The sequence below is a fragment of the Mytilus edulis genome, chromosome 1 (assembly GCF_963676685.1).
Source record: "Mytilus edulis chromosome 1, xbMytEdul2.2, whole genome shotgun sequence".
Classification (NCBI taxonomy): domain Eukaryota; kingdom Metazoa; phylum Mollusca; class Bivalvia; order Mytilida; family Mytilidae; genus Mytilus; species Mytilus edulis.
In genome coordinates, this window is record NC_092344.1 from 35,643,704 (window position 1) to 35,782,878 (window position 139,175).

A 139,175-nucleotide genomic window follows, 5' to 3' on the forward strand; every position below is an offset into this window, starting at 1 on the left:
TTTTGCTTTTTGTTGAAGGTCTGTCTGTTTTCAGTTTTACTTGGTATCTCTTTATTTTCTTATTTTCGTTATAAGCAATATGTATGTCTTGATTGCAACCCATTTTTCATCTGCAATAAGCTACCAAATTTCCTTCCTCAAGATCACTATGCATGCTACTGACTATATAAAATAACAGAATTGGTAGCCTGATCAACATATTTTCACATAATATTTGTAAGACTCAGATTCCGATTTATAATAATTTTTGTAACCGGAGACATTTATTTCATTTCAAACATGGATGCATGCATTGTTTAGAAATAAAATTCAGACGGGTTCTGCCGACCCAGTGTCTCGCCTACTTTTGCTGTTAACCGTACACTCAACCAAAATGAAGAAAAAATAGGCAGGACAGGAGTTTTGAGTAAAAAAAAAAGGCAGGATGAGACACTTGCAAAAAAAAAAAAGTCAGGACGACAATTTAGGTAAAAAAAAGTCAGGATAAACTAAAAAAAAAAGGAAAAAAAAGGCAGGACCGAACAGAGTGAAAAATAAAAAGGCAGGACAGAGATTACAGCTAAAAAAAATGCAGGACAAAATTTTTCATGCTAGCCCCCCATAAAAATCAAATGGTAGCTCCCTAATGTTAAATGGAAGAAAAACTCTATTTATAAAGTAAAAAAAGGAAAAAATGGAAAAAAATGGAATTTTATTTTTACCAAATTTACTTCTGGATACAATCTTCTGATCATAAACAAGCTTCTGTCCAAGTTTGGCAGAAATCCATGATAGTATTAGAAAGTATTAAAATTTCAAAAACTTTACCACAGAGTGAATATTTGTGGACGCCGCCACCGACGGAATGTAGGATCGCTTTGTCTCGCTTTTTTAACTAAAGGTAGCAATAAACAGTTAGGAAAAAATATTAAAATTTGCCCTTATAAATTTTACCATTCCCTTTTCATTGCTTTCTTGCAATATCAAGCTTACTGTTTGTGTCATGTATGGGCATATGTATGTAATCAGAATCTTCCATAGATTTTATATCTAGTATATAAAATGGTAAAATATAATTTCTTTTGGGTGTATCCATGGCAACAATCTGCATTTATTTGTTATAAAATATTGCAAAAAGGGGGGAAAAGATGTCAAATATTTTCCCAAATTTGGCTAAAAGTAGAATTTCAATCGCTTGAAGTAATACCTTTTCTGAAACTGTATACATATATCATTCAGCAAATCCAATGAAAATCATATGTCTTTCGTCTCATTTTTTGTAAAATTGCTTCAAAAACTTCGTGTAGAAAAAAAGTGTTTGTAAACATTACATTAATTTCTGCACAAATGGCCGGTCTAGCCAAAGGGGCTTGTTACAATTGCCGGGTTTACTATCCATACGAACCCCTAAAAAAACAGGGGTTCGTATGGATAGTAAACCCGGCAATTGTAACAAGCCCCTGTGGTCTAGCTATGAAAATACGGATTGTCAAACAGAAAACAGCCCATAAAACATGTAAAAAATCTTGATGCTCTTATAAACCATCTTTGAAGGCTAAATTAGCACTCAGCTGTCTAAAAATGAATTTTATTACACAATAACTTTCCTATTTGAAAAATCTACAGGGGCCAAAATGCGAAACTAAACTCCTAACTGTGTATTGCTACCTTAATAGTAAATATTTTTTTCAAAATCTCCCTTTTAACTTATTTTCTGTGTTCTGCTAGCTAAATCGAGCAAAATGGCCTTTTATTTTTGTAAATTGGTTGAGTATTGAATATTTTATGAAGGCTAGAAGTTGACACTGAAACGCGACAAAAACTGATTTTAAAGAAAGGTGCCAAGACAAAGTGTAAAATCTTGTCTCTACCTCAATTTTTTAGCAAAATCTTAAAAACTATACCTCTTTTGTCAGTTTTTTAATGTTGAAAATCTTAATAAGATCTCTGATGATGCAAAATAGTACAAAATTAAGCAATTTCAAGCATAAAAATGTTAATCTTTACGCTTATTGACTTGATTAAAAAACTTGGTGATAGGGAATCAATTTCTTACTTCTGATTTAAAAGAGGGACGAAAGATACCAAAGGGACAGTCAAACTCATAAATCTAAAACAAACTGACAACGCCATGGCTAAAAATGAAAAAGACAAACAGAAAAACAATAGTAAACATGACACAACATAGAAAACTAAAGAATAAACAACACGAACCCCACCAAAAACTAGGGGTGATCTCAGGTGCTCCGGTGATCCTGCACCACATGTAAAATATGCCAAAATGTAAAATGAAATCTTGATTAAAACAATAATTTGATATATTCGCAAGAAAAAAACCAACGTGTTCAATACTTAGGCTACTACATGCAGCCCAATCCATCAGACGCAAGAGTTAAGCCTATAGAGTACAAATATAAGCCTTGTGTCAAAATGTCTAATTTTGGTTGCTAAGGACTGTAAACAATAAAATTTACATGTATTGTCATTCACACAATCACATTTAACACGATAAATACAGTTTTAACGCGTTTGAGGTGGTATTGGTGTCTTCCTCCATCTTGGATTGTAAAAAACAGAGAATCAAAGGTCCAGATTTTCCATAAAGTTAGCAAAATTTGATGCATAAATGCAGAGGTTTAATGTACATTTTCATTTAAAAGTACCAATTTATAAGAATATAACTTCTAAATATTGATATTTTTGCAAATATTAATTATTTTTGGTTGTTTTTATTTTATTTTATTAAATTGGCATTTTAAGGGGAGGTAACTCTAAAAAGTGTATTTTCGGAAGGATTCTGTATGGAATTTTCCTATTTTGTATTTTAGCCGGAAAAACGTACGGTGACCCTATCTTTTCTTTTGATATTCTCAAAGCAGTGTCTGAAAACTATCTTTTCCTGAAGTATTTAACAATTCTATCATTTTGTTTAGTTTCTAATCACAAAATGGTGTTTTTTCCTGTATAATCCATACAAAATGTGTCATTTTGTCCCGTCCTGTAGCTTGAGAAAATGCGCGGTGACCTATCATTTTTATTATATTTTTCAACATGTATCAATAGATACAACGTTTTGGCAAAGTATGAACAAATTCTATCATTTTTATTTTAGACTCCAATACCACCTTAAATAATTTTTAACGCGTTATTTTATTATTTAACGCGTTAAGGACAAAACTACAAAAATTTACCGCAAATACTTTCTTCTTTCTTCATAACTACAATTTAAGGCGTCAGATTTTACTCGATACTTACTAAATGAAATGGCCACATGTGTCATAACTTTATCAATTAACGCGATAAAGTTTATTGATTTTCAGCACATTTTTGATATCATCGTCATAAATAACTTATCGCGTTAAAATAAGAATTAACGCGTTAAATGAAGGTTTAACGTGTTAACAGAGGGTTTAACGCGTTAAAAGAAGGTTACCGCGTAAAAAGATAAGGAAAATGCAACTTTCACGCGTGACAAGGATTTTTAACGCGTTAAATGCAACTTTAACGCGTTAAATGCAATTCTAACCCGTTAAATGCAACTTTAATGCCTTAAAAACAACTTGAACGCGTTAAATGCATTTATAACGCGTTTAATGCAATTTTAACGCGTTAAATGCAATTTTAACGCGTTAAATGCAATTATAACGCGTTAAAACAACTTCAACGTTAAAAACAACTTTAACGCGTTAAATGCAACTTTAACGCGTTAAAAACAACTTTAACACGTTAAATGCAACTTTAACGCGTTTTAAAAATGCAACTTTAACGCGTTTTAAAAATGCAACTTTAACGCGTTTTATGCAACTTTAACGTGTTAAAAGCAACTTTAACGCGTTAAATGCAACTTTAACGCGTTAAATGAAACTTTAACGCGTTTAATGCAACTGTGTACAGCGTTAAATGCAACTGTAACGTGTTAAAGTTAATGTAACTTTACACATTTAAAGCAACGTTTAATTTAATTCAACCTTACTTACATGGACTGATCATGTTAATTTAAAAAAGGCCAGCTAGATTTAAATTTGTCAACCTGTCTTTACGCTTTGTCTTGAATAAACTTTGTTTATATGTCAGCTTTTTCAGATACTTTACTTGGTCTTTTTGCATCTTTTGATGTCTGTATCTAACATTAGGGTTTAACATAAACTATGTTAGTTTGACGTATACTTACATAAGTCTCTACAAGTGAAGTTTTTTTGCTGCAGATGGTGAAAACATGACATATCTTTACTATATCCTTCAACCATACCTCAGTTAAACATTAAAATCGGATATTGTTACACGGCTGTCAGTCAGTCAGTGCTAAAATGCTATCGTCTTCATTGGTGTCATCTTCTTGTGTTTGTGGTGGTTTTATTCATTTGCAGCACTTGTTTTTGATAGTACCTGTTACAAATAGGACATTAGAACTTGTATGGTTTTCAGTTAACAAACCGTGTTTGCTATTTTGAAATCTGGTTTGTTAAAGAGAATGGTTTAATCGTGAGAGGATGACAAAATGTAATATCTTCATTATCCTCCTCGTCTGTAATGTCCAGGACACCACGGTACTCCAAAAAATGCGAACAGATCATTGTATTCGTTAGCAACATTATTCCATAACTCCATCCAACGAATAAAAAAAACTTGAGCGAACGCTCGAAGGGATGTTCCACTAAAGCAGGAGAAATGATTATGGACATATAATATTTTTTACAACTGATATGTTGTACTAGTGAGTTTCTAGATTGTATTGGGGTTTACCTGCGGAATACAAAATAATGGGCAAATGCAGAATAAAAGGCAAAAAAGATTGAATGATGAGGTGCTAAAATATAAAGAATAAAAAGTATTGGAAACACAAAATAGACATTAACAAATGAATGACCCACTATCCAGACCATTATGATAAAAAGGATCTACCAATACAAAATACATAATCATCATGCATAATCAACACTAAGAACGTTGGAAATTCATAGCATATTCAATGAAACTTAGTACCCTCTCCGACCATTTTCTCGATAACGAAGTCGGTGACATATTTTTTTTAAAATTTTCTGATGTATATTTTCAATATCTAATTGAATTCTAAATTTCCAAAAATATTATGGACTCATCTTGCAAAAATGAAAATGCTACTCGATATGGACAAAATGTTTGGCAAAAAATAGCCGAAAGTGGTCAGCGTATCGCCGCGATGCAGTATGTAGGGTTCAACGTATATTTTCGGGGGAGGGGGTTACATATAGACCAAGTGTACCAGCATGTTAGCGTATAGCTATCGGAATCTGTAGTTTTCTGTTCAAAAGAGGGTTGTAAATAATAAAACAACGAGTTTCAACTTACAGTTTTCTCATATCACATGCATGCAACGTCATAACTAGTATAGTCTTCCATACTACATGTATAAATAATTCATCAAACATCTCATTTCATATAAGTATTTATCCGGCTCAGCCTGTCGGGTTTTTACAAAGCAGAGTCAAATTGATATGTTCTAGTTTTGAATATGCACTAAACTTGCCACTGGATGTAAATGTGTGAAGTCCTATTTGAAATCGTTATTTATTTCACATGTGACGACAGAAATGATCTAAGTGTCGTCCATCTTTCCCAAATGTTCCTTTGATATCTAACGCCTCTGAACCCTGGACAGTTTGGGCAAGTTTGTATACAATATTAAAGCTTGATACGGTCTAAATTTGGATTGTGATAAAAATTTTGACATAATATAAGTTTCTGACACAAAATAAATGTGGTCAAAGGTATTAAAAATCTATTGTGCAATACTTTGCAATTGGAGATTTCTTTTTGAGATATTTCGAAAAAATTTCCAAAAAAAAATGAAACGCCACCCCCTCCTCTCTTGGAGTAATTACCACCAAACTCAATCCCAGCCTTCCCTGTGTGGTATGGAAACTTGTAGTATAATTTTAGATAGATCCATACCACAAGTTATTGTAAAATAGTAATTCTAGTAAAATGCTTGATTGTGGCCCCTAATTCCTGAACGTTTTGAGCAATAACATGTACCCCTTAAATCAATTTCAGATTTTCATTTGTGATATGGAACCTTGTGGTACAATTTCAGAAAGATTCATTACTTCTCAATGTCATATTAGAAATTTATGAAAATCAAAAGGGTATTAACATCAACAGATATAAACAATTTATTAAAGTTGTATGAAAATTGATGAAAGCGATATTGAGTTATAATTGTCCGAAAACTGGAAAATCCCCCTTTTCTAATGGATAACTCGCTAACGTAAAATCAAAATTTATAAAAAAAAAAGAAAGGGAGCTCACGTCAATAGATACTAGAACATACCCGCGAAATCGCGGGCATACATAGCGTGGTTGAAAGTGTGTAAAGTGTTGTAGGAAGAATTTTGTAAAAGATTTAATGACTGGAGAATTTTAGGCATAGTAACAAAACATGCAAAAGTCATAGGTACTAAGGGACAGAAATTTTTTTTTTATCCCTCATCCTTTATTTCCAAAATTCTCAATTTTTTTTCTATTAATTTCAATATGAACATAAATTTAGTATATTATGAACATTCAAGTCAGGAGCCTGTAATTCAGTGGTTTTAGTTTTATTATGTGTTACATATTTGTTTTTCGTTCATATTTTGCATAGAAATAAGGCCGTTAGTTTTCTCGTTTGAATTGTTTTACATTGTCATATCGGGACCTTTTACAGCTGACTATGTTTTATGGGCTTTGCTCATTGTTGACGACCGTACAGTGACCTATAGTTGTTAATTTCTGTGTCATATTGGTCTCTTTTGGAGAGCTGTCTCATTGGCAATCATACCAATTTTCTTATTTTGTAATCAATGATTTTTTTGTAAAAGATTTAATGACTGGAGAATTTCAGAAAAGGTATCAAACGTTATAGGTATTTTGGGACAGGACAATTGTTTTTCTAGCCCGGTTCCTCCTTTTTTCCCCGAAATACCCATTTCTTTTAAATAATTTAGCGCTCATCTATACTATTAAACGAGAAGACCTCATTTTGGGTGTCGCTTCTCTTCCTTCCACAATAAATCAATCATCATGCCTCTGTGTCTTATAGGTAACATGCATAGTCGCATTTGTCATCTATTCTTATGATTAATCAGATTGAGTTATTTTGGGAGAAAAACGACAAAACAGGAGTCCGGATATGATTCCGTCATCGGACTGACTTTTAGTCATAGATAAGACTTCCGGTTTTGAAGATGCACAAATACAACCAATCGTATGATAGATATCAAAAATGAAAAATAAATAAGCCAATCAGAGCGTTCTCCATATCATGGTGTTTAGATCGCAAGAACCACAACTATTATACCTCCTTATGGAGGACAATTATTTTTCGCGTTTATCTACATGTAAACTACGGTTATACTACTTTAATATATAGAGACTCTCTGTATTCTGTATACTGTTTTCTTTGAAATTTTTACTATTTAAGGGGTCATACCACTTGCATATATATTAAAATAAGTAAAACATGCTCAACTTCATCTAAAACTACCTCGACCAAAAACTTTAACCTGAAGCGGGACTGACAGACACGGACGGACGAACGAACGAACGGTTGTACAGACTAGAAAACATAATGCCCATAAATGGGGCATAACATTTTATTGTTGAAAGGAAAAATAGTGATTTGGCAAAAATGAAAGTAAGGTAGAGATTAGAAGTAGGCAGGACCTTTTTCGGGGCGTCGGGATCGGGTGTTTTTAAGCTCGGGATTTGGGGAGTGATCCTTACGGGATCCGGGAATATATTTTTCGATTTCGGGATTTCGGGATATGCATTTCTTTAAATTCTGCATCTCGGGATTTCATGGTTTTAAGCCTGGGATTTCGGGATCAGGACCCGTCCGACCACCCCTCAAATAAGCCTTAGTCATTTATACATGATTCATATCCTACCATTGGCATGTTAATAAGGCTCGCAAAAGAAAAAGAAAACACTGATGGATTGTCTTAGAAGTATATTTTATTAGACTAATAATGGTCTATATATAAGCAGTTACATTTATTTCATGTTTGAAACGGTGCAAATTGTTAATTTGATTTGACTTTTACCAAAAGAAGCATTGTAGCAAAGGAGAATAATTGTGGTCTGAGGCCAGACACACGAAAATAATTGAATTTAACAGAAAGGAAAAAAATATCGGACTTTGGAAAAAGGGAGAGGGCTTTTGATACCTTTTATGAAATTCTCCATACATAATATCTTTTACAAAAAAATCATCCTACAACAGTCTATAAGCTGTATATGCCCGCGATTTCGCGGGTGTGTTCTAGTATGTATAAAATGAACATTCATTACTATAAATAAAGTGTAATTGCTTTTTACTTTCAATTCTCAGTTTACTAATCGTTCCACGGCGGTCATTGATATATTATACAGACCCTTTCTATTTAATGAACTCTGTGACCGCCGTGGATAGAAAACTTAAAAATGATATCAGATAGAAAATGCACTTTATTCGTAGTATATGTATGTTCAAGGTATACAGAAAAACGCAAACCGGAAGTCTAACCTGACTTAAAATTTCGTCCAATGACGGACACTTTATCCGGACACCTTTTTCTCGTTTTTCTCCCAAAACAACTGAATCTGAATATTCATATGCATAGATGACAAATGCGACTATGCACTGTACCTATAGGACACAGAGGCATGATGATTAATTTATTGGGGAAAGAAGAGAAGAGACACCCAAAATGAGGTCTTCTCGTTTGATAGTATAGATAAACAATTTCTTTAAAGTTTATGCCAATTGGTTAAAGCGTTTTTGAGTTAATGTCCGACATGTTGACGACTGACGGACGGACAGATGTGTACCATAATACGTCCCGTAACCGGGCGTATAATAATTCAACACGTACTACACATGTATTTTTGTAGAGATATACACATGTCTCACAGAGTACTGCTTAACTGTAACAAACACATTAATGCTCCGTCTGGTGAAAGAATATTCCACTCATATAGACAAATGTTTTGTGCTGATGTTCATGTAATATTTGCCACTGAAAGTTTTGCAAAAATCAAGAAAACAATGGTTAAAAAATTAATAAATAGTAATAAAAGTTCAGATGTATGTTCGAGTTTAGATCACTGTCGACAGTGATAAAGGGATATTGTCGGAGACCGTGACTGAAAAGGACATCCAGTTTTTTGACTCTTTATTCTTTGGTTCTTTAAACAAAAATAGCCAACATGATATATCAGAGAGTGCTTAAATATTGGCACAGAAATTCAATTAATTATTTTCAAATTAACTATCATTAATGAGGGGTTGGGAAAAGGGGGGGGGGTCAGAGGGGTCCTGACCCCGAAATCCCGGGCTTAAGGTAGCACTCCACAGTTAGGTGTGTAATTTCGCATTTTGGCCCCTGTGGATTTTTCAAATATGAGAGCTAGTGTGCAATAAAATTTATTTTTGGATAGCTGAGTATTAAAATAGCCTTTGTATTGGGTTTATATGAACATCAAGATTATGTAATGTATGTAATATAGGCTGTTTTCTGTATGACAGTCCGTATTTGCATGTCCCTACCATACATTGGTCCGGCAATTATTGTAATGTTTTTTTCCAACTTTTTATCGCACGAAGTTTGTGATTGGATTTTACGAAAAAATGAGGCGAAAGACACCCATTTCTTATTTGATCATTAGGAAGATTTATGAAAACTAAAAGGTATCACTCAAAGGCATTGAAATTCTAGTTTGATCCAAATTTTGAGGGGATATGTGACATGTCCACCCCCCTTTTTGCAATATTTTATGGTAAATAAATGCAGAATGTTGCCATGGATACACATAAAAGGAATTAATTTTCACTCTTTTAACTTTTGAAAATCAAATCTATGGAATATACTGATTACATACATATGCACATGTACAACACAAACAGTTAGATTAATGTATTAGAAATCCAGGAATAGGAGATGATAAAACATTTTGTGGCTCATTTTTAATTTTATTTTCTAACTGTGGAGTGCTACCTTATGGCACATCAGAAAGCACAGAAATGCACTTTTTAAGATAAAATTGACCACAAATCTTTAGTCTTTTATGTTCTTGTTTTAGTTCTGAAGGTAAAAAATCTGCTAGGAATGCAATTTATGTTTATTTTATTGTTTACTGTCCTTAGCAACCAAATATACACATTTTGACACTTAGACATGTTGCGGTCTTAAATTTGTACTCCATTAGCTTCACCATTGTAACCAAATATTGCACTTTATATGATATCCTCAGAATGTATCGCTTTATATTTTTGAATGCGAATAAGTCAAATAAACATTTTTAGCAGGATTTTATATTATAATTTGGCATTAATTAAATTTAATGATGTCAGTACTGCTAGAAATTTATACCCTGCTTGAGAGCTTCTAAACCAAGGTTAGGTATGCTATTTACAGCAAAATTGACCTATAAGTGCTTTCAAATACCTAAAAATTGTACAATTTGTCCTCTTTGAAGGTAATTTTATGATTTTAAATTATGATAATGGGAAAAGTTTTAAAAATTTACCCAAAAATGAGACAGACTTGAAGTTTTTCACTATGATCCAGCATTTATTTTTAAATCACTTTTTGTCGCGTTTCAAGATCAACTGCTAACCTTCATAAAATCTTTATTACTGAACCAATTTTAAAAACTAAGGTACCATTTTCATCGTAACAGCTAGTAGAACACAGAAAATATAATACAAATTGAGGCAGGAGGGGAAAAATTTCACCTTAAGGTAGCACTCCACAGTTAGGTGTGTAGTTTCGCATTTTGGCCCCTGTGGATTTTTCAAATATGAGAGCTAGTGTGCAATAAAATTTATTTTTGGATAGCTGAGTATTAAAATAGCCTTTGTATTGGGTTTATATGAACATCAAGATTATGTAATGTATGTGATATAGGCTGTTTTCTGTATGACAGTCCGTATTTGCATGTCCCTACCATACATTGGTCCGGCAATTATTGTAATGTTTTTTTCCAACTTTTTATCGCACGAAGTTTGTGATTGGATTTTACGAAAAAATGAGGCGAAAGACACCCATTTCTTATTTGATCATTAGGAAGATTTATGAAAACAGTTTCTAAAAAGGTATCACTCAAAGGCATTGAAATTCTAGTTTGATCCAAATTTTGAGGGGATATGTGACATGTCCACCCCCCTTTTTGCAATATTTTATGGTAAATAAATGCAGAATGTTGCCATGGATACACATAAAAGGAATTAATTTTCACTCTTTTAACTTTTGAAAATCAAATCTATGGAATATACTGATTACATACATATGCACATGTACAACACAAACAGTTAGATTAATGTATTAGAAATCCAGGAATAGGAGATGATAAAACATTTTGTGGCTCATTTTTAATTTTATTTTCTAACTGTGGAGTGCTACCTAAAAACATGAAATCCCGAGGTCCAGAATTTAAAAAACATCCCGAACAGCGAAAAAAAAAATCCCGGATCCCGAAACCCGAGCTTAAAAACACTTGATCCCGACGTCCCGAAAAGGGTCCTGCCCCCCTCATTAATCAGTATTGGCAAAAATAGGTGCATTTACCACGATGAAAGATAAATGTGATAAAAGAATATACATTCAAACAAAAAGAGGCCCGGTGCAACAACAGAAAATAGAAACCACATTCTTACTCTTTATTTCATCGGATCTCAAAATTTAAACTCTTACCAGAATTTTTACTCTATCTAACAGAATAACTCAAGGAGTTTCTAAGTGTAACTCGAGCTTAAACTAGAATTCTTACTGGAAAAATATTCGAAATCAAGATAAAACTGGAACTCGAACTTAATTTGTGTCGATTATGGAGCGTTGTGTAGTAACAGAAATGTTAGCCAATTTTAAATTTCTTCCGAAAACGGTGTCATCGAGGGCTTTTTTTTAAAGTGCCGAGTTTGTGGCTTTTTAAACACGGCATTTCGGGTTTTATCTTCCCGGTGCAATGGACAAGTTAGTGAATTTATTCTGTTTGTAGTCTAAATGGAACGTGTTACTTTTCAGCCCAGATACCCTCAATCTTCCGAAGTAGAAGATTCTAAATCTGCAAGCCGTAAATTAATTTTTTAATACGGCATGAGGCACACATTAGTTTTTCCTATACAACAAATGCAATTAAGAAATTTAGATGACTCTAACTTTGACAATTACTTTTTAATAAACTGTTACTGTATGTTTAATAATGAATAATCAAAATACCTTAAAAAAAACATTATTATATAAAAAAAATATATATATAATTTAACCCAATAGTTCCAAGCATTGCAAGAAATGCTGCTATGCTAGCAACGTCGTTCTATAACGTTAAGAGAAAAAGTTATAATTCCCGCCAAAAATTGATATTAAGATTATTTCCACTGTAGCGGATTTAAAACATCGGTGACCCCCCTTTTTTATTAATGCTTTTAAAATCTCCCCTGACGCTGCAACTAATGCAGAAGTTTGAAGGAAAAAACATTAGTAGATTTGTTTTATTTCAAGAAAAATCTATAATAAACGGCAATTAAAAATGGCGGGAAATGTAAAAAGGCCTTAAAAAATAAGGAAACTGAGAAAAATAAATGTGTATAAGATAAAAGTTACAATTGACTGTTTTAGTTAGACCAGTTAAACATCGTTTTTCAATAATTTTGCCTTCTTTTAAAATTTTTGAGCGCTATTTCTATATTACGGTATAACGCAATTCTTTACTTTTTGATGACGTCATATCTCGAAAACAACATCGGTGACCCCAATTTTTTTTCCGCCTAAAATATTGAAATAAGTATGATCTGTCTAAATGCAAAATTTCAATGAATTATTATTAGTAGTTTAAATAGTTTAAATAAAACACAAAATAAAACATAGGTTACCGTGCTCGTTTTCGAGAAAATTGAGGCTAAAAATTGGGGATTTGTGCAATTTTGCAAAAAAGTTTTCAATTTGAAGCTGTGATAAGTGACAATAAGGAAAAAAATAAGTCCCTACACGAATGACTATACAATTTTTCAAGCTTTGCTTGACATTGCGAACCAGATGCTCAAAGTGGGATTTTTTTAATCCAAAAAATATAGAAATAAAGTGTTTCTGAAAATGTCATTTTTATCATTTTTCTGCATGAACTGCATTTTGTCATGCTTTCTCCAAATCATAAATAAAAAATATATGTCACCGTGCTGGATTCTATGATAAACGCGATTTATCCTAAAAATTGCGTCCCCCCTTTGTAACCTCAACGTTAGCGCTAAAGTGCACGACGTCGCTGGCAGACTTTTTCGACATAATCGTTGCAAATTACCGGCGACATTTTTCAGATGTATAAATATTGCTTGTAAAGAGCTAACTAAAAATTGGTAATATTGTTTGCGGGAATAAAATCATGTGAATCATAAATACATCTCTTTGTTTGTGGTCTAAGTGAAAAACATCTCAAGAAAGGTGATTACGGACTGTTGATAATTTTTACGGCTTTTAAAATTAAAGACTCGGCAATTTAAAACTTGACACACAGGTTACATGTACTGTACACACTCGTGTATTAATTTATGTATTAATTTATAGCATATGTTGACCTCTAGATGTTGTTTTTTTTGTTTTTGTTTTGTTTTGTTTGGTTGGCTGCTATTTCATTACAATACTCCTTTAAATCCTTCTATTCACGTTTTAATCACTTTTTAGAATTTCACATTTATTCATAAAATTAAACTTTTATTCTGGTCAATGATTACAATTGAATAAAATTGGGAGGCTCCTAAATATTTTTTAAGTTCACAGTTTTTATAGTTGACTATGCGGTATGGGCATTGCTCATTGTTGAAGACCGTACGATGACCTATAGTTGTTAATTTCTGTGGCATGTTTGTCTCCTGTTTTATCGCGTTAATTAAACGATGATTTAACGCGTTAAATGTTTTAACGCGTTAAATGATGTTTTAACGCGTTAAATGATATTTTAACGCGTTAAATGATGTTTTAACGCGTTACAGTAATGTATCGTAACAACGTAATTGTGTTGAATTTAACGCGTTAATGTGATTCATTATGACACATGTGGCCAGTGCGACAGGTATTTTAAGTCTCTCGATGGTTAACTTTAAGTGCCTACCGTATTTTAACGCGATAAACGTCTCTTTTCACCTACGGGTTAAATCCCAAACTTGATAATTGCGAAGTTTAACGCGTTAAATTTATTGATTTCTTAACGCGTTGAAATCTTGTTTTAACGCGTTAAAACTGTATTTATCGCGTTAAATGTTAACGCGTTACTTTATCGGGTTTTTGACATGATCGGCCTTTCATAGTATGGCAACGCCGTCATGTCCAGAAGTTGTATAGATAGTTTCAGGCCTTGTATCCCTCGTGGTTGATTGTACTGACGCCAGTGACGATACTCCCTTCGAAACCACCGGGGTCCTTCTTACTCCTGCTCTCGCTGATGCAGTACGCTTCCTGGTACCTCTTCTCAACATACTGAAACTCACAAACAGTTTTATTTATTCATTTATTTTTATTAAGTTTATTTATTAACTTACTTCAAATTTATTCGTTCTGTTTGTGTGTGCATTTAAAAGTATCTAATTAATATATCTTAAAGCTGTAGCCGTTCAAACGATGCATGTATCGTTTTTGTTGAATTGATAGAGTTTGTCGTGTTCTACGAAGTAATTACTTCCTCAGCAGAATCACTGGGTGAATTATTCACCACATATAAAGTCACAACAAAAAATATAATTTCTTTAACTTTAGTCGTATATTGTGATTTAATAATTTTTCTTTTATATCATAATCGGCATCACGTGGCGGCCATGCCGTTTCGAAATTAAACAATTTCTAACTATTTTTACAATTTTTTTATTAAAACAATTTTTTGTATTATCCATTTGTCTCTTTGCCTATTATACATATATAAAATACCAACTTTAAATATCCACTATAGTAATCCACTTGATATTTTCAAAATACTTCTCTCTGTAATTATACACGTTTGCTCTCTTGCAGCACAAACAAAGTCGTTTTAGATTTTAACCAACGTAATCTATGTGTACTGGTAAATTATCAAGTCAGGGATTTCTTAACCATAAATTACTCAAAACTTTTACTAAATTGTTCCATAGATATAAAGATTTGGTTTTAAGTTTGGTTTACCTGTAGAAAGCTTATTTCATCGGGATAGCACATCCTTATGTTTACGGAGATGTTGTTTACCGTGCCTTGAGATGTAGGAACGAGCCTGGTAAACTTATTGTATTTTGAATAAACTTGTTCTAAAAGGTTGCCAATTCAACACTATAATAAGATCTTTGAATATTGTTTGTATTGGTTTTGTTATCAGTAAATTAAAGCAAATTAAATATTATTGTTATATACATATACACATTTATGGATCTACAATTTGTCGATTCCTGTATCTTGGCATTGCACAAGGTCATGTTTTAGTCTGACTGTTTATGACGTCTTTACACTAAATCCAAATGTATGTTGGATGTGTACTGATTGATACATTAGTCTTAGATGCATGAGTTTGTATTAATTGTTTTTGGCTTTGAACTAGCTTCAAGCAACTGCAAGTATTCTCAGACCGGTACTGAGCGTCTTTTTGTTGTTGGGATGTACAAGTACCCGGTCAAGTCCAATCTGTGTTTTTGTAAGATGTATTTCTATTTGTATCCATCTGATCAGTTAATATAAAAAAGAAGAATTGGTATGATTGCCAACGAGATAACTATCCACAAAAGACCAAAATGACACAGACACTAACAACCATAGGTCACCGTACGGCCTTCAACAATGAGCAAAGCTTATACCGTATAGTCAGCTATAATAGGCCCCGATAAGACAATGTAAAACAATTCAAACGAGAAAACTAACGGCCTTATTTATGTAAAAAAATGAACGAAAAACAAATATGTAACACATCAACAAACGACAACCACTGAATTACAGGCTCCTGACTTGGGACAGGCACATACATAAATAATGTGGCGGGGTTAAACATGTTAGCGGGATCCCAAGACTTTTTTATCTGAATTTTATAGTCCGTTCTTATGTTTTACTGTGTTGGGATCTCACTAACATGTTTAACCCCGTCCAATCTGTATGTATGTTTAAAAAAAAAGATGAAGTATGATTGACAATGAGACAAATCTCGTGCCTGTCAAGTCAAAGAGCCTGTAATTCAGTGGTTGTCGTTTGTTGCTGGGTTATGTACACATATATGTTTTTCGTTCATTTTTTTCCGGTTGAATTGTTTTACATGTTCAGTTAGGGGCCTTTTATAGCTGACTATATGGATTGGGCTTTGCTCATTGTTGAAGGCTGTATATTCTGCACTGATACGTGTAACATACAGATACAGATACTTATATAAGAAATTGACAAACAATTTTTAATTGGTTAACGTTTAGTAGATCTTAGGTGCTGTTTTATTATATTTTATCATATTTAAAGTTTCTCTCCAACTATAAAAGTATTCAAGATTATCAAAATCTGTTAAATTTTACATTTCATGGGCAACAACTCGAAATTTGGACTATCTTAATTTTTTCTAAAAATTTCAAGGTAGACAAAAGTTTTTCCCTGGTCTGTAGCTTTAAGCTACTCTAGTTTTTAAGATATAAATCTTAAACTTCAATTTTATCCCACAAGTTCTATTTTAAGCAATAGTATCTGTTGATGGAACTCTGGGTACAAATTTTAACCAGAATCTATATGGAAAATTGGAGCCCAGGTTATTAAAAAAATTAAGATGAATAACGCCAAGTGATTCCAGTAGTTCACATGGCATCCTTATAAAAATAGTGTCATTTCAGTAAAATTCTGTTACTGGAATCAGTTTTAAAGGCTAAAAACTTGATTTTTTTTAAGCATCAAAATTTGATGAGACCTCAAGATACCAGTCAAATATGTCCTTTATGCTAGCAATACCAGCTAAACATATTTAGATTTAAATCAAATAAACCAAACCACATGCAATTATGTGGAATGGATGGGAAAGATGGCTGTTAAACGTTCAGCTTCAAATTAAATGCATATTGAGAACGAAGACATGATAATGTGATATGAAAATAGACCCTGATTTGTACTTGGCAGACACGCCGAGACCAATATTGTAACATGCTAGTTCACACAAAGTGACAATCCCAGGAAGACATGTCACACTTCCCATACATATTTATTGGATAAGCTGACCAGCCTTTGCTCCTACTCCTAAATGCTGCGTGTATTTTTTGAATTCGAGAAGCTCCAAATACCAATGTTCAAGTATTTGGTTTGAATTAATGACCCCTAGCTCTCCAGACAAACACGCAACCACAAGAGCATAGATGCAGTTGGTTGAGATAGCATTTTTGTTTTTACAAGGGAGTTGAGGATAAACAACTAAGATTTGAAAAGACATTGGTTCTAGCCCTTGGTCAACGAGATAAATGTGAAGTAAGACGACTAAGATTAGAAAGGATCTCTTTGACGACTAAAACTGAACCATATTTTAGAATGCAAGTAGCACTAGGAATTCCCATTGATTAGTATATTATCTTAGAGATATGTCTCGCCCATCGGCATACAATACAGAAAATGATAATCTCATGGACATCAACATTGCTTATTAATTCAGTCACTAAACCATTATCTAGTCGGAATGACATGAAAATGGTAGAACAATGAGATGTACAGACAGTAATGCAACTTTATAGAAAATTATAATTTTTATTGTAAGTAGATCCTATCAATATAACTTAAGCAGAAAAAATGCTAATTAACTCCAAGTCATTGAACCATGCCCTAGGGGCAAAGCATCGAAATAGTCGTCAAACTGATATGTACTGATAGTAATGCAGATTTATACAAAATATCAATGATTATCAAACTGACTTAAGCAGGAAAAATTCACATTGAAAATTGCTAATTGATTCAAAGTCACTAGAACATTAAGGGACAGGGCCTCAAAATAGTTATCAAACTGATATGATCTGATAGTTATGTAACTTCATACAAAATATCACTTATCTATTGCAAGTAGATTCTACCAAACTTACTTAAGCAGAAAACTTAACCTTGAAATTTGATAATTTATTCACAGTTCCTGGACCATGCCTAAGTGGACAAGGCCTCAAAATAGTCATCAAATTGATATGAACTGATAGTAATGCAACTTTGAATTAAATATCAATATTCTATGAGCAATGTATAAAACTACATGTATATCACAACATAATATCAAAATTTAAAATACAAAGAGTATATATTATTACAGTTTATCATATATTTAGTACAACATACAGCAATTTTGTATATCTTATAAAGATTCTTTATTCCAGTCTGTATCACCTACCCTGTATCGCATACCCCGTATCGCATAGCTAAACCCGTATCGCATACCCCGTATCGCATAGCAAAACCCGTATCGCATACCTGGTGTGACGTCATAATTAGAATAAAGTCAACGTTTGATCTATGACGTCCAGTTGCTGCATTTTCAGGCGATTTATATTAAAAAAAAAAAGTCCTATCATTTCAACTAAAATCGATTTTTTTCCCCCAAATAATTATTACCCAGTAACTTGACGAGCAATTTTTATAATATATGAAATAGTACAATAAGATGTAAAAATATCTTAAGTTTTATTGTTTATTTGGTCATAATTTTCGTGAAGTTTGTTTCTGCACAAATGCATTTTTTTACAATTTTAATTTGGTTTTAAGAAATATATGATAAACAGAATAATACATGGCAAAATCCGTATCACAAGCCGTATCACCCTCGACCAATAGCATTCCTCGGGCCTAAAGACCCTCTGGCTGATATTGGTATCTCGGGATGATACGGCATATGATACGGATTTTGCCATGTATTATTCTCTATAGATAGATAAATTTTGATCTTACATAATTATTATTTGTTAACTGACAAACAGAATGCATATTATTTGCATTTTTACCCTGAGATGATTGTGATACTCAAAATGTCACTACAATTCTCTTTGCATAATAATGCCATACATATAAATCCCAATGTTGATTAACAGAAAATATCTAAGATTTAATTGCAAAAAGTTTAATATTGGACACGTCTATAAAGAAATGTCAAAATTGTGTATAAAAATTACAACACTCATTAGAGACTACATATAAAAAAATCTTCATCTGTTGATTTGGCCTATTTGAAATCAATCAGTTCTACATCAAACTTTAGAGTTGCTTCTGGAGGTATAGTGGAATCAGTTAAGGGAAAAAATTACATAGATATTATCTATTAAGTACTGTCGGTATGATTTAGACATATGATACACACACATGTATTAATGAAGCAAAACATCTCAGTCGTCAGTTGATGCAGCTGACTCTAGAACATCTCTTTCAAGTTTTGTTTGGCAGGGGAAACTGTGCTGTTTATTGTTGTATAGCAATTGACCTCGATGAGACACCTTAATTCTTTTTTTTATATGGAATTTCTGATAGCTTTATCCACACATACCCCTACATACCTATATATGTTTATATGGATAAAAAAAATAGTTGAAACAAATAAAAATCGAATTAAACTAAAGATCAAATATGTTTAAAAACTAGTTTTGATTGTCAAGTCCAACTATATGGAATAATCTTTCAGAATTACTGTGACAAATTAATGTCAATTATATAATATTGTAATTCTATTCAGGAGTTATTAAATTAATCTATTCATTATTATTGATAATTTCTTATATTTATATATTTGTCATGTATGTATTACAAATGTATCTATGTTTTAGTTTATTAGAAATATGACTGAAGAATGCGAGGCTCTCAAGGGGGATAAGTTTAGCTTACCTCTCAAAATAGAGATTATTATCCTAATGGTATGATTACATTTGTAATTTCTACTGTTTTACAACTTTTTCACTTTTGGTCAATCTAAAAACGAATTTGACTAGATAATCCAGTGAAAGAAAGATTTGTTGTCTTCTCAATACCACATAAAACTGCTATTTCTAGAGTATTTGTTTTGAATAGGCAATACAATGCATAAGGATTGATGTGTTTTCTGAAAGATAATATACATCCTAACATGTATTTAAAATCTGAATGATTTTACTTACAAAGCAACACAATATATGAAAAATGCATTGTGAAAAGTTAATCAAGTTAGCTATAAAGGATATACTCCACCAGCACCCTGTTTTCCATAAGCATAATCGGGTGAACAAGTCAGATTGGCTCGCTGTCCTTTACTCATCTGTAAATATGCAAGAACTTATGTCATGCTTAATTATGTAGTACACATTTTATCAAGTCAGTCGAAAATAGGCAAATGTATAAAAACCAAGTAGATATGGAATGTTAATGCTATTGAAGGGAATCCTGCCACCTCTTTATAGGACTGCAAAACTATCATCATTCAGCAATTTCTAAGATGAATTAAATGGCATTTTCTTTTGTCATGTTTAACAAAAAAGTAAAACTCGCACTTCTTTTTTTTTCTTTTTTTTTCTCTTAGGAAATGTTTTTTTTTTTTTATCTTGTACGTTTATGCTGACCATATTCTTTGTTAGCAGATAAGATTAAAATCACAGTTTAAAACTTTTTTATTCAATCAAAATCTATAAAGTGCCTGTTTGCATCTCGCAATAACGTTATTTGTAAGTTAATCCTTAATTTCCGAGTTTAAAGAGGTCAACGGAACGGGAAAAAAAACATTAACTTAAATTTAGACTGTTTTACAATAGTAAGTCCTTATTTTAACAAGTTTTTGTCTTCTAACTATATATGAAAATCACAAAAAGCTACTACTTGCCAAAGGGTGGAAATGTCAATGTTTACCTTAAGGATGTTCGCTCCTCTCGGGTTTGAATTTTTTGCCAGATATTCGAAATCCTCTGGTTTTATCCACGTAGTCCAATTAAAAATTTCCCCCACTAACCCCTACTTTTCATTTCATATTTTTATAACATATAGTTTAAAAAGCCATATTTGAAAATCCTTGTTATTTCTTCATAATGTTTGAAAGAAAAAGGTTGCCAATGTTAAATACATGAAAAGGTCCCTTCATTTTCTTCTGCCTTTTTATTTCCTTTATTTATATACTATCAATTTAAGTCTTTTAAAAAGCTTGTTATTTGAGTAGCGAACATCCTTAACATGTTTGTATATATAAACACGAATGATTAAAATAAAATGCCAATGAATTTCACTTTAATCATAACTGAAGAACAGTGAACGTGACGCCACAAAAATTCGAATTTGATTGGTATTTGGTGGTATTAAGCATTGTGTAGAAGTTTTATAACATATTGTTCAGGCAAACAAATTTTGGACAAACAGACAAGGATAACCCCATTTCCTTTCTTATATCAGGAGCATAAAGATGTCCCTGGAATAACTAGGAAAAAAACTTAATGAATGTTTCGTTTAAGCGTGCAAAACTTTATAATGTAAAACAAAATATATGGAAAAGATATCAAAGTATCAAATGATGCTTAAGACTGGAGATCATGTGGCAATAAAACAATATCATACAAACCAGAGCTATTCCATCATCCCATCCTTCAAAAATAAAAAAAGTTTAACTTAGTCATTTTATTTTATTGAAAAAAGTATCATCATTTATTTTTGTTACGTGTTTTCAACAAATGTGTCCCTTTTACTCTACTGAAAGTAAGTGTACCTTAGTTAAAAATGTACAAATGACTGTTACTTAGAAAAATCACACAATCAGCAGTACACTTTAAAATACGAATATGAATACATTTTGTATGAATGCAACCTTCTTTCTATCATGTCTATTATTTTGTATGAAAAAAACTGTTGTTTTGATATCAGAATCAACAACAAAATATAAAACATCGAATACTGTAAACCAACTTATTTTCGCGGATACTTTATTTCGCGTTTTACCAATTCTAGTCCGTTTCGCGCCTTTTAAAATTCGCGATTTTCTTATTTACTTGATGTAGATTAATAAAGATTTACCTATTCGCGACGATTTATATTCGCGTTATTTTTCTCCTCGCGAAAGTCGCGAAAATAAATCGCTCGCGAAAATAAGTTGGTTTACAGTATGTATTATTGTACAAGGGACATTCTTAAGCTACACTTAATATCTATTATACAGGAATCAAAATAAAAGATCATAAAATACTGCATAGAAAACACTACGTTGTCTTACCTTTGATTACTTCTCCACTGCCAATTCTGAACTCAAATGGCTTTCCTTTGTCTCTAGATGAATCAAATATCGTGCCATCGGTCAGTGCTCCTTAAATATTCATAGTAAAGTGTCACATTTTATCTTGAAGGAAAACAAAGACAGAAGAGAAAATGTATCTATGAGAACATTAATGTTCAGCCGTATATTTTACAAAAAAATCCAGAGTAAAAATACTTGGTCCTAAACACTAACTCAATACAAATTTTAATTTACACATAGGATTTCATGTGGAAAGACATTACAGGTTTAAATTTATGGTCTGTTTAACATTCCTTGAAACCCACATCAATGTCTACAAATGCGCTAATTACCTTTTACTGCATAATAATTACCACTGAAACTAAATGTAGATGAAATTTTGATAAATATGGTTATTTATTAATGTCAGATGTAAACCAATTGTAAGACTAAATTTGAAATTTATGTTTTGATTTATACAATTCTAACAGCAGTAATGGTAATTAAACATTGATTTACCTTGAATATGTACATTTACTGTCAGGACTCGAGCAAAGAAATAATGTGTAGCAGATACTTCTAATCCTGTTATTCAAACTATAGTAACACATAAACAAACAAACAAACAAACAATTTATTAGAGTCTCACCTCTTCGCCTCATCAAAACATTTGATATAAAACACAACATCAATTTATAAAAGAGCACTCTAAAAAGAGTTATGAGAGACTGTAAAACACACATTAAAATACATTTATATTACATCTATAACATATATCAATATATCTTAGCATAACACACCATCTATACTATTAAACGAGAAGACCTCATTTTGGGTGTCGCTTCTCTTCTTTCCGCAATAAAATAATCAACACGCCTCTGTGTCCTATAGGTACAGTGCATAGTGCCATTTGTCATCCATTCATATGATTATTCAGATTGAGTTATTTTTGGAGAAAAACGAGAAAAAAGGCATCCGGATATTGTCCCGTCATTGGACGAAATTTTAAGTCAGATAAGACTTCCGGTTTGCGTTTTTCTGTATAATTTGAACATACATATACAAAGAATAAAGTGTATTTTCAGAATTCTATCTGCTATCATTTTCAAGTTTACTGTCCACGGCAGTCACAGAGTTTATTTTAAAAATAGAGAGGGTCTGTATACTATATCAATGACCACTATGGACCGATTAGTAACCTTCGAATTGAACGTAAATACACTATATTTATATAGTAATGAATGTTCATGATATACAGATAAGCGCTAAAAATATTCATGTGAACTTTTGATACTTTTTCTGAAATTCTCCAGTCATTAAATCTTTTACAAATTCATTGATTACAAAAAAAGAAGATGTGGTATGAATGCCATGTTGAGACAACTCTCCACAAGAGACCAATATGACACAGATATTAAGAACTATAGGTTACCGTACGACTTTCAACAACGAGCAAAGCCCATACCGCATACTTAGCTTCAAAAGGCCCCGAAATGACAATGTTAAACAATTCAACCCAGAAAACTAGCGGCCTTATTTATGTACAAAAAAATGAACGAAAAACAAATATGTAACACTTAAACAAACAACAACCACTGAATTACATGCTCCTTACTTGAATGTTCATAACATACTAAATGTATGTTCATTTTGAAATTGATAGAAAACAAAAAAATGGGAATATTGGAAATAAAGGAGGAGGTATAAAAAAGAAGCATTTTCCTGTCCCCAATAACCTATGACTTATGATACTTTTGCTGAAATTCTCCAGTCATTTAATATTTTACAAAATTCTTCCAACAACACTTTGCATACTTTAAACTACGCTCTGAATGCCCGCGATTTCGCGGGTGTGCTCTAGTACTATTAAAAACAATTATACAAGAAGAAAAAAAATAACATTATATACACTTATTACGAGAATAAAATACACTTTCTCTTAAAAAGAACTTCATGGCAGATTTTGGCTGTAAAATAACAAACTCTGTCATCATGAAACATAAATAAAAACTTTTCCTCATTACTCAATTACTAAAACTACTTTCTATATTAAAAAAAGATGTGATACGATTGCCAATGAGACAACTGTTCACAAATGACCAAAATGACACAGACATTTTAAAACAACTATAGGTCACCGTACAGCCTTCAACAATGAGCAAAGTCCACACCGCATAGTCAGCTATAAAAGGCCCCGATATGACAATGTAATACAATTCAAACGAGAAAACTAACGGCCTTATTTATGTAAAAAAAAGAATGAACGAAAAACAAATATGTAACACATAAGCAAACGACAACCACTGAATTACAGGCTCCTGACTTGGGACAGGCACATATATAAATAATGTGGCGGGGTTAAACATGTAAGCGGGATCCCAACCCTCCCCTTAACCTGGAACATAATTGTACATAATAAATAGTTTGTTTTCAATATCTTTAATAACAGACTTGCTCAAAATACATTCAATATTACAATACTGATTAAGATCAAGTTCTTTAAACTTTGTATTCACTCTACAGTTCCAATTTTTTACTTTATTAAAACCGAAAGTACTAGTATTACTCCAAAGATTTTTTTTCTTCTTAAGTCTACAATTAGACATCTTATTAAATCGTGAACATGTCCTAAATATGGAAGACCATAGTTTAACAATACATGGTTTCCATCCCATATCTCCATAAAGTGCTAAGTCAGGGGTATATCTACCCACTCCCATAACAAATCTCATAGCCTTATGTTTAACAGCAATTATACATGAAAATTCCTTAGTACCCCCAAATAGAGGCACCATAGTCAATCACTGACCATACAATTGAATTGAACGGTTTTATAAATACATCATATTGAAAACCGTCATGAGCTTTACATTTTGCTATTAATAACCATAATGCCCTACTGGCAGATTTGGCAACTGCTTTAGTCATATCCTCATAACTAAAATGTTCGGTTAATAATAAACCTAAATATGTATAATTTAGTCAGCACTTCTGTGTTGACTTGAGTTTATATCATTGTTATTTTCATTTTTTTAAATTAACTGTTAACAAAACTTTGAATTTTTGAAATACTAAGGCTTTTCTACCTCAGGAATAGATAACCTTAAGTATTTGGCAAAACTTTTAGGAATTTTCGGTCCTTAATGCTTTTCAACTTCGTACTTTATTTGGCCTTTTTAACATTTTTTGATTCGAGCGTCACTGATGAGTCTTTTGTAGACGAAACGCGCATTTGGCGTATATATAATTTTATAATCCTGGTATCTATGATGAGTTTATTTGCTACTTTATCAACACATTTTCCATTAAAATCAAAAGAAAAATTAGTACATGGCACATAAAGTGTTCTAAAATGCATAACTCTTGATTTTTCTAGATTAACATCTATCATGTTATTATGCACCCTTGTTTCAAACCAGTATTAACTGGGAACCAGTCAGATAAAATACCATTTAACTTAATACAAGACTGAACATTATTATACAAAGATCTTAATGCCTTAATCTTTTTACAACTAACACCAAGTAACTCTAATTTGCTAAATAACAATGCTCTATTTATAGTATCGTATGCCTTTTTAAAGTCAATAAAAGCAGCAAATATAGACTGTTTACGTAGTTTTCTAGACTCTATGATACTTGTTATAGACAGAAGGTGATCAATTGAGTTACGATCTTTTCGGAAACCATTCTGTTCATCATGGATAATATCAGATACATATGTATAGATACATTTTCTATCAGTAATCAGCATTTCCAGTGTTGTGACTTCCATTTTCTTGTCTATTTTCAAAGTGCCAAACGCCCTTAGATGTTTGAAGAACGACAACTGCCATTATGATTAGAAAGTGCCAAATTGAAAATTAAAACATGAAGTTAGCTGTTTCAACTTTTTAAAGTTATCAAAATATTGGTAAAAAAGCAAAACGCAAAAATACCGAACTCAAAGGAAAATTCAAATCGGAAAGTCATTTAAAGGGGCACTAGCTGTCATATTCATGTTCACCGATTTGACTCAAATTCTCGTATTGTAAAACATTTATCCAAATTAAAAGTATAACATAAACAATTAACAGGGCATAGACTCGAGAGTATGTAGCTTCGTTTCGTATGCAATTTAGTCTAGACGCTATCTAATTAACTTTCGAGTTGACCTCCGAGGACATCTCATATCTCTCATAATTCTTAATAGAATGGCACTTGTATATGTTTTAGTATTTAGAAGCTAATATTATTTTACTGTTAGTTTTAATATACAATATGTTTTATATATGTTATCCAATATTTCATGTTATACGCAATGTTTTATATGTATATTGGAATGTATAATGTTATTCAAGTGGTGAGACTTTAATAAACTATTGAATCTGAATCTGAATCCGATGCTCATATAAGCGAAAAAAACATATATATATATATATATAGAAATAAATAGATAGGGAAATCGTGCAATTAGATTTTTTTTAGGTCTGTTTAGTTTTATATAATAGATTAAAGATATATCTTAATCATCGTTTTTACATGTATAAGAATGTTGTTTTGTGGATCGAATCAGTCAATCAAATGATCTACATTTGTTTCACTTTCAATGTTGACATTCTTTTCCCTTTAAATAACTTGACCCGCACGATTCATGCGTTTTCCATTGCTAAGGGGTTAAATTAAAGTTCACATACAAACGGATTTAATGAGGTCGAGTTACTTGTATGTGAATAGTTCATCATCAATGTTTCTTAGCTTATTTTGACAAAATTGAACCATACTGACCGCTAAAAGTGAATTTTTATTTCACTATTTCACTTTCATTAATGATTGGCCCTTTAACAATTGACAAAATCAAAAGCTCAATTAAACACATCAAATGAATGAAAACAACTGTCATATTCCTGACATGGTACAGGCATTTCCTTTAACGTAGAAAATGGTGTATTACACCTAGTTTTGAAGCTAGTAAAACCTTTCACTTATATTCCATCATAATGAAAACAATGTGTGAACAAAACAAATGGACAAAGTAGGTAAACATGGCAAAAATAGGGGTAAAGCAGTCAAAATTGTGTCAGAAACGCGAATCAATGAATGCGTTTGTAGATACATGTTTTGTGTTCTGTTAAATTGTTCCTTTTAAAATTGTTACACGATAATGACTGCTGTACCCATATTTTGACTATTTTATTAATTATGTCTGTTTTTTTCACGCATCATTGTAAATATAACGGAATTGGACGAGACTGTCATCAAAGGGAGAGGTTTAGCGCTTTAAAACCAGGTTTAATCCACCATTTTCTACATTTGATAATGCCTGTACCAAGTCAGAAATATGACAGTTCTTGTCCATTCGTTTTTGATGTGTTTTGTCATTTGATTTTGCCATGTGATTATGAACTTTCCGATTAGATTTTCCTCTGAGTTCAGTATTTTTGTGATTTTACTTTTTTATAATCTCAATCCCTATAAAAACGAACAAATAAATATGTCAACAAAGAAAAACAAAATAGCATATATACAAAGCACATAAGCAAAAATGAAAGACAAGAAAACAAAAAAAATTATCACAACACAACAACACAATGGCGGGATATACAAATACCGAACCACGCCTAAATGATATTACAAAAATTGACTTAACAGTAAACGTTAATATATATTACAAAGACAAATAAAAGAACACTATAATAAGTAATTAAGATGATAAACAACGTCAGTACCTAGAATTTTTGCATCTGGACCATCATGTACAATTTGTGAAGTTTATACCGAATATTTTCATGTATTAGCAAGGTCTTGGTATCTTCCGATGAACGGTTTTAGAAAAGGGACGAGACGTTCTTTGACATAAATCTGGAGTGGCAGTACTCTATAAACAAGCCCTATTACAATCCCCTCCCATAACAATCAATGCTAATTAAGCGTGAACAGGTGATATTTACCCGTGATCACATGTGGCAGGTAAACTATTTTTACCGGACATCAATCGATATTTTTGGATTTTTTTTTTATAAAAAATCAATATATTCCTGGTTTAAATCTATTTACCTTTTTAGCAAAACAGATTAAGACTATCAGAAAAAACGCATGTAAAACGATCAGATATTTTTTTACAAAGGTTATTTAAAAAGTTTAACAGACAGAACCACGTCAATTGAAATATTAGTATGCGCATGTGCACAAGTGTGATATTTATTGTTTAATAATACGTCCGAATTCATCATAAACGACAAAATTGTCATTCAAATCATTATATTACGTTCGTCTCAAGTGTTATGACGTAATAATTAACGTGGAAATGCATGGATTTTGCACCCGTCTCCGTTCCGCGTTCAATCGTTGTCTAATTATTATCCCGTATTGTAAAACGTGTTTATCAAATAACTAAGCTGTTCCTCAACAGACCGAAACACTAAGTTAAGTCTGCTGATATATGCCAATTTTGACCATGCACTCACATACATGTTTAACAACGCCTCATTCTGTATGTGCCTGTCCCATGTCAGGAGCCTGTAGTTCAGTGGTTGTCGTTTGTTCATGTCTGTCATGTTTGTTTTTTGGTCACGATTTGTCAGTGTTTTGATCGATATTTTTCTTTGTATCAATCTGATGAGTTAAGCTTTTTTCAACTATTTTTTATAGTTTGTTGTTATGTTGTATTGTTACACCACTGTCCCCGGTTAGGGAAGGGTTGAGCGCTCACATACATGCTTAACACCGCCACATTCTGTATGTGCCTGTCTCAAGTCAGGAGCCTGTAGTTCAGTGGTTGTTGTTACTTCATGTCTGTCATATTTGTTTTTCGTAAATTGTTTTGTTATGATTATATTGTTATATTTTTGTTTTCTATATTGAATTGTTTCTATTTTTTCATATCCAGAAAACAGAGCACTGAAATCGACTGCTTCTGCTTGCAGAAAATAGATTATGTTTCAGTTCCTTTCGTGCAATACACTATATGGTACTAAGAATTCTGAAAAAAAGACATGTTGATACTTGAACTTGCTTTGATAGTTTTTCTTTGCTTCGAAATTGCCACCCCGTGTCAAACATAGCCGACACCCCGCATGTGGAGTTCTACGCTGTGATATCGGGTGTAATTAGGTGTAATTCCACCAAATCACAGTACGTCATATCGGGTTGCAGACGAAAAAAGGGTCGAAATAAAAATCCCTTGAATTTGACAGTCGTAGGAAATAAATCATGCATTTAATTGCATTAAAAAATTCATAACCATATATCTTGGGTATAAGATAAGTTTCACCAAACTTGTCCAGTGATTCAGGAGCAGCAGCCGGGCTTCCCAAAATGTGCCCGTCTGTAAGACTTATTATGCTATCTGAACTTATGTCTGGTTAACATTGGTGATTCCATGCAGCCAAAATATAAATGTATTTGTCCACTTTCTGCTCCTTCCAAATTTTTGTTTATGCTTAAAAAATAAAATAGAGGACATTACCTGTATAATGTACTTTAACTGTCTGTCCTTTCTGTGGGTAGTTTTTACCTAAAACAAAAAATAATGATTTACTGTATATGATGATGGATCACATGTACAATGTAGTAGACAGATAAGATTAAAGTGTGTATAGTTCCATTGAAGCGCGAGGTTTAGATAGCAACAAAACCAGGTTCAATCCACCATTTTTTCTTAAAATGTCTTGTACCAAGACGTCGCGTACGGTGTTGGTGTTAGTTTTAGTAACGTTAGTTTGACGTTATTTTCCATGCATTGTATAGATAACGTCGTACTTTTTTCATTTCGTGCAGCTCAATTATACAGCATAATTTATATGAGCGGTTTGCTTGTCTTACTACGTATAGAACCGAAATGCAAAAGCGGCACATATTTTTTTTTAAGTACAGTTAAATTAAAACAGAAAAATAATATTCATTTCAATTAGTATCCCCTTGGAGCAAAGGTATTTTCTCTTTCTTTTGATTGAAACAGAATATTTAAAAAAAAAAAAAAGTTTAAACCACTGTCTTTTCTGCTGCTTTTTCTTTTATTTTAAACATATTTATTTATAGTGGATTGGGAAACAAGTTATTACAACTTATATTAATCCGTTTCCACTTTGAGGGTGCGAGTGCTTCCTTGTAGCCTTAGCCTGCTCTTTTCGAAATCTAAAAGAATGACTTTTACGTGCAAGAGATATTGCTCTCTCTTAACACGGGTCAGTCATTTATCGCCCCCTTCCGACGAACTATCATTGTTTCACAAGACCATCATACTCGCAAATGGTGTCAAGGGCTTATTCTTTTATCCGCTTTTGATAATTTACGAATAAATTTTTTATTTGTTGAATCGTTTGTTTCATCGCCTGTATTAAATGTTAAAAGAATCAACAGTTGAAAGCAAATTCAAAATTAACCACAATAAAATTAATTTAATCAAATTTGCCAATTTTATAAACAAAAGGAAATTTAATCTCAACTATGAACAAGAAAATAGATGGGCGCAGATAATTTTAGCGAAAAACTACTAGGGGACATTTTAGCGCAGACATTAGAGCCCATTTTAGCGCAGGATTAATCCGTTCAGCTGTATTTTCGATAGCCCATTTTAGCCAAAAATTTCCTAGTTGAATAATACTAAAACCACGAACATTAATTATGCTGGCTTAATATTAAAGTTGTATGTATATATTATGTTCACTTTGGTTCATCATGGAAATAAAAGTAATATAGAATTACTTTTATTGTTGTCACTCATTTACGTTTTTCTTGATACTATCATAAAATTTCAAACAACAACATATATAAAAATACAATGTATAGACGAATGTGCACCACAATCTAGCAGAGGCGGATTTAGGGGGTAGGGGGGGGGGGGGCAGGGGGCTCGCCCCCCCTTTTTGGGGAAATTTGGTTGCTTATATAGGGAATCCCTGAAGCGTTACTGGGGCGGGCCCCCTCTTAGGCCAGTCAGTGGGTCCCCACTTATGAAAATTTCTGGATCCGCCACTGTCTAGACAAGATAAAGAGAAAAATCAGTTCCTACTGCAACTTTATGAACTGTATTGTACAGGGGGTATACCCAAAGCCCATTACGTACGTTCTCTGTAATATAAATTCCAGGCTAGAACGGACTTTTAAAATTTTATTTTAAAATTTTAGTGGCATATTTTAATGGACATGATATGTTTTAAATTGTGCTGTCTTGCTTCTATTTAAAAAAATATTGATCATTAATCATTAATCATAAAATGGATTAAAGCATTGCTCTAAAATAGGCATTGATAATTTCCATTTTCGCTCGAATGGGTTAAAAATCTTGGGCTAAAATGGGACTTACTTCCGCGCTAAAACGTTAGACTTTTTTTCTCTAAAATGTCCTACCAATGCGCTAAAATGTCCTCCGCCGAAACAGATACAGATACTAATTTTAATTAGATTCGATAAATATCTGTTAAGATATTGTATCCAAAAAAAAATTATAAAAAAAGTTATGGTTTTGCATAATAAGATATTTGCTACAGAAGTCTTTGAGGGGCATGCAATTTAATTTTTTTCAATTTGATATAACAAATAAATTGTAACATACTAGTAACAGATTATCAATTTGATATAACAAATTATGATAATTTGAAATAAAAAATCATAAATTTGATATATCAGATCCCTTTTGCACTGATTGTGCATGCGTTTTCTCTTCTAGATCTCGCGCATGGGTCTTTGTTTTGAATAAAAAGTGTGCAAACAAAATAAATATTGAACCAAATATATAAAAAAAAATGCAAGGATGAACTTAAGGATGTTTCATTAATCCTTGTATGTGCCCATCGAAATTGATAAAGAAGCATGCCAGGATTTTGAGGAAGGGAAGCATTTTTTATCCTTGCATGTTCCTATGTCCCTAGAAACACACTATCCATTATTTCTGATTTTAAATGTGCAATGTAAATTGATCCTTTTTTTATTATAATCGTTCGTTCTAAGACACTAGGTCCCATGTACCGAATAGAGAACGTTCAAACTAGTCACCCAAACTGCCTCAAATAAAAGATAAAAGGGGAGGGATTGGGTTTCAGAAACATTAAACCTGTTAAGAAAGTTTTGAATAAGCATTCACTATATGATGACATATTTGTCGCTGGACGTCAGATAAACAATGAATCAATACACAAAAAATGCGCCAATTTGGGTTACGCAATGTTTCAATCAATCTCATTATTATAATTAAATCATACTATTGGTAGAGAAATTCACAATTTGTTATATCAAATTGACAATTTTTTATTTCAAATTGATAATTTGTTATACCAAATTGATAATCTGTTATATCAAATTGATAATTTGTTATATCAAATTCATAATCTGTTATATCAAATTCATAATTCGCTATATCAAATTCATAATTCGCTATATCAAATTGAAATTATAGTTAATTAGCATGGCACGTAAAGGCTTCCGTAATTTGCGACGTTAGGCACTACATGTCACGTTTTACAGAACGTAACGTCAAAACAAGTAAAAAAGCATGGTGTGACATTATGACTAGACACAAGTAGTCGCTGACTGTGTCGTTAATACTTCCGACATGTGATCGAAAATGGGTTCAAAAAAATCCCTGAACAGTAGATTTTAATGTTATATAGTATTTTTTTGTGTTATTGTAATTTCAAATTTTCCCCGTCCAAAACTGTTTAATATGACTTATCATACTTGTAACAAAAATGTATTTTTTTTTCTATTTTCGGCTTGACCACAAAACAAAGTGAACTTTTCGTCCTGGTCAGACGCGTCCAGTTAACGATGACGTCATAAATAAAACATACACCATTTACACCAAAGACTACTCTTGCTAGGAGTACAACATTTTTTTAATAAATTTTAAAAATGACAAGAATAACTTCAAAGCAACGCTGATCATATGTCGCGGTGTTACTTGTCTACACGCTCAAAATCAGTGTTAATAGGGATCATTCGAGTAAAAAATGAATAAAAATATTGATTTTAAGGCATATTCCATTTCTACTTTTAATTACGCACATTTTGATATATACATTTATATAGTTATCAATTCCGAAACTTCTAACAAATGCAATAAAGGCGAACTGGAAAGCAAACCCCGTATTATCACCAACACCGTACGCGACGTCCAAGTGACTGAGGAAAATAACAGTTGTTATCTTATAGTTAGAAATAAAATTAACGGTATCAATTTTCTTGCACCAGATGCGCATTTCGACAATACATGTCTCTTCAGTGATGCTCGTGGCCAAAATATTTGAAATCCAAAGCTTATATAAAAGGTGAAGAGCTATAATCCAAAAGGTCCAAAAAGTATAGCCAAATCCGTGAAAGGAATCAGACCTTTGCATGAGGGAGATACATTCCTTAATTTATAATAATTTCTATCATTTTGTAACAGCAAATTTTAATAACACAAAAAATCCGTATTTTCATGTTAGTTTATGTGTGTGTTGCATTGTCTTTTGTTTTTTGTTGTACTTCAGTATTTCTATTGTTTTGTTGTTTTCCTCTTATAGTTGATGTGTTTCCCTCGGTTTTGGTTTGTAACCCGGATTTATTTTCTCTCAATCGATTTATGACTTTCGAACAGCGGTATACCATTGTTGCCATTATTTACAGTTATTATGGCACAAATAATTCAAAAAAATAAATTACAGGTTATCATTGATCCAAGTCGAACTGAACTTTGAAACATTGTAAGGGTGTTAACAAATGGATACCCCAAGCTCCCCTGGATTTGGATTGAAAAACAAGCCAATCAGGCGCACTGAGTCATAACAGAGCTTTTGCCAGTGATAACGGATCTATAACACACAATAATATTAATATTAATGCTGAGATTAGTTTTGTAATACTGTATTTTTTCAACGTTTAGCATGACAAAATGCTCCTCCCCAAAATGACTTGTAAACATTTGTGGTTTTTTTTAAAGAAATAGTCATCCATGTTTCGTTATAACCCTAGATAAAGTTAAAATTGAATTCCACATACCAAATGTGCCTTAAATAATAAGTGAGAAACTGTAATTTCATTAACATATTCAAAGGTACATGATTTATTTATTACAGCGTGATTGATATGAAAATACGATGAGGTGTTATGATTGCCAATTAAACAACTTTCCACCATAGTTACTTTAAGACATATTTTTTTTGTAACATTCCCCCTTTTATCAAAATCCGTTAATTTTTTTTCTATTTATTTTCATTATTTCGTGTTTTCAGTGTTATATTATCAGAATCTAAGGGTGCATGTGAAGTTGTCATAATCAAAATAGCGACAAATAGATTATCAATGGTCTTTTAAATTCGAGAATGATTCTCGGCCTCATCTCATCTCAGGGCTGTCGCCCTTTGATGAGATTGTAGCTATTGTTTGAAAAACCATCAATGATCTATAATCATGGTAGAAATTAGGATGTGATATCCTTTCTTAAACCCTGTTTGTGTCAGGATGGAGGAAACAAGTACATTTTTTATAACGTTGGTTGCAATGAATACCACGATATCCCAGTAAAAGAAAAACAGATAATTTCACTCCTGTGTCGTCATACAATAATGAATGTTGTCAATACATTTTCATTGACGTTGCATCAAAACGGATATGGAATGCAAAGAATAAGATATTATTCCTTGTAGTACACACTTTATTTCCATTAAAAAGCCAATGGTGTCAACGTAATGAATCGATAAGAATAACTAATTGAAGAATTGAAATATCCAAAAATATTCAACTCGGGACTGAAAAGCACTGATAATTAATTCATGCACTACGTACATTTGTCAATAAATGTGTTTCCATCACTTGATTAGAATTCGGGACATTTGTTTCAAGGGACAGGATGTGGCGCAAAATTGAAAGTTGTCGCCCATACAACACTTCCGTCATTCAAGAATCAAAATTTGACCACACGAAAATCAAAAATTGATCCGTTCTGCCGACAAATGCCATTTTTTTTTACTACTTGAAAAGAGAAATGAAACGGAAGCAAACCATGCCCACTGAGTTGAAAGACATTTAATATTCTATGAAATAGAATTGGGATTCCTCCTAAAAATCATGCAAGGAAATAGGTAATAAGGAACGACGTGAGATACCGCTCTCTTCTTGTTCTTTTATCGTTCGCCTTTACACTTGAATACCAATCTCCTCAACAAATCTGGTTGTCTTCTGTAGGGTATTCACTGGTCCATGTAGCATCTCTTTGAGTGGTGTTTCTGAGTGCCATATCTTTTCTCTCAATGCCTTCTGGATCTTGCATGACTTTAAGAGGTGTGCCGTATCCTGCTCTGCTTCTCCATGATGAGGTTGTATAAACCTTGTTGGAGTTGAGGTAGCTATTCGTTCTTCAAAGCTTGTAGCACAGAGAGGGCATCAGTCGGGAAAACTACTTGAGTTGAGTTGTGTTATTGATTTTTTTTTGATGGAGTGTACATCATGAGTAAGGACTTTTTCTTCAGCTTTGTAGTTTGATCAATGTAGGCCTGTTGGTATTGCCTCTGATGGTTGACCTCCGTTGGGGTACTTAATGTATATGACAGCTCCTCCTTTTGTTGTGGCATTTGTAGCTGACCCATCTGTCTATACTCTTATCCAGGTCTCTAAAGGGTACTCGTCTTCGAGCATATTCATTGTCAGTGTTTTTTTAAGAGTGCTAGTCTGTTCATCTTTGGTGGTAATGAGCGGAACCGAGGTCTGGATGGTGATATTTCCAAGTTTCATGAGCTAGATCCGTATTCAAGATGTGGTCGTATAGATTTCAGGATTTTTTTCATTTGCTCCACATTTTGTTCCTGTAAGTTTCCTCATGATAAATTTCTTCTAGCCTTAGATTCAGCTGATGTTATATGTTGCTTCAATGTCATTCTTTTGTCAAAAGTTACCCTAAGGTATGTTTGTTGGTCTTCATTTTTTAGTGAAGTATCATCCACAATCAGTTTGAGAGATTGGGTTTTGGGAGAGAGTGTGAAGAGTGTTCCAGTTATTTTTTCTTTGTTGATGGTAACACACCACTGCTTACCCCATGTGACTATCATATCTAAAGCTGCATGTATTCTGTATTTAGCTGTAGTTGCATACTCTTCTAAGCACCAGTGAACAAGATCGTCTGCATAAAGTTCTGATTGTACCCCTTTTGGTAGCTCTGGTACTAGGTCGTTCATAAAGAGTATGAATATAGTTGGTGGTAATACTCCTCCGTGTGGGACACATTGTTTTAAAAGTACTTTCTGTCCACATTGCCAATCTACCAGCACTCAAGCACTTCTATTGTACAATTACGATTTGGTCCGTTTGTAAATTCTTCCACTTATGCGATATCTAAGCATTTTGCAAGGAGTCCATCTTTCTATACCTTATCAAATGCTCTTTGTAGCTCTACGAAGACAGCCAACGTTACTTTCTTGGATATGGAGGCATGTTCTACTACTTGCGATAGATGTGTAGTCTGGTCTTCTGTGCGTTTGTATTGTCTAAAACCAGATTGTTCATGTCCAATGATGTTCTTTGACTCTAAGAACATGTGCATGCGCTTGATATTTAAGCGGTCCAACAATTTACAAAAACTGCTTTTTAGGCTTATAAGACGATAACTTGACTTTTGACTTGTTTTTTCCTTTCTTTAGTATTGGCATCATTATTGCTTCCTTCAAGCATTGTCGGACTTGACCGTCTCTCTAAATAATACATCATTGAACGCAGAGTATAGCAACTTGGACTTGATATTTAATAGGAAATATAACTTAGTTTTTGTATTTTTATGCTCATGTTATAAAGAAAAAAGCGAAAATAATTCAAATTGGTAGAAAACAGAAAAATAACAGTTTTTGGAAATAAGGATGAGGGCTAAATAAATTGTCCTATTTCCAAGTACCTAAGCTTTCCATCAGAAACCAAATGATGTGGAAGTAAGCATCTATATCCGTTCTCATTTGAACTATGGCCAAATAGGGCTAAATGTTACTTTTTATAAATATGAATATTTGCGCCACGACAGCCATTGTTATGACAGTCTACACGATAACCTTTTATATCTATAGATACTGAGCTCAATGTTTTTGAAAATGTTAATTATATTCTATTAGCCTGTAGAAACGATTTGACAGGCAAAAAGCAATTTGACAAGCATACCATGAAGAATGTGATGAAAAACAAAATTAACCGATTTAAGGTATAACACCCATAAATGTGAATAAAACTGATTTATGAGGATATTTCACAACCTGATAAAGGAATTTAAAAACAATTAAACATATCCTTTCTGTTTTTTTTTTGTTTTTTTTTTTGTTATTTACTTTTTTTAAGGATGTTCGCTGGTCATGTTTTTTGATTTTTTTGTCAGATTTTGGGAATCCTCTGGTTTTATCCATTTGGATGCCTTAAAATAATGTCCCCATAAACCCCCATTTTTCTTTTTATAAATCTTTTACATGTATGATTATAAGCCATCTGAAAAAGTGTTATAAGATCTTTTTTGTTTTTTTTTATAGTTTTTGAGAACTATCTTGGTAAAGCTATGAAAAGTCAAGAGAGCAAATTTTCCCGCCAAATTTTCCAATGGCTAATATCTCGAAAACAACCACTCTGACCTATATTTTCTTTCCGCTCTTTGGTCATTATTTATCCCCTATCAATATACATTTGTGTTTTGAAAAGCTTGTTATTTCTAAACTGAATAGCGAACTTCCTTAACATAAAATACACTGCTACAGAAAAATGTTTCGAATAAACATAAACAATAAACATTACAATCTCTGACAGAAATTCACTGCCTGAAGCAATACATGTAGGTATGTCTGAAATCCTAGAATCATTCAAAAGTGGCATATCCACACATAACACGCAATTTCATACTAGTGAGATGTTTAGCTTACTATAAAAGCAGGTTTAATCTACCATTTTCTACATGAGAAAATGCCTCTACCAAGTCAGAAATATGACAGTTGTTATCCATTCGTTTGACGTGTTTGAGCATTTTATTTGCCATCAGGTTAGGGCTTTCCGTTTTGAATTTTTTCGGCGTTCGGTATTTTTGTAATTTTACTTTTTACACGCATTTTTGTTGTTTTGATTTTTTGTTCGTATAAGTGATATTGCGATTCTCGGGTTTTTTTTTCCAGAATTATGGACGAATAACAAAATCCCTTCAGGTAAGTGAAATCGTTATTGAGTAGTTTTTAAGGTTCGTGACTTTCTTTCATTCAAATTAACTTTGGGGTACGTCCAGCAGAAATATGTGGAAGTCCGTGTTCAAATTTATCAAAGAAAGTGATCGAGGTCGGAACAATGCATTGTGTACCATATGTAACATCTGACTCTGGTGAGGTTTCCTTTCTGTAAATCATCAAGAAAACAATACTCCTGCTGGAAATCTGCACACACAGGTTAAATTAGTAAGGACATAAAAAATCAAATCAAATATGTTTTTTTCCTGATCATATGTCAATAAAGGGCAAATTATTAACAAAATAGTATGCATCTTAAACATTATCAATCATTTGCAATCCTAACAACAAGTATGAGAGGAGAAGTAACCATTTGATAAAGCAATTAATGATATTCAAATTGTAAAACTATTTTTCTTTTCAGTATTGAATCTAGCCAATAGATTTCCACATGCCATAGTGGATGGGAATATCACAGAACTGATGAATCAGTGTTCATAGTACCAGCTGTCTTTCGATGAACTTCCCACTTTTGCTGAGGAAAAGGCGGCATTCTTGGGGGCAATGACAGACATGCATGACATTAAATTTAAAAAAAAAGTATGTTTTTACATTCTTTCAAAGCTAATTTAGCTCTGCCAAATAGCAATTCAACTCTGAAAAAGCATTTTCAATAAAAAAGAAGATTAACACAGAATTCAGATCGTGACTCAAATTTGATATATTGAGTGCATTGTTATCGTTTAAATTTAACCAAATAGCTGGCAGTTGTTTATTAATATGAGCCTAGTTCTGTTGGTTTGAAAGCAGCAAAACAGGCCGCTGTTGAATACAATAAAATTTTACAGTAGAAATGTTTTAAATATTAACGAATTTGTATAAGGGTGCTATAAACAGTTTCGTATAAAAAACTAGGGTTTATTCCCCAACTAAAAATAGACATGGAGGGAAGTCCCTTTTTATCAACATAATTGGTGAAAAAGTATCATGTTTTTTGTATTTGGTTGTAAAGATATGTTAATTAACTTCAATTAAAACAGGTTAGATGATTAAAATAATTTAAAAAATTAGATTAATATTCATGTTTTGAGGGGAGACAACACTGTAAACAGTCTGTTTTTTTGGCAGTGAAAATTCAAAACTTATTTGCAACCACTGTAGCTCTTTTCGGAGCAGGCGAACGTACCCTGAAGCATGAATTTTTTGAAAGACCAGGTAAAAATCTATGAAATTCATACAACTTTGATAATGAAAAATTTGCAGGTATCATGTCTTCAGGGGTGTGCACATGACCTGATTTCAGGTTTTTAAAGCTTAAATTAGGCAATGTTTTTCCCAGTTTCTCTGGATAACACTTTTTTATACTATTAAAAGTACACTTTTTTTTTTATTCCATTATAAACTAGAGAACATTCTGATTCCAGTGATATCTAGTTTTATACAGGTATCTTTATTAATCAGTCCACCACTAAGGGTCACTTATACATGGTCCCTCAAAATATGACGTCATAGAAAAAAACTGTTGATTGCACCCTAATGTTCATATTTAAATAAAACAAATCCACCCGTATTCCGAAGAAGAAGAAGAAATATAGCATGTTACACTTTAGTAGAACAATAATATCAATACAAGGCAGCACTCGCACCCGTAAAGTCGAGAGGGATTAATATAAGTTGCAATAACTTATTTCCCAATCCACTATAAATAAATATGTTTAAAAAAAGGGACGAAAGATACCAAAGGGACAGTCAAACTCATAAATCGAAAATAAACTGACAACGACATGACTAAAAATGAAAAAGACAAACAGACAAACAATAGTACACATGACACAACATAGAAAACTCAAGAATAAGCAACACGAACCCCAAACTAACAATATTAATAAAACTGTTTGAAAATAGACAAAAAATAAATCAATAAAATATTTTATACATTAAATAACCATAAATATCCTTTTAACATGTATAAAGAAAGTAAGAATAAATCCACACCTGTATGATCCTGTACACGCACTTAATTTGTTACCTCTTAGTATAGATATTAGTACCTGGAAAGATATATATAAAGGTGTGCCGCAAGGCTCTATATTAGGACCTGTACTTTTTAACATTTTCTTGAATGACATTTTTCATTTTGTTTCAAACAGTTCATTGTATAATTATGCAGATGACAATACTTTATCATATTCACACTCTGATATAGACACTGTGGTAAATATTTTAGAAAAAGAAAGCTTAGAGCTAATAAATTGGTTCAGTCTAAATCATATGAAGGCCAACCCTGACAAATTTCAGGCAATAGCCATAGGCAAGAAAACTGAAAATAAAAACATACCATTTAATTTAGATGGTAATATTATACATTGTGAAAAAGAAGTAAAATTATTGGGTGTAACAATTGATTATCAACTTAAGTTTGATGCCCATATTTCCAATATTTGTAAAAAGGCATCAAGACAATTAAATGTACTTAAACGTATTGGTAAAAATTTAACAAAATTAGGTAGACTTACTATATATTATTCATTTATAATGTCAAATTTTAATTATTGTCCTGTAATATGGCACTTCTGTGGTGGTTGTAACACCAGAAAAATAGAGAAAATACAGGAGCCTGCCCTAAGATTTATATATGAAGACTATTGTAGTACCTATCAACAACTATTAATTAAATCAAAATTACCAAGCTTAGAAATCAGAAGAATTAGAATGATAGCAATAGAGGTATATAAAATTATTAATAAACAATGTCCATTATATCTACATGAACTCATTGAAATTAAAAAATGTAATTACTCTTTTAGAAATAACAACAACAACAACAACATATTTTATTTCCTCAGACACAAACGTGTACAAGAGGTCATAACAACATAGATGTTCCCAGTGTAAGGACAACTACCCATGGGCTACACTCATTTAGATATGCAGGAGCCAAACTCTGGAACGAACTGCCAAATAAAATGAGGGACGAAATGCCATTGGGTCAGTTTAAAAGTTTGGTTGGTAATTGGGAGGGCAGTTCGTGTCAGTGTTCCTCCTGCAGATCTCAATGAGCTGTAGATCAGTTTATTTATTTATCATGTATACTCTGGCTTTTAAATCATTTGGCATAATTTTTTTTATTTGTGTTCTTAATGCTTGAATTACTTTTAGTGCTTTATAATTGCTATTGCATGAATGTTAGTTTATCTGCATTTTATGTTTGCTTTAAATATGCTTTAATTGTGCTAATTAATTGTTGTGCTTGATAATATCAGATTATTACAGGGCATTTTTCATATCGCATGTATTATCAGCCCTAGGTTCAATATCAGCCCAAGAGCCGCATGGCTCGAGGGCTGATAATACATGCGAAATGAAAAATGACATGTTATGATCTTTTTATTATATGCTTCAACAGTAGAGAAAAATAACAGATTCATATATTGATCCTTCTACGTGGTTCCCGAAAAGAAGTTGAAAGAGTAAACAGTTCACGGACGTCGGACCCAAAATTTGATACATTCAATATGAAATCTTTCCATCATATGCCTCAACAGAGAAAAAAACCCAGATTTTAATATAAACGAATCGACAAAAAAATAATTCAACAATATACATAATGAACATTGTTTGGAAAAGTCAACTTTAATAAAGTAACTTTCTAAATTATGTTTCAGAAAAACTTAAAAAATGCATTTATTTAATTTTTTTTTAATTTTTTTAAATTAAATTTAATTATTTTACACAATATACTTTCCATTATTCAAATAATTGTTTTGTACACTACTTTGTAATGTTTTTCATTGAAAACGTAGCATTGAGGTGTATTTTCCGGAGTGATAACGTTACGGAAAGGCATGTGATAACAATCGAAGCATGTGATAAACTTTTCATATCAGCCCGCTAAGCACCAATTCGAAAAATATGGAAAATACTTAAATTTAATGCTATTATCATACGGTAAAGATCATATGTTATTTAGTCTAAGTATATGATAACATTATTTATTTTGCATGTTTTATGTGTTTTATGTATTGTGCTTGTCTTATATATATGTCGGATAAAAGCTCTACAGAGCTTATGTTGTATTGTTATATGTATAACCGACTTTAAATAAATCTTTTATGCTTTATGCTTATACCTGTTCTGAGTGTATTACTACTATTTGTATTGTCAATGAAAAAAAGCTACAGTGAATGCATCTTTATTGTATTTTATTAGTTGTGACGAAATGTACCGACTTTTAAAAGAACTTTTGTTTATGTCATATGTTTGTTCACAATGGGAATACGGAGTTACAGTTCTTGACCTTTCCTTTGTTACATAGTTTACTTTCACTATTTCATGTCAAAATAATATGTTATCTTTATTGGAAAGGATCTTTTAAACATTGTTATTTTTAAGTGATCTGGGGTTTTGATTTTTTTAGTGTGTTAATAATGCAAACTGAAATTTCAAAAAAACGATAAAGATCAGATAATAATAATTTATTAAAGTGTCACATATTGATCTACATTAAAATACATAAAAACGTTAACATCATAAAAAAAAAGATCAATACCCAGCCTATAAAGACTTACGAGACACTGTATATACAAATAAAAGCTATAACAGTTATACTGAAGGAAAATGTTTTTATAAAAGGCATAGTCATGCATTACATGATTTAAAACTCATTAAATATGTACACACAATTATAAAATATCTATTCATGAATGCTTCAAAATAATAACATAGAACTTACTAATAAAAATCAACAATAAACACAAAAGAAATATAATTACAGTTTAGTTCGCTTAAAAGCGCCACTAGGGTAAAGGTTAAAAAAAAAGGTCAATAAGAATTCAGTTATAGTCCAGTAAAATTTTTAGTAAAATTTACAGTAAAAACCTAACGATTAATTCAAAATAAATTCGTTAAGTAAAGATTTACAAAGTAAAAATACAAAAAAAGGCAATTTAAATCAATGCATTAAAGGGGCACTAGCTGTCAAATTCATTGTAACCGATTTGACTCAAATTCTCATAATTGGTTTATAACAATGTTAAACATTTATCCAAACTATCAAAAGTCTAAAATAAACAGTTTACAGAGCATGGGGTAGATAATATATAGGTTCGTTTCGTGTGTATTTTAGTCCAGACGCCATCTAATTAACTATCGATTTGACCTCAGATGACCATATAAGCGATGTAAACAAAAATAAAGATACGAATAGATTAAACCAACACGTGCAATTGCATTTTAATAGGTCTGTTTGATTTTATTTTATAGATTAAAAATAGATGTTTCTCATTGTTTTTAACCATATAAGAATGATTTTATGTGCATCGAATTAGTAATCAAATGATTTACCGTAGTTTCACTTTCATTGTTGACATTCTTTTTCTTTAAATAACCAGTACACGTACAATGCATGCGTTGTCAATCTCTTGCTAGGGGTTAACTTAAAGTTCACATGAATACCGGTTAGAATGATGATGACGTTTTCACTTGCAAGTGAATCAGTCAAAAATTATGTTTAATCGCTTATTTCAACAAAATTAAAGGAAATTGATTGCTAAAAGCAAATTATTATTTCATTATTCCAATTGGATTAATGATTGATCTAAAAAAAAACATACTTTATTTTTTTATATATATCGTAGCTAGTGCCCCTTTAAGTTTAAACAATATTATATATTTTTTTTACGTCTCATAAAGCATTTATGGAGTGTATTAGCCAAAAGTGGTTGGATTTCATCACATTTCATTAAAGACGTAAACTGGTGTGCAGTTGTTAATATTTCAAAATTGTCAATCAACTGTTTAGCATTTTGAAAAAAGTTCAAATCTAATGTCCGAATAGAGCGGACAGTTCATCATGAAGTGTATTTCATTTTCTACGGTTGAATGGTCACATAGTTTACATAATCGTTCATTCAAGGGTATCTGCCGTCTGGAATATCGTCCCGTTTCAATAGCCAATGGCAACGCTCCACTTCTAAAAAGTGTCATTGTTCGTCTTACGTCTGCATAGATCAAAGCTGATACATCACGTTTGACATATGGTGCTCATTGTAGAACAAGTTAACCTGATGAAGGACATTTGATTGGGAAACCTAAGCCACCCAGTCAATGTCCACTTGCTCGTAAGCAGTGGTTATGTTTATACATCAATGTATCCAATAAGTTGCATTATTCAATTTTGAGATTTTTACAGACTAAACTTTACTTTGTTCATGTGCAAATAAAAAGAAATTTATAATAATAAAAAAAACTTTACCATCTCCAGGTGTAATTGTTTCAACTTCTACTCCCATTTTGTGATGCAGTGTAGTTTTTCTCTTCCAAATGTCGTCAATACACAGTTGATAATAATAATAAGATCCCACCTGGTTACTATTTGGAGCATATACCTGTAAAAACAGTCAAACCATAAAAACCAGTTTAGAAAAAAAAATGAATAAATGGATTGGGCTTTAATTATACAAAATTTAATGGTGTCAAAAACCCGACGCATAATATATCAGTATAATTCTCCAAGTAAAAACATATTTAGCATTAATTCAGATATTTTGATAGTTTTCACTATACAATTTTCACTGAAACTTCTGGAAAAAGCTGCCGTTTATAACAAAACATAAAGCCTGGGTCACACCTTACCGGATAGCACGAACGGACGCATAACGGATAAAAATAAAAGTTGTCCGTTGACAAAATTGTTATCCGTTGGGAGTCCGTTGGTGAATTTATCTGGACAACAACTGTCATTTTCCTGACTTGGTACAGGCATTTTCAAATGTAGAACATGGTGGATTAAACCTGGTTTTATAGCGCTAAACCTCTCACTTATGTACGACGGTCTCATCTAATTCCGTTATATTTACAATGATGCGTAAACTAAACAGACATAATAAATTAAATAGTAAAAATATGGGTACAGCAGTCATCATCGTGTTACAATTTTAAAAGAAACAATTACGCGTGTCTGACGTCAGAAAATTTATACGTCACATATTTTTGTTCTTCAATAATCATACAAACCATTTAAAAATTTCACATGGGCAATATAAGTTTGGTTCAAGTAGAAATTTTAGCTTTTCTTACTCTTCTGGTGGAATCAAAATCATCATGAGTTTGGTGTCAATAAGGAAGCCCAAAAAGAGTAAAACGATAGTTAGACCCATTGTTTCTGCAATGGAAACATCCAACTCATTACAAATCTTCGTAAATGTATCCATCAACACTAAACATTCATTTGTGTTTGCAGCCCTCATAAAAATAAAGTAATCTGAATAATGATCAATTGAATTTAAACCTGACTACGTTTCAACAAAGCACTGAAGAAAAGTTGCAAAGGTATTGAAGAGTTAACACGAAAGCGAACAACCCGCTTTGTCCACGAAGTATTAACCTTTTTTTAAAATTGAAAACCCCCTTATGAATATAGTCTATTTCATTATTCTTTATAATTAGTACACGTTTATTTTACGTTTATCATAACTTGAAAAAAAATATCAAAAAGCTTGGAAATAATTAAGAAGCGAAATTGATCAAAGGGTTACTTTGTTAATCATCTTATCTTCGTCTATTATCATCTTTTCTTTAATGAATTTAATTATTTTATAGTAAGTTTAGTGTTATTGCTGAAACAAATTGAACTATGATTTTGAAAATAAATTCAAAGTTTCTCGATAAATGTTTTAGATCTTAGAAAATAAATGAAAAACACTATTTTTTACACGAGACAAAGAATTGATACCTGAGATATCTCTTTGAAAATGAGACAGCGGATAATTTCACGATCGATGTGCCCGGGTATTGGGTCAATTGTCAATTGGACGTTTATTTTTTAAGTACCTTATATTTTTCGACAAAAGTATGAAAATGCTATTTATTTAAATGTTTTCAATTTAATTTTAAAAGTATATATATGTTTTTCCAAAATTTCGAAATATGTGACTAAAATGGTTCTTGGCACACATATTCGCATATAATTGTCTAACACACCCTGTTCCACATCGCCTGTTTATTCATTCAATGCAACTTCAACAATAGAAAATATATTGAAAGGATAACAAAAAAATACAAAATATTTAACCATTTGCAAACGACGACTGTCATAGACGTTGCTGTGTGTTGTTTTTATTTACAATGGTTAGAGGTAAAGGGGGAGGTTAAGATCTCACAAACCACATTTAACACCGCCGCATTTTGCGGCTGTCTAAATTCAAGAACCGCTGGCTTTTGTAAGACTTGTATGATTTTTAATTTTAGTGCATTTGTATGTTTTAGAGTTTAGTATGGCGTCTATTATTACTGAACTAGTACACAGTCTTTGTTTGGGGACAAGCTGAAGTACGCATTTCGTTGTGGGATTTTCTCGCTGGGTTGAAGACCCATTGATTGCATTCGGCTGTTTTTGCTCTTTGATCGGGTTGTTGTCTCTTTGACACATTTCGTATTTCCATTATCAATTCAAGTTATTGTTTCATTGCTTAAAAGACAAGATCGAATAAGTTGAAAGATGGATGGACCCGTCGTATGTTGATGGGACTATCCAAAACATTGCTTTTTTTCATTTGATAGCGGATGTCCGATTGTCTCTATTAAATTGATTAGCATATATGATATCAGCTGATCATAAGACATAGTTCGACTTTCGTCGGTCAAAAAATCTCATCCTCTAAAACTAAAACTTTACTTGTGATGAAATTCCGTCTGAACCACGTGGTTTTATATGGAAAGGTTCGGATCCATGTGATCCGAGAAACATGGACGTCGGGCTATAATATTGACGAGGAGAAGTTCGGTATACCAGCAACCGATTAATGGTAAGTTTGTTACAAGAAAAGTTGAATTTCTGATGACAAGATAGCAAGTGCAATTTTATAATTGGAATCATATTTTGTTACTTATGAACTAATTATTCTAATTTTTGGAGCAAGCATGTGACATTACTTAATATAATGTAAGCGCTGATACTGACAGGTCAAAATTTTTAAAGTTTCCTTTTAAAATGTAACAGAAGAAAGAATGCATATAATTATTGAAAGAGATGAAGAAATACAAAATTAAAAATGAGTATTCATATCTTGTTTGGTGATAATAATTGTTGGGCTTTGCAATTTTTCCAAGGCAGACAATTTTAAACGTTATGTATGACATTCCACAGGTGCTTGAGGACAGGATCCTGTATGAGCCCCATATAGTCCCTCCCCCCCCTTTTTTTTTAAATCATAAATCTCAGATTTTTCTATCTATATCACTTATTTGTACTTATTTGTACCATATATACTAATATACCATATTTATACTCTTAATATGCATGTTTACTATCAACGTGAATCTCGACTATAGAGCGAAGAAAAATCTGAGATTTATGATTAAAAAAAAATATAAAAAAAAGGGGGAGGGACTATTTGGGGCTCATACAGGATCCTGTCCTCAAGCACCTGTGTGACATTCAGACAGTTTTTTATGTCGTGCTGGGATTTTTCAAACGACCATTCCATCACTTCCTAATAGAAAAGGAAAACTTTAATTTGATAAGATTCTATGGAACTGTTTTTATGGTTCAGGTCCTGAATGATAAGGACATGATTTATTATGAAGTAAGGTTTATAATTTTACTAACATTTTTTTAATATAATTATGGGAAATTAAAAAATAATTGTCAGTCTGAGGAATATTTAAATTGCAATTATTTTATACATAGGCAGTTACTCTCAAAATTTAGACTAAGTGATCATTCCCTAGGAACAAAATTGGAAGTTACAGAAACATTCCAAGAGCACAAAGATTATGTAAAAAATGTGAAGTCCTAGATGATGAATTTCATTTCTTTTTGTATTGTGACATTAACTTATCTTTGCGTTCTAATCTTTTTGCTTATCTAAAAGACTATGTACCATTATTTCAACATCTTGATGCATTCAATAAACTTAAACACATTCTAAACCCCATCCCTGAACTTGTTTGTCATATTGGAGTCTTCATAAAACAGTCTTTAGAACTGAGGGAGTCAGACCCGTGTCAGGCAAGGTTATGATGGTGTTTTTTACATACATTTATAATTGAACTCTAATGTTCTATTATTCTATATATTGTATCGTATTATTTTGTATTTCATTGTATTACATTGTATTTCACTGTATTGCATTGTATAGTATAAAATTATTGTTTGATTGTATTGCTTGACCCTCATGGGTGTAATTTTGCAATAAAGATTTATTACTATACTATATATAAAAATATTAATTTTCGCGAACCATTTAGGTCACGGAAATTCCAAAATATGGCATCAGTAAGGAGAGTTGTACAAACAATGTAAATACACAGAACCCCATCCAAACTTGCTTTAACTAATAGTATTCATCTTTTTCTATTTTATATGTACTAACAACATTCCATTTTTCTATAATTTCGATTAAAAAATTCCAAAATCTGAGTTAAAACAGGTCGAATGCCCCAAATAAACGTTGTCTGATTGGTTGAAGTACTGTGGCGTCGATGATAAGCATAGAAAGCCTCGATGTAAAGCACAAGCCTCGATGTAAAGCACACGCTTCACATGAATAAGGAGAGTTTTACAAATAATGTGAATACACAGATCCTCCATCCTATTTATGTTTTGCTGAAAATGTTGCAGTGTTCATCATTTCTGTTTTGATTCTGCTAACAACATTCCATTTTTTCTATAATTCCGATTTAAAGATGTGGAAACCCGTTATAAAAATAGATGGCCTCAATGATTTATTAAAAAGCAACGCAAAAAAATTCCGTTAATATAAACATGTTGAACTTCGACCCTGAGTTAATAAACCGATTCACAATAAAGATCTCCTTGCGCTCAAATGTAATTCTTAGTGAAGTATACGGGTAAATTCGTTTACAGAAATTTATACACACTTTTATCATTAATATATTACCAGGCTTTTGCATTTTCACGTTTTTTATGTTCAACTTTAGTCAAATTCAATTCTATACATTTTTTTTTTACGTAAAGCAATAGGAGTAAGAATATTATTTCGCGCCAATTTAACCAGCATCACCGCCACCATCATAATTATTTACCGTTATCTTTGTGAAATTTCAGTTATATAGTTTATTAATTAGAGAAATTTTGGTAAGTATTACATTAATGTTAAGGTTCTACTGATGTGCTTCTCTAGACCTTTTTGACGGTCAGTTTTATCCCATTTATCTCAATATTATCCCCGATGACAGAAATGTCAACCCGACCTATTCGTGTCAAAAGTGAAAATCGATCTATCTGATGAACTAATTTCTTCATAAACTGTGCATGCATTATTTCTGTATTATTTGATAACCAATCACATTCACGTTGCATGTTTGCATGATAATGGGTTATGTATCAGTGGATGCAACATGTGAGGTCTGCGCGATCACGTGACATTATTATTTGTAAACAAACATGCTCCCCGTGTAACACGTGTCTGAATTATCCTTTCAAAGTGTTATGAATCTTTCAATCACTATTTTATGATATATTTTTCTGTTTTTAGGTTTGCATATCAGTAGTCAAAGTGAATTAGACATAGTTCTGTGGGTTTTTTTTTTTTTTTTTTTTTTAAATTAGTGGTATATAAGTCTACATTATTTAACTGAAGTCTAATAAGATGACTCAACTTTTCCTCTTATTCTCCCTCTATTTTTGAAACCTGCATACCAAATGAAAGGGCATTTGCTCCCCTTGAACAATATTTGGCCCCTTCCCTGTCATTTCCCTTTAAATTAGTTCGAGATTACTCTGACGTCCAACGGCAAAATGCCGAAATCGATGGGTCACTGTGAAAACTGTTAAAATATGGAAAAATAAAGGTTGGCAGGTAGGTTAAACTTACATATATGAAGAGATAAATGAAAAATGAACAGATTGGTGCCCGATTTATATAACTCCATGGCCGTCAGTCGGCATCAGAAGCGGCGAAGCAGCGCATCTATTTTGGGTGGGCAAATATCCACTTTTTGATATGGGACGAGCTCTGACTAATTTTAAATTTGCTCAAAAGTCATAGTCCATTTACAGAAACGGCTGATTTGTGATTTTACCATCTTAACTGCAATTTTCATATTGAACATTGACCATTCAGTATGAGTTCCCATGTATTTTTGTCTTATATGAAGGAGGTTTTAGGTCATGTTTTCCTAAACACCTTATTGCTATTTGTCTGTCTGGATTGTTAAAACCACAAAATCAAATATCGATGAATATGCAAGTTTTCAACAATCCAGGAGAATTGACATCCACGAAAAATATAGGAATCCACAGTAAGATTTAGGTTTTGATAAATTTTGGAAATGACATTAGGAAGTTATAAAACTTTATTCTTTGAATGAGGGGGAGGACAGGGGGGTACCCTTCTCCCTTCTCTTCTCCTTTCTCCTACCCCCGTTCTCCTTTCTCCCATTAGAATAAAACATCTCCTTTTGAGATATTTTTTCTTGAAATATTAGAAATTTTTTTAAAAGTAGAGATATTTTATTTTTTCTCCTTTCTCCAACTTTTTCTCCTTTCTCCAAGCCTTCCTCTCCTTTCTCCCAGCCTTCTTCTCCTTTCTCCTACCTACTTTCTCCTTTCTCCCACCCCCTTTCTCCTTTCTCCTACCCCCTTTCTCCCTTACCCCTGTCCTCCCCCTCTTGAATATGTTTCAAGCATATTACATGCATGCTCAGCACCGCTTTTTATCAGGAATTTTATAATTTACGTCTTAAAATTCGGGTTTTTTCTATTATAAAAATAGGTGGATTTTCAAGTTAATGAGAAAAATGAGAGAAAGAATCAGGCCATTTCTCTTCTCAATTGTATTAATGTATACTTTTCATGTTGGGACAGTTTCCCTCATTTTTGAAGGCTGTATGGTTGCCTATAATTGCTTTGTCATTTGAACATTTGTGGGTAGTTGTCTTATTGGCAATCTTATTACATATTTTAATTTTTATACGTATCCATCCTTCAGAAAAGTTGTTCAAAATGTAATGAATCCCCTCCAGGCTTGCCTTTATCTTCATTGGAACAATTTTTGGGATACGATTGCTTTCAAGCAATATGTAGACTTATACTGGTGGCTCAGAGCATTGCCCTCACGTCAATCGTTTTTATTCTAAACATTAAGGAACATCTCAGATTCTTATGATTGTCTTGCTTTAAAGGTAAAAACAAACAAAGGGATTGAACTTTAACAACTTTCCTATAATGTTCTTTTCATAATCTTCATGTTTGATAATTCCCTTGACTTATATGCGTGTTTTTAACAACACGGAAAATCAGAATTACGCAGTATTTATATTTAGTGTTTTTCTAAATTTAGAAACACGTTAGAGGGAATTCCCAGTTTGATAAAATGCGAGAGTTCTCTGAATTCCGATAAATCTATTTCTGTCATATAAGAACTGAAGTGGAGTTTTTCTTATATTTTACCTTTATGAAACTGATATTTGAGATTGTACTTCCATAAAGAAATAGAGAACTATCTAGGTCGTTTAATAAACATTTAATATACGTTCTTGCTCCAGGTTTTTTTTGGAAATTATGCGCATGCGTATAGTTTTCTTGACTTTGAGGGGTTTTCGATTGAATGGTTGCTCTGGATTCCCCACTCAATTAATTAATTTTAAACTCATGGGATCTTTTCTATGTATGTCTGCTATTGAAGGTTATTATTGTTGCATAATTTTAAATCATATGCATCATTTAAATGAAAATAAATATAGTCCACATCGTAGAACACCCCTTCAGGCAAAATGGAGTCTTCCATATTATTGTTTCCAATTGTCTCCCTTCTGGAAGTAACTTCCGTGAATTCTGAATTAAAACAATACGTCGAGTATTAGCTCGTTCTGTCAATAAAGTGTATTATATTAAAAATGATCGAAATTTAAACCGATAAATGTGTACGGAAAGGAGTCATGATCACTGACCGAAAGGAAATTAAATATTTAAAGAGTTAGGAATGGGGTTCCTCCTAGAATTAACATAGGAAAATAGGTGATAAAATACGAAGTGAAATACCTTCTCTCACTCTGAGTCTCAGTGACTGCTGTGGAAAGTAAACTTGGAATTGATAGTACAAAAATAAAACACAATAGGCCTAATCGCATTGTTCATACACTTTTATCCGGGATTGGCTATTTTGTAACTATTTTACATGTGCAGTTGAATTAGTTTTGAAAATAATATTATCCAGCTACATGTATACATGTACATGTGTCAACAAAACAACGGCAATCGTATCCGTCAGAGCAATCTGCTCTTTGATTTTTTTTGGGGGGAGGGTTCCAAACCTGTTGTTTATAAGTTGCAAATCAGGCCATTACATTAATTGTTGCTTACTTAACATGTCTAGACTGTTTTTTTCTCACTTATTAAGGCTGTATGGTTGCCTATAATTACTTTGTTATTTTAACCTCTGGAAAGCTGTCTCATTGGAAATTATACCACATATATACAGATTTTTATATGGATTGTAGACCTGAAAAAGATTTTCAAAGTTGAATATGCTGCAAACTTCAAACAACCTACTACTTATTTACCATGCATGTCTATCATGAAACTTTTGATCAGAACTATATATAAGTGATTTCACCATTTCTTCATATGTGTACCACTATCAATCAACAGAACAAATGCAAATTATTTTTTTAATATTTGCATATGGTTTCCTTTAATTTCTCACATCTATTTTATTTGAATTTAGGGAAATAAGTATTATGTATATAAACATATCTCATGTCGATATATAACATGTACAACAACCAAACATCAACCCACACCAAACTGGCTGTAGTTGAAGAACATCAAAAGGGAAAATACAGTGAAATCTGGAGAATTTATATTATCACATATACATGCATTTGAAATATATTTAAAATATTTTTTTCAAATTTTGTAGTTTTAGGTTCCACCTAGCTACCATATTAGAAAACTGGGATTTAAATGCTAGTCTATTAGAGGGATATTTCCAGTGGCGAATCCAGAAATTTTCATAAGTGCGGGCCCACTGACTGCCTAAGAGAGGGCCCACTCTGATCATGCTCCAGTGGTCCTCTAAATAATCAACCATATTTTTCCAGACAGGGGGGGGGGGGGGGGCCTCTTAAATCGCCTTTGATTTCATTGGTTGTAATTTTATTTTAGCTATATATAGACACTGACAAGTCTTGGATAACATTTTATAGTTTTGAATGTTTCTTCATCAGTTTACTAAAATTAGGTGGAGGTATGTTTTTATTTCCAACAGAGGGCACTCATGCTCAACCTATATCAGTTTGTGCATGAAGCGATTGATAGTTGCCAGACACTGAATGATTATACCTCAAATTTGTGAAAGTTTTAACCTATGCATATATACTTTAAATACGATAAAAAAAAAAATCATGTCTTTTTCAGGACTTCTGATCCAACCATGTAGAATGGCATGTTTTGAGATATGGTTCTGGTTGATGGATGTTCACGAAGGACCTGTAGTACAAAGTATATCACTGGATTGAGCTCTCTGTCTAAGTGTATTATTAAAGTGCTTTGCTTTGAGCTCGGTTCATTGTTATGCAATTCATTCTTTGTGAAGTAAAGATTTTACAGACAACTCTCATGTACAAGGATGTCTCCATGTATTATCATTTCTATGTACAATGTAAGTAACAGGGAGATAAAAGCATTTTATTTTTTGTTTGAACCAAACATTATTTGTCCATTGACCAAATTTGTTTTGCTTTCACCAGCTTTGAAGGAGATATTATCAAAGAATTGATAGAAAACAGCACCGAAGCTTACTTTCTAGCTCATCAGGCCCAAGCATCATGTTAGGCATTGTCATTACTAAAATCCAATAAATTTCTTCTAATCTGAGGATCAATTCAACATTTTAAAGTGTTTTACTAATGATACTGACAAGCCACCACAAAGATATACTGAGTGCCAATGAAAACGCAACACTTTTGTTTTTCAAAAAAGTCTGATAATTTTTATTTATTTTATATTAGAACTTTGTAAAGTTGGTTGAAAATGACTTTAAAGACAATTGTCGACAACTTTACGGTTGGGTGATTTTTGGAACAAATGCGAAGTAAGGGTTATTTTGAACGGACATAAACCGAGTTCACCGCTTTTCAATATACGCACCATTTTCACGATTTTGTCATTTAAAGCTTGGCTAATGTCATGAATTTTCCCGCCCTTATTGTAAGGAAACTGCAATAAACATCTGAGTAAATGCCAGGACTTTCTGACAACCAGCGACATGCAGTTTCCGGCATGATCCAATGAAGCCTTTCACAGCATACAATTTCGAGAAGACTGTAGCCTCTACAATAACCCAAATCATCCACAAATTCAACAAAAATGGATCAAGAAGGGAGAAGGTTTGGATCCATTAAAAACGTTTAATCCCGCTGCAAATGTTTGCACCTGTCCTAAGTCAGGAATCTGATGTACAGTAGTTGTCGTTTGTTTATGTAATATATACGTGTTTCTCGTTTCTCGTTTTGTTTATATAGATTAGACCGTTGGTTTTCCCGTTTGAATGGTTTTACACTAGTAATTTTGGGGCCCTTTATAGCTTGTTGTTCGGTGTGAGCTAAGGCTCCGTGTTGAAGGCCGTACTTTAACCTATAATGGTTTACTTTTTAAATTGTTATTTGTATGGAGAGTTGTCTCATTGGCACTCACACCACATCTTCCTATATCCAGTTAATGATAAGCCACATCCCGGGGTTCAAAAAGCAAGAAACGCTCAGCAAAACCGATACATTTGGTCTTTAACATATCCGATATCGACTCTGATGGATGTCCAAAGGTCACGAGAGTTCAATGGTAGTCAAGGTAGATCCTCTGAAGCAATTTCAGTAAAGCACCATTTGCGCAGAAATTCAACAGTTAAAGAACACCACAGCCGACATCTTAATGGCCGTCTGGCGTAAACATCGAATTCTGTAGACCAAAAATCATTCATTATGTACCAAAAATCGTCAGTGGTGGTTACATAGACGCTTGGCACCCGCCTTGGCCAAAAGTCATGCGTTTCGCCAGATTTAGGTCCGAAAGAGCAAATTTTGCATCAGATTTGACATGGTTTAGACGATGAAAACCACCACCAATATCAAAAAGTCAGCTTGAGTTTGCTTTGCGGGACAAGTGGAATAACATTCCTCGAGATCACATTAAACGTCCGGGATGATCAATTCCGCGGCGCTGTCGAGATTGCGCTGCACAACAGGGTTGTAACATTTTTTGTTAGGACTGTGATTTGATGATTCGACATTGGATGTTTCGTTTATCTATTGCGCCCGAAAGATGACAATGAAACATTTTTGTTTGATATCGATCTATTGTTAGAATTGTTAATTTTCAAGAACAATTCATTTTGAAAGATCATGATTTCTAATATAAATTTTATTTTTGAAAAACCAAGTGTTGCGTTTTCATTGGCACTCAGTATATATAAATAGAACCATACAAATAGTTAGCAAATACATATAAAAAAAGATGTGATATGATTGCCAATGAGACAATTCTCCACAACAGACCAAAATGACATAGAAATTAACAATTACAGGTCGCCACACACCCTTCAACAATGAGCAAAGCTAATGCAGCATAGTCGGCTATAAAAGGTCTCAAAATGACAATGTGAAACAATTCAAAGGAGAAAAATAACGCTTATTTATTTACAAAAAATAAAGAAAAAACGAATATGTAACGCATAAACAAACGACAACCACTGAATTACAGGCTCCTTATATCATGTTCTCAGATATCATCTCCCAATTTAAAAAAATCACGAAAAATTGAACCTATTATGTGTTGCTCTCCTAGCTGATCCTAGCTATAAAATGTATCCAAAATCAAAGATGTGGAACATATTCTATCATAATCATTTGGTAACTAATGCAATTAGTGTCTCTTCCATGCCTGTCTTGAACATAAAAACTAAACTACATATAAAATAAACAATACTCCTAATGCTCCGGTTGGTTGTCATCGTGCAACACAGTTAATAACACATATAGGAAAATCATAGAACTACATTTATCATAAAACACTGTCAAACATTCAAACATACTATCCACACTCATCTGTGTCCACACTTGTTTATTGTATAATGTATTTCATTTCAATGTAAAAATGTGTTACAAGATCATAATATGATGTCAATACTCGCTGCCCATCTGGAGACTTAATTGGAACAATACATCTTTTAATTCTTATAGTAACACACCATTGGAGACTGTGTGTGGTGTTCTTTTCTGATTTTGTTTTGTTTTTCTAACAGCAATATACAACTAATAGGTGTGGATACCCTAACTATCATCAACGTCCTGTTTAAAGTAACGAGCACATTACGACATCGCTTTCCATATTTTGCTCCGATTTTTTTTTAATTTTTTGTTCAAGATGGTGATAACACTGACTTCTATTAGCTGGACGATGCAAGGGTTTTTATTATTGTCTTTTTCTTTTACGATTTACTGACTAGGTTACTGGTAGAAGACTATTGCGCATGGAAAAAAACGAATTAAATATTATGTTGTATTTTACTTTTTCCAGATCACCTTTGACAACCTTGAACATTGACCAGTCTTTGATTGCTACGTACCAACCATTATACTCATATGTTTATTCATATGTGTATTCTTGTCTCTTGTAGGACGTTGTCTGTCTCAAAGAAGAATACCGGTATATGAAGGATACTGCCGGCTGGACTTGATTTTATTGTGTATCATGCAAGATTTTAGAGACTATGCTATCAAACATGGAATACACAATAATTTTAGATAACCTCTCACCTTTTTAAATATTATAGTTTTATGTCTTATGTAATTTTAAGTGTACTTATCATAACTGAACATTAGAGAATGGCTCGATAGCGATATGAAATAGAATAAAAGGTACATTCAAAGTCTAGAAATTTGAGATTTCTGAAACGTTTTAACTCAATTAGAATTGGTCTGTTGGCTATTCTTTTTCCGACAGAATATGGCCGTGAAAACTTCTATTACTTCTCCCAGACTAAGAACGGATGCCCCAATGAAAAGTCCAAGCGATCCACCAATGTCAGCAAGCATCTGTGATCTCTTATAAAAAAAAGAAGAAAAAAAACATTAAAGAAAACCACTCGGTTTGATCTTCGTCATATATCATGACTAATTTGCTAAATGGGAAAATAGAAAAAAAATATGTGGATTATCGCTACACGAGGTATTTTAAAAGGGAACCCCGTCTTCATCGATCGTGAAAAATATAAGGAATTAATATTTAAAATCGCATTCTTATATTACCATTCTAATGGAATTTCTAACAGATAGGAATATATGTAGGACTCAAATCTATGCATAAACTGGTGGAAATTGATTCCATCCACTACTTCCATTTTTCTTACTCCTAGACGAAAATCGGTCAATATTTTTCTCCAGCATATCTTTATTTTTGCTTCCTCCGATTCAAGTCCCCTCATTCTTTAACCCTAATGTCCATCCCTCTTAACAGTATATGGTGTGTAAAAACTGATAAAAATAATTACTTGATACAGAGGCTCCTCTTCAACTATTTCTCGAGCGGAATCTTGAAGATATATCACAACTTTTATGAAGTTGTCACTGAAAAATAAATCCTTGCAAATAATGTGATGATATAACTGCCTGTCACAATTAAACCTCTCAAACAAAGGCATGTGAATAAGAGAAATTCAGAATATTTAATTTGGAGCTGTGAATTTCTTTCATATGTTTCTGGTGACAAAACACTAAATTTGATGAAATTATCAAACTTTAAGAATACTAGTAATTTAAAGTTATGTATCTAATCAATACCCTAAATGAAATCCCTTAAAGTGATATGAATCCTCAAATTAAAAAAAAAATATGCATATGCTTTTCATAACAAAATGGATAGTATTCATTAATTAACTTATGTAGATCACGGCAGGTATAATTTCCGGCCAGGATCGTGTTTTTTCGAGTGATTTGATCGGGTTTTTTCGAGTGTGACCACTTTTTTTTTCGAGTGATCATCAACAAAAATGTAAACAAACAGACTTCATCTTTAACAAGACGTGATATAGACGTTTGTGTTTAATATACAAAGTTAGTATTTGATTTTGGAAAGATATTACTAACCCGGCATTATTTTTCGTTAAAAAAAGTTAAAATAAGCCTTAAAAATGCTTTAATTCCAAAATACAGAATAAAGCCATTTTTATACCCGTGCACATAACACTGATAATGTTGAAGGAAATGCATAAGTGGAATCTTTATATCCTTAGAAATACAAGCACTTTACAAAATTCTTGTTTTTGCTGTGAAAACGACATTTTGAGACTAAATTCATTTATCTATGCTCGTTTTTTTTTCGGGAGCAGTCCGGGCTTTTTCGAGTGTGTCCATTTTTTTTTCGAGTGATCATACAAATTGCCTATAGTTTAAAATGCTATTTTTCAGTGTATTTACGATTAAAGATAATAAACAAAGTTTCAAATTAAGTAATTTTCCAGGCATGAACCAATGCATTCGTCAGTATGATAATGGTGTTCTAACACTTACATGATATAAACATTCGTTCATTTGTATATATTTTGCTGTTTGTCATATTTAAACTTTCATGTACAGTACATATTCGTGATGTCAACAATATAATGTACGCATAAATAATTTAGATTGAGACGTTCATACAGATATTTGTATTCATAATGAGTTATTATTTTCATTATTTATTATGTATAAAATCTAATTCAAATGTTTTTGTCAATTCGAATAAAAAGGCGAGCGGATTAATTGTGTCTTTTTTTTATATATATTTTTCATTCATGTTTTTTTTGTGTGTTGGGGGCGGGAGTCAGGACTCTATTAGTAGAATGTATTTTATTACATAGCAATTTTCTTATTCTTTTTTGCTGTCCAGTACTGATGTTTCTTACTCCGTTTTTTAATAACATGAATAAGCAGCTGCGCCATGGTCGCATGATACACCTGTCACGTTTTTAAGTTCATTTCTCTTATGCATGGTTGTGTCTTATTATCTATTTCTTGCATGATTAGAAATTTCTCGTATCATCACTACACAGAGAGTGATATGAAAATACGAAAATCTGCGTGAATTTGATCTGCTGGTGTCACACCACCAATTACTCCCTCCAATGTAGAACGTATGTAAAAGTAGTCCTACTCAGACACAAAATAGTGTTTTCGATGTCCTTGTTTGCTTAAACTAACCAACAAATTTTCAAAAATCAAACTTTTGGTGAAAGAGAAATATATTTAGACCATCTTGAGCCAAAATTTACTGGTCTATGAGTTAGAATTAAAAATTGAGGATCAATGCGCTCCACGATATACTAATTAACAATTTCGAGAAAACCAGGGGTTATTTTTGGAGTACGTCTATTCGAAGTCAGTTGTTTTCTTAGAAGGCATTAATGGTATTGGCATGTAGAAAGGTGATACATGTACATATCAGGATATACCTGGTTTCTAAGAAGTTAAACTTAGGGTAAGATATTTAGAAAGCTGCAAAATTTAGTAGAACAGATATGGAATTTTAATAGGTGGTCTGACACCTTATACATCATGAAGAGACGATATTTCGGCATTTTCACTGGCTATTCGTTAGGTCATTGATGACCTTCAAAGGTTACGCCGATGTACATTTCGTGTGCAAAATGCTAGAACAACGATTCTCGGAATTTTTAGTTTAACGCAATGAGAGTGTTGGCCGTATAAAGACAACTAGGTTTAATAACTTGTGAGAATGGGATATCGCTTGATATCAACTCTCGTTATGTAATTCAAATAGTAATAATAAACTTGTCAAAGGCTCGTTTATAATTATATTGAAATTAAACAAGTATGGACACAGACGCAAATTGTCAGTGGGGTTAAAGGTCGTTACAAATGTATTGAAAGCTAGACTGGAAATGTGTATTAACAAATTGAGTTGATGTGTACATGTCTTCATTCAAATGCATTGACTGATAAAAAAAAAGGGGGGCTTCAACTTCCACCCCTCTCTGTGAATTAGTTGTTTGAGTGTTTGAATATGGAGTTTGTTAATAAATAGCTGCACTGTAAGCGCATGATATGTCTTGATTCCTTTTAAGCTTGCTTAAAGGTTGAACTATTTTGTTTTGTACAATTATTAGTCTATTTGTTTTCTCATTTCAGTTGTTTTATATTTGTCATTTTAAGGTCTTTTATAGCTGACTGTGCTGTATGAGCTTTTGTCATTGTTGAAGGCTATTTGGGGACCTGTAGTTGTTAATCTTGTTTTAAATTTTGGAATGTAGCTGAAGTCAACAGACATAGACAATTCACCCAAGTTTTATAAAATGATGTGGAAGTGTTTATGTGAATAATTGAGATGGGAAATGAGGAAAGTGTCAAAGTGACAACAACCCAACCATAGAGTAGACAACAGCTGAAGGCCTCCAATGGGTTTTCAATGTAGCCAGAAACTCCTGCACTTAAAGGTGTCCAAAAACTATAAAATCCCTTCTTTTTTTTAGCATATATAAAAATTCATAACACAGAAATGTATAATCTGAAATTTATTACAATCAAAAGGGACCTTAGGTCAATGGTGTAAACAATTCACCAAAGTTTAATTAAAGGTGATGGATGCATTTTTGTGTTATTGTTCAAAATTGGAAAATTCTCTCTTTTTTAAGGATAAAATCTCTCATCATAACATGATAATGAAAATTCTAAAATTGATAAAATCGATGTGGAGCTTATGTCAATAGATATAAACATTTCAACAAATTTTCTTGAAAGTAGGGGGAAGTGTTTTCTAGTTATTGTCTGAAGTGTGGATGATGGACTAATAGACAAAGTATACTATATTATGTTGTGTGTGAGACATTGGTATAATAAAATGGTTTCGAATGAATAATGATTAGAAACTGTTTAATGCAGTTATTGAGGGAACGACAGTGAAGAAATTCCTGAGATCAATGCGTTTGAATCCTAAGAATTCAATTTTTGTTGAAATGAAACAAAGTTCAATTTTTGACCCTTTGGATCTTAATGTAAACCAATTTGAAAAAGGGACAATCCTGTGCAATTGAATATTTCTTGCTATTGTGCAATACTGTGCAATTAAAAATTTCTTGCTATTGCACAATACTGTGCAATTGGAGATTTCTTGCTATTGTGCAATACTGTGCAATTGAAAATTTCTTGGTATTGAACAATACTGTGCAATTGAAGATTTCTTGCTATTGCAGAATACTGCGCAATTGAAAATTTCTTGCTATTGCACAATACTCAGTTAGTATAATAATTTTTGACCCCGATTTGGACCAACATGAAAACTGGGCCCATAATCAAAAATCTAAGTACATGTTAAGACTCACCATATCAAAGAACCCCAAGAATTCAATTTTTATTAAAATCAAGCTTATTTTAATTTTGGACCCTTTGGACTTTAATGTAGACCAATTAGAAAACAGGACCTAAAATTAAGAATTTGGACATGGTTAGATTTGGCATATCAAATGAAGCACAATACCGTATTTCATTTTTTTGATGAAATCAAACAAAGTTTAATTTTGGCCCCTTATTCCTTGGGACCAAAATTAATCCAAACCTACCTTTTGTGGTCATAAACCTTTATAGATTTCAATTAACTTATACTAAAGTTATTGTTCAAAAACCAAGAAAAATGCTTATTTGGGGCCTGTTTTTTGACCCCTAAATCTTACACTGTTGGAACTAAAATTACCAAAATCTATCCCAACCCTCCTTATGTGGCCATAGACCTCATGTTAAAATATCATAGATTTCTGTTAACCAACTTAAGTTATAGAGCAAAAACCAAGAACAATGCTAATTTGGCCCCTTATTCCTAAACTGTTGAGACCAAAATACCCCAAATCAATCCCACCCTTCCTTTCATGGTCATAAATCTTGTGTCTAAATTTCATATATTTCCATTTTACTTTTACTGAAGTTAGAGTGCGAAAACCGAATGTCTTTGGATGAAGACGATGATGCCAACGTGATACCAATGTACAACCAAAAAGTTTTCAATTTTTGCGGTTGTATAAAAATGATGTCAAATCAAATTTTTAATGGAGTTTGCAACAGTAATTATTCAACTACTCATTTTAATACATCATAAAGTATTAAAGTGTAAATGTCATACAGTCATGGTGATGATGCCTCCGCTAGCATATAACGTTATAAAGGTACATAAATCAAGAACTGTAAAAGTGAAGCTGCTAAAAATTGAACTTAAACCAAGTTTAGAGGTACCGGTAATAAGCATTTGTATACACATTTCACTAAATTTAGTTGAGACAAACTTGAGAAATTTTTCCATTTGTGAAAGGGGATAACCCTAGAATGATAATCAAAGTGCTTGTAATCACTGAATGGCTATTAAAGACTGCTTAAATTTATCAGTTGGTAGTAAAGTGAATTTTGCATTGTATATTGTATACATAGCATTATTTTAAGTCGATTCAACTACTTTTCTGGACAGAGACAGATAACTCCAATTTTCAAAGAAGATTTCATAAAGCAATGGTTTTAGGTAATATTAATTCAACAACCATTCTGGACAAAGAAAGATAACTCCAATTTATTGCCTTGAATCTACAAAAATGTTTGTTTTTGGCCCTCAATTCCTCGACTGTTTGCCCCATAACCCACAAAATAGACCCCAAACTTCTACTTATGGTATTAAATATTATGGTACAGTTTCAAAACAATTGAAATACTTATACACAACTTTTTGTACTGACACAAGATTAATGCTTGTTTTGGGCACCTTTGGAACCCTTATTCATAAACCTTAGGGACTATATATATATAACCGCCCCAAAACAATCCCAAGCTTCCTTTTATGATTATAAATATTATGTTATAATTTATATTGAAATTAAATAACTCGAGTTGATAAAAAGAGATATATATTTTCACTCGTTAGGACACCTATAAATAATTTCTCAATGTCAAAAACTTAACTTTTACAAAAAAACTTCTCGTCTGAAACTACTTGACCAAGTTCATTATCATGAGATAGAGATAACTGTAAACAGCAAGAATGTTCAGTAAAATAAGATCTACAAACAAGTCACCATCACCAAAAACAGATAATTTTGCCATGAATTATATTCTTGTCTTCAATATTAAAGAGTGCCCTTTGTTTGACATGCACTGCAGCAAATAGACTAAGGTGAGTGACACAGGCTCTTAAGAAACTCTATAATGTTTAATAAAATCCCATAACTGATCATAACTCGGAAACGTAAAATCAATAATTTCTAAAAATTCGAAAGGGAAGATACCTCAATAGTAAATTGGTTACAGCGTTTTCGAGTTTTTGTCCGACATGCTGACGATGGACGAATGGACTACGGAGTATCATAATACGTCCGTATAAAAACTCAATGGTTCACCACGAAATTCTTATTTACTTTGACAACAAAAGTACCAAAGTGGAAATGGATTAATATAAGTTGCAATAACTTGTTTCCCAATCAACTATTAATAAATATGTTTAAACTAACAAAAGTACCATGAAATGAAGTTAAAAATATTATGATTCTCCTGCACTTTGTTCTAAATACCTTTTATAAAGGTATAAATAATTTCTAATTTAATACTGGAAAGTTGTGTTAGATCGATTCTGAACAGAAAACTTATTTCACTTCATAAAAGAGAGAAAATAATTTGACGATTAAATGTGTGTCATGCATGATGGTAAACATAAGATATGTTATGAAAAACTTGAATATAATTGTAATACTATTACCTCAATGTTTAATAAGATATGCACTGTGAATATGCAAAGCACATGTATTCTGGTTTTAAATAACTGAACTAAAATTTTTAAAATGTTGGTCAGAAAGAATTTTGAATAAATGATAGTAATTCTTAATTTTTGACTTACCCTGCTTCCCTGAAGGGGTCTGAATACAAAGAGGCTAATTCACAACTGAATGGTGAGCTTTTGTATATCTGTTCACATACTTTGTCCAAATATAAACCCTTTAAATGAGAAATAGTATTTTTTGGAAAAAATTTCTGATGTTAAACATTAGAAAAAAATTACCGGAAATTTCTCTAATGGTATACCTGCATACTTCATGTGAATCAATGTAATATTAGAACATCTTCAATGTTACACGTTACGATTTTATCATTCTATTGAAATGTGCTAATTGATAATCTTAAGGGTTTCGTATGCAAAACAGTAGTTGTCCCTGTCGAAAATATCAACTTTTTCCAAAGTCAGTCTCGTGCCACTTTGTAATCTTCCTTTGGAGATCAATGAGAAACGGAAGATAGTATTTTCCATATATACTCAAAAGAGCAGAACGATCGTACAGCCAATCATCATACATTTACAGACATCTTTCAACGCTTTATGCAGTAATTCAGATATTTTAAAAGACAAGTTTCGCATGCGTTGGATATGTTTACAATTGTAATGGCGTTTGTGAAATTTTAATTTCTATTCAATAGTCTTTTGTTTTTAAACGTTCTTTCTTTGATATATTAGATACTAAATGGATACGATTGCAGAATATAAAAAATAAAGGCCTATGATGGCAGAATATTAAACATAAAGGCCTATGTTGGCAAAATATAAAACATTAAGGCCTATTATAGTAGAATATAAAGCAAAATATCAACATAAAGGCCTATGATTGTAAAATATAAAACATAAAGGCCTACGATTGTAGAATATAAAACATAAAGGCCTATGATTGTAGAATATAAAACATAAAGGCCTATGATTGCAAAAAATCAACTGAAAGGCCTATGATTGTAGAATATAAAGTATAAAGGCCTTTGATAAATTACCTACCACATTTGGTCCTGTGTGCCATTGGTGCCGAGTTAGTTTCAAAGAATATGTGTTTTCTCTTGAATAAAAAGATAGTTTAAAAAAAAATATAATATAGATTGCAACACTACTAAAGCTATTCAGCAATGCTCGCACAAATAACTAGCTAGATGCAAAAAATATCCCCATCACACTTTTGAAAGACGGAATAGTTGAAAGAATTCTTCATATTTAGTCAAAGAGTGGTGAGTCGTTTCATTTGAGCATGTTTCGGCAATGCCGCATGCCTACTTTCAATGTAAGATACCACCAATTGCAAATAGCATAATGCTTTTAAAACACGACAACGCATGAATTCTTGTTTTTGTCTTGGAAATCGTATTTATATGTTAGTTATGGACTTTGAACTTGCTTTCAGTAATGGTGAGTATTCTTAGATTGGTGTCTTTTGTCTTTTTGTGCTTGGTGTTAATAAAATGAATGAAGCCCTTTAACAAACTGATTCAACAGTGTGTTCTTGTGTGTTTTCATGTTACACCACTAATAAATCATGTTGTTGTTTGTTTTTATTTGAATTGTTTTCATGTCATAACTATTTGTAGCTTACTTTGTAAGCCTGTACGGTACCATATAAGATGAATATGACGAAGTTCTTACAGTGTGAGTTTATTTTACAAACACCAGGCGAGTTATCTTTATCTATATATATGTGATAAATCGGTTAAATTAAACACCAGCAATATTCTGAATAGGTCGATTCAAGTTTTCTCTGTAGACGGTCCGAGTTGTCTCCATAGACGGTCAGAGATGTCATGTTGCTATGGTTTTTTCTCGATTAAATCGTTACACTTTATGGGCATTTGATAGGTGACGATACGATATGGTTTTGCTCGTTGATGAAGATTGTATCTAAACTTGTTCTTGGTGGGGTTCATGTTCCTCAGTCTTTAGTTTTCTATGTTGTGTCTTGTGTACTATTATTTTTCTGTTTGTCTTTTTCTTTTTCCGCCATGGCGTTGTCAGTTTGAGTTTCATTGTCCCTCTAGTATCGTTCGTCCCTCTTTTGTATAGTAACCTATAACTGCCTAAATCGACTTCGCTTGGACTCTATAGGATATACCGATTTTGAAATAAGATGTGTAATTATTTCCTGGATAGTCGTTTTATTGTCATTCATACCACATCTTCTTATTTGATATTGTAACGAAAGTGACAGGTTTTCCGGGTTTTTTTTTTAGCTGGAGAATACAAAGATTTTTTTATTTAAATATACAATTTAAGTACTTGGACAAACCCATCACCTTCCTAAAAGATACTAAACACTCGCACCAATGTCTATGCGACAAACCCATCACATACCTACAAGATAATGGACAATCGCACCAATTTCTTCTTTCAGGCGACAAATATAATTCGCGAGCTCTTAAATAACATGGTGATGGTTCTGTAACAAAAATTTTGCGCTTATATTTAACATTATAAAACGCAATTATTCTCAAAGACTGTGCAGGGTACAACAAATAAAACTACAGGAACTTTTTCTTTATGGCAAAATACCAGTATTTTTAAGGATTTTTCTGCTTTTCTAAACATTTTGAATTATCAAACAAATTAGTGATTGTCTTTATTTGTATTTTAAGTTCGGTCAGGTATTAACTGATTCCGTGGTCCCCCTTTTGTCTTTCTCAAATTTCAAAATTAACTTAAAATCTGTTGTATTTGCATTTGTTTTACGATAGAAGAGGTGATTTGTCTTTTCCTATTGTTAATTATCCGTTTTTGATGGTGACGTTCCCTTGGCACCATTTTATGGTGTTTTTATATCTCAACTTGTTCGATTCGCTCATGTAATATAACAAAGAATTCGATTTTAACGAAAGTAATCTCGGTATAACTGATTTATTATTACACCATTGTTTTCACTTTCACAAACTTGACAACTTTTTGTGTGCGCAAGTATGGACGATTGTTTCATGCATACATTCTACAAACTAAAATATAAGATACCCTTGACATCAGGCATGTAAACAGCTATTACAAAAAGAGAAAAGACAAGCTTTTGGAAAATCATTATTAATATCTATACGAATCTATATATATATATGTGTTACCTCCTATTATCTTGTTGTAGCAGTTTGATCCTTTAATATTTCCAACTTGCCATAGAAGAGAATCAAGATCAGGGTCAAAACAGCTACACTCGTCGTATAAAAGTTCCTCCCAACATAACTGTAAACAAACCTATATCAAGGGAAATACAAGTTACAAGTGTCTGTTAAAATTTCGTGGAAGTGAAATTAATTCTGTACCCTTTTATAGTCGATATAACAACAAAAAATGAATTTCAAGTCAATAACACACATGTTTTATTATCCGATACGTAACCGATATATATGTACCTTTGATGTGTACATTCGTCCATATATTTGTTTTTCGTTTTGACAGTCACCATAATCACCACCAAGTCTTTTTATTTGTCTCTGATAAAATAAGAGCAGAATTAAGTGTGGTAAAATCCAATAGAATGAGGGCCAACAATTTCATATGTAGTATGAATATTCAAAAACGAGTTCAAATATTACAACTGCATATAAATGAAATTTATATTCCTATTATCAACGTCCAGTTTGATAAAAAAAAAATCTAAAAAGCTGACGAATTTGAAACGTTAATGGAATGGTGACTGAGATAGCTTTTACAAATCTTTCTAATTTCTTGCTGAATAGGTGGCAGAAAGCGTCAGTAATGATGACACAAAACAGGGTCGCGTTCAATATCGTAGCAGCTACATAGGGCAACCGTTAGATTTATGACTATTGAAGTGTAGCTAGCCTAGTTGCTACATAGAAATTGATAGCAAGGTTGCGTTCAATATCGTAGCGGCTACTTAGGGCTCTGTCAGGTTAAACTACAAACAACCACATAAAACCAGTTTGAAACAATATCAGAGATTATTCTATATTGGTATTATTTTAGTAGGTTTCTCTATATGAAAAGAAAGCATATTCACCTGAGAAAGTGTTATTCACCGCGCTAAACGTCACGCGCTTTTACATGCAACGTTATGGTAAAATGTTTCATGTAAAAAAAAAATGGTATATGTTTGTCATTTTCTTCTCTCGGACTATGGAATAAAACAATTACTGTGCTTTGTTTCGGTAAATATGGGGTTTTATTGACTTTTGAAAAAACTGATATTCACTTCGGCCGTCGGCCTCAGTGAATATCATTTTTTCAAAAGTCAATAAAACCGCATATTTACCTCATCAAAAGACAGTAATTGTATAATATTTGTGAGACAAACTCACATTAAAGCGTATTTATAGCAAACTAATTTTAACAAAAGTAAGTAGACCTCCCGAAGACATTTGTTTTTAAAAAGATACTTAATCGAATTAATGTAGCTTTAAGATTTAAAAATTAAACATACCGATTTTATTGCTATGTATCCAACATCCCCACCTGAAACCGTGACACCTTCTTCAAAAGGAAATGGAAAGGTGTTCTTGTCGTGTACTGTAAATCGCATACCATACTCTATATTCCTCTGTTGGTGTGTTTCAAGGTTAAGTTCCAATGTTATTCCTTGATAAAAAAAATGTTCATCTAAACATTTTTCACTGATCAAAAGTTATCATTACTTTAAATTGGATTTATAAAGAGTAAATAAAGATATTCTATTAAAATAATTTCCCTCAATATATAATGCTTCTCAAAATTTTTTACGGTGGCGTATTAATAGGTGCATAAGAAAAGGAAATTACAAATATTAAACAAAATGTCAAGAAATATATATATAAAAAAACTAACAAGATACCACGACATTGTAACGGTGATGTTGTTTAAAAAGCTTGCAAATTTAGATAAGAGCGATGTTCACTTATCGACCCTTTGAATACATTTATTCTCACGGTTATCAATTTAAAATTGTATTTTAATAAGATCTGATGAAATTTTTTTCGTTATTACTGACATTGCTTTCTTTATAAATTTTTGTAAACCTAGCTATAACGAATTATTAAAGGGACATTTTCAACGACATATATATAGAGAATAATACATGGCAAAATCCGTATCATATGTCGTATCATCCCGAGACATCAATATCAGCCCAAGGGCCTTTAGGCCCGAGGGATGATATTGGTCGAGGGTGATACGGCATGTGATACGGATTTTGCCATGTATTATACGCTTTATCATATATTTCAACAGAAGAGTATTATATTATATGAACTGTTTTCTGATTCATAGCACTGGGTTACCTTCAGTTCTACTTTTGTCTTGTTTCAAAGGCCTTAAAAGAACTGCTCAATTACTTATCCGAAGCACCTGGGTTACCTTACAATTTGCGTGCTGTTGTTTTAAAAATATTTTGTTTATTATTGTATTAATTTGTGTGTTTTGTATTTTTCATAGTTGCATTTAGTGTGCCAAAAAATATGAAAACCTGACGTTCGTGACGTCACATACAATGTGAAAACTCGACGTTCGTGACGTCACATACCAAACAATGACGTCATTCAAAGGGACATTTTCAACGACATATATATATATATATATATATATACAACTCGTTTAAACATCAACCCAAAAATATTAGATCTGAAAGTGAAACGCCTATGAACCATTTATTTGGTTGACTGTTTCGATCCACAAAAATCATTTCTTATGCAGGTAAAAATTATTATAAACATACTTTTTATCCTGCAATTAAAAATCAAACGGACCTAGATTTTTTTGTTACCTTTAATAAAGTCATGTTCAATTACGCTTGTTTACAATCAGGTTTTATGGACGAAATATGCGAAATTATGATAACAATACTCTTCAGTTTCAGTTTTGTAGACGAACTACGCTTGATCACCATGTCGGAAAGAAACTGAGCTTGGCTTCAACGGCGCTTACTAGTAAGGAGGACTATACGTGAAGCAAGTTTTAACATTTTCTATACTAACCGCCTTCATGGCGGTGAGAAACTGAGCTCGTCTTACTAGTTATGATGATTATACGCGAATCATGCTGCAAGACATGTTCTACGCTAACCGCTTTCATGGCCTTGAAGACCACTGATCTTGGCTAAATAGTCAGGAGGATTAAATGTGAATCAAGATCCATACTTACCACCTTGAAGACCACTAAGCTTGGTTAAATAGTCAGGAGGATTAAATGTAAAACAAGTTCCATACTTCGATGACACATAAGAAGAAGGCCTACAATAATGATGTACAATCTCGTTGAATTATAGATTAGACTTCAATTTATGGTCACTGGAGCATGCGAGTTCCGTAGATCTTTATGTCAATCATATTGGAATAATGTACATTTTGACCCAAAAAAAAACCTTCACCACACTATCATATTACAGGCATCCCGGTAAATTTATTTTTAGGAAGATTCACTTGGTTTTTTTTTTAACTATTTGTATAGTTATCAAAGGTACCAGGATTATAATTTAGTACGCCAGACGCGCGTTTCGTCTACATAAGACTCATCAGTGACGCTCATATCAAAATATTTATAAAGCCAAATAAGTACAAAGTTAAAGAGCATTGAGGATCCAAAATTCCAAAAAAGTTGTGCCAAAATACGGCTAAGGTAATCTATGCCTGGTATAAGAAAATCCTTAGTTTTTCGAAAAATTCAAACTTTTGTAAACATGAAATTTATGAAAATGACCACATTATTGATATTCATGTCAACACCGAAGTGTTGACTACTGGGCTGGTGATACCCTCGGGGACGAAACGTCCACCAGCAGTGGCATCGACCCAGTGGTGTGTGTGTTATTAAATAATCCCAGAAATCCTCATTTTTTGAAGATTTTTACAGTATTTTGCCGAAAAAAGACTTTAAAATGCATTCTTATTTATTTTTATAACTTTCATGTAAACTGTATCAATTCAAAACATATGCACCAATCTTGTTATTTTAACTCTAATATAGTTGTTGGTGTTATTATATAACATATGCAGTATTGGATACATTTAACTTATGTTTAATAAATTTGTTATTACTTAAATCCAGAAATTCTCACTTTTTCTTGATTTTTTTTACTTTTTTGCCCAAAAATGGTGAAAAAATGCCCAAAAATATTAGAAAATCAAATTTTATGGCAAAGACATATTAGTTTCACCAGGAAATCCTTCACAACACTACTTTTGAGATTGGGCCAAAATGGCCCTTAATGACCCTTCTCCTTTGTTTATAGTCATGATCTTAAAAGTATGACATTAATTTTATCGGGTTTTATCGTTCTTTAAAGTGACATTAGCCTCGATTTTGATTGTTAAAGCAAAGAAAAACAAATAGTTTGGTGTGAAACTTTGACAAGAACGAAATTTTTGATAATAATTAGTAATTAGACTTTTATCAGTCAGTTTCTTTCAATTGTGTTTTAATACCGCCAAAAGTTAAAAACTTTTTCACGGATTATAATTTGCAAGACATCAATACGATTTTATTGGGATCCTTGTTGCAAGACACAATGGCTGCTCCAGTCTAGAATACTACGTATTTGTCGATAATGAAATGTGTTTGCCAAAGCCAAACCTAATAAAGATTCGTTGTTAGTCAAACTTATAAAAATAATTTATGGGTAATTGGAAGAATATATATATAAAAGTGCATTAAAAATATTTTCTTCCTATTATCCACATTTTTAAGTCATTGATTGAACGTCTAGTGCCTGTGATTATAGAGTCGAATATTAGAAAGCCAATGATGTATGAGGATGTTGAAGATGTACAAGTATAAGAACATTAAGAGCAATATAACCAATAAAGGCAACAGTTGTATACCGGTGCTCAAAGTCTTAGATCGATTAAGAGAAAACAAATCTGGGTTATAAACAACAAAAAAGAGCACTGAAGTGCAACCAAAACAAACGCCAACATACAAAGAAACGAGCTATTTGATAACTTGTGCCATATTCCTGACTTGTTTGGGATATTTCAAATAAATATGGTGGTTTAAACATGGTTTAATGACTAGCCAAAACCTCCTGCTTTATGACAAAAACGACCTGATAAAATAGCCAAATTCATCTAAGGTCAACTTTGCCTGCGGGATTTTAAAACTTTAGTATCTAATAACTAAGAAATTTATTAACGAACATTTTTAAAATGGTTTGTTATAAATCATGTCAGTTCCGAAGTACTGACTACCCAGCTGATGATACCCTCATTACCCCATTACCACCCACGTGTAGCATTAGGTGTTATAAAGTTATTTTGTTGTATTGTTCATCTGTAACAGTGTAAATTGTCATTGCCAAATCCATTCAAAATCTTCCCCGTATATTAAAACTCCAGCACTAAGGACATAAAGTCTAAACTTGATGTGTAAGTTCTTGAGAAGGTTAAAGTTGTATTCAGTTATCAGTTGTATGTAGACTGAACATAGAGCCCGAGGGTATTACAATCTTTTTATCGTTATATTGTTATATAGCAGGCTTCATTGGTCAAATATACATGAGGCATTTCATCATTAAGTCCAACTTTAAGCAAACGATATGTAATGTATAAGGGATTAACATCCTTAGTTATTTTGTCATACAATTTAGCATATAGTTTATTTTCTTTTTGTTTTTCGAAATATATGTATATTTAGTCTTGGGGATTTCAAATTGTCGCCGTCTTGGCCCTAACGGGCTATGTGTTTGAGGCTGCATAAAACTCAGCAGTTCTCACTACTTGTTATCTTGAATGTTGCCGATTTTGACTCATGCCGTGAATATGTTAAGATCAAGCGTTAGAGTTTCAAAAATAGTAAAGTAGATCTCAAATGCTGGACTTAAAATCTTCAGTGGTTTAAAGCTTTAAGCTGAACATCACATCTCAGTTGCCGGTGTTGATACAGCAGGCCGCCGATAGACTTAAAATATTTTGCGCTGGACATCTCTTTATTGAGGTGCCTGAATGGGGGGGGGGGGGGGGGTCTCATCACGATTCACGAGTTGATTTTTTTTGTCAATTACGATTCACAGAAAATAAATTTCCATGATCACAGATCACGAAAATATAAAAAAAAAAGACTCTAGCTGTAGAAAAACGGATCACGATAGCGAAAATGCGCCGATCACGAAGAATGAAAATAACCCATCAGGCCCTTCTTTATTAAGCTACAAGAGTTCAAGAAGGCACCGTGTTATTAAAACACATAATATGAGACATGATGAATTTTCTAACAAGCTAATTTCCATAAGCAGATAACTGGATTGTGTTACTTATGTAGTAACCATATACATGTCCAGTAATCGTATACTTACGTTTCACAAGAACCATTGACTTGAGCATATTTACAGTTCACCAACATATTACCAACCAGGTGAGTCTACAGTATAAAGTATCCATGAGTAAAATATTTGTCAGAATGATTATTTATGTCCCTCAGCAGAGACATATCTCTGCCCTCAGTCATAAAAAGTCATCGTAAGAAAATACATGGCTAATCATGGGCCCCCTATTGGAATACAAATATCTATTTATCTTATTTATTTGAGTAAATTTTGTAACATATTTTTGAAATACTCTTTTCATATGTAGTTCCGTCACGAATTCAATATTCGAAGTTTGCTCAAATTCCATGAAGCTATTTAATTTGGGTCTCACATGACACATTCGTCTATTTACTCGCTTCTTACAAAGAGAAGGTCAACAGTATAATTTTGCAACAATATCTGTAGCAACTAGGCTAGCTACACGTTCAATAGTCACAAATCTACGTAGCTCTGTGTAGACGCTACAATACTGAACGTAACCCTGATAAATTAAAATTTGATCGAAACGAGGCGTTTATGTTTGTATTGCGTGTGATTTAAATCAATGGCACCAACGGATGCTGAAAAATTAATAATAATTTCATAAATTTGTAATTCAGATTGAGATTATTAATGGACTGCCCGGGGTGTACAAGTGAGATGTATATATGCATATGGGTATTCACGAATCATTATAGTGATGGTCATTGATTGACTGAAGTCGCTTCAACATAAATTGTCTGTATGGGTCATGTTACGACGATCTTCGCTAGCGAAGGGTTACACGACTCACTCCTCATATGGGATCGTAACCCTTGGCTACCATGGATGTGTCACGACAAGAGTAAATTATTATCGACATATAAAAAAGTCAGGATAAACTACCAAAAAACATGTCATCAATCTGATTTCTATATTCAATAATAGTTGGAGCGGATTTTTACGAACAATTTATGGTTCGATTAAGAAAGATTGGTTAATATCAGTTTTTCTTGTTTCAGAATCCCTTCATTGTTGGAACTACAATAGTATATATTTTTCTATTTGTGTATTTATTTTCCTTTTCTATTTGTTTATTTTGCCACATTTTTTAACATTTTCTAGTCCCTAGACTAAAGCTACATATCACTGACTGTTGTCAATTTTTACACAGATCTTAACGAACACTGTGTGCTGTTCATGTAATTTTCAATGTTGTGTTTTGTGTTTTGTGTATTGTTGAGTTTTTTTTCATGACATGTCAGTTTGTTTTCGAATTATTAGTTTGAATATCCATTAGTTATTTTTCGCCTCTCTTTAAGAAAATAATATTTTTTAACAAATTATCTTTATTTCAAACTTACATACGAGTAGTCGTATTCAGCATATCCATTATTACAGACAGTTACCGATGGAAACTCGGAGTGACGGTCTAATTTATATGTAGTTTGGGTTGGAAAGGACGCATACAGAACAAATATCTTGACCAGCTGATACACAACGAGGCCTAAACAGGCAAGGAATGCCAATACCCACACTAATCTTGTATATATGGACTTTGAAGACACAATATTAGATATGCCATGCACAGTAGATCTAGATGCTATATCAGTTAATATGTGTTTTAAGATTTGATTGGAATCGCTGTTTTTGTGTGTCGTTACGTCATTCCTCATAACATCAGAAGGCCATACTACAGATGGTGTCCTAGACAAGAAAATATCTTCATTACTTTTCCTCGCCAATTGGTCCATACCTCTATAACAAACAAAAATTATTTTAATAGGTGTTACCAACTTCGCTAGCCAAGGGAGGGGAGGGAATCTGATTGTAACCCTTGGCTAGTGAAGTCGAGGATGTAAATAAGTGAAATTTAAAAAATCTAGAATTTAAAATTGATACTTTAAGTCAAAAGAGCAAATTTCAGGAACAAAATTAGCGAAAAAATATTTGATAGGTTATGATCGGTTATGGAGCTCTTTTTCGGGAAAAATTAATGGATGGAAAAGTCTAACTCGAACTTTAACCTTATATAGATATAGGAAGATGTGGTGTGAGTGCCAATGAGACAACTCTCCATCCAAATAACAATTTATAAAAATAAACCATTATAGGTCATTGAATGGCCTTCAACACTGAGCATTGGCTAACATCGAACAACAAGCTATAAAGGGCCCCAAAATTACTAGTGTAAAATCATTCAAACGGGAAAACCAACGGTCTTATCTATATAAAAAAACGAGAAACACGTATAAATTACATAAACAAACGACAACTACTGTACATCAGATTCCTGACTTAGGACAGGTGCAAACATTTGCAGCGGGATTAAACGTTTTAATGGTACCAAACCTTCTCCCTTTTTCTGAAACAATAATATAACATCACAACATAGAAAAACACACGATAAAATATCAATTGGAAGGCTTAACTCAATCAAAAAACGTAAATTAACACACTGTTTGTATGGGTTTTATTTGGGTCTCAAATCAAAAGAAAGGAAATCTAAAATCTGCTTAAATTTTGGCAAATTACCTTTTATGAGCCATTGAAGTCTTAGATGAAAAGAAAAATGGGTGTTATGGTGCAAAATATTTTAACCTATATCGAAGGGAGAAAAAACAAGGAGTCCGAACATTTAACAAAAACATCACAAACCTCACCTAAGGACGTCCTTAAACCTGGAAAGAGTATAGAAATACAGTACTTTTAGTGAATGTGCTGCTCAAGTTCTTCCTTTAAACAGACGGACGGGGTCATCCCAATATTCTGTAAACCCGATTGGTGAGGTGCCTTTAAGCCCGACACAAGATATATAAAAGAGCTGCGTATGGTATTAGAAAATCTTGTGAAAAATTACTAGTAGTTGGTGTGCTGTCTGAATCTGTCTTTCTTCTCATTTTATTGACGAAACCCATGATACCATATTAAGGAGCTACCATTTATTTTTTTAAGGGAGGGGAGGGTGGTGATTAACAAAAGCAGGATGAAAATGTATGTAAAAATGTCAGGACAAACTAACTTTTAAAAATCAGGACCAAATAGATGAAAAATAAACGGCTTGGCAGAGATTACAACTAAAAATAAATGCAGGACAACATTTTTCATTCACCCCCCCCCTCCTAAAAATCAAATGGTTGCTCCCTAAAATATCTAAAACCCACTGCCACCATAGACCTTATGAAAATGTCGGATTTTCAAAACAATACGACAAATTAATGCACTCAAATAAAACAAATCACTATAAGTCTTCCATTAAAGCTCAAGGTTGGTGTCGTTGAAGGATATTAATAACGAAATTACGCATATTAAATGCTCTCCGATGTACAAGGTTTTTTTTTTATTGATGACAATATAACGTTTTTTGAAATCTGAGAAGCCAAGTGCAAATGCCAGCAAAACGGAACTAACTTATAGAAACATATACATGACAAACAAATCATCACGAAGGAGTTGGTGAAAATTAACAATATTTTTAAATCCACAAGTGAAATACAAAAAGGAACACTACAACCAACGACAACCAACGACAACCTACGACAACCAACGACAACCAACGACAACCTACGACAACCTACGACAACCAACGACAACCTACGAATTACAATTACTTTATACTTTCTTAGAAAACATCACCTCTTATCTGATTCTCAGTTCATTCGAAATACTAGTATAAGATAAGACGCGTGCCATTGCAAATCGTCTTTTATTTGCATAATTGTCAATTACATATTTACTAAATATTTTTTAAATATTGAATTATTGTTTGTCACGACTGTCTCTTTTTCTGATATACCAACTGCACCGTCATGGAAAGTAAAAAATTAAACAGTAAACTTTAAAGAAATACATAGTAAATCTTAGTTGCAAATAAATATTTGAAATTTGTCTTCAATAAATACCTTGTGTCTCCTTCGTCCATTTATTCATCTGTTCGTCATCATCAGAAATTAAATTAAGATCAATGAATCGCATGTTCAAAGCGGTATCAACAAGGGTGACATTAAGCATTGTTTACTAACCGTTGCAGTTTTAATTACATATGAATTATATATTACAGTGTACAGCATATAACCGTACCGTGTATTCCAGAAAATCAAGATCAAACCTACAATCAATAATTAAATTTTGTAATTGTCAATTCGAAATTTTGTCCAGTTGGTCCCTGAAGTGATTTCCCTTGAATACTACATAATGATAATGCTGATTGGTCCATTAACAGATACATTGTTTGATCCTGTCTCCATGTATTATTAATGTGAATAATGATTTTAAAAGTCATACCAGTGGCGGATCCAGAAATGTTCATAAGTGGGTGCCCACTGACTGCCTAAGATAGGACCCGCTCCGGTCATGCTTCAGTGATTCCCTATATAATCAACCATTTTTTTCCCAGTAAAGTAATACTTATAAATTTATAATCTACTTATTCCAATGGTCTGCAACAAATAAATACCTGTGAAAAATCGGTGCAAATGAAATAATCTATATTTTTTTCAAATACGGTCAAATTATTTCAATATGTTGAACTTTGACTTTATTCTGGAATTATGATAACTTAGAAATGGTATTAGGATGACGGATGTCAAGTTGGTTCAATATTCAACATTCATTTTTTTGTTGTTTTTTTGTTATTTGTTTGTTTTGCAGCATTCATTTTCAATATTCAACATTAAATTTCCAACATTCAATTTTCAACTTTCGTCATTCGTTTTCAACATTCAACATTCGTTTTCTACATTCAATTTTCAACATTCAACATTCGTTTTCAACATTCAATTTTCAACTGTCAACATTCGTTTTCAAAATTCAATATTCGTTTTCAACATTCAACATTTGTTATAAACATTCGATTTTCAACATTCAACATCAGTTTTCAACTGTCAATATTAGTTTTCAACATCGAACATTCGATTTTCAACATTCAACTTTCGTTTTCAACTTTCAACTTTCGTTTTCAACATTCAACATATGTTTTTAACATTCAACATTCGTTTTCAACATTCAACATTCGTTTTCAACTTTCAACATTCGTTTTCTACATTCATCATTCGTTTTCAACATTCAACATTCGTTTTCAGTATTCAACATTCGTTTTTTAAATTCAACTTTCGTTTCCAACATTCAACATTCGTTTTCAAAATTCAGCATTCGTTTTCAACATTCGATTTAAACAATCAACTTTCGTTTTCAACATTCAACATGCGTTTTCAACATTCAACATTCGTTTTTAACATTCCACATTATTCAACATTTGTTTTCAACATTCAATTTTCAACAATCAACATTCATTTTCAACATTCAACATTCGTTTTCAACATTCAACATTCGTTTTCAATATTGAACATTTGAATTCATCATTCAGCATTCGTTTTCAACATTCAATTTTCAACTTTCAACATTAGTTTTCAACATTCAACATTCGTTTTCAACATTCAATTTTCAACTGTCAACATTTGTTTTCAACATTCAACATTCGTTATAAACATTCGATTTTCAACATTCAACAACAGTTTTCAACTTTCAATATTCGTTTTCAACATCGAACATTCGATTTTCAACATTCAACTTTCGTTTTCAACTTTCAACTTTCGTTTTTAACATTCAATACATTTGTTTTCAACATTCAACCTTCGTTCTCAACTTTCAACATTCGTTTTCTACATTCAACATTCGTTTTCAACATTCAACATTCGTTTTCAACATTCAACATTCGTTTTCTACATTCAACATTCGTTTTAAACATTCAACATTCGTTTTCAACATTCAACATTCGTTTTTAAAATTCAACTTTTGTTTTCAACATTCAACATTCGTTTTCACATTCAACATTCAACATTCGTTTTCAACATTCGATTTTAAACGTTCAACTTTCGTTTTCATTTTCAACATGCGTTTTCAACATTCAAGATTCGTTTTCAACATTCCACATTATTCAACATTCGTTTTTTAACATTCAACATTCGTTTTTAACATTCAACATTCGTTTTCAACATTCGATTTTCAACATTTAACTTTCGTTTTCAACTTTCAACATTCGTTTTCAGCATTTAATTTTCAACATTCAACATTCGTTTTCAACATTCGACTTAACTTTCAACATTCGTTTTTAATATTCAACATTTGTTTTCAACATTCAATTTTCAACTTTCAACATTTGTTTTTAACTTTTAACATTTGTTTTCAACATTCAGCACTCTTTTTCGCCCCCTCTTTTTCAATATTCAGCGTTCGTTTTCAGCATTCGATTTTCAACATTCAACATCGGTTTTCAACATTCAACATTCGTTTTTTACATTCAATATTCGTTTTCAACATTCAACTTTCGTTTTCAACATTTATCATTCGTTTTTAACATTCAACATTCGTTTTCAACATTCAACTTTCAATATTCAACTTTCGTTTTCAACTTTCAACATTCGTTCTCAACAATCAACATTCGTTTTCAAACATTCTATTTTCAACTTTCAACATTCGTTTTCAACATTCAACATTAGTTTACAAAATTCAACATTCTTTTTCCACATTCAACTTCTAATTCAACATTCGATTTTCAACATTCAACTTTCGTTTTCATTTTCAACATTCGTTTTTAACCTCAGTTTTCAACATCAGTTTTCAACTTTCAACATTAGTTTACAACATTCAACATTCATTTTTCCACATTCAGCATTTAAATTCAACATTCGATTTTCAACATTCAGCTTTTGTTTTCAACTTTCAACATTCGTTTTTTACATTTAACATTCGTTTTCAACATTCAACATTCGTTTTCAACATTCGATTTTCAACATTCAACATTCGTTTTCAATATTCATAATTACGAATGTTGAATGTTGAATGTTGCAAACGAATGATAAATGTTGAAAATGAATGTTGAATGTTGAAAACTGAATGTTGAATATTGAATGTTGACCGAAGTCAGGAGCCTGCAGTTCAATGGTTGTCGTTGTTTCATATCTGCCATATCAATTCTTCGTAAAAAAAAAAATTCATAAATAAGCCTGTTATTTATCTCAATTGAATTGTTTCATATTTGTCATTTTGTTGCCTTTTATAGCAGACTATACTGTATGGGATTTTTCTCGTTTTTGATGGCCGTAGTTGCCTATAGGTTGCTTGCATCCACTTCATTTGAACTTTAGTGTATAAAATGTCTTATTAGCAATCATACAACATCTCCTTCGTTTTATATTAATCATCTGATAAGGGTACAGTCACTAAACCAAATTACGATGGATGGACGTTTTGGACTGTCATAGTCCTTTGTCCTTGGCCTAATTTTCATAATGACTAATGAGACTGCTTAAAAAAATTGCTTACCTGGTTTTTTTTCGTCTTATGAATTTTTCAATTATTTTTTGTTGTATGATACTTATATGCTGTTTTTTTTATAATTATATGAGCCTTGCTAGATCTACATGTCCATTGGAAAGATTTAACCATACACTGACCTTATTTCATGGATCTGTGAGCAAGGTTAAGTGTTGTTGTGGTTTGACTCTCAGATAATATAAGATACACTTTTATTTACTTGACTATATTTGTTGTGTGTAATGATTGTATGGTATACTCCTGTCCGACAAGTCTAGTTCAACCTTGTCCTGGCTCATTGGTCAATGGTTATTTTCATGGTTAGGTCTGTTTTTCATATAGTATAAGTGATAGGGGAACTATTATTGGTGTATAGAATGATTGTTAGATGTACATGTCTGTTTATCATTGATTCCACAGAAAACAACAGTAGGTGTATTCATTCAATTGGACAAACTTGCTTTGCAAATAATTAAATGGAAAGGTAAACACCAAATGATATTAGGGAATGGTTTTAATTAAATGGAAAGGTAAACACCAAATGATATTAGGGAATGGTTTTAATTAAATGGAAAGGTAAACACCAAATGATATTAGGGAATGGTTTGAATTCCTTTGCTACAAGTGAAATGATGTTTTTTAACATTGTTTCTATATCATATCTTAAGTAAATGATAAACTCTAGCTGGACTCAAACTTAAAACTAATAGAACAAAGTTTTAGTTAAAAAGGGAAGGGCCAGATCCCCAGAATTTGTTTCACAACAGAGCCATTCTATAAATGTCTTCTAATCTATTTCCGTAATACTTAGTATAACAGCTCCATCTCTATACTTCAACAGGTTTTAACAACATTAAAGTGCATAGGCACATCCAGGGTGTCCCTGGGGGAAACATTTGGTTGATTATATTGGGAATCACAGAAACATGACTGGAGCGTGCACCCTCTTAGGTCAGTCAGTGTCACCTTGATAAAAAGTTCTGGATCAGCCACTGAAGTGTATCTTTATAACATGTGACAACAGATGATCCCATTTTAATGCCTTAAAATTGGTAAAGCAGCATTTTTGAAAAATTGACAAATTCTGATTATTTATAAAAGAAACATTATCAATCATAAGTAATATTCTATCACATGTAAAGATAAATTTTGTCTCCAACTGCACATTATGACATAAATGTGAAATAAAATAAAAAATTATGCAGACTTCTTATCAACTTATGAATTCTATCCTAATCCGATAAATAAACAGCTGCGCCATGAGCGCATGATACGCCTGACGTCTTGTGTGGAAGTTTTATGCAATAATCATAAATAGTTTCTGAGAAAGTTTTAAGCAATAACCATCTATTGTTTTTGAGACAAAAAACTAAATATCACTAAAATAAAATTTTGAATCAAAACCAAAAAGTATACAGATCTTTAGATTAATATAACAAAGAAGTGTGTAAAGTTTTAAGCAATAATCATAAATTATTTTTGAGATACGGTGCGACATGTAAAAAAAACCTCCCCTGTTTAACAAAATACTCAATAACTCCAAAATAAAGTTTAGAATCATCACCAAAAAGTATACAGATCTTTAGATTAATATAACAAAGAAGTGTGTAAAGTTTTAAGCAATAATCATAAATTGTTTTTGAGATACGGCACAACATGATGATGATGTAAAAAAAAACCTCCCCCTTTTTTACAAAATACTCAATAACTCAAAATTGAAATTTTGAATCATCACCAAAAAGTATACAGATCTTCAGATTAATATAACAAAGACATGTGTAAAGTTTTAAGCAATAATCATAAATCGTTTTTGAGATATGGTGCGACATGTAAAAAAAACCTCCCCCTTTTTTACAAAATACTCAATAACTCAAAAATAAAATTTTGAATCATCACCAAAAAGTATACAGATATTAAGATTAATATAACTAAGAAGTGTTTAAAGTTTTAAGCCATAATCAAGAATCATTTTTGAGATACGGAGCGACATGTGAAAAAAAAACACACCCCTGTTTTAGTTACAAAGTGCCGTAACTCAAAAAGTTTTAATCTTATTTTCACCAAAAAGTATACAGATCATTTGACCATCATAAGAAACAACTATGTTAAGTTTCATGAAATTTGGATAAGTCGTTCTCAAGTTACGGTGCGACATGTTTACGCCGGACAGACGGACAGACAGACGGACGGCCACCGGACATTTGTATAACATAATACTTCCCGTCAAAATTTTGACGGGCGTATAAAAAGGGAAATTACCATACATCTGTTGCTCAAACTGTTGTCTAAAATCTAAAGTTAAATTTTAAAATTTTTTAACTTCTAAGGCTTTAAACTAGAATTTAATCAAACTGTAACCTCATCTGGAGGACAATCTCTAACAACAAGCTTGCTATAAATTTTAACCGTATAACTTGAACTAGAACAAACCCAAACAGCGGCTCAAACAGTGAAACTCTTTTCCCAACTTTATCAAATTGTAGCTCAAACTTGTTGGAACTTTACAATCAAAATAAGACACATTTAATCTATGCCTGGGATACTAGCAGTGTAGGTTCAAACCTCAGACATGTTTGACCAACACTCTTAATCTGTCCATTAAAAACACACAAGAAATAGTAGGCAGCTAAAATTTCCCCAAAACTAAACAACCATTTTGTATACATGAAACAATTTAATGATAAAGAGACATGATGAAACACAATGTATTATCTGAGTAGCATTTTACTTCCTGTTGGGCAAAATGTCTTGCATTAACTTTCTCTTAAAGCAGGAAGTAAATCATTCCTCCAATCTACCATTAATTAAAACTGACAATAAATAGTTCAACAACTTATGTATTATGGCTCTTAGAAGACTATGTCACATGATCAACTTGATATTGATTTATCAGTCAATTGTCCTTGACCTTTGTTAACATGACTGATGCACACCCACTGTCCTTCTAAAGTCTCCTTCCACAAACTAACCTTTAAAAGAGAAATCAACACCAATGTAATATTATTTCTTGTAGACCTGTGCATTATACATACATTTTTTTTTTTTTATAAATATCAGAATTCAAGTTTTAATCAGACATATTGAGTTGTTGGTTTTCTCGAGAGAGAAAAAATACTTTGAAGAGAAATCTTTTGAAAAGATAAATAAAAAGAATAAATTCAATCAATCAAATCTCTTTAGGATTTCTTTTATCTATCTTTGTTAACAAAAATAATCTATCAATAAAAACTAAAATGTCTTATAAACAATCAAATGTACCAGGATAATGACCTGTGGTAAAAGTTGTGTTACATACTTATAATTACATTTGATGAATGTATCATTATAATATGTTATTCTGATTGGCTCACTGTACATCTCGCGTTATTCCTTAAAGCAATTGTATTACACAATAAAATTTATCCTTCATGATGACACAAGGTCCCACAATAAAAAGCACCGGTGAATTAAATAAAAACTTGATAAAAATCCTGTTTAATTCATTTATAAAAATTCCAAAATGCAAGTTTAAATTATTGCAATTATAACCCTGTTGCATTTTTAGCAATTGAGTAATAAAGACATCTCAATAATTTCTGAATTCAGTTTCATTATACTTACTTTGTTATCTCCCCCTGAACATGCCAATATATTGTCTGTTATTGACCAACTGAGGTGCCAAACAACAACATTATACTTACTTTCTTATCTCCCCCTGAACATGCCAATATATTGTCTGTTATTGACCAACTGAGGTGCCAAACAACAACATTATACTTACTTTCTTATCTCCCCCTGAACATGCCAATAGAGGTCTGTTATTGACCAACTGAGATGCCAAACAACAACATTATACTTACTTTCTTATCTCCCCCATAACATGCCAATATATTGCCTGTTACTGAACAACAGAGGTGCAAAACAACATCATAATACTTACTTTTTTGTTATCTCCCACTGCACATGCCAATATATTGCCTGAACAACTGAGGTGCCAAACAACATCATAATACTTACTTTGTTGTTATCTCCCCCTGAACATGCCAATATATTGCCTCTTATTGACCAACTTAAGTGCCAAACAACATCATAATACTTACTTTGTTATCTCCCCCTGAACATGCCAATATATTGCCTGTTATTGACCAACAGGGGTGTCAAACAACATTATACTTACTTTGTTATCTGCCCCTGAACATGCCAATATATTGCCTCTTATTGACCAACTTAAGTGCCAAACAACATCATAATATTTACTTTGTTATCTCCCCATGAACATGCCAATATATTGCCTGTTATTGACCAATGGGGGTGTCAAACAACAACATTATACTTACTTTGTTATCTGCCCCTGAACATGCCAATATATTGCCGGTTATTGAACGACTGAGGTGCCAAACAACATCATAATACTTACTTTGTTATCTTCCCCTGAACATGCCAATATATTGCCTGTTATTGACCAACTGAGGTGCCAAACAACATCATTAAACTTATGAAGTATCTTGTGTGACCAATCATTACCAGTTCCATCATTTGTCCAAATTATTACACGGAAATCCTGTAAAAAATCATAATTATGATTTTGTAACTGCTGAAAACTTTACTTTTTTATTTCATAAAACGACTCAAAACTTAGTATAATACTCCAGATTGCTACAAATGAACTATAAACTGTCAAACTCATTTATACTCAGCAGTATCTAAGCTGAGTCCTGTTCTGTCTTCCAACCTTTTATCATGTAATGTGCCATTCTTTTGAGAAGTAAATTAAAGAACTGGTTCTTTTATTCTCAACACTTAAGGTTTTCATTAAATTTAAGAATACACTACTGAGAAAATAATTATTTTTTATGATTTCTGTGAATAGAGGATATCAATACAAAAGAATGAAGAGACATGCGTAATTATCCACTGCTACATGAACAATTTTTAAATATTTGAAGAAAAAGAAATTTTCAATTAAAAAAATGCTTTTTTTGTAGGTCTTAATTAAAGAACGGAGTTCCAATATCCAAAAGCAGCAGCGGATATAATAAAATTCATTCTGTATTTTTTTTCTCAACTAAACTAAGTTATTTAATGAATTGACAGAAAACAAGAAATGATCCATAGTGCATGGATGCCCCACTTGCACTATCATTTTCTTTGTTCCACGGACCATGAAATAGGGGTAAAAACTCTAATTTGGCATTAAAATTAGAAAGATTATATCATAGGGAACTTGTGTACTTAGTTTCAAGTTGATTGGACTTAAACTTCATCAAAATTACCTTGACCAAAAAATTTAACTTGAAGATAGACAGACCGACCAATATGGATGCGTAGACTAAAAACATAATGCCCCTAGTGGGGGCATAAAAATTCCTTGACTGAGTTTTTCAAATGAATATAACCACTACATTAATATGAATATTTTCCATACCTGTGAACAGCTAGCTATAGTACTTCTAGGTAGACCTATTGAAGGAGCCCATGCCACATCTCTGACCCAGTCACTGTGACCTTCTAGTTTCTTTTCTTCTTTCCATTCTCCTTCTTCCTCTCTTATGAAATGAAATTATAAGTAAAGCAAAATACAGTATTTTCATTGATTATTTAAGACTCTTAAGAGCAACCATTTTCGTTTTCAAAGTGTTTGTATCCATATTAAAAATACATATTATCAAATTTCAGATTTTCTTCCAATTTCCTGCAAATAACAGGATATTGAACTTTGCGATATTCATAGCCAGTAGTAGATTACCATTGTCATCCATAATGTAGAAGAAATGCATGTATGATGACTTATTTTATCATAAATAGGATTTCCACATAGTGTTTTACATATGTCCCACAAGAACAGTTGTTGGTTGGATCCAGTACTATTAACCATGACAAGATTTGTGTATTATTATAATATTCTTCTAACTTTACAATATGTTCTTATGTTGTGCTGTTACACCACTATCCAAGGAAAGGAAGAGGGTTTAGGACTCATAAACATGTTTAACCAGAGCTTCCAATAATAAAAAGAAACCCCTAAATTGCTCATTACATCACAACATACAGATATAACACACATACCTCCAAATTTTTACTAAATTGTCAGATCCTCCGGAAACAATCCTTTTGACTGGTGTCTGTTTATTGTATGGATCTAACCAGGCACCAGGACTTACATAAGGAGCAAAACTAACTGCATTACAACCAATCTGTTAAAAAAAGCAAACATTTCACATTTAACTCATATAAGTTATTTAAACCTTTTGAATCAATAAATAGGAGCAAAAACTGTTTAGAGTCTTGGTAGAGTTGACATTAGAAACTACTAGTTGGTTAAAATGTATTTGACAAAAAACAATAAAGCTTTATTTGGGATGAGGCTATCAAGACATTTATTATATAACTGCAGTCATCATCCAATATGGTTCTTAAAGCTGATGTAAAAAATACATCAATTTTTCCTTTCAATTCACAGGCATATGAAACATGAATTCCAGTAAGCAATTTTCTAACGGAATAAATTTACAAAAGTAAATACTACTGGTACATATTAACTCTCCAGCAGTTCCTCTACTTACACAGGGCCTCGTTGGTCTAGTGGTTTAAGATGTTACTATTCACTAGCCAGTCAACACTGAGGTTGTCAGTTCGAACCCCACTCATGCAGGTGCACTCGACTCCAATCTTAATTGACTAGGATTGTCAGTTTTCCTATCGAAGGTCATCGTTTTCTCAGGGCACTCAAGCTTCCTCCACAAATAAAAACTGGCTGCCACAACATAGCCCAAAATCGGTGCTTAAAAGTGGCGTTAAAACACTAAAAATCAAATCAAATCTGTACTTACACTATGAGCATTATTTTTTTTTTTTGCTGTCCAACTTCCATCACCTATTAAATGAAAATATAGCTACATTAGATTTCTATATATTGAAAAGTACTACTTGTCATGGCATGATGAATAAAATAATTAATATACAATTTCTTAATACATGTAAAAGAGGTAGAAATGTAAAATCAAATCTATCAATGAATCAAAGATATGAACCTGCCATATAAACCTTGAATATATATCATTATTTGATACATGTTCTTGGATTACTGAATGAACTATAGAGAAATGAGAGGTAATTTATTTAATTTTTAATTCTTGATTCAACCCCAAATACTGGGATTCCTTGAGCATTTAAACTGACTGACATCAAAGTGGAGCATATAAGTATTTACTAAACATCAAATCTTTAGGAAAACAAAGGGACATAACTCTAGATCAGTATGTATCAAATTTGTCAAGATTACATTTCACCTGTATGGTTTTGACATTGTGTTAAAATCTAGAAAGATTGTTTTAAGTGGTACTTTATCATCCATTTACCACAGAAAAGCAAATAAATCTTTTAAATTAATTTAAGGGGATAACTCTTGAATGGTTAATGCAAAAGCTGAAGTTGACATCAGGTTCAACTTCATGATATTACTTTCAAATTTCAAAAGATGAAAGTCGAGCATTCTTTTTATTTATCATCCAGCAATGTTGATGTTTTTTTTAATAAGTTTTAATTTGTATTTTCTTATAAAAACAATTGCATTATTCAAAATTTGATTTACCTGAACTTGAAATAATGGATATAGAACCATCTGAACTTCCACATGCCAGAACTTATCCAAACTCTTGTGGTGCAAAAATAACTGAGTTTACTACAAAAAAGAAATAATTTGTTCATTAAATTTCATATATTTGATAAACTGAAAATTATTTGATTCTTTATGTAGGAACATAAACATATTTTTCTGCAATTATGAATTTCTGTTTTGTTGAAAAATGGTCTTGCATACGTGTAGTTAAGACCAATTACATCACAGTCAGACAAGACCATCAAAATCAACTAATCTGAAGTAATTTTAAGTTCATATGCTTACACATATGTTTTTTTCCCACTTCTACAGTTAAAAATGGTATATCTACACACATTTAAAGATATTGCTACATCTAAAAACGCTATGATAACCTACCTGACGAGTCATGATTTGTGTATTCATACAACTTTCCCCATGTGCCATTTGTTTCTTTCCAGATTATAACTTTTCTGTCATAACTACCAGATGCTACCAAATTACCAAACATTGGATGTGCCCATGCTAGCTGCCATACTGGTCCATCATGCCTACAAAACACAGATAATTTGCAATATAACTGGTCAATCAGGCCATAAAAAAGAATAGGTTTGTTTGACAAAACGCTACCTACCCAGAAAAAAGTTGCCTACTCAAATTCTTTTATTGTCCTGATTTGAAGAAGTTTTTTTTTAATCAGATAGGCATAATGACTAATAAACACCCGATACTTCAATTTCTCTTTTTGAAAAAAAGAGAGAAAATGCCTACCTAAATGGTTTATTCATTTTCCATGCAAATACCATTAATTGTTAAGATTTTCTGACAGTGAAAAGCACAATAAAGGCAAATTGATTATGTAAGGGGACATAATTTAACTTAATGCATACATGAGAAATAGACAAACAGTCATCTTAGAGATGTATTCTAGTACATGTATTGTGAAAAAGATTTTGGAATAATAGTTAACTGCAATCTAAAGACTCTTGTTGTATTGCCCTCATAATCTGGAAATGTTTAAAGTAGTATAAGGCATGCTGTAAAATGTGGAATGGACTTTAATATCATTTTCATGATTTGGTGCTTAAACTGTTTCTTTCAGTCAGATTAGCACAATAAAGGCAAATTGATTATGTAAGGGGACATAATTTAACTTAATGCATACATGAGAAATAGACAAACAGTCATCTTAGAGATGTATTCTAGTACATGTATTGTGAAAAAGATTTTGGAATAATAGTTAACTGCAATCTAAAGACTCTTGTTGTATTGCCCTCATAATCTGGAAATGTTTAAAGTAGTATAAGGCATGCTGTAAAATGTGGAATGGACTTTAATATCATTTTCATGATTTGGTGCTTAAACTGTTTCTTTCAGTCAGATTAACCATAAATAGAGTTGGCAATCCAATAATTCCTCCTGAATCACCATGTTTGACTTCTGTGTTGATTTGAAACATCATATATTTGGGTTTTGGACACTCCTTAAGTAAAAATTGTAAGATGAAAAAAAAGTGAAAATCTGCCAGATGGGGTAGGGATGTAATGTTTCATTTTTTTTTTGGGTAAGAAATGAGTGCAGACTAGTATTCTTTATTGTAATATTTTCCAAAGTAAGAAGTCTATGCATCATAGGTGTCATGACTGGTTTCAAGTTTGTTATGTCTTGGTTAAGGGGGATATATATTTTTACACTAAATCAATAAAGGATTTTTTTTTACCTATGCAATTTGTAAGTTTATCAATAAAAATTTGATTAAGGGCAACTATGATAAAAACAAGCATTAAATTCCACCCCTGAGAGTAAAAATTGCTGATTCAGCAAATTTTGCCTGATCTGTGGGTAATAATGTAAAAATGGAACAATTTGTTCCCAAGTTGAGATTTTTAATAATAGAGTTATACCTACCAGTGAAAAATGACATTTATTAAATTAAAATATAATTCGCGTTAACTAGTTCTCAACGCAAACATCTAGGTGATCTAGAAATAAAAACATCCATAGGATGTCCGATCACCTTACCTGTGTAATACACCCAAATACAGGTAAATACAGGTATTCCCATCAGTTTTGATTTTTGTCATGTTCCTTCAATCTACACATACATGTATCTCGAAATTCATCTAGGGGATGGTGGTGGCCCCTTCACTGGTAGGTATAACTCTATTATTAAAAATCTCAACTGGGGAACAAATTGTTCCATTTTTAATAATATTCATTATACCTACCAGTGAAAAACGACATTTATTAAATTAGAATACTCACTGATTCCAAAGCAGTGTTGAATTCATTCAACGGTGGTGGATGAATTTCCTTCTCTTCAAGAAAAAATCCACAAACAAATATCTTTCCAATAGAATAAAATACTACCACCATAACAAAAAACCCACTATTTACATCTATATACAGCTACATGTTATACTGCAAATACAAATAAAATATCATACAAATAAATGAATTTGTTTGCTTACATCCTATTCTAAAACTTTAGTGGCATCAAAATCTCGCAAATAAAACTTTGCGAATGTTGATTCAACTGCCCAGTCGGCAGAATCTAGAATTGATTTCAAAGAAGCTCCCTTGTACAAAGCCCAACTTGGAGCTATAGCACGTGTGGAATGTGCATTTACTTTCATATTGTCATCACTATAAGCTATTCTAATAGCCTGTACAATCCAACTTGAAATAGTTGCTGTTGATACCGGTTTGTGCGGTTCATTTATTCCCAGAAAAACCTTAATTCTTTCTGATTCACTCAACTTTCCCCGAAAATTCTTAGTTTTATCCAAATAAACTGAAAGAGCTCTTTTTGGATCTATTAAAGTTTTCTCTGGAAAACTGGGAACAAATAATTTTTCTCCAAAATGTTTTTGTCTATCTTGCTTGGCTTACAAAAGTAATACCCTTACTCTGAACTCTCATTGACTTGTCATCAATACAGAGACTTTGCAAATCACTACATCTTCTGAATGTAGTTATGGCAACTAAAAACACTGTTTTAAAAGTTACATGCTTTAAATCAACTTCTTGCATAGGCTTAAATGGTTTCTTCTCAAGAGCCAGTAATAATAATTCTAAGTTCCATTCAGGTAGAATTTTAGCTTTTGGAGGTCTAGAATTAAAAACACCTTTAATAATTCTAACAATGTTAGGGTGTTGGCCGACAGGAAAATTTTGCACTGGAGGTAAAACTGCAGATAACATAGATCGATAACCTGCTATTGTCCTATATTGCAAACCAGAATGAAATAAATAAGCCAAAAAATCGGCAATCTGATTCAAATTTGCTGAATATGGATCAATTTGTCTCTCACCACACCAGCTATTAAACTTTTCGAATTTTGAGGAATAGTCCTTTTTGGTACCATCGCGCCATGAAGCTGAGAGCAATGTTCTTGCTGATTCAGAAAATCCCTCTGTTTTAAAACGTCTGTCGAAAGAAGCCATGCTGTCAGATTTAATATTTTTGGATTTGGATGAAACATTTTCATTTTGGACTGAGACAACAAATTGTCCATTACTGGTAGTCTTATTGGGCATACTATCAGTAACTGTAAAATCTCTGTGTACCAGTGTCTCCTTGGCCACTGGGGCGCAATCAAGATAATCTGACAGTGGAACTGCCTCATATATTGCAATATCCTTGGAATCAGACAAATTGGGGGAAACACATACGCGTACATGTTCTCCCAAGGAATTGTCAGAGCATCCAAGGCCAAAGCATTGGGATGAGGAATCCAAGTGCAAAAGATTTCTGTCTGGTGATTTTCCCATGACGCAAACAAATCTATCAAAGGAGTTCCCCATATCTGAAAAATCTGCTGCACTTTTGACTTGTTCAGAGACCATTCTGTCGGACAAACCTTTTCCCGACTCAAATGATCTGCTAAATAAAATTGAGAATGGAAATGGGGAATGTGTCAAAGAGACAACAACCCGACCAAATAAAACATTCTTCTTGCCCATAATATGGGCTGCTTTCAATACTATGTTGTTTTGAATTACTATCTGCCATAGCTCCCAAGTCAAGTAACATAAATTTGGTGACTTCGTCCCCCCTTTACGATTTATGTATTGCACTACGCTTGTGTTGTCGCTCCTTATCAGAACACATTTTGCCTTCAAAATTTTCAGAAAATGCTGAACTGTCAAAGTTACAGCTTTCATTTCCAAACAATTTATGTGCCAAAGTTTCTGTTCGGAGTTCCAAACTCCCTGAAAAATCTGTTTTCCCATATGACCCCCATAACCTTTCATTGAAGCATCTGTCGTTATGGTCACATTGATTTTCGGCAATTGCAAATATCGGCCTTTCAGCGTGTTGGCTGAATTTTTCCACCATAAAAGATGGGATTTCAGATGTTGTGTCAATGGAACATGTGCCAACATATTTTTGCTGACTGGTCTCCAAAAACTTAACAAATGAAGTTGGATGGGCCTCATAAACAGACGAGCATTGGGAATCAACTCGATGCATGATGCCATCATCCCCAAAATTTTCAAAAAATCTAGAGCCAAATTCTGACCTGAAAGCATTTTTTCTAGTAATATTTGTAATTTTTCTATCCTTTCCATTGTTGGATAAACTAGGCCCTTGTCTAAATGAAAAACTCCCCCTAAGTAAGTTATCACTTGACTTGGAACTAGGCTCGATTTGTCTATGTAAAGCCTAGTGAAACCAACAGATTGAGACATTTCAGACGATCCTGAACTAATTTCTGTTGGTCCTGATTGACTATCAACCAATCGTCTAAATATACTGACATTCTGATATTTTGGATTCTCAGATATGCAGCTACTACTGACACCAGTTTTGTAAAAATTCGAGGAGCACATGTTGGGCCAAAGCACATTGCTTTCCATTGATAACATTGATTTGCTATGCAAAACCTCATGTACGGACGATGTTTCTGAAAAATTGGTACATGGAAATATGCATCGCTCAGATCTATTGAAATTGCCCAATCTTTTGGTTTCACTAGATTTATGACTTTGCTCATAGTGTCCATCTTGAAATGGACTTTCTTTAGATGTGCATTTAATGGTTTTGAATTTGTCACAGGTCTCATTTCCCCGTTTTTCTTTGGCACCAGAAATAGTGTACTGTAAAAACCTGTGAGAGATTCCGGAAAAAATACTTTTTCTAAAGCATCTTTTTCTAATAAAGAATTTATTTCTGCCAAAAATATATCTGCGTTTTTGTGAGATAGTATTGTTTTCTTGATGCCTGTCCATGCAGTTCTTTGAAGAAATTCCAATTTGTAACCTTCCTTTATTATAGAAAGTACCCACTGATCTGTTGTTATCATTTTCCAATTTTGAAGAAAATATTTTAGACGCCCCCTACCGGAATCTCTGTACACATCATTAAACATGAGCCTACCTTTGAGTCAACTGTTGTTCTTTCTGGGGATCCGAAAAGACCCCCGGCTACTCTGACCAGTCTTGTTGGTCTTGTCCTTATTCGACTCTTTGGCAGGACTCTTATAGCCTCGATTGTCTCTTTGTGGCTGTCTCCCACTATTTGATGTCTTAGGCACATTGAACCTATTGTTATTTGAGCCTCTAGTCTTATTGACATTAACAGTATTATGCTCAACATTGAACTTGGGAACTTTATTTTGCCAATCTCTGTCAAAATCTGCCCTTCTTTTCCTACCCTGACCTAGTTCATGTAATAAATCATTTAATTGATCTTTTTGTTCCTTGCGCTTTTCAAGGCATGACTTAAGACCATTCCCAAAAACACCTTCTCCTGATAGAGGCAAATATTGAGTTTTGTCTTTAATATCAGACAAATTCACAAGACCTGAATCATGTGATGCAGCCCTACGTCTGACTAAATGAAAGAATGCACCAGTCCTACCCGACTGGTCCAAAGACTTAGTAGACATTGCGCACAAATCTTTCACAACTTGACAACATGATTCTTTCTCCTCATGTTCTAAAGACGGAGAATTTTCAAGCTTCCCAAGCAGAGTACCCATTGTCTGTTGCATATACATGCCTGAAATCACATTCATTCGAGACGCCATTTGTCCTTGATATGAAAGTTTCTCAATCTGTTTTAAAGGCTGTGTATATAATTGCCTATGGCCAGTATCCCACGACTTTACTGCCTTAGACCCATGGTTCTTTCTCATCATTGGCTCTAGCAAGTCGTCCAGACTAGGAACTTGCAAGAACTCTACAGCACTATCATGCACAGGAAAACAACTCCTGTATTCCTCTCTATATGCGGAAAGTTTCTCTGGGTGCTGACACCGCCAGGAATTTTCCAAAATAGTGACTCGTGCCTGATCCATAATCAAACCAACACTACCCTTATCATTGTTTGAGGCAATATCCTCACTAAAACAATTCTGACAAAACATTATGTCTAGTAATATTGTATGAGCTTAACTCAACATCTTTGTTTACATCATTTGAAACAGATTTTAATTGTACATGTTTCATAAACCTTTCACCTTTTCTAGCAACACTACCTGGTGACTGTTCAAATCTAATTTCGCTCTCAATATCCGACTCATTGTCAGAGCGAATATCACCCAGTATATCCCTTTCTATCGGGTTAACACGAATAGAAATTTCCGACCTTGCGTCGAAATCTATATTCCTAGAAATTCTAGGAGAACCCAAATCCTCGTCTAGATTCGAAACTAGTGGAATAATGGGTCTAAGGGTGTCAGATCTGAGCAAACCTTGTGTATCTCTATTCTGACCCCTTGAACCTGGATTAGTTTCAGATCTGGGCATACCTTGCGTATCCCTATTCTGAACTATACTCTCGTTGTTATTTGCCCCTCTAACATTTAAAAACGACTACATCATGCTAAATAATGTGTCAAACTTACTATCAAAATTGTCTTGCAAACCTTTGATTTTTTTGTCACACTCCTGCTGCAATGCAGATGACTTTGACGGCTTTTTCATAGCTTTACCAGTGGTTTTGGTTCTGGACATATCTTTCTCACTTGCCGGTAAAAAAGATGGCGTATCTTTGTTTACCTGAACTTCCGAATTCTCGTGCACCTCGAGATCGGATTCCATACTCAAATATATTTAAATTTTCAATTTAAACGATATAGTAATAATACTTTGTTGGCAGTTGCTATTTGTCCGGCTAACCGGACAAATAGTACTGAGGCTATTTGTCCGGCTAACCGGACGAATAGTACTGAGGCTATTTGTCCGGCTAGCCGGATGAATAGTGCTGGGGCTATTTTTCCGGCTAGCCGGAAGAATAGTGCTTGGGCTATTTGTCCGGCTATAGTCACAATAATATTGCTAAGAATATTTGTCCGGCTAGCCTGATGAATAGTGCTGGTAATATTTGTACACTAGCTGCATTAAAATTGTAGGGACTATATTCCTCCAGTTGTGTTTTTTAATTTGTATATTATGTTTGGTCAAGATTTGTGTAGTGACACTATACAAATCCTTGTGGTTTGGTTAATAGGTGTGTAATTTATCTTCATTTCTATATCTTTTGGTGCTAAACACAAGTAATTGATCGCCAGGCAAGAAACAAGCAGGATGATGCTTAAGTTAGACAATTGACAAGCATGACAAGTAAAGAAACTTCATGGTTTAGGACCAAAATATGAAGTTTTCAAAATATAGGACAATGAATGATAAGAGTTGAACCATGACCCTCAGGTAGAAAATGTATGTTAAATAATAAATAAAGATTTAACTATTTAAAAAATTATCACTATGACAAAGGGGATGACCCATGGGAACATCAATGATTTCATAGAAAAAGTCTTGCAATAATTGTTTTCTGTTTGGTATAAAAATAAATAATTAAGATTCGTTTTGTTACATCCGGTGATATGTTTATTTGGCAACAACCAATGGCAGTCAGTAATGTATAAAAACATCCTTTTCAAACAAAAGTCACATTCAACAGCATCATCATTTTCTGTTTTAATAAAAACATTACAGTATGTACAAAGAATATATCCACCCTTTTGTTGTTTTTCTTTTACAATAGATAATATATACAACCATGCAGATGAAGTTAAATATTTTTGAACAATTGTCAAATCAACATAATCATCTAAACATCGGTAAGGTAATGAGTCCTCCGATAATTCAACCAAATCTTCTTCATCCAGTAATGTCCCTCCTGATGCCTTCATTACACTATCTACACTAACCAACCAACTAAGTATTTCTGCAGAAAAAAAATAAGTAAGTTATACATAATGCACAATATGTATTCAAAAAGTAACATAAGGTTCAATGAGTGTAAACAATCATTGCAACAACTATTTCAAGAATTAGTGTAATATCATTTCAAAGATAATCAAAGCATTAAACCAAAAAGCTTTTATCCACATTATTTGAACAATTAAGAAATGACTGTAATATTTTGTCTGTCTATGAAGAAATAACAAAAAAAATTTGGTGCACACTGAATATGCGCGTAGCGGGTTATTTAACAGTGTGCACCACATTTTTTCTAAATTTTTAAAACGTCGAAAACCATGAAAAAACGTTATCATCACGGTCACATGACTAAATTATGTCTATGGCCTGATAACAAAATAACGTCAGCCAATCAGAAGACTCGTTACATCCAAAATTAAATTATTGGTGGATAGTTGTCTCATTGGCAATCATACTACATTGCCTTATTTTTAGTGTGTTATTAAGCCATGATGTCTTGTTGTTTGTGTTTTTAACTTTTTGCTTGTTGTCTTCTACGTCTGTTTTAACTATTTATGAACAAAGCATCTTGATTTAACAAAAATGGATATTTGAATACAATTGGCAAATTTCTAACATAATTTAGTATTTATAGAAGAAAACAAACCTCTTTCTTTTTCATCAACTGTTCTCTTAAAGAAAGGAACAAGTTTGTTCTTTCCTCTTTTTTTTTGGTAAACCAATTACAGTCTGTTGGCTTCCTTTTGGCCTTCCTTTTCTTTTTAGTTTTGTTGGCATCTTTAAATCACTAAGGCTTCTATCTAAAATTAAAAAAAATGTTTGAAACCAACTATATGAGAACTTATATTAATCCCTTTCCACTTTGCGGGTCGAGTGCTGCCTTGTAGCAGCATTTGCCTGCTCTTTTTCGAAATCTACAAGGGTGTCTTTAACGTGCAAGATATATGGCTCTCTCTTAACACGGGTCAGCCATTTATAGTCCCCTTCCGACGGACTATCATGGTTTCCTGAGGACCATACTCGGAAATGGTGTCAAGGGAGATCAGAAAAGCTATAGGAAGATGTGGTGTGAGTGCCAATGAGACAACTCTCCATCCAAATAACAATTTATAAAAGTAAACCATTATTGGTCAATCTAGTCTGTTTAAATGAACCCAAACAGTTAATAGTTACATTTGTTATTGTCATTGTAAAAAGTATGCAAGGATCATAAGTCATAAACAGCACAATAGACAAAAATCAATATAATCTCCATTTCAATGACCATATCAAAATTTTCACCTGAAAGAATGGTTTTCATGTTATGGAATAGAAATGATGAACAACATTTAACTTTGAAATGGATGAGGTAAACTTTTTTCAGAAATAATTTTTAGCCTGCCACCCAGCAGAACAAAATGAGTTATATATTCATGATAAAGTGCTCAAATAATACCGACATTAATACCGCCGTGTTCAGTCATTATCCCAGCATTTCAATGATCGGGTTTCACGCTGACCCCTGCTGCTGCTGCAGATAATATTACGTCATGCGCGCAAGTGTATGATGAATTTGTGACATGCGCATTGCAATGGCCGGACAAATAGTCTCAGCACTATTTGTCCGGCTAGCCGGACAAATAGCCACTCCGTTCTTTGTTATTTAAAGAAGTCTTCAATAGAAAAAAACTCAATTTCTAATTTTGATGAAAACTTTGCAGCGACGAGAACATCTGTTCGCTAGCTCGCAAAAATTAAAACTGATGAGAATACCTCTATTTACCTGTATTGGGGTGTATCACACAGGTAAGGTGATCGGACATCCTAGGGATGTTTTTATTTCTAGATCACCTAGATGTTTGCGATGAGAACTAGTTAACGCGAATTAAGATGACTGTTTGTCTATTTCTCATGTATGCATTAAGTTAAATTATGGCCCCTTACATAATCAATTTGCCTTTATTGTGCTTTTCACTGTCAGAAAATCTTAACAATTAATGGTATTTGCATGGAAAATGAATAAACCATTTAATCTTGCTGATATAACATCATAAAAACATTCTTTGTCAAAAATAATGTCTAGTCAATGTAAAGAAACCCCTATTTCTATCTCTATTTCAGACCAATATGAGAGCTAAATGAATAAGTAAGGACCCCTTTACCACATACTGGTTCCCCAAAAGCTGCTACTGGTGTCATGTTACATCAGAACTACAATTTAAACCTGAAGAAAACTAGTATAGCTGTACTTATGTTGAAAAATATAAGAAATTATGTAATTTATTTATTTCGGTGAAAATAATAGGATGTACATGCAACCGAAAAATGTCGCGTCTCAAATTTCAGTGGTTGCACATGTGTCAGACACTGCAAAAAGTTAAAGCGAGCATTTATAATTGAAAATGTTTTGCAAGTTACATAAAAATAATGAAGTTCTACTTTCTAGGTAAATTTTTACATTATTACCCACAGATCAGGCAAAATTTGCTTGTTTTTATCATAGTTGCCCTTAATCAAATTTTTATTGATAAACTTACAAATTGCATAGGTAAAAAAAAATCCTTTATTGATTTAGTGTAAAAATATATATCCCCCTTAAGGTGGCACGGTAGTTTTTCCTGGCCCATAAGGGATAATGATAGCCTTTTTAGAATTTTCACCACTTTCTAACACTGAAAATAATTCTACATTCAGTTAACTGCAGTACTTTCATTTTACTATTCACAAATGAATTTGAATATGTATCATGACCGTTTACTTTTTTTGGTATTTTTAAAAACCTAAGGCCACTAGTACTTTAAGGTCTTTTATGGTGCAGTGAATACAAAATTTCAAAAAATTCTCAAAAATTCATTTTCATCTGTAAGTAAAATCATTTCATATTTTTTCTACACCTGATTCATCCCTCAGTTTGGGAAAGTAAGTTCAGTTGATACTGTATTTTTTGTCCAATCGCACTGTTTAGATACATTTACCTAAGTAGGGTACACAAAAGAGCAACCTGAATTCTGGAATGCAAATCTACCGTGCCACCTTCATGTCGTCCATGAAATATACTTGATCGCTATCATTTTTGCCTTTAAAGAGCGGTTCTTCCCAGTCAAAAAAGTGCCTTTCAGACACCGATCGCCGTAAACGAAAGCAACTATGATTTTTTTTCCCGATTGTTAGAAAATCTGTAATTTTTCATGACGAATCCGTATTGAATAATTTTATTAAAAAATCTGTGTAAAGTATTGACAATCCACATGTAAACACCTGTTTTTGCTCCTAGAATTTAGATTTAAAAAAGGAGTTAATTTCTTAATTTTGGAGATTTATATTCTAAAAGGAGGGTACCCCCAAAGAAAAGGAGCAACTGTTTCATAGCTGGGTTGAGTTCAATATCGTAGTAGCTACGTAGCGGCTACGTAGATGCTATCAATATCTATGTAGCAGCTTGTCTAAAGCTACACGTTCAATAGTTCAAATATACGTAGCAGCTACGATATTGAACGCGGCCCAGGGTTGAGTTCAATATCGTAGCATCTACGTAGTGCTACGTAAATTTTGACTATTGAACGTATAGCTATAGACTAGTTGTTACATAGATATTGATAGCAGCTATATATGTACGTAGCGGCTACGTAGATGCTACTATCTTTAACTCAACCAGGTAATGCAATTTATTAATATTGGTTGAGAAATGTATTAGTGAAAATAGTGGGATATATTTACCCAATCAAAATATATAGAACAACCGTAATGAAGTCTTTTTTTAAGTATAGAAAAATTATCTACGATCGGACAATTTTACTATCGATGTTTCGATGTTATAAACTGAAATGTTCGTTTGTAACGCCCAGTTGACATATCGTACGTGTTAAAGACATTTAAACTAAGGGGTCAAAACCCAGAGTTCCAAATCATTGGTGAAGAAATCACCCCTTCGTAAATTCACAAGTTGGTTGACCGTTGGGGAATATTCGTTTCACAGATGATAGCGGATATATGTTCCGTATGTCGTTACTACAATCACGTTCCGTTTTCACGAATCTGACCTACCGAATTAGACTTATAACCGGGTTTGTACTAAAATGAGCAATAAGACGCGGGTGTCACATGTGAATTTGTTTGTCAAATCCTTCCAGAGCACTTGAGATTATCCCCAGTTTTTGGTGGGGGTCGTGTTGCTTAGTCCTAGCTTAGTCTTTATTTTTAGGCAGTTAAGCTGCCTTATGCGAGCGCCCTAGATTTTTGTTCTACCCAATAAATGCTGAAATATGTGCCATTGTTATTATCTAGCTGGATATCATGTTATTTATAACTAGTTGGACAGTTTTTTCATACTTTTAATTCTTGATTACAGAAAATATGACCAGAACAATTTAAATGATCGTCGATTTATCCAAAAGTTTTGAAGTTGCACATAGGAAGTAGGGCACATTAGGAATCTTTATGTAGTTTATTTTCCCAAGAGATTTAGGCTAAGCTGTCAAAGAACAAACGTATGAAATGTTTAATCGCCGAAAATCTCTAAAGACAAGTAGTTTAGATTTCCCAAATGGCAAAAGTCGTAGGAATATTGTTTGTCGTCAATACGTAGTCAACTACGTCAGTAGTCTTAAAATAAGTTCCACTGTTCATGCTGTTGGTGGAAATTTTAAATTATAAGACGACATTTTTGTATCTTTTCAATTTGGAGGCAGGGGTTCAAATTAGCGGTTGTCCGAAATTTGCGACCTTCCACTTTTGCAGTCGGACTTTCGACTTGGTTACTAGCTACGCTCGACATGCCCGACTTGAGAGGAAATAAAAAAAACATTACCTGTAAGATACCTGTACGATCGTTGTGGGGCTCATATGGAAGGATCCTATCCTTTTTAGCCCACCATATGTTGGTACACTTTCAAAACTGATACAATCATCAATCCTTCATGATTTGGTGCAATATTTCACACAATTAAAAATTTATATATAAAACTATTTGTGTCCTCATCAAGTTCTTAACTGATACATGACTGATTCCCAATGACGGTCTATACTAATTTTAAAGGCTTCCACAGTTTTTGATGAAATAACTTCAACTGGTAGGTTATTCCAATCATTAATAAATCGTTGTGAGAAATGTCTTAATCGAAAAGAAGTGTTACATCTAGGTTTTGCTAATTTCCAATTATGCCCACGGGTAATTGTACTGATGACAGTAAAAAATCTTTCATAAGATATATCTTCGATTCCTTTTAATATTTTGAAAGCTTGTATCATATCACCTCTTCGCCTTCTGTGAGTTAGGGAAGGTAGTGTGATAGCCTGTTATTTTATGTATTTTGTATATTTTTATATTCTTAGTAATTGATATTAGTACATATTTGAATAAAGTTATATTGTTAGCTTATTAATTACATTCTGTAATTAGGGATTAGTATTATGTGTTATTCTATTTTAACTTATTGACATGGACTATTGACGGACGAATTCTATTCTTATGCTTTGGTTAAGTCTGATTTCACTGTAGTTATTACTTTATTTTCACGGTTGATTTGAGCGCTTTCTGACATTTCTTCTATTGGTCAGTACTTTTGGCGGTTTAATTCTTTTGTTCTATATCTTATGGGAAGACATCTTGTGGTCAACACCTATATTTTTACCTGTCTGCAAATAACAATCTTTACAATAACAATTCTGTGATTTGGAGTTTCACAAATAAGGTCAGTCCTATATCTTTCTTTATTAACTTTGCAATAACTGTCCTATAGTTCATATTTTACACGTATGCATGTTGAGATTGAATGTCCGGGTATCACCAGGTGGAGCTGTACGAACCACACAAGGAAAGAACTGCATTCACAGTTGGACCTTTAGGTTTTTATGAGTACAATAGAATGCCATTTGGACTCACCAACAGTCCAGCCACCTACCAAAGACTCATGGAAGACTGTCTAGCTGATTACCATCTAAGAATATGCTGTGTGTTCATTGATGATGTGATTATCTTTGGAAAGACGTATGAGGAACATCTCAACAACTTGCAACTAGTAATGGACCGCATCAGAAAGGCGAACCTGAAGTTGGCACCCAAGAAATGTTCGTTCTTTCAACGCAAGGTAAAGTTCCTGGGACATATTGTTTCAGCAGATGGAGTGGAAGTAGATCCAGAAAATACCGAGAAAGTCATGGCTTGGCCTACACCTACATCACCTGAAGATGTTCGACGTTTCTTGGGATTGGCTGGGTACTACAGACGTTTCATAAAGAACTTCAGCAAGATCAGCAGACCATTGACAGAGTTGATGCCAATTCCATCGGGTAGGAAAGGACAGAAGAAGAAGAAACAACCACAGAAGGAATGGCATTGGGGAGAACAACAGGACCAAGCCTTCAATAAACTGAAAGAACTCCTTACGTCAGCTCCGATACTGAGTTATCCTGACAACAGTTTACAGTATGTACTTCACACCGATGCGTCTGGGTTTGGACTTGGTGCTGTACTTTACCAGGAACAACATGGAGAAAAACACGTCATCTGTTATGCTAGTAGAGGTCTTACCAAAGCTGAGAGGAATTATCCGGCTCACAAGATGTAGTTCCTTGCGTTAAAGTGGGCGATAACAGACAAGTTCAAGGATTACTTGTATGGACCGGCACATTTTACAGTGATGACAGACAATAATCCTTTGACGTATGTCCTCACTACTGCCAAACTGGATGCCACAGGACACAGATGGTTGGCTGATCTTGCAACTTACAACTTTGATATCAAGTATCGTCCAGGGAGAAACAACTCTGATGCCGATTCCTTAAGCAGACTACCCAGGGATATCATAGAGATCAACACCGACACTATCAGAACCATCTGTAATTCCGTAACATCAGTACCTTATGCCGAGTGTTTAGCAGTCAATCCAGATATACTACAAGATGACATAGATCTGAATGGAACATCAACATCAGATATCATAGACTGGAAGAGAGCTCAAAGACAAGACACAGTTGTTAGTCACTGGATTGATATGATACAGAAAGACCAGAAACCAGAGAAAGGAGACGCCATATTCAAGAGGCAGTACAATCATCTGAAGATCATAGATGGAGTATTATATCGTCAAATTACTATCAACGATGAAGTTAAACAACAGCTAGTACTTCCAACAGCTCATATTACTACAACACTCCAGGCATTACACAACGACATGGGACACCCTGGCAAAGACCGTACTTTGTCATTAGTGAGAGACAGATTTTACTGGCCTGGTATAGCCAAGAATGTTACAGAGTGGATAGCGCATTGTGGAAGGTGTATTAGGAGAAAGACACTTCCAAACCAGAGAGCTCCGCTAGTAAGTATTGAGACAACAACACCACTACAGCTAGTTTGTATGGACTACCTTACGTTAGAACCATCTAAAGGAGGTCAACAACACATCCTGGTCATAACAGATCACTTTACCAGATTCACTCAAGCCATTCCCACCAAGAACCAAACGGCAAAGACAACAGCTGAAGCCTTTTATCAGCACTTCATAGTACATTATGGAACACCCGACCGTATTCATTCAGACCAAGGAGCTAACTTCGAATCAAAGATCATAAAGGAGTTATGCAGTCTAACAGGAATGACCAAGTCACGTACCACCAGTTATCATCCGATGGGCAACGGAATGTGCGAAAGGTTCAACCGAACACTACTTAACATGCTAGGAACACTTCAACCAGACAAGAAGAGGAACTGGAAAGCCTATGTAGGACCACTTGTCCATGCCTACAACTGTACTAAGCATGAGTCTACAGGATTCGCACCATACTACCTCATGTTTGGAAGAGATCCTAGACTTCCAGTGGATGTAGCATTTGGCATACGAAAAGATACTGGATCCAATTACATCAAGGACCTTAGAGAACGGTTGGAAGTTGCTCACAACTTGGCTACGGAAACATCTAAGAAAGCACAACTGAGACAGAAGAAGAACTATGACACCAAAGTAAAGGGAGGTACCATCAAGATAGGAGATTTAGTCTTGGTAAAAATAGTGGCATTTGAAGGCAAACACAAGCTGTCAGACAAGTGGGAACAAGACCCTTACGTTGTACTTGAACAACCGAATCTGGAGATACCAGTTTTCACAGTGAGGAAGGAGAGTGGAGAAGGACGTAAACGGAACCTCCACAGAAACTTGCTGTTGCCAGTGGGTCATCTGGTAGAACCAACTAGACCAGTACCAAAACTCAGAAAACCATCTAAGAAAGAACCACCGAAACCAGCACCTAGAGTATTGAGGAAACCGACCATTGATTATCCGGAGTCATCTGATGAGGATATTATAGATGTATTGTTGGAACCATTTGTTGAGGATGACAGTGATTCAACCGTCACTTCAGATATCATTCAGCCAGTGGTGAATCCAACAAATGACGTAGAAACAGAAGATGAATCTGAATCTGAAGGGGACGCCCACTCTCATGACACCAATGGGACAGATTCGGATATCGGCGACAGAAGGCCTTCACCAGAGGTGACAAGTGACAATCAGGAGGATAGTTCTGACAGCTCGTCATCGTCGTCACCTGTTAGTATTCGTCGGTCGACCAGAGCAAGGAAAGCACCTGCGTGGATGACGTCAGGGAAATACGAGCTTTCGAAGAGTGCAAGTCATACCACCACTACAGATTGGTTTCAGAGGGTTCAATGCCTTACATCTTTAGCGGACACTCATCTATTTCATGGAAAACAGGCAGAAGTAGCACAGGCTATTATTGACGTCATTACAACAGCAACCACAGACAGGAAATGACGGGACGTCATTTCACGGCTGGGGGGAGTATGTGATAGCCTGTTATTTTATGTATTTTGTATATTTCTATATTCTTAGTAATTGATATTAGTACATATTTGAATAAAGTTATATTGTTAGCTTATTAATTACATTCTGTAATTAGGGATTAGTATTATGTGTTATTCTATTTTAACTTATTGACATGGACTATTGACGGACGAATTCTATTCTTATGCTTTGGTTAAGTCTGATTTCACTGTAGTTATTACTTTATTTTCACGGTTGATTTGAGCGCTTTCTGACATTTCTTCTATTGGTCAGTACTTTTGGCGGTTTAATTCTTTTGTTCTATATCTTATGGGAAGACATCTTGTGGTCAACACCTATATTTTTACCTGTCTGCAAATAACAATCTTTACAATAACAATTCTGTGATTTGGAGTTTCACAAATAAGGTCAGTCCTATATCTTTCTTTATTAACTTTGCAATAACTGTCCTATAGTTCATATTTTACACGTATGCATGTTGAGATTGAATGTCGAGAACGAGAGCTAAATTTCATAACAAAAGAGAACGTAAATATATATTAAAACATAAGAAGAGTTGAATTTTACGATCATATAAAATAATACTTCAATAGCCTATTAAATCTGGTATAATGATTTGAAGATAAAGTTTACATATAAATTGAATGATTGCGAGAGTCGAGTGGACCGAAAGAATGTTGTAATGTTTAAAGGTTAATCGAATTAAAGTAAATCGATATAAGAACTAAAAATAGATTTCAAGGTTTAATATTGATTTTTTACTATAAACAATAAACATTGCTTAACAAAGATTTATAATAAACATTTTTGTTATACAGGTATATTTAAACCTTACTGTATTAAAGATGTAGTGTGTAATATGGATTGTATGGAAATGTGCCACTTGCGCGATATGTGAGGTAAGCTAAGTATATTTGTATTCTTGTTTCGCTTAGCTTTAGTTTTTAACCGGATTTTTGTGACAAAAATGTCGGTTATTGATTTGGGGATGTACGGCGGTCGGGCGGGCGGTCGGTCAAGCGGGCGGGCGGGAATCAAATGTTGTCCGTGCATTAACTCATGAACCGTTCAACCAAAGCTTTTAAAATTTTAATATGTTGTTACTGACAACTAAATGAAGGTCAAGTTCAATAATGGCGATTTTGACTTTTACCGTTCAGGAGTTATGGTTCTTGAAAGATTGAAAAATGGAGTTTACAGTCGTGTCCGTGCATTTACGCATGAACTGTTCTACCTAAGCTTCCCAAATTTTAATATGTTGTTACTGATGACAAAATGGAGGTCAAATTCAATAATGGCGATTTTGACTTTTACCGTTCAGGAGTTATGGTTCTTGATAGATTGAAAAATGGAGTTTCCAGTCGTGTCCGTGCATTTACGCATGAACTGTTCTACCTAAGCTTCCCAAATTTTAATATGTTGTTACTGATGACAAAATGGAGGTCAAGTTCAATAATGACGATTTTGACTTTTACCGTTCAGGAGTTATGGTTCTTGAAAGATTGAAAAATGGTGTTTCCAGTCGTGTCCGTGCATTTTCTCATGAACCATTCAACCAAAGCTTTTGAAATTTTTATATGTTGTTACTGATGGCAAATTAAAAGTCAAGTTCAATTATGACGATTTTGACTTTTACTGTTCAGGAGTTATGGTTCTTGAAAGATTGTGAAATGGCGTTTCCATTCACGTTGTTGCATTTACTCATGAACCATTCAATCTAAGCTTTTCAAATTTTAAGATGTTGATACTGATGACAAAATGGAGGTCAAATTTGATATTGACGATTTTCACTTTCACCATTCATCAGTAATGGTTCTTGTGATATTGCCAGGACACAAATAAATATTAATAAATCCGGTTTGCTGTCGTTGTGACAGCCTCTTGTTTATATTTGCTTTGCTTTTATTGTTACTTTTGTGATTAGTTGCTTTTTGATTTAACAAGCATGCAGCTTACATTTTGTGTAGTTTAGATTACCAACACAAGTATTATTCAATAGACTTTGGTATGAGACAGCATATGAGAACATGTAATACAATAACTTAAAGTCGAATTGGTATAATTGTAATTGAGACAAGTAATTGCTATGGTATCCACATTATATATTTTTGTGATCAGATACATATGTATGCAGCTAAATAAGTTTGCATGATAATGAATTATGAACATTAGTTTTAATTATTATTACTTAGTAAACAGATTTATCTTTCTGTAATTTATAAGTACATTTATATTTTACAGGGCTTTATTTACATTACCATTATTGAACTTCGTTAGTCTGAAATAAAAGTTACAGAGCCCTATTCAGAACTTTAGTTATCATTTACTAAAAGCCTCAAGAAATCGGCTTTTACAGTAGTTTAAGTACTTTTAATCTGTCTTCATAGCTTAAATGTCGTATATCAGGAATTAATTTAGTTGCTCTCATCTGCACTTTTTCTACAGCATTAATATCTTTCTTTAAATGCGGATACCATATTGTGTTTCCATATTCCACGTGTGGTCGTACCAACGCAACGTATAGTCTTAAAAATGTATATTGATCTTTAAAGATAAAAGTTCGGTTAATCAGCCCAAGTATACTATTGGCTTTATTTATTTTACTTGATATATGTTGAGAAAATTTAAGATCATTTTGAAAAATAATTCCAAGATCCTTTTCTTGTTCATTTTTAATGCTATCAATATTGTTCATGGTATAAACATTTTCAGGATTATTTCTTCCATAATGGATTTGTTTACATTTGTTCACATTAAATTTCATGTCCCATAACTTGGACCAATTGTAGAGGGCATCTAGATCATTCTGTAAGACATCAGATTTAGAACTAGGTGCACGGTACCTCGAATTACCGAATAACAGTGTTATTATCCGAATAACTCATGTAATTACCGAATAACTCTTCAAATATCAATATTAACACATTTAAGTGACTTTTAAACATATATTATTGAATAAAATTATAATAGAAGTGTATTTTATAACCTAAAAATAAAAAAAAAAGTTGCAGGTAAGTTAATATTGATCATTATAAAATTATGGATATCGGTGTGTACTTCCAAGATGGCGACCAAGGAAAACGTAAGAAATGAAGAAAAGAAAGATTTCATATATGCCTTCAAAGGAAAACGCTATGAAAATATAGTATTAAATAATTTACTGTATATACAGAGAATTGTCTAATAATTGTTTTTCAGAAAGGATTTGAAAATTTAACCAGTACATCAAAGCAATGCAATTACTCCAATCACTAATTACTTTTCATAACAATTTACTCAACATTAAATAAAATGTAATTAAGAATTTTCACATATTCAATTCAAATCTAATCTAAAAATTATTATAATTGATTGTTTTAATAAAAACAAAGCTTCTGAATGGATGATTTTTATGTTTATTCTAATAAAATTTTCTCAAAACTAAATATAAGATTTTCATTGGCAAATATAAATGTTTTTACAAGTCACTTTAATTTTGTATAAAAAGCCATGAATACATGTGTGCTGTCTTCCATTTTCAAAATGGCTTTATATCCGTGTGTTCAATGTGATGAAGAATGTGTTGATTGCACCATTCAATGCAGTTGTTGTGATCGTTGGCTCACAGTGCTTGTGTCCCAATGGATGATGCATTGTTATTGGCCTGGTCAGATGTGTCTCTAAAGTTCCTTTGTAAGGACTGTTGCTTTACAGACAACAAGTATGACATGGCCAAGGCGTTAGAAAGGTAAGTAATTTTCATACATACCTTTTATTATAAGCTATACAAATGCGAATTTGGGTTTTTTATATTATTAATAGAGAGTGAAACATGGTACAAGAAAAATAAAATAAAATATTTAATTTCAAAGAAGACAATCTTTCACCTAGTTTATTATATTTCATTTATTTCTTATTTCATTTAAAATGTATTTAATTTACTTAATTTAAATTACTAAAAAATCAGAATTAAAAATAATAAAATAATACTCAATTAATATTCATCTTAAATTAGTATTTACGTTTTTTTTTATTGCTACTTTTATTTATTTTCATACATTGAATAATTTGAAAGTGATAATGAGTTAATTAGTTCCAATAAACAAAATAATCATTACCTCACACTTCTGTTAGATTGTTAATTGGGTTGTTGTTTACTGACACGTGCCCATTACATAATTAATCATTAAGAGATAATGAAATTATATTACAGTATGGACACTCTGCATTAAACAGGCTTGTGACTGTCTTGGTATACCAAGGCTGCATTACCAACACCAATAATTATAATAATGAAAAATAGAACACAAATAAATATTTACAACTATATACAATATGTACATCCTATGTTAGTTTTCTGTCAAAGGGTAATAATGTTCAATGTTTCACCAATAATTTTTGATTATTTAAAATAAAAAATTATTAAAAAAAGATATTTTAATAAAGTTAATTTGAGTTTTCCTGTTAAAAAAAGCTTTCTTCTGGCAAATTCTAATTTGTAAATTATAAAATATGTAAGAACCTTTGGATTATTTTAGTCATTCGATGTTAAAAAAAACCCTCTTCTTAAACAAAATACATTGCACGTGGAGTCATTGAGAAAATAGTTCAGTTCATTTCCTAACTTTGTTAATAAACCAACTGACCGACTTCCTCAAAGCTACTAAGAAGGCACGGTAACCCTCTTCAGTGAAATGTATCCCGTCACGAGCTTCGTATTCCACCCTATAAACATTAGTTGGCTTGAAATAATGTACAAAATGATTTTCAAGAGCTATGCTTTTCATCATTTTGTTCACTATCTCTCGGCGAACTGTATGCTCATCGGGAGTGCAATACCAAGGCCCGGACCGCTTCATAACTGACATGAATACCACTGATACTCCTCTCGAAAGACAAGCATAAATGAAAGTATTCATGTCTGATCTGAAGGCAGTCTCATCAAAAGAATATCTGTCACAATCATTGCTACCTATTTGACAAATAACCACATGTGGACTATAATGCACAAACAAGCCAGCCTCAATTGCTTCAGTTAATCTCTTGAACGTGGCACCAGGATAACCATGCATTTGAACAGAGACCTTCCCATGAGCATTAGACGGGTTCTCCCAGGTATGGGGTTTCCGCCTATTCTCACACAAACGTCTCAAATTCTCAACATAGCTATGCCCATGCAAGTACCAAAATGTTCATCATCTTTACGGTAAAATATGAAGAACACAGTAAACAAATATTGTCTTGCAAATATGAAGTATAGGTGCGTTCGAATAAGATAAGTCTTGACGATTGCCAACTAACTACTAATCTATTTCAAAATTAGATTCTACTTGTATTTATACAAAAATTTAAATTAAATCTGGCTTTGACTACAGTTCAAAATTCTAATTTCATTTTAATTATCTACAATTTCATTTATTAAATAAATTATCAATCTGGCTTTGACTACAGTTCAAAGTTTTAATTCATATTAATTATCTACAATTTCATTTATTAAATTATCACAATCACAATTTGCCGACCATTGATTGTAATTAATTATCTGAATTGTAAAAGGTAATTTTGAAATTAAACAGTGAACTTTGTTTAAACACCGCATACTTATATATATATAAGTTGAAAACAGATATAATTTTACCAAATATAGCCAAGCAGTAAGGTCTACGGTGAAACGCAAACCGAAAACCGTGGTCCATGCTAAAACCCCACCCCCTAAACCTAAAAAATACTTAGTCATTATGCAAGCCCAAGAGGTAGAATTGGGCCAGCAAAATCCAATCAAAATACAAAGACTTATACAGAGTCTAGATTATGGTACACCAAAATGGGTAAACGGTACAAGAAGAGGTATCATCATAGAATGTAATGATAGTTACCAATTTAGAAGTATTTTAGCTACTCAGAGACTTGGGGACTGGCAAGTAAAATGTACTGTTCCCAAGTCTCAGGAATCATCTATAGGTTGCATATACAACACTCCTATAGACTTGACAGAAGAAGAAGTCTTGGGAGTGTTGAAAGACTACAAAGTGACTAAGGTCAATAGATTAACTTACTATGACTCTGTGTCGCAAACAAGAAAACCATCAAAAACCTTGAAGATATTCTTCAACACCGCACAATTAGTAGAAAACATAAATATAGGGTTTACAAGGTATAAAGTCAAACCATTTATACCTAGACCAGTACAATGTTACAAATGTCAAAAATATGGTCATATGCACCAACAATGCAGAAATGCTGTTATCTGTAGAAAATGTGGTCTTGGACATGACATTAATGAGTGTCCCTCCCAAACCGTGCAATGTATAAACTGCAAAGGTGCACATGCAGCAAATAGCAAAGACTGTCCTACTAGGACAGAAAAACAAAAGGTATTAAAAAAGGCTTACAGTGATAAAATCACAATTAAAGAGGCCATTGTAGAAGTTAAAAAGAAAAGGGCAAGTCAAGCCACTAAGGCTGCAACAGAAACTAAATCCAAAGGTTCAAAAATACATACCCATAAAATAACAGAGCAACAAGGTCTAAATGATTTTGCACTGCTAATACTACTAGCATTTACTAGGCTACAAGCACTAGAATCCCCAATAGAATGTTGTGATTTAATGACCAGATTATTTGATAAAATATTGGGTATAAAGTTGAAGACTGATGAACTATTGCACAGCTATACTGAGCTATTGAACTTGTAAGTTAAGAAAAGTATGAGTAGTATATATATACAGTTATACAAAAAGAATCTAAAATGTATCTTATAATAAAATTAATTATGCTGCTTAGTCAAATGTTGACTAATACATTAAATATAATTCATTGGAACTGTCAAGGTTTCAATGCTCATGGTCCAGAATACCTATGGTCATTGAGCAAAACAAGCAAAATACCTGATATTATATGTCTACAAGAGACATGGTATAATAATGAAGAAGAGCATACTAAAATAAAAGGATATAATCTAGCTACATTTTCAGTTAGAAACACAAAAGGGGGTGGTACAGCAATTTACTGTAGAGATCATATTAGATACACAAAAGTAAATATAATATCTAAACTGGAAAATAGTAGTATTAATATTAAAATAGATAACAAAACAACTACTATAATAAATATATATGACAGGGCTAATAATACTAAAGAAGCAGAATATGAAAACATATTCAAACAAGTTAAAAATGATATAATTATGTGTGGAGACTTTAATGCCCATCATACTCTATGGGGTAGTAACAGTATCCAAACTAAAGGGAGAGAATTATATAATTTCATAGTCAATAACAATATAGTCATTCTTAATGATGGAAGTGGTACCAGACTAAATCCAATAAATTTAGAAACGTCATGTATAGATATAGTCCAAATATTAGCCACAAAGCCACATGGGCAGTAGATCATAGCTCAACTTATGGTAGTGACCATTTTGTGGTCTCATTAACACTTAATGAAAAACCGGATTATAAAAATGAATCAGTTTTTAAGTGGAACTACGCTAAAGCTGACTGGAATGGATTCTCCAGCAAGTGTGACCAAATACTATGTGAAGACATGGTGACTTGTAACACTCAAGAAACATGTACTTTACTAACTGATACAATAACCAATATCGCTGGGGAGTTCATTCCAGTCAGAAAAAATAATAGCAAAAGTAACAAACCATCTGTACCCTGGTGGAATACTAATTGCACTAAAGCAGTAAAAGATAGAAATAAAGCCAGAAATAAAGCTCAACATACAGGTAATGGGCAGGATTTTAAAAACTATAAAGAGAAACAAAATAAGTGCAGAAATATACTAAATGATTCACAGAAACAATATTGGGAATCATACTGTGACTCAATGAATACTGATACAAAATTATCAAAAGTGTGGTACAATATAAAAAGAATGTTAGGAAAGGTAACTGAGAAAAAGGAAATAGAAACCTTAATAGATAATAATAATATATATGAAACAACAAAGGGAAAGGCAGATTTATTAGCTCAAAAATTTTGCACTGTAAGCAGTACAAATAACTATAACGAAGAATTTAAAAAACACAAAGCAGATATAGAAAAAAATGATACTAATTTAGTACAATTCTATAAAGATAACTCAGACTGCTATAACGAAGAGTTCACATTAAATGAACTAAAAGATGCGATTAATGACACAAATAACAGTGCACCAGGAAAAGATAAAATTGGTTACAACATGTTTAAACACATGTCGAACAAATCCTTAAGTATTATATTATTATTTTTTAATAGAATATGGTTTTTACAGGAACTACCCAAAACATGGAAACATGCAATTATTATCCCACATATAAAACCTGGTAAACCCCACTCCGACCCTTTGTCATATAGACCAATCTCCTTAATTTCAAATTTCAATAAAATTATGGAGAAAATAGTTAATAATCGCTTAAAATGGTATTTAGAAAAAAATAAGTTGTATGCACCCACCCAGAGTGGGTTTAGAAAAAACAGAAGCACATTAGAACAGTGTATTAGATTAGACAATGACATCCAAAAGAGTTTTTTGAAAAAGTTAGTCACTATAGGTATATTTATTGACTTCCAGAAAGCATTTGATATGCTCTGGAAACATGGCTTGTTGAAAAAAATGATCAAACTAGGAATTAAAGGAAACATGCTTGCTTATGTTAGTGATTACCTTACAAATCGAACTATACAAGTCAAAATTAATGACACTTTCTCAGAAATATATATACTTCAAAATGGAACGCCCCAAGGTAACTGCATAAGCCCTACTCTCTTTAATATTATGGTAAACGACCTCACTGACTGCATTAAAAATTGTGAAATGTCACAGTTTGCAGATGACGGAGCTATCTGGTTATCGGGAAAATGTATTTCTTTTTTACAGAAAAAAATACAACAGGATTTAAATAATATTTATAAATGGTGTAACACTTGGGGATTCAATTTATCCACCAATAAAACAGTGTGTATTATATTTAATAGAAAAAAGAATATTCCTGATATCAAATTTAAATTTGGAAACAATATATTGCAAATAGTTAAAGAAGTTAAATTTTTAGGGATTATATTTGATTGCAAATTAACTTGGAATAAACACATTCAGTACATACATACTAGATGCACCAAAGTGTTGAACTGTATGAGGGTAATATCTGGGACCAAATGGGGTGCTAACAGTCACACACTACGAAATATATATGTAGCGTTAATAAGATCCAAAATAGATTATGGATGTCAAATTTATAATACCGCATCATACTCGACAAAAAAGATCCTAGATAGTTTACAAACGCAGGCCTTGCGTACTTGTACAGGTGTCATTAAAGGGGCATCACTTGCAAGTTTACAGGCCGAAATGGGTGACCCTCCCTACGAGGACAGAAGAAAATCTTTAATTACAAAAGCATATTTAAATATTATGAGTTATGATGATCTCCATCCAGCTAAAATTAGTTTACAAAACGATTTTGACTATCAATACTATCAAAACCGTATTAAAACGAAGCAAAAACCATTCTATTGCATAGCACAAGATGTTATACGAACATTTAATATTGATACAAAAGTTATATATAAACAGACTGAATGCCCACAGCCCCCGTGGCACTTACTTAAACCCAATGTTAGCACCCAGTTACACAATATTATAACAAAAAAGGACCTCCCACATCTTATCAAAAGCGAGGGCGATATCCTCATTGATACTAATTATAAAAATTATATAAAAATATATACTGACGGATCCAAAGAACCAGATAGTGGAAAAAGTAGCTGTGCTTATGTAATACCAGAATTCAAAATAAAAAAAGGGTATAGACTGCATAACAATTTATCAGTATTTACATGCGAACTTATGGCAATATTCCTTGCACTCAATTGGGTACAAGATGTCCTACCATTAAATGTTGTAATATTCGTTGATTCATTATCAGCTTTACAGGCAATACAGGGACCTCTATCAAAGGTTAATAACCTAATTATATATGATATTTACTATAGTATAACAACGCTACTAAAAGCAGGTATAAATGTCGTGCTCGAATGGATTCCTAGCCATGTAGGTATCTGGGGAAATGAGTTAGGGAGCTACCATTTGATTTTTATGGGGGGGCTAGGATGAAATTTGAAAAAATAGGCAGGACAGGAGTTTTGAGTAAAAAAAAAAGGCAGGATGAGACACTTGCAAAAAAAAAAGTCAGGACGACAATTTAGGTAAAAAAAAGTCTGGATAAACTAAAAAAAAAAAAGGCAGGACCGAACAGAGTGAAAAATAAAAAGGCAGGACAGAGATTACAGCTAAAAAAAAATGCAGGACAAAATTTTTCATCCTAGCCCCCCCCCCCCCCCCCCATAAAAATCAAATGGTAGCTCCCTTAGCTGATATGCAAGCAAAACATGCTTTGAATTATGAAATTATATACGCAAATACCCCACTATATAAAGAAGATATTAAAACTTTATGTACAAATATACTTAAAACTATGTGGCAAACTAGCTGGGATTCCAACAAAAAGGGTAGACACTTGTATGAAATAAAGGAAAAAATATCATTTAAGGTGTCCTTACCAAAAATGATAAGGCGCAAAGAAACTATTATGTACAGACTTAGAACTGGATATGCTAAACTAAATAAACATCTATTCAAAATAGGAGTTAAAAATTCTGAAATGTGCGAAAATTGCGGTAGAGCACCAGAAACAGCAAAACACTTTCTGCTAGAGTGCACTACATATAGCGATAACAGAAATGTTATGTTCCAAGAGTTAATAGCACAGGGAGTTACACATTTTTCGATGCAAAGTCTGCTTAGTGAAAAAGCACAATCAGTCCTACCCATTATTAATTTTATTCATGCCACAAAAGGGGACATATAAACATATGACATTTGTATAAAACAATGCGTAAATTGCAATTAAACTCTGAAAAGGAAGAAAGAAAGAAAAAAAAACAAAAAAAAAACCCCAAAACAACAGAACTAGGTAGGGATACATAAGTTCAGATAATTTTCTATAAATGGCAGTCCAAGTAAGCTATGAAATGCAAAGACAAATATATATTTTAAACATTTTCATTGAAAGGATCAATTTTAAAAAAAACAAACAAAAAAAAAACTAGAATAAGAAATAAGAATATGAAGAAATAACAGGTTATAAAGTAAACATGTAAACACAAAACTTACCCAACTTCTTCAATAACACCAATGCCACACCACAAACACGTGTTACAACACTATAATGCTAGTACATACACACCCAGGTACAAGGACGTGATTTAGTAACCAAACACCCAATCAAACACACCCACAATTTTATTGTTTGATTACATAAGTATAAAACAACAACACTACAAGGTCAATTAAATAGTTCAATTGTGAAATAAAGGAACACAGAAAGGGTAAAAGATGTATTAATATATAAGTGCCTTTACGACTTAATAAAATAGCAAACATTTTAAGCATATCGGTAGTACTACTATAGTACCCTTAGCATTTAAGTTTAAAAACCAACAAACCGAATTTCTCAACTCAGATTTCAATTTAAAGGCTAAAGCTACAACTAACATATAAAAATATAAAATTTAACTAACAAACAAAATTATTTAAAAAGTCGTATGCATTACTTGTAGACACGTATGTAGATTAGCGGTGCCAACCAGTGGTCGCCCCCAGACATGGTAGTCGTGACCAGGGCATGAAATTAAGTTAAAGTTAAATCCAGTTTGACATGTACGAAGCTTAGAAAACAGTGGAGTCAGCGCAAAGTACATCGATTGTACTGAAATGACAAAAAAGCCCGTACAATTCAAACTGGAACCCTTGTAATTAATTTAGAAGTAGAATGCCCCGTTTTGTTTTAAAATAAGTAATAGTTTCATTGATTTAATTTTTTTAAAATTTTTTTTTACTCTATCTATACAATTTGGATTTTCAGGGGGGTATATCATGAAACAGTTATTGCATTTCGGAAGTTAGACATGGGCTTGTTCTCTGCCTGACTGATCATCAGTCAGAGCACACGACGATGCCTTGTTCCAGGTTGCAATTAACCTACACTATCATGGTTTGTATCTTCCGTGAGATAGTGCGTATACACGATTCTCACGGGACCACTGGCTGGGGCAACTGATCAAACATAGTCTACGTATAGTATTCAAGAAATACGACAAAGCAACTGACCATCTTAATCAAAACAAACATAATTAAGTGACACAATACGTTATCTATAACAATAACACTAACAACCACATATGGAGAAAAAAACCAAAAACATAAACAAAAAACATACAGCATTTTTCTTCTAGTTAAAAAATAGATGCAAAAGTATAGGGCAAAACCCGAAGTCTCAAAAACCAAATTTCTTAACCCCTTTTAAAAGATTAAAAAAAAAACATTATTCATTTGTTTTATAAGTTTTATTTCTATTTAAATTTAATAAAATAAGTTTAAACTAGTACAGGTTAATAAGGCGCACCACCTGTAAACAAAAAGGGTCGCCTAGAATTTATATTTATTTTCTTTAATTTTTAATTAAATGGAATTATCTCTAAAATAAAATATTACTATAATGGACTAATTCCAAATTTAGTTACCAGGGCGCAATTACCAATTGGTAAGTCGTCCACCAAAAACATATAACCGAACCGATAATTTTACCAAATCCCATCCAATGTTACAAATGTCAGGGATATGGGCATATGGCAGGTAATTGTAGCAATAAAAGAAAATGTAGGAAATGTGGTGAGGACTACCAATCCAATGAATGTAACACAGAATCCCCAAAGTGTGTAAATTGTAAAGGTGACCATCCATCGAACTATAAACTTTGTCCCTCAAGGGAGCAACAAAAACAAGCTCTCAAGGTAGTTAAAAGAGACAACATCACCTTGCATGAAGCAAATAAACAAGTGAAAGCTAAGGCTAAAGCAAGACCAGTTGTTCAGCAACTAGAAGCTGAACATACTGATATCAAAAAAGGTTATAAAAACACCAATATAATAGACCAAGTAATCCCAATTATAAGTGTTGCAATGCTTAATATACTTACATCCCAAACCCCACCAAGTGATCTTAATTTAGAAAAAGTTATTGGTTTCGTATCAATGGCAACCAAACAAATGTTTGGATTTGATTATGATGTTTCGAAAGGTCTTCAATTGGCCAATAGAGTAACAACAGAAATGCTATAATGTATTATACAAATCATAAAATATTAACAGAAGTAATGTTATATGTTCTATCTGTGCTTATAATGGCTAACTTTACTAGTTTACTAATATACAACATAATGTTCAGTATTGTTCATTGGAACTGTCGTGGTATTCACAATAATGCTGCAGAGTATATAGCTATGTCGCAAATAAAGCCCGATATAATATGCTTCCAGGAAACATGGTGTAAAAACGAGCAAGACCATCCACATGTAATGGGTTATAAAATAGCTGATTTTTCTGTTCGTAATACTAAATCACATGGAGGTACAGCAATATATGTCAGAGAAAACCTCCCATATCTGAAAAAGAATATTGATAGTAATTTAGAAATATCATGCATTAAATTTAATTTTGATAATAATGATATTACACTGGTCAATCTATATGACACAGAATCAGATACCAAATTACCACAATATAATAATATATTTGACCAAATAGAGGGAAAATTTTTACTGTGTGGAGACTTTAATGCCCACCACACTATGTGGGGTGGTAAACATACAGATACTAAGGGAAGAGAGTTGTTCTCTTTCCTTGAGTATAAAGATATAGTACTTCTTAATGATGGTACAGGTACAAGGTGTAACCCCAGTACATTAGAACTGGCACCTATTGATTTGTCTTTGTGTAATTCTAGTCTAGCTAGTAAAATAACATGGTCAGTTGACCTCACTAGTTCTTATGGCAGTGACCATCATGTTGTAAATATTAATTTTAGTCATAAACAAATACTAACTGATGATTCTGAATCAGTATATAATTATAAGAAAGCAGACTGGGAGGCATTCTCCAGCAAATGTAATGAACATTTGAGTCCTGACATGATTTCTGACAATATAGAAGAAACATGTTCAAGACTAACAAACAAAATACTCCAAATAGCTGGGGAGTGCATCCCAGTCAAATTAAAAAATAATAAACCCAAAAAACCACAAGTACCATGGTGGACACCTGAATGCACTAAAAGTGTTAAAGAAAGGAATATTTGTAAAAACCGTGCCCAACATACAGGTTTTGGTACTGATTTTACTATATATAGAGAAAAAGAAAGAGCGTGCAGAAAAACTATTAAAGCTGCACAAGCTATGTATTGGGAGAGCTATTGTAACTCGCTAAATAATGATAGTAAATTGTCAGATGTATGGAAAAAAGTAAAATCAATGTTGGGTAAAACATTTAAAAAATTAAATTTACCAACCCTGTTATATAATAATACCAAATATGAATGTACTCAAGACAAAGCAGATATACTTGCTACAAATTATGCTCAAGTCAGTAGTGATGATAATTACTCTGACAATTTTAAAAGTCAGAAACAAGATATAGAACAAAAGGAGTACAGTAAATTATTACACTACTATAAGGATAACTCTGATAGTTATAATGAACCATATACTATGCAAGAATTAAAAGATGCTATCAGTGATACATCTGATACCTCCCCTGGAAAAGATAAAATTACGTATTCCATGTTCAAACAATTTACAGACAAATCACTGTCTGTGTTATTACTTTTTATTAATAGAGTTTGGTTTTTACAAAAACTTCCAAGTGAATGGAAGCATTCCATTATATCTCCAGTACTTAAACCTGGAAAAAAACCCACAGACCCACAGTCATATAGACCAATAGCCCTTACATCTAACTTTGTAAAAATTATGGAGAAAATGGTAAATAATAGATTACGGTGGTATCTAGAAAAAAATAATTTCTACACACCAAATCAGAGTGGATTTAGGAAAAATAGAAATACTATGGAACAAATAATTAGAATTGATAATGATATTCATAAAGCATTTCTCAAAAAACATTTCACAGTTGGTGTATTTATAGACTTCCAAAAAGCATTTGATATGCTTTGGAAAAAAGGGTTATTAATAAAAATGGCCTCACTAGGTATAAGAGGTAATATGTTAGGATGGGTAAAGGATTTTCTTAGTGACAGAACAATACAAGTTAAAGTTAATAATACTTACTCTGAAATATTTATAATTCAGAATGGTACACCACAAGGTAGTTGTATAAGTCCTACACTATTTAACATCATGGTAAATGATATATCCAATAATTTAAAGTACTGTGCTATGTCACAATTTGCAGATGACAGTGCTATATGGTTATCTGGCAAAAGCAATAAATATCTACAAAAAAGAATACAAGAGGATATAGATACAATTAGTACTTGGTGTGATAAATGGGGTTTCCTCATATCACAAACAAAAACTGTAGCTATGATATTTAGTAAGAACAGTTCCCCTTGTATTAAACTTAAACTTGGAGAAACAATATTGTCATTTGTTAAAGAAGTCAAGTTTCTAGGTATGATTTTTGATTCAAAACTAACATGGTTAAAACATATACAATATATAGAAAGTAGATGTTCAAGGGTGTTAAACTGCATGAAATTGTTAACTGGTACCAAATGGGGTGCAAACTGTTCTACCCTGAGAACAATATATATATCAATGATAAGGTCAAAGATAGATTATGGCTGTGAAGTTTATAACTCAGCCTCCCACTCTGTCAAGAAAAAACTAGATAGTATTCAAGCCCAAGCATTAAGAATATGTGCAGGTGCTCATAAAACTGCCAGTATAAGTGGATTACAGACTGAAATTGGTGACCCCCCATATGAGTTGAGAAGAAAAAGTCTTATTACTAAGTCTTTTTTAAATATATTAAGTCTGAATGACACAAACCCAACTATAAAGAGTTTACAAGAAAACGCTATATATGAATTTAATAAGGAAAAAATTAAGGAAAATCAAAAACCATATTGTGTTACTGCACATGATACTATGAATAAATATAATGTAGATACTAATACTGTATACAAATGTAAAGAGTTCCCAACACCACCATGGCATGTTCTAAAACCACAGGTCAGAACGGAACTTACAAATATTATTACAAAAAAGGATAGTCCTCACCTAATTAAAAGTGAAGGAAATATCCTCATTGATAACAAGTATAGTAATTATTTAAAAATATATACAGATGGATCTAAGAATCCAGAAAACAACACAAATGCATGTGCTTTTGTAGTTCCGGAACTTAAAGTAACTAGAGGCTCTCAAGAGCCTGTATCGCTCACCTGATTCTACTTGGGTTTTTGAAATCATATAAAAAAATATAAAATTTGGCTAAAAGTGACAACACAACCTCATTTATAAGGAAAGGAACATGTTTAATTTCATTCAAAAGTCCCCCACTGGCGGCCATCTTGGATGACGGATCGGCTACAAAGTAACAACACTTGGTCAGCACCTCATAAGGAACATTCATGCTATGTTTGGTTTTATTCCATTCAGTGGTTCTCTAAAAGAAGTCATTTGTATGCATTTCCCATAGGGTCCTATGTTAAACTAAGTCCCCCGCTGGCGGCAATCTTGGATAATGGATCGGCTACAAAGTAACAACACTTGGTCAGCACCACATTAGGAACATTCATGCCATGTTTGATTTCATTCCATTCAGTGGTTCTCTAAAAGAAGTCATTTATATGCATTTCCCATAGGGTCCTATGTTAAACTAAGTCCCACGCTGGCGGCCATCTTGGATGATGGATCGGCTACAAAGTAACAACACTTGGTCAGCACCACATAAGGAACATTCATGCCATGTTTGGTTTCATTCCATTCAGTGGTTCACTAGAAGAAGTGATTTGTATGCATTTCAAATAGGGTCCTATGTTAAACTAAGTCCCCCGCTGGCGGCCATCTTGGATAATGGATCAGCTACAAAGTAACAACACTTGGTCAGCACCCCATAAGGAACATTCATGCTATGTTTGGTTTTATTCCATTCAGTGGTTCACTAGAAGAAGTCATTTGTATGCATTTCCCATAGGGTCCTATGTTAAACTAAGTACCCGGCTGGTGGCCATCTTGGATGATGGATCAGCAACAAAGTAACAACACTTGGTCAACACCTCATAAGGAACATTCATGCCATGTTTGGTTTCATTCCATTCAGTGGTTCTCTAAAAGAAGTCATTTGTATGCATTTCCCATAGGGTCCTATGTTAAACTAAGTCCCCCGCTGACGGCCATCTTGGATGATGGATCGGCTACAAAGTAACAACACTTGGTCAGCACCCCATAAGGAACATTCATGCTATGTTTGATTTATTCCATTCAGTGGTTCTCTAAAAGAAGTCATTTGTATGCATTTCCCATAGGGTCCTATGTTAAACTAAGTCCCCTGCTGGGGGCCATTTTTGATGATGGATCAGCTACAAAGTAACAACACTTGGCCAGCACCACATAAGGAACATTCATGCCATGTTTGGTTTCATTCCATTCAGTGGTTCACTAGAAGAAGTCATTTGTATGCATTTCCAATAGGGTCCTATGTTAAACTAAGTCCCCGCTGGCGGCCATCTTGGATAATGGATCAGCTACAAAGTAACAACAATTGGTCAACACTCCATAAGGAACATTCATGCAATGTTTGGTTTCATTCCATTTAGTGGTTCTCTAGAAGAAGTCATTTGTATGCATTTCCCATAGGGTCCTATGTTAAACTAAGTCCCCCGCTGGCGGCCATCTTGGATGATGGATCGGCTACAAAGTAACAACCCTTGGTCAGCACCCCATAAGGATAATTCATGCTATGTTTGGTTTTATTCCATTCAGTGGTTCTCTAAAAGAAGTCATTTGTATGCATTTCCCATAGGGTCCTATGTTAAACTAAGTCCCCGGCTGGCGGCCATCTTGGATGATGGATCGGCAACAAAGTAACAACACTTGGTCAGCACCTCATAAGGAACATTCATGCCATGTTTGGTTTCATTCCATTCAATGGTTCTCTAAAAGAAGTCATTTGTATGCATTTCCCATAGCGTCCTATGTTAAACTAAGTCCCCCGCTGGCGGCCATCTTGGATGATGGATCGGCTACAAAGTAACAACACTTGGTCAGCACCTCATAAGGAACATTCATGCCATGTTTGGTTCCATTCCATTCAGTGGTTCTCTAGAAGAAGTTCAAAATGTAAATTGTTAACGACGACGACGACGGACGACGACGACGGACGACGACGACGGACGACGGACGCCAAGTGGTGAGAAAAGCTCACTTGGCCCTTCGGGCCAGGTGAGCTAAAAAAAGGTTTTAAATTACAAAATCATGTTTCAATATTTATGTGTGAATTGACAGCCATACTTTTATCTCTATATTGGTTAGAAGAATTTCAACCAGAAAATACTGTAATATTTGTAGATTCACTGTCAGCACTAAAAGCTATTACAGGAAGTATTTTTAAAGTTAAAACACAAATAATTTATGACATTCAATATATATATAGTAAACTGTCCAAATTAGGCCTAAATATCATTTTAGAATGGATACCCAGTCATGTGGGTTTAAGTGGTAATGAAATGGCAGACACAGCAGCTAAAAAGGCTCTATCAATAGAAACATGTATAACTAGTATACCACTTTACAAAGAAGACATCAAATGTTTATGTAAAAATTTACTAAAAAAAATGTGGCAACAATACTGGGAAAATAACACAAAAAGTAAACAACTACACACTATTCAAAATGATGTTAACTTTTGTATTACCATACCAAAGAGTACTAGAGAAAGAGAAAGAACTCTATTTAAACTTAGATCAAGTTATATATTCACTAATAAATTCAAATACACAATGGGTAAATGTAATAGTGAACTGTGTGACACATGTTTAGTAGTGGACGACATGCAACACTACCTGTTTAACTGTAGGAAGTACATACCACAAAGACAAAAAATGATGGAAAAGTTTGAAACATCAGGGGTAAAAGATCTCTCATATAAAAATTTATTTTCAGGATATTCTCAGACACTAATCCCAATATGGGATTATTTAATAAACACCGGTATGCGATAAAAGTAAAATTATTCAGAAAATACTGAAAATCTAGCTATGTATATATATTTCTAGTTTCTAGTGTAAATTTTATAAAAACATGCTTAAAATTGTTTTAATAGGATACTTTTGGTCAGGGTTTGAAAACCTACAGATATTATCAGTATAGGTAAAGAGAAATATAAAACTTTAGGGCTTGCAATTCATTAGTAAAATTACTTTTAAACAAAATATTGTAATATTAGTCACTGGACAACAATTCATGGATTTAAACAAGTATGACAACAAATATCAAATATTCAAAATAATTACATCTGTAACAACTGATTAAATGAACTCTTAATAAGAGAAAATCTAAGTAAGGAAATGAAAATGAAATTAATTTATAATTAATTAGCATTGAATAGATTCTTTTTTTATAAATTTGCTTACAAATACATGTGATCATATATATGTAAAGTATCATGCCACAGGAGTCTGACATATCTCCCTGAAATCATCAGTCACAATCACTCTCTCGTCGGTCCATCCCAAATCAAATTGGGGACACAAACCTCACAACAAGAATTAACTGCATGTATATATATGTACCAGAGATGGGTCCGATTACTTTCAATGTAATTGATTAAATTACAATTACTTTGTCGTTTGTACGATTAAATTAAATTAATGATTACATCATTTCTGAAGGTGTCTGATTAAATTAATGATTACATTGGCAAAGTAATCATGATTACATCTGATTACAAGGAATTTAAAAAAAAACACCATTTTGTATGATGTGAATGAATAAATCTTTAATGTATCATGTGCATTTTTAGAATCGATTTTGTTTGATATATTATAAAATGATGACTTCAAACTTCATTTATTTAATAAACCACAAAAGTTCACTACATTCATACATGAACATTGTGTCACTGGTTATGACCCATTACGGCGTCATCCAGGTTTGCCCACTTTTAATTACATGTATATGTAAACATAGAGGGAATTGTTGTTTTAACAATTATAGTTTATTTCTGAATTATAGTCATATTTTTTACCTTTTATTTTACCTGTAAAATTAAAAAAGAATATTTTATTCTGCTATTAAATCAAGGAAAATGTGCAAAAAATTTCTATATTTTATATGTATTTGGCAGGGTAATGTGTTTTATTAAAAAAAATGTGTACTAAAATGAATAAATATTTCAATTTATCAACAAATATTTTTAATTATTGGTACATTCTGGAAAAAAGGTGAAAAGTAAAATAATGAAACTAAAGATTTAATAGAATAAATCTCATTTGAATATCTTTTAATTTATTCAACTTAATTTTTTTTATGTTCGATGCAATACGCTGTTTCAAAATTTAGTAAAATATAAAATTATCCAATTAAATTTAAAAACTAGAATATAAATGCAACTGTTCAGTAGCCATCAATCAACAACACCAGTTACAACTTCAACCACAAACACTATCGACTACGAGACAGCAACCAACAACGCAACACAGACAGTATGTCCAGGGGTAACCGTGAAAGGCTGCTTCTTTCGCTTCACCCAGTGTATATGGCGAAAGGCACAGAAATATGGACTACAGTCCTATTATAAAGAAAATGAAGACATTACTTAACTGATACGACGAGCAGCAGTACTACTGGTACCTCTTGTTACACCCACCTTGTTGACGATGTTTGGCTAAACACTTTAGAAGACATTGGAGAAACTGAAAACATACCCGCTACAACTTAATTTACAGATTACGTGACATGGTTTTGGGTTGAAAACTACCGCTTTCTATAGAACCACTATTACACAGAAGGTCCCTGCACCATGCACAAATCACCTGGAAGGATGGCACAACAAACATAAGAAGCGACTCAAACACGCCCACCCAAACATCTACGAGATCATTGAGCTACTGAAGAAGACAAAGGCACTAAAATAATGCAACATTATCCAGTATGCAGCTGGAGGAACCCGCCGACCTTAAAGACGACCATACAGAGTAATAGACACCAGACTCATATACAGATACCAACAAGGACTCATCAACGTGGTAGAATACTCTGACGCAACATCCCATCTTCTCCATTTGAACTGAACAATGAAGTGAATTATTGTTAATTGTGACTTTGTAAATATATTAAATGTTTTGTTACTTTTGATGTTTATATAAAAGATTGTATTTCTCCTCATTTTACATATAGTGCCCTTATTACTGTTTTGTGCTTAATTATTCCCTTATGCAATGCATTTATAAAATTAATTAATTTATTAAATAAAGTTTGCAATAAAAGAGAACTCAGTGTATAAATATATTTCTATCATGAAAATCATTCAGAAACTAATGAACATAAAGACAATTTTATAACTGAATATCATTTTTAGTTATTTGCTGTATATGTATTTTGAATTAATTGATTGAATTGATATTAAATTTCTGAGAAAAAATATTTTATTTTTTTATTATTTTTCTATACAAAAAAAACAACCTGAATATCTAGAAAAACACTTACAAACTATATACCTAAGTTGGAACAGACTATACAATTGTATGCTCATTAAACCTTTTGTCTTTTTTGTTTTCTTAACTAATAGATAATTGGTAGAATTAAAATTGGGCAAACCAGGAGTAAACACCCATTACACTTTATCATCATTGATCTCTGAATTATTTTGATTTCAATTGAAAAAAGCTTTATAAGGAGTTTGCTGTTTACCTTCTGACCTCTTCCAGACTTGTATATAATGTATTTCAAGGCGCTGTTTGTGGTAGTTAAAATATGGATGAAATAAAGTTATCAGTTAAAAACAATTTAAATTTTAATATAATTGTGTAATAAAATTGTAAACATAAACAAGTACTAAAATCATTGCATTTTACATTCCAGTCCAAATACATACAAAAATTAGCTTATTTTATACAAAATATTTGTCTAACTTTTAATTTAGTTTGTACTAATTAGATAAGTTTCCACATGTTTGATTAATCTCTTAATCACATGTATTGTCATACAGCTATACTCAATATAGGTAATTGCAATAAAAACAAACCTTAATTGGTTTCTTACCTGTCAATTTAAAATTGACAAAATCACAATATTAACAAAAGATTATAATTCAGGGTTAAAGAAAAGTATTACTTTTAAAATATAACAGTTTAATATTATCAAATATATATATAAATGTACATCTTTAAATTATGAATACATGTACAATGTCTTTCACTAAGGCCATAGATATATAATTGTATAATGTCTCTTCTTAGGCTTATGATGACTTTTCAATAATGTAACAGTTTTCTTTTTACAGAAGTATACAAATCAATTAACATGATTTATAAAGTAAACCAAACTATTTAAAGTTGTTAAATATTTCGTAGATAAGAATAACAAAAAGGTTTATTATTGACCTAGTCCAAATAATTATGACGTCTTGAAAGTCTATTATAATTTTTTTCTTTGACGCCTTACATCGACGTCATAACGCCAAACTCATATATTCAGTTGGACTTTGAGAAGGAATTTACTGCTTTATTAAAACGTTTAGCTGATTTCTCCTAAAGATGCTTCATTTTAGGTGTATAAAATATATTTTTGAACCAAACTCGGTACATTTTCATTGACCTGAATTTCCGGATAATGTAAAACAATGGTTCCGGAAATTCGGGTTTTACCGAGTTTGGTGTAAAAATTATTTTATAATCTCCTTAAAGGAAATCAGACAAACGTTTTAAAAATTGCAGTCGACATGTTCCCGCCTCGGATGGAATTGTTCCTTATATTATTATTTATGTAGGGATTAATTGGAAATATTTTGCACAAACAAACACATAAAAGGTAAGAATTTTTATATATGCATTTTGTTTTAGCCTTCAATAAAAATTTGATGGCTAAATTGGGTCTCAAAGTTGAGAGCAAAATATGCTCTCAAAGTCCAACCGAAAATGGCGGCTTCAGCATTATGACGTCGATGTAAGGCGTCAAAGAAAAAAATTATAATAGCCTTTCAAGACGTCATAATTATTTGGACTATTATTGACCATAAAAACAGTCTAAAATTTTTTCATTGTAATCAGAATGTAATCCAACAGTAATCAGGATTACAGGGTATTTTGAAAAGTAATTGATTAAATTAAATTACATGTAATTAGATTTTGGGCTGATTAATGATTACAATGATTACTTGAAAAATTGTAATCAATTACAGCTGATTAATGATTACAATTACAATTACCCCAAGTCTGATATGTACCTAACTAACACTATGAGGAATGTGATTCAGCTGCTGTCAATGGATAAACTATTGACACCGTAGCTAAAATATTGATAGGGTTATACATGGGGTCGACTGACGAGATGAGTTATCTTAATGTGGGATATTTTTCTTTAAGGACACTGGCTTGCCAGAACCCCGGTCATTGTGATATGATGATTTTAAGAACCAACCAGCACATTTTACAACGACCAAAAACAATGCACCGTGTAAATACTAACCTTGTATTAGTATTATTGTCTATCATTTTTAGTCACGGCTGCTAAATCATCCGTTTAGACTGGAAAATGTTTGTATACAGCCTCCTCGCCGGGTATGCTTGCAGCACATGGTTACCACGTGGTACGGCTGCAAGTATTTACCAACAATTTATTTCTTTACAGTGCAAGGGAAACAACTCCAGTCTAAACGGGCGACACCAAAAACAAATAATTCGGTAGATATATATTATTTACCTTTTTTTCTTAGTTTTTTCATTTCTAAATATTGGCTTTTTAATAGTTGTAACAGAGCTGGAGGGTATCATTTATCAGTTTATGATTTCTAAATATAAGAAACATAACCCTGTTGAATTTGACAATATACGGCACTAAAACTTCTACGAAAGTTTTTATTTTTAAAGTAGTACGTACACTAAATCAAGTACTACCAAGATAGCACTCTCTGGTATACATCTATACTGTACATAACTGCAAACATGAACACTTACAATTTATTACACACAAATATGTTACAACAATACATTATAGATTCTAATTATACATACACAGTAATTTATATATATTTTTTCTTCTCAGAGAACGTAAGTTTAAGAAACTTTTATAAGTGAGGGTGCTATCTTTAAGTCAAATTCAATATACAGAGAATCACAATTTACCAAGGACGTACGAGCCGCGGTATAATTGTATTAATGTGTATACCATGTACGGGAATATGCCAGACCCCTTCTACGATTTGCATATTTGTAAAAGTCAGATATGTCTATCCAAAAGTATATGATACAAGTATTTACAGTTTTCATGTTTAAAAAACAAACACACCTACCTACCAAATCATTTAATACTTATAAACAAAGAAGGTTAAGTTACAAATAATGGAATAATAAGCTCACATATATTTTTCTTCGTGATAAAAATTAACCAATAGATAATCAAGATAATTAAAATACACACTATAGCTCAGATTTAAATAACAAGATTAATTAAATTTAAGGGAGAAAAAAAAACTCACAAAATTTCTATAATATGAATACATAATATAGGCTAACACCTAAATAATGAAAAATTTAAAACATTTACTTGAAATGTTTTTATATAAGGTAATCTGGCGCAATACCCGCAAGGGTAGTCGCCATTAAATTCTATTTAGTAGTAGATATAATTTTACATATTGAGATCTAAAATTATAAAATGATTACTTATGTAAAAGGCGAACATGACGTTCTGTCAAATTTCTATCTCCACAAACTTCGTTACGAAGACTACACATATCCCTCCGCAGAACACTTATATCAGTGTATGAAATGTAACCACCACCAAGAGTATGAATTGTTGCACCAAATAAAACAATTATCAGATTGACCAGAAGCCCCTTGTAATGGCAGAAATATTGAAACTGAAATTCCTCCAATGTAAAGCTTTCAGAGACCGACTAACATCAACAAGTGGCTATATTAATCATAATGTTCCTGACGAATTTTGGGGAACAGGAAGAAAAGGATGTCTTAGTAGTTATAATTTTTTTACAATAAATTCTAAATAAAGTATTTCCGCGGACTATGACAGATAAGCCCGTGCCTTGTGCAGGACATCTTAATAGTTGTAATTTTATAGATTTAAAGGGGCTTAGTTAACATCCATTTCTAAATCACAAATATAAAAATATGATAAAGATAATATTTTTTTAATAACTAAAATTAAAACAAAAACTAATTTAAATAGTTTACTATTCCATATTTTATTTTAAAAAATGCCCACCCTCACATTGTTCATTGCCGTGACGTGGCGTGAGGGCTCCACTTTGGTGGTCTAAGATGAACACGTTGAGGGATTGTATGCAATCTTTCTTTTCTTCATTTCTTACGTTTTCCTTGGTCGCCATCTTGGAAGTACACACCGATATCCATAATTTTATAATGATCAATATTAACTTACCTGCAACTTTTTTTTTATTTTTAGGTTATAAAATACACTTCTATTATAATTTTATTCAATAATATATGTTTAAAAGTCCCTTAAATGTGTTAATATTGATATTTGAAGAGTTATTCGGTAATTACATGAGTTATTCGGATAATAACACTGTTATTCGGTAATTCGAGGTACCGAAATGGAGGTGCTGTTTTGGCCCCTTGAAAATTGCAATTTCGATGTATAATTCTACTCCCCGAGTGAATTTTTTCGAAAACGAATGCTCGCAGCGCCAATGTAAGCTTTGTTAAACTTATCGCGACGATATCTGGCACTAATTAAGCACTGTACTTTGGTTATGGAGTCTGCTAGAATCAGCGTTGCTTCTTGCGTTAGCTCTCTCGTCTTCCGGATCTGCCTCCCCATCAGTGGAGCACCACCGATGACCCTGAGGTACTACAATATCATAAAAAGAACAGGTCCAAGCACACTGCCTTGGGGCACTCCACTAATTACATTTTGCCATTCAGATTTTTCCCCTTTCACCGCAACTTGTTGTCGACGTCCAGTTAAAAAGTCAGTTATCCATTCTAATATAGATCCACGAATACCGTGCAAACCTTTTTACCAAAGTCTCCTAATAAACGATGTTGTTTTTAGCATTATTATTATTCATGACAGCGATGTTCATTTTGTTCAACCGCTAGCTTTTTACAAAAAATCGCCCACAAATAATGTTTAAATTCGAGTAAAATCGTATCTGAAAAAAACAACATTGAAAACAAAATGGCTGACACGCGAAGAAAAATACAATATCGGATCCGATTCCGGAAGCGGATATGGGTAATTCCGGGTTTTGGCGATCAACTTTTAAAAACATCCGACAGATGACAAAATAACCTTTGCATGGTAAATAAATATATATAAACACTAGCATTGAAAACCAAAAGATATATGTAAAAGAATGAAAAAAAACAGAAAATATTTTTTACTGAAACTCAAAATTACTTTTTGACAAATTTAATGTTAAAATCCAATACAATGTGAGTCTTTGTGACAGCTGGGAACAGTATATCTAACAATATATATGGTCCTGGTGACAGTATAAATTTTCTTTATCAGTAATAAATGTTGGTAAAGCAAGTTAGATGCTTTTAAAGTGTAAACATATTACTGCAATTTCAATGGGCATTTTTTTTTTCAATTTTGATGGGTCAGTTAAAATAGCTGGAAGTTTCTTATTTTACACATATAGTGCAACTAGATTATATGATACCTTAATGTAAGCAAATCATATGATATGCATGTAGAGTCCTTTGGGGCACTCTACCCCCTCCTGTTTGATAACTTTGAAACGGATGAGATCCCCACCTCTTAACCATATACATTCATGTATGGGACTATATAACTAATCAAATGAAATATAGGTGAAGTCCCTAGGGTCACCCACCACCATCTGCTTTAGAACTTGGAAACAGTCGAGATCCCCACCCCTCAACCATATTTATTCAAGTATGGGACAATATAACCAATCAAATGAAATACAGGGGAAGTCCCTGGGGTCACCCCATCCCTCCTGTTTGGTAACTTTGAAACAGATGAATTCCCCACCCCTAAACCATATATATTCATGTATGGGACAATATAACAAATCATATGAAATATGGGTGGAGTTCGTGGGCCACACTGCCCCTTCCTGTTTGAGAATTTGAAAACGGTTGAGATCCCCACTCATAAACCATATATATTCATGTATTGGACACTATAACAAATCAAATGAATTACAGGGAGAATCCCTAGGGTCACTGCACCCTCCTGTTTGAGAACTTGGAAACAGTCGAGATCCTCACCCCTTAACCATATATACTCATGTATGGGACTAAATAACAAATCAAATAAAATATAGGGGGAGTCCCTGTGGTCACCCCACCCCTTCTGTTGTTTGAGAACTTGGAAACAGTCGAGATCCCCACCTTTAAAATAAACCATATATGTTCATGTATGGGACAAAAGTACTAATCAAATGAAATATAGGGAGAGTCCTAAGGGTCACCCTACCCAATCCTGTATGATAACTTGGAAACAGATGAGATCCCCACCCCTCAACCATATTTATTCAAGTATGGGACAATATAACCAATCAAATGAAATACAGGGGAAGTCCCTAGGGTCACCCCATCCCTCCTGTTTGGGAACTTTGAAACAGATGAATTCCCCACCCCTAAACCATATCTATTCATGTATGGGACAATATAAAAAATCAAATAAAAAATAGGGGTAGTCCCTACGGTCACCCACACCCTCTTGTGTGTGTTTTGAGAACTTGTAAAAGATTGAGAGACCAACTCCTAAACCATATTCATTCCTGTTTGTCATTTCAAAAATATTGAATGACATACAAGGTCAATCTCATAGGCGTCACATATGCATATCACTTTGCTAGACCTAACACTTGTCATTTTATTCCAAACTTAGACATCATGGACTTGGGGTGAAGGTGGTAGTCATTTACATTTACTATGGACAGGTCAGTCAGACCTCACCATTGATCCCTGTAGTAGTAAACATTTGTCTGATTTGTGTCTCATAACTTTTGTACTGTAGAACACAAACTAAGTTTTCTTTCCAGGGAAGCAAGTCCATTCATACTTTTACAAGCTCGTACTAAAGTCAACTTGAACTACTAACAGTCAACTAATACGAACAATAACAGTAGTCATCCAGGTCTCTTCAGGGCACTTTTTGCCTTTACTTTGCATGGGCAACCGGGAGGAGTAAAATTTTACACTAGTTTGTACTATAGTAGTATATATGTATAGTATACGGTATGCAGTAGGCAACATTTTTTTTAAGGGTAACAACTTTGATGTCGGACATTAAAGTGGTAGTCTCCCTTATAATAGGCACTGATAAAAAAAAATCTGGGCAACTTTCCATTGTCACGAGCAGGATCTGCATCTACCATACAGCTCTAGTGTTTGTGCATTGTGTATTTTGTGTCTTTTTTTTGTATGCATTTTTAGGCAAGTTTTTGAGATTTGTTTACAGTCTAGACAAATGACGTGAACAATATAGAATTTTCATATATTTTATTATCAGGAAGCACATTAAAACATTAGTATATATATCTTATTATTTACAATACATAGATAGGCAGTATATGTTTAAATCATTTCTTAATATCCATATGGTAATGTTTTATAATCGGACACAATCACTCTCTTATCAAACACAATTCTATAATCTTTGCTCTGTTGGCCAGTAATAACTCTACTACTTTTTGAATCTCTCATGATTTTATGTTCATCTACTACAGTTATTGTTTTCTTCTCAGAAGTTGTTACCATATCATTGACAGCATCAAAATTTATGCTAAGTGCATTTTTATAATTGAGGGTAATACCTCTCACTTTGCAAACAGTCTGATTTCCATCACTATAGGGTTTCTGCAATTTGTAAGCGTAATTTTTAGGGCCGCCTGTCACAAAGTGCGTTATGTTATTAGCCGGAACCTCATCCGTAAGTTCTCCTAAATAATCACCCAAAGGTGGTTCCCATTCGCCCTGTTTAGCTGTAAATATCACAGAATCTGTATCAGCATATAATACGCGATCTCCTAGCTTGTCTAAATAACTGTACAGCTTAAGTCTGGCTTGAGCTGTTGTATAGGCTGCTATTACAACGTTAGTTCTTCCTGAGACTTCTATAAATTCTTCTTTGTTCCTCCAACGCATTTCAATCATTTCATCCGTAACAAAGTTAACACAAGTTACTTCTTGTTGATCACTGGTTAACATGTCAAAATAAACGGATGGATCAGATACGTACTCCACTTGAGGTAGATTTGTCCTTTGCCCAAATTTACCCCAGAAGCTATTCAACATAAGTTTAGCAAGGGAACGGAGACCCGGATTCTTTTTTATTTTGTTATAATCTAATTGGATACCTTCTTTCTCTAAATAATCTTGAACATATTTGTGTTTTTCGGCTTCGGTTTCACACCAGGAAGGCCATCCACTTGCCTCTTGTTTCATTTTTAGAAAAGTGTTTATGTATTCCGTAAATATTCCTCCAGATTTTGATTTCGGATCGTATTGCTCGACATCATTGAAATGCCATACTTCGTATATTTTTTCTAATATATACCCCTTATTTATTGCCATCTTCAGTTCATCTGTTACCCAAGTGCCAGTTATAGCTCTTTCAGTGTTAGTATGGAGACAGGTTGTTGTCTGTTGTAATTCAGTACATGTTCTACATAACGAAAACATCAGTTTGTTATTGATTTTTGCAGGAAGCACAGGAATATGAAGTCCACGAGGTGGCTGAACACAGCATTTGATAAGACCCTCATACTTTGAAATATCATCAAAATTCTCTGTTATTATAGTAGGATGCCCCAATACAACTTTCCCAGTTTTATTGATAAAGGGATACAAAGATGTTACGTCATAATATTTGATTTGTTCACCATCTTTAGCTTCATGGTATAGTTTAAAGGCTTCTGTTCTACCACCCGAAAAAGCATTCCTAGGTTCAAGGGGATTGACGTAGTTCACACTGTCTACAAAAGTTTTAATATCAATATTTTCAATTATTTCCTTGTCAAAATCACATTCCCATTTAGATATGTATTCATAACCTTGGTTTTCCAGATAATTCTTTTTTTCAAGCGTTCGTTGATGGAGATCAGCCATTGACATTTTATTAACAGTGTTTACTGTTTGTTTACTGTAGCACTTTGAACACCCATGCCAGAAACACCCATGATATTCAAATACAATCTCTTCTCCATCCTCACTCTTGTGGTAGCCATCAACTCTGTAGTCGCCAATGCACTTTTCTCCGCCATTGCGTGCATGTTGTATATGGATCCCTTTTGATTTGGATACATATCTCAGCCATTTCAGTGCCTTGATAGAGTGTTTTTCCTCTGGATTGTAGCCTTGCGCTGGAATAATTCCAATTGTTTCTGGACGTAGAAAGTTTTTCCTAAAGACAAGGTTACAAGCCGAGGCTATAGTTATGCATTTCTCAAAGGGATCAATGCCATCTTTGTTAGAGTCTATAGTTGTCATAGCCATAAATAACCGACGAAATTTTAAACAGCATCGTCTTAGAATGTCTACATCTGATTGACAGTATTTCAAAAGCTCTAGCTTAAAATCAAACTTCTTATGAGCATTTGCAGCATACCATTCAAGGAAAATCTCTCTATCATCAACTTTCATTCCATCAGGGTTATAATACTTAATGTCAGGCAAATGTTCAAGTACAACAGATTGGTTTTCTTGCCTGTTAAAGAGGTGTGGAAAATATCCTTTCTGTAATTCGTCTAGCCCAAACATCTTTGGTAGTTTTGACAAGGCGGAAGGAAGGAAATTGAGCGAATCAATCATTCTAATATTACAAGCAGGGATTTCAACAGACATGTTCTTTGCACCGCTAGGAATAATTTTAGGTAGAATTCCATTCCTATATAGATATGATAGGATAGGAAAAGAATCATAGCCTTTGAAGTTGTGACAGAGGACTGTTGCTCCGTTGTTTTCACCAGAAAACAGCCATTGGCAAAATTCGTCGTTTGTATTCGGACCACTAAATATAATTTCATTTTTACCGCAGGTATCACATGTCGATGAAGCATTAACATTATGTTCCAAACAGTAAGAACATACCCTGTGGACTACACACAAATTTGGCTTGTGTTCATACACTCCACACCGCGATTTTTTACAGTTTTTACATTTAAGGCTATCATCAGATCGTTCATATCCTTGTTCACATTGAACTAAATCATCCTGTGTGCATTCGAAATCAAAGAAAATATAGACCTGGAGGGGGTCTTCGTCTTGCGTATTTCTTTTCAGTTTGGTGTCATCATCTGCAATTGAAGAAAGCTTTTTTCCGTCTTGTAGAGGCATCATAAAGCAGAGATGTCCAGGCTGAAAATAATCCTTGCATGTTTTGCAGTAAACCTCTCCACATTGATGTACTTTCTTGTGCATTTTTCTGTTTATCGATTGTCCACATTCTGTGCATCTGTAATATGACGTACATGTTGAACGTCCTTGGCTAGTTTTCTTGGCGTGAAGTTGAAAACACACGTCTCCCTGAAAATAACGATTACAATCCTTACAATAGATCCAGTCTTTATTTTCTTTATCGTGTATTTTGTGGCAAGATGTACAAATGTTATTACATTTATGTTCCTCCTTGTTCTGGTAACCCTTTTGACAAGTGCTACAATAATAACTTCTGTTTAAGAAAGCAGGCATACTTGTAATGACATCATAATGTTCGTTGTGGTGATATAGATATATTTTCTTCTCGGCTTCTGGTCCTTGAAATATTATCCCATTGAAATGTTGCTGTGACACAACATTAATTTGACAGTCTTTCATCACACTTTGAAATTGTTTGATATCTTCTAGATCGCAAGCTTTAAGGGGAATATTTGCCTTCTCGTGCAACTCGAGAGCAAGTTGCTTCTGAATCAGTCGACCTTTTCGAATGTCTTCCCACTTCGGATGTTTGTCGATATTGGCCTTAGCAGTGACAAGAGCTCTGGCACAACAAAGTTCATCATAATTTTGAATCTGAATAATACACTTTTTGTCTTTCAGAAACCTTTCTATGTCTACGAATTTACACGTCTTTCGCCCGCTACCTTTCGGCATATCTACATGGGTAATCTCTATTTCAAGTGAACTATCGAGAACAAATTGTTCGTATGACTGTAACACTCTTTCAATTTCCCTTAACATTGTTTCTGCTGACAACTGTGCCACTTTCATAAATGGTATCGTTATAGGAAAATCCAACTCTGGACACTGTATTGACATACGTATAAGATCATCAGCTTTCATGAATTCGGTCATGTCCTTAATTAGTGATTGAAACAATAGTTGAAGCGTCACCAAAATTTGTGGTAGACCACGTATTTCTAATTCTTTGAATGTAACTTTATATGCCGTTGATTTTGTCCTAAATTTGGGTAAATTACGTTCTGACACAACACTTAGATCATAGAAGCGATCCGGTTTATCCTTTTTTGTCAGACGACGTTTTTTAGAAGCGCTATTTTCGGAAGTATATTTTCTCTTTAAGCCTCCTCCTGCTTGGTTATGAACTTGTTCTAGGTGACGTTGTAAATTATCCTTTCTTGAAAAAAGGACACCACATGCATTACACTGAAACAGCGCATCGTCTTTATGTCGCAGAAGGTGACGTTCAAGATTGTATTTTCGTCCAAACTTTTTCCCACAAATGTCACATTCATACATCTCATGCTGTTTGGACTGTCGATGATGTTTTGAACCAGGTACTTTACTTTCCATCTTTCCTCGTTCGTGGTTCACAAGTGAATGAGTATCTGCAAAAAAAGAAAATAATTTATAGGTGAAAATATTACCCATAATGCAACAACAAAAAATATACCAGAGTTTACCAGAATAATCTAGAATATACATTTCATCCTTTTTTATTAATTTTCCCCAGAATGCATTTCAAAGACTATATAAAATTTCGAATTATCGGTTCATTTCATATTTACAACAATCTTGCATGTGTGAAGATGGATACACAAAATTGTCCTATTTGTGAGTTGAGATTTTCAAGAAAAGATAATATGTTGCGACATCATAGAAATAAACATGGAATAAGTCAACCATATCTACAGAGAGATGATGTGTATCCGCCTCCTCATCCGCCAAAGGAAGATAACCTACTGCCTCCTCCTCCTCCTCAGCGAAAGGAAGATAGCCTACCGCCGCCTCCTCCTCCTCCTCCTCCGCCAAAGCAAGATAGCCTTACGACGCCGCAGCTGAGGAACGATAATGCAGAACTCTTTGTGTTTAAACATCCATTCACAATGACAGTGAGCGGACCAACTTCTTGTGGGAAGACATATTTTCTAAAACAATTACTTCAAAATTTAGACATTGTTTCACCTAAACCACAGAGAATTATATGGTTGTATAAAAGATGGCAGCCATTGTATGAGGAAATAAAAAACACAGTTCTACCAGGAGTACAATTCATACAAGGGATACCTTTAGATTTGGAAAATGATAGCTTTCTTGACCCAACAGAGCGAAACTTGATTATTTTGGACGACTTGATGTCTACTGCAGCTAAAGACCCGAGAATTACCGATTTGTTTACTGAAGGAAGCCACCACAGGAATTTATCCGTAGTAGTTCTTAACCAAAATTTGTATTACAGCAAGGATCCTACTCAGAGGAGAAACTGTCATTATTTAGTTATGTTTAATAATCCAATAGATAAGCAACAAGTGATGACATTAGCTAAACAAATGTATCCAGGAAAAGTCAGCTATTTTATGGATAAGTTTCAGGAAGCTATAAAAAAAAACTTCGGATATTTATTAGTAGATTTGAAACCAACAACTCTCGAAACTTTACGATTAAGAGCAAACATTTTAGAAGAAAACTTTCGTGACGTCACACAGACGCCAATGATTACAAATACAGCAGTCAGAGAAGATTTACAACATTATACAGAAAAGATTCAAAGTAAACAGACGTTAAATAAAGATCTCTCAAAAATGAATTCATGTGACGATTGTGGAGTTTTGTTTGAAACTATTCATGATCTACAGAGACACATTAAAACATGGTGC

General features: G+C 32.9%; 3 protein-coding genes, 1 long non-coding RNA gene and 1 pseudogene across 4 annotated transcripts; all 5 read right to left on the bottom strand.

The window, feature by feature from the left end:
- Window positions 1-20,004: 20,004 nt before the first annotated feature.
- LOC139519387 (peptidyl-prolyl cis-trans isomerase Fkbp12-like) lies at window positions 20,005-44,607 on the bottom strand. Its single transcript, XM_071311420.1, has 5 exons — window positions 44,502-44,607; window positions 29,566-29,613; window positions 22,120-22,209; window positions 21,475-21,497; window positions 20,005-20,190 (listed from the first exon to the last, which is right to left on the bottom strand). Exons 1-5 carry the CDS (start codon window positions 44,536-44,538, stop codon window positions 20,104-20,106), a joined length of 285 nt encoding a protein of 94 aa, XP_071167521.1. The 5' UTR covers window positions 44,539-44,607; the 3' UTR covers window positions 20,005-20,103.
- An 11,728-nt stretch (window positions 44,608-56,335) lies between these two features.
- Window positions 56,336-77,572, bottom strand: LOC139481900 (acid-sensing ion channel 4-A-like). The gene is made up of 12 exons (XM_071265422.1): window positions 77,166-77,572; window positions 74,628-75,021; window positions 73,294-73,358; window positions 70,149-70,237; window positions 68,458-68,612; window positions 67,427-67,507; window positions 67,139-67,268; window positions 66,387-66,471; window positions 65,049-65,106; window positions 64,128-64,225; window positions 57,760-57,835; window positions 56,336-57,313 (listed from the first exon to the last, which is right to left on the bottom strand). The coding sequence occupies exons 1-12, from the start codon at window positions 77,183-77,185 to the stop codon at window positions 57,173-57,175; spliced, it is 1,392 nt and encodes a 463-aa protein (XP_071121523.1). The 5' UTR covers window positions 77,186-77,572; the 3' UTR covers window positions 56,336-57,172.
- Window positions 77,573-83,231: 5,659 nt separating this feature from the next.
- LOC139512377 (protein SEC13 homolog) lies at window positions 83,232-90,237 on the bottom strand (annotated as a pseudogene).
- A 5,728-nt stretch (window positions 90,238-95,965) lies between these two features.
- On the bottom strand, window positions 95,966-97,210 carry LOC139519390 (uncharacterized). The gene is made up of 2 exons (XR_011663576.1): window positions 96,975-97,210; window positions 95,966-96,332 (listed from the first exon to the last, which is right to left on the bottom strand). It is a non-coding gene; the product is annotated as an uncharacterized lncRNA (long non-coding RNA).
- Window positions 97,211-133,707: 36,497 nt separating this feature from the next.
- LOC139512792 (uncharacterized) lies at window positions 133,708-137,412 on the bottom strand. The gene has a single exon (XM_071300748.1). It carries the CDS (start codon window positions 137,410-137,412, stop codon window positions 133,708-133,710), a length of 3,705 nt encoding a protein of 1,234 aa, XP_071156849.1.
- Window positions 137,413-139,175: the final 1,763 nt, after the last annotated feature.

What these genes read in the sequence shown, in the direction of transcription:
- LOC139512792 (XM_071300748.1), bottom strand. Translation starts at nt 137,412, where the DNA reads ATGACCGAATTCATGAAAGCTGATGATCTTATACGTATGTCAATACAG.
- LOC139481900 (XM_071265422.1), bottom strand. Translation starts at nt 77,185, where the DNA reads ATGGACGAAGGAGACACAAG. An exon ending in GACGAATGTACACATCAAAG is followed by an intron (nt 67,269 to 67,426) that starts GTACATATATAT and finishes CCCTTGATATAG; the next exon opens with GTTTGTTTACAGTTATGTTG. An exon ending in GACCCCTTCAGGGAAGCAGG is followed by an intron (nt 57,836 to 64,127) that starts GTAAGTCAAAAA and finishes TTTATTTTTCAG; the next exon opens with TGACAACTTCATAAAAGTTG.
- LOC139519387 (XM_071311420.1), bottom strand. Translation starts at nt 44,538, where the DNA reads ATGGGAGTAGAAGTTGAAACAATTACACCTGGAGATG. An exon ending in AGTTAAAGTACATTATACAG is followed by an intron (nt 22,210 to 29,565) that starts GTAATGTCCTCT and finishes TGAATATTTAAG; the next exon opens with GAGCACTGACCGATGGCACG. An exon ending in GGGATGATGGAATAGCTCTG is followed by an intron (nt 20,191 to 21,474) that starts GTTTGTATGATA and finishes GCATATTTACAG; the next exon opens with ATGAGTAAAGGACAGCGAGC.